This window comes from Pongo pygmaeus, chromosome 1 (assembly GCF_028885625.2).
Source record: "Pongo pygmaeus isolate AG05252 chromosome 1, NHGRI_mPonPyg2-v2.0_pri, whole genome shotgun sequence".
NCBI lineage: Eukaryota > Metazoa > Chordata > Mammalia > Primates > Hominidae > Pongo > Pongo pygmaeus.
The window spans coordinates 93,799,812-93,933,583 of NC_072373.2; the positions used below are offsets into that span (position 1 = coordinate 93,799,812).

Consider the following 133,772-nt stretch of genomic DNA (forward strand, 5'->3'; position numbering starts at 1 on the left):
TGAGGCGGGCAGATCACCTGAGGTCAGGAGTTTGAGACCAGCCTGGCCAACATGGTGAAACCCCATCTCCACTAGAAATATAAAAAAATTAGCCAGGCGTGGTAGTGGGCACCTGTAATTGCAGCTACTTGGGAGACTGAGGCAGGAGAATTGCTTGAACCCAGGAGGTAGAAGTTGCAGTGAGCCAAAATCATGCCAATGCACTCCAGCCTGGGTAGCAGAGTGAGACTTTGTCTCAAAAAAATAAAAAATAAATAAAAAATAAGGCCAGGCGCGGTGGCTCATGCCTGCAATCCCAGCACTTTGGGAGGCTGAGGCGGGCAGATCATGAGGTCAGGAGATCGAGACCATTCTGGCTAACATGGTGAAACCCCAACTCTACTAAAAAATACCAAAAAAAAAAAAAAAATTAGCCGGCCGTAGTGGCAGGTGCCTGTAGTCCCAGCTACTCGAGAGGCTGAGGCAGGAGAATGGCGTGAACCTGGGAGGTGGAGCTTGCAGGGAGCCGAGATTGCACCACTGCACTCCAGCCTGAGCGACAGAGCAAGACTCTGTCTCAAAAAAAAAAAAAAGAACTCAAGCTTGGAGTGCGACTATCTGCATTTAGCTCTAGTCTCTACCAGTTATTAGCTGTGTGACCTTTCTAAGCCTCAGTTTCTAATCTGTATTGTAAAGATTAAATAAAATAGTTATTGTAAGATGATGCTATAGTACCCATCCTATAGTAAACACTATATGTGTGTTGGTCCGTAACTTTGGTGTGGAAGAAATTAATCTCTACTCAACTTCTGTTTCAAGCCCTGATTCCACTGGGATAATGGAAACAATGTGAACCAGTCTGGGGATTTGCCCCCTCCTTTTCCCCAGGGTGGAGTCTAAGTAGGGGGAGGTATATGATGCCAAGGTGAGGCTCATCTGGTCCTCAGCCATTTATTCACAAAGGTGTCCACTGACATCTTCTTTCTTCTCATCTACCTGGCCTTTTCAAGCCCAGGGTCCAAGCAGAAGAGGGGAGTAATTCATTCGGATACTTCCTTTCTGTCTAGGTCAGGAATTTCTGCAAAGCTGTCTATTGTCTGCCTGGCTCCTTATACAACTGTTCTTTCTCAGGGCCCTGTACACCTAGGGTCCTTTCCAGGAAGCAGAGAATGGGGCCCCAGTTTCCAGGAGCCACCAACATCTAGATTCTACCTCCCCCAGCTGGTGAGAGGTAAGGGGAATTCCTTGGATCTTCAGGGGGGGCATCCACTCTCTTCAAATCATACTTTTCCCAGTTTTGTCTCAGCCCCTTGAGTCTCCTCTGTTCCTCTGAAGGCTCTAGGTATGGATTTCTGTTTACTGTTCTTTCTTTCACATTCTCCTCTCCTACCTGCCCAAGCTATAAGCCTAGGCTGCTTGGTTGGATGGAGTGTGGGGAAAGGGTAAAAGGAGAAATACAAGATGGGGAAACCTATCAGATAATATTTTTTCAGCATAGTTGTTGGTGTCATAATTATTTTTTATTAGTTCAGGCTCTTTTTTTTTGAGACAGAGTCTAACTCTGTCGCCCAGGCTGGAGTGCAGTGGCACAGTCTCAGCTCACTGCAACCTCTGCCTCCTGGGTTCAAGCGATTCTCCTGCCTCAGCCTCCCGAGTACCTGGGATTACAGGCATACACCACCACGCCCGGCTAATATTTGTATTTTTACTAGAGATGGGGTTTCGCCATGTTGGCCTGTCTGGTCTGCAACTCCTGACCTCAGGTAATCTGCCCGCCTCGGCCTCCCAAAGTGCTGGGATTACAGGCGTAAGCCACCGCGCCAGGCCTAGTTCAGGCTCTTATTATCTCTCTTCTGTGCTACTGCAGTAGCCTTCCAACTGGTCTCTGTCCCTAGCCTCACCCCCTTCCAATCCCCTGCTATAAGATGGCTCTTTTTAAAAGACAAATCTGGCTCTGACCTATGTCTAAAGTGTTCCTTAGCTAGTGACTGCTCACCAGACCCCATGCCAGGGCCCTAGCATGGTGCCAAAGGTGCTACTGGACCTGGCGCTGTGCCTCCAGGATCCCTTCTGGCCTCTCCCTGGCTGAGCTTTGTTCTCCTCTAAAACTGAACCAAGTTTAAGTTCCCGAACTCACCTCCTTGTTCTTGCACATGCTGTTTCCACTGACTGCACTGCCTCTCTTCTTCAATCTGATGAATTCTGTTTCACTTCTCAACCCAAATCAGCTGTCACCTCCACTAGGACGTCTTCCCTGTCATTCGCTGCTCTTAATCACAGCAATGACCCCCTTCCTCTGTGCATCACCGACCTCTAATTTATTTGACTATACGTCTATCACTTGTGCCAGAACAGCAAACTTTTTTAGAGCATTCACTGCGCTCATACATCTCTGCATTCGCATCACCTAGCTTAGTGCATAGCGCCAAGTAGGCCCACAAGTTAGTCGGACTCGGGAACACATAAGAAGCAGAGTAGGGGTTAATGGGAATACTAGGTGGAAATGACAGAGGCAATGGCAGGGGCGGCAGCTAGAATAAGACTGTTTAGCAGAAAAGGAGCCTGGAAGGAACAAGCCGAGGAACTGCTGTAAGGGGAGCGGTACTGCCCCGGCCTGGGGCGCCTCTTCTCCTAGCATCTGGGTGGCCCGCCTCCGCGGCCTGGAACTACAAATCCCAGGATTCTCAGCAGTGTGGACAGGAAGTGTCCTGTCGGGCCGTGCAGACGGTGAGGGGCGGTGGCCCAAGGGCGGGAGATTCAAACCTGGAAGAAGGAGGAACATGGAGAGGAGAGCAGCGGGCCCTGGCCGGGCAGCCTGTGAGTGCGGGAAGGGTCAGAGAAGGGTCTCGCAGTGGTGCCGCTGGTCGGGGGCTTGGCCGTCCCGGGAGAGATTGGGGCGTGTGTCGAGCGTGGAGCCTGAGGGGCGAGGGCGGTGGGACTGCTCAGTGGGACGGGAATCCTCAGCCCGGGCGCCGCGGGCCCGAGTGGAACTGTGAGCGGCGCATTGTCCCCTGACTAATGTGCTGCGCTTTAAAGCTTACAAAGAACTTTCTCCCTATTTCCAAGTTCTGGGGTTCCGGAGTCGGGAGAATGTAGGCGATCCTAATGGCTCCTTAAAATTCAGCAGTTAATGCTGGCTACCAAACTTGCCCGGCGCTGCCACCGGACAAGACGCCTCAAGGGATCTGGGGGACTCTTAGGCTTTGAGATGCCGCTTTCAGACAATGCCTGTCAAACAGGGGGCTGAAATTACCCGGGAAGCTTGTTTGAATTGCAGATACCTGGGACCTGTCCCAGAGCTTCAGTTCCAGAAGGTCTGGTTTGGGGCCCATAATCTGCATTTATAACAAGCACTGCTGTGCTTCTTCCCTCACCCCAGGTGATTGTGAGGAAGGTAGTCCCTGGGCCACATTTTCAAAGACACTGTTTTAGAGAGAGAGAGACTGGAGTTGGAAGGATGGGTGGGGCAGAAAGGTTCTATCTGATTTTCTGAATGAAAGGAAAACCTGCTCCTTCCACCACTCCCTTCGTTTCTATTAGGATTCAAAGAGCAAAGTCCATGTCCAGTCTTCTGTTAAAGGAAAACTAGTTCCAGACCTGAGAAGGACGGGAAAACTGTTTTTTGGTTTTTTATTTTTTTGAGACAGCATGTGTATGTACAAAATCCCTCCCATCGCCCACAGTCCTCAGTTCATAACTCTGAGGTGATGTCATTCACTTACTGGTTTATTTTCCATGCTTAACAACCAACACTTGTTCCTTGTACACCCCCTTGGAGGAACTGATGGCTTTCCTGTGGTTGGCCAGTGTTTTCAAATCTGTATTTGGAGGGGTGTGTGTGTGTGTGTGTGTGTGTGTGTGTGTGCGCGCGCGCATGTGTTTTAATTTACTTAACTGCTCATTCAAATAAGCCCTGCCCTTCCCCGAATCATTGCAGAATATGCAATATAAGGAAATAGGATAACAACCAGGAATGACATTAAGTGCTGAGTCAAAGACAGATTGGCTAAGCTCTGCCTTTTTTCAAGCTCTCTGAGTTTATTTTCTTACTGTGTGTGTAGCTTTCTCTTACTCTTTCTGTTTGATTTTGTATTGTGTTTGTATTGTGTTTCTAAGGAGAATAGAGAGAGGGGAGAGAAGGGAAAAGGATTAAGGGAGACTGTAACTAAGGCAAATTATGATTGTTGTCTCACTTGAGGGATTCTCTATTCTTGAGTTTTGGAATCAGTACTCTATTTAACTTGAAGATTCTTTTCCTCCTCGGGTGACCTATACCGAAAAGGATAGTGAAGGTACCTTTGTGATCTTTTAAAATTTTCTTTGTCCTTCCACTTAATCCCAAGTGAGTGACATGTTTCCCTCTGTTGGACTGCCTTTCCCCGTGTTCTGCCTATTTATTCCTTAAGATCTAGTTCATAGCTAGAATCCTTTGCTTCCTCTGCTGCTTCCATAGATTTTATTCATGGGCCATAATCATACTTATCACGTTAATATATTCAGATGTTTTTCTCCTCCAATAATAATCTTTGGGCGCTGTGGTTCACGCCTGTAATCCCAGCACTTTGGGAGGACAAGGCGGGAGGATCACTTGAGCCCAGGAGTCCAAGACCAGCCTGGGCAACATGGTGAGACCCAGTCTCAACAAAAAATACAAGAATTAGCCAGACATGGTGGTGCGCACCTGTGGTTCCAGCTATTTGGTGGTGGGGGGCTGAGGTGGGAAGATCACCTGAGCCCAGGAGGTCAAGGCTACAGTGAGCTGTGATCGCACTACTGCACTCCAGCCCGGGTGACAGAGTGACACCCTGTTTCAAAAACAAAACAAACCCCCCAGTAACTCTGTTGTCCAGGCTGGAGTGCAGTGGCACGATCATGGTTCACTGCAGCCTAGACCTCCTGGGCTCAGGTGATCCTCCCACCTCAGCCCTGCCCCGAGTAGCTGGGACTACAGGTGTGCACCGTCACACCAGGCTAATTTTTGTATTTTTTGTCAAGGCAGGGTCTCACCATGTTGCCCAGGCTGGTCTCAAACTTCTGGGCTCAAGCGATCCACCTACCTCAGCGTCCAGAAGTGCTGGGATTACAGGCATGAGCCACCATGCAGGCCTTTATCTCTGCATTTCTTAAGAGTAGGGGTCTGCTAGTCCAGTGCCTGGCATAAAGGAGGTATTGATGAATGAATGAATGAGTGAATGATGAATCCTGGTTGGTTCTATTACCTCACCTCTGAGAGAGTAACCAACGAGGATGACACAGGTCCAGTTCTTGGAGAACTCAGTCTAATTAGGGATAAGAAAAGGAGTTAAGTTTCAAGCCAAGGAAGGCTCTGGATGTCCCAGCTGAGAGGTACTGAGGGAAGTTCCATGAGTAGACTTGAGGAAGAGGACAGGAAGATGGCTACAGAGGAAAGAGAAGTAATGCCTCCAGCACAGGAGGACGCTGCCTATTAAAGGGTATCCTGGGAAGAGAAGGAGGGACACATGGGAGATGCTTCAGGTCTCTGAGCAGGGTTACCTAAACAAGTCTGTTGAGAAGACTCGGCTGGGCGCGGTGGCTCACGCCTGTAATCCCAGCACTTTGGGAGGCCAAGGCGGGCGGATCACGAGGTCAGATCGAGACTGTCCTGGCTAACATGGTGAAACCCTGTCTCTACTAAAAAATACAAAAAATTAGCCAGGTGTGGTGGCGGGCACCTGTAGTCCCAGCTACTCGGGAGGCTGACGCAGGAGAATGGCTTGAACCTGGGAGGCGGAGCTTGCAGTGAGCCGAGATCAGGCCACTGCACTCCAGCCTGGGTGACAGAGCGAGACTCCACCTCAAAAAAAAAACAAAAAAGACGCTTCAGTGCTAAGGCACCTCTAATGCTCTCTTCATTGACCTTATCCCGTTTAACTCCTCAGATGAACGCCTCACAGCTGAGGAGATGGATGAGCAGAGGCGGCAGAACGTTGCCTATCAGTACCTGTGCCGGCTGGAGGAGGCCAAGCGGTGAGCAGAGTCCAGGAAGATGGACTCTTTCTGCTCTCCCTTTCTACCACCCCACCCTAGGCATCTGCCCCTAAAGCAAATGCAACAGATCGAGAGTCCATCCTGTGGGAAGGGGCGAGTTGAAATAGCTTTTTAATTTTTTTTTGAAGCAAATCCCAGTCACATCCTTTTACCCCCTATATACCGCAATACGTATCTCCAAAATATGTGGACGTTCGCTTATATAACCACGATGCCATTATAATATCCAACTAAATTATTTTAAATCCTTGGAAGATCAATACCCAGGCCATTTTCAAATTTTCCTGCTTGTCTTTAAAAAAAATCTGTTTTTACAGTTATCTTATTCAAATAAGGATCCAAAAAGTTCACTAATTACATCTGCTTGTATGTCTTCTTTAATCCAGAGCAGCCCATCTCCTTTTTTCAGTTCATTATATTATTGACTTGCTGAAGAAAACTGGGTCATTTTCCCTGAAGAATATCCTACATTTTGTCTCTATTTCTTTTCTTTCTTTCCTTTTGTTTTTTAGAGATGGGTGTCTATTTGCTTTCTTGTGTCATTCAGCTTGTGCCTCTATACCCTGTATTTCCTATAAATGAATGTTGGCTTAATTAGATTTGGGTTCAACATTTTTGACAAGCAACATGGCGAAACCCCATCTCTACAAAAATACAAATATTAGCCAGGCATGGTGGCGTGTGCCCATAGTCCCAGCTACTTGGGGGGCTGAGGAAGGAGGATTGCTTGAACCTGGGAGGTCGAGGAGGCCACAGTGAGCCAAGATTGCGCCACTGCACTGAATCCTGGATGGCAAAGTGAGACTGTGTCTCCAAAAACAAACAGAAAAACCTGGATGGGCGCTGTGGCTCACGCCTGTAATCCCAGCACTTTGGGAGGCCGAGGCGGGCAGATCACCTGGGGCCAGGAGTTTGAGACCAGCCTGGCTGACATGGTGAAATCCTGTCTCTATAAAAAAATACAAAAATTAGCTGGTCACGGTGGTGCATGCCTGTAATCCCAGCTACTCGGGAGGCTGAGGCAGGAGAATCGCCTGAACCCAGGAAGCAGAGGTTGCAGTGAGCCAAGATCATGCCACTGCACTCCAGCCTGGGTGAAAGAGTGAGACTCTGTCTCATAAAAAAACAAAAAACCATTTTTGACAAGAAGTCTTCATTAGTGTTGGTGGTTTTTTTTCCCCCACTCAGATCCTTTTACCCCCTATATACTGCAATATATATATCTGAAATATGTGATATTTAACATATGTAAGATACGTGTTCCATATCACATCTTACAGAAAGAATACAATGTCTGCTTGTTCCACTTTTAGTGATGCTAAGTTCAATCTGGGAGTTTAGGTGAAACCAACCTGATTTACACATCATAAAATTTCCCATTAACTTTTCATCTAATGCCTTCATTCATTGTTGGTCTACATCAGAATTTATTATTTTATCAAGGGTGTAAAATGACTATTTTCTAGTTCTGTCATTTCTTCCATATTTACTAGCTGAAATCCTAAAGAACATTCCCTCATCATCTTAGGACTATTTGGTTACTCTAAAAGTCAATCTGTACAGGAAAAGCAGGATACATACTTAATTCTTTGCTTTTAATCGACAGGATACTTTTAATGTTCTTAAAGGAAGTCAGTACGATGGGGCAATCAGGAAAAATCAGGTGTCTAAGGCAGGGAAGACATGGAACAATGTGTAACTGGCTCTCTTTTTGGAAACAGATACTTTCCAATTAGACCGCAATATGTAGGGAAGTTTAGAGATTCCATCTGAGGAGGCTTTAATCTCTCCCTCATACAACCATCAGTAATAATAATACTTTACTTTTATATTCAAAGTGTTTTCACATTCATTAGCTCATTTGATCCTGGCAGCTGCCCACTGAAGGAAGTACAGGTGGCATTATCCTCATTTTGCAAATTGTGCAACTGAGGCTCACAGAGGTGAAGTAGGGGAGACGGTTGGAAGGGGGGCCTTCGGACTCCAAGAGCTGTGGTCTTTCTGTCCCTTTGTGCTGCTCCCCTTGCATCAGCCCCACTACTGTCATCATCGTCAAAGCTGGGTTATGAGCCATGTAGATCATTCAGGCAGACATGACCTTTCTGCACCCAGTTTCTCAGAGAACAACCCAGAATAAAGGAGTGAGCACATTCTATTTTATTTAACAGTCAAAGATGTAACTAGGGCCAGGCGTGGTGGCTCATGCCTGTAATCCCAGCACTTTGGGAGGCCGAGGCGGGCGGATCACCTGAGGTCGGGAGTTTGAGACCAGCCTGACCAACATGGAGAAACCCTATGTCTACTAAAAATACAAAATTAGCTGGGCATGGTAGTGTGTGCCTGTAATCGCAACTACTCGGGAGGCTGAGGGCAGGAGAATCACTTGAACCCGGGAGGCGGAGGTTGCAGTGAGCCAAGATCGCACCATTGCACTCCAGCCTGGGCAACAAGAGCAAGACACCATCTCCAAAAAAAAAAAAATATGTAACTAGACTGAGTGAGAAGCTATGTAACAGTTAAGCCTCACTGAAGATGGGCAGGTTCAGGATCTGTCAAGGAAGATTTGCTGGGGTGGGTGGGGCTGAGGGTTGGCCAGTCCAGATTTTTGGGGCAGCCTAGGAGAAGCTGGGAACAGCCAGGCAATGGGCAGAGAGGGGAGTTGGAGGTAGAGCAGGAACAGGAAGCAGAGGAGGGTCAGGGGCCACTTAAAAGGAGGCAGAGAGGGAAGTTCCTGTTGTTAGAATAAATCACTGTGGTCTGCCAGAGTGCATGAGAAGGTGCTCTCATGTTCATAGCTGGATGGAGGCCTGCCTGAAGGAGAAGCTTCCTTCCCCAGTGGAGCTGGAGGAGAGCCTTCGGAATGGAGTGCTGCTGGCCAAGCTGGGCCACTGTTTTGCACCCTCCGTGGTTCCCTTGAAGAAGATCTATGATGTGGAGCAGCTGCGGTACCAGGTGGGAGGATTGGACCTCACCTTCTACCTTCTTCCCCTCAAACTATGCCTTCTCCTCAAAGCTGTGAGGGTAGAGTGACCATATAACTTATTGTCCAAATCTGGATAAAAGGGAGTGTTATTAATCTATGTTTCTCTGTCCTGATAGGGATGGAAAATCCACAGGATGTGGTCCTCTGGTTCCCCTCTGCCCATCTCTCCTGAATCTTTAAGCTGTAGTCTGGGCTTTACCCATAGGGAGTGCTGAGAACTGTGGAAATAGATTTTCTTTTTCCTTCTCTTTCAGGCAACTGGCTTACATTTCCGTCACACAGACAACATCAACTTTTGGCTATCTGCAATAGCCCACATCGGTCTGCCTTCGGTAATACTGGGCCTGAAGATTGATATTCATCTTTACTCCTTACCAGCCACCCCCAACAATCTCATGCTTTATCTCCCTGGACCCTTTAGCCCTATTTCCATGTGTCTTCTAAACTAACTTAATCTAAGAGAACAGTTCCTTGCGGCTGTGTGTCTTTGAACCAGGTTATTTTTTCTCTGCCTCCTCTTCCCTGTGGATGAAAGGAGGTGAAGTTTCCCTGGCCTGAGTGGCATGGTTCCCATTATGCAGGGGGTGGGGGGCTGCTATGTCATGCTCGTATTGGCCAGCCCTGTCTCCACCAAATTTCACAGTGTGAAGCAAGGGTATACACATCCCTAGATGGTAGACTTTGAGTTAGAAGCCTAGGTCCAAAACCCCAACTGGACACATGATTTCACTCTTTGAACCTCAATTTGTTACTCGTCTGTAAAATGGGGATAGTGAGCCCTGCCCTGTCTACCTTACAGTGTTGTCAGGAGGATCACATGGTCTGTGTGAACTCCCTTTGTTAATTGTGAAGAGCTATACAAATGAAGGCATGACAGGATTCTACAATGTATGGTTTCTTTTGCTTTGTTTTTCTTCACTGTAGAAAGGAACTATAAGACGGGAAACAGCAGTAAAGAAAGACATTTTGATGGGAGGCAGAAGCAATAGAGGTCATGTGTCTTCAGTGGGACTGGAACACTCTAGGTCTCTAAATTTGGTCTTTTATTGTGAATCTATATGTAACCAAGATATATTGAGGTTAGGCCTCATTACAGTTGTTAGATGGCATTGAGAAGCCATACCTGGTGCCACTCGGTTCTCAGAAGGGCTCTCATTGATCAGAAGCCGCTGGCTTGGAGACAGGGATAACAGCCTGACACTTTTGTGGTCCTTGGCAATATATGCTTCATTGGGCCCTGCATGGGAGTAGGCCAGCTCTCCAGCATACCACGTCTCTGGCAAGGGTCTAAGGTGAGGCATGCAGGCTCACTGTAGACATCTGGAAGACAACTGGGGGCCTGGTTTTTTGTTGTTGCCATTATTGCTTTTGGAAGATATGGCTTATATCCTGTAGCCTTGATGGCCTTATCTGGTGTTTGGTTAATCCAGGGCACCCTAGGACTATGTGTCTGTGGCTGAGCCTTGGCTTCGTATGCATCCCCAGTGCCTTTCTTTTATACTAGGCTGACTAGAAATGGTTGGGGGAGACTGACCTAGACACCCCAGGTAACAAGGGAGCACATACCTCAGGTTGGAGAGGAAGACCCATTCCTCGGCACCCCCTCTCCATATTTGGTGCTGCTTAAAGGTTCCCAATGGCAGTAACTGGCTGGTTTCTCCTCTAGACCTTCTTCCCAGAGACCACGGACATCTACGACAAAAAGAACATGCCCCGGGTAGTCTACTGCATTCATGCCCTCAGGTGAGAAACCTCAAATTTTATCATCCAGGTTCCTCTAGTTGGATGCAACCAACAATCAACAGCAACAAACTCAGCAAGAAGGATGAAGGGTAGACCACAGGGAGCACTGCTCAGGAGAGTTAGGTTTCAGATTTACAGAGTTGTGTTTAGATTTTTGTGCGTGTCTGTGGGCACATTTATGTATGGCCTGTGTGGGTGAAAGGGAAGGGCAGGCAGAGTACCAGAGACAGGAAGGTAGCAGGGTAGGGCCTTCAGTTTGTAACTGGGTATAAAGGAATCAGAACAGGACCTATTGAGAGCAACACAGGCAAGCCACTTAGTATGGATGGTGTAGGCTCTTTGGTCCTACTTACATTCAGCCATCAGCAACCAGTTGGCTAAATCACAGCAAGTGACTGACCGGTTCCTTGTGTTTACCATGCCATCTCTTTTTGACTTCACTTCCCATGTCCCTTTGTGCCCCTGTGCCTTCGCTCAGCAGGTATCTGCTTGCTTTGCCCTTCTTGTCCTCTGTCTCTATTGAGTGACCTGCTACTGCAATGTGGCCTTCTCTGTGAAGCCTTCCTAATCCCCTCAGACCCCCAACACCATCTTATTTACCTTCTACAGCACTTTCCTTGGGCTGATTTATGGTCATATTTCTTTATGTGGGTTGGGGATGACTTGAGGGCAGGTGCTGAGTGGTCTTCATCTCTAGGTCCCCATAGTATCTCCTTCAAACCCATCGTGGGCAGAGTGTCGAAATGAATAGGCCCCAGTGCCTTCCAATGCCTTCCGTTTTTTCCTAGTCTCTTCCTCTTCCGGCTGGGATTGGCCCCTCAGATACATGATCTATACGGGAAAGTGAAATTCACAGGTAAACCCAGCTCCTTCCCCGACCACCACAGCCTGGGCAGGATCTTGGGGCTTCTGGGCCTGATGAAGGGCACCTGTGGCATCCTTGCAGCTGAGGAACTCAGCAACATGGCATCCGAACTGGCCAAATATGGCCTCCAGCTGCCTGCCTTCAGCAAGATCGGGGGCATCCTGGCCAATGAGCTCTCGGTGGATGAGGCTGCAGGTAAGGACTAGGCTCTGCTCTGCCAGGAGTAGGCTCAGTGCGTATGGGAGGGCTCCAAGCCTCACAGCCATTGGATGGGTTCTGGCCAGCTCTCATCCACAGATAGGGCCATCAGGCTAACTGGTTTGCCTGGCCCTTGAGGGTGGGAAAAAGGATGACGTTAGAGTGGCCTGCTACTGATTGTGCTCCAATCTGGAGTTCACTCTGGCCTCCTGACCTTGTTTCCATGCCCCCTCCCAGTCCATGCAGCTGTTCTTGCCATCAATGAAGCAGTGGAGCGAGGGGTGGTGGAGGACACCCTGGCTGCCTTGCAGAATCCCAGTGCTCTTCTGGAGAATCTCCGAGAACCTCTGGCAGCCGTCTACCAGGAGATGCTGGCCCAGGCCAAGATGGAGAAGGCAGCCAATGCCAGGAACCATGTAAGGAGTAGTCTTGGGTTGCAGGGACCAAAAAGTTGAGTGGCTGGAAAGTCTCAAGTGAAACCAGGACTCCTATCTGTCATGTCTCTAGTATCCAAAATTGCTTCTTAGAGAAATCATAATTAATCAGTGATTTTAGAGAAATAGGAAAGGAACGTGGAAGAATGATGAGAATTCCGAAGAGAAGACTGGAGAAGAGGTTCTTGGGGGATGATCTTCAGGGAAGCCTGAGAGGGGTGCTGGAATGTAGAACAGAATGAGATTGGACTGGAGGTTCCAAAGGTTGGTTTGGCTTAATTGTGTCAGTGCCAGGTGTTTTAGACCCTACAATTCCTGAATTCTGAGCAGACTGACCTTTGGCCTTGGGAAGGTCCCCAGAAGAAGAAATAAGTGTAGCCAGGGAGGGAAGAGCAGGACAAGAAGATTGAATTGGGTTTCCCAGGTTCCCTTTCAATGGAGTTTTTGCAGGATGACAGAGAAAGCCAGGACATCTATGACCACTACCTAACTCAGGCTGAAATCCAGGGCAATATCAACCATGTCAACGGTAAGAGAGATCGAGCAGGAGTGGTTTAGGGGTGCCCTCAGGGTAAGCCCCTGCACTGGGAGGCTTGGGGATAGCTTTTCTCAAGCCAGAAAGCCCTATGGTCTCACTTGGGCCAACTCTTGCCTCGGGGAAAGATCAGAGTCCAAGGAGTATGTGCACTGCTTTCTGGCCATCGGTGTCTAGAGGAGAAGTAGTCCATGTCCGGGAAGCTTCTGTCTGACTGGAGAACCATAGAGAGGAGCAGCTCTTGATGCTGGGAGGGCAGTTGGACTGGGGTCCTTCGAGAGGGGCAATGTGGAGAATACATGAGGATGGGGGGATCTGGGTAGGAGCCGTGTGAAGTCTCAGGATGGGTGGGCATTTGCCTATTTGGGTGAGGATATCCTTGGGGTCTGGGGTGGTGAAGTGAGGAGGCTGTGAAGACCAAGCTGAAGAATTTGGGCTGAACCAAATGGGCCCAGGAACCAAGGGGGAAAGGGTGGGTGTAATTCCAGGCAGGCAAGAAGAGGGCAGATTCCTAGGGCTGGACTAAGGGATTATGAGAGGTGGCTTTCTCACACTGTCCATTATGGAGTCATTTTTTTTCAGTCCATGGGGCTCTAGAAGTTGTTGATGATGCCCTGGAAAGACAGAGCCCTGAAGCGTTGCTCAAGGCCCTTCAAGACCCTGCCCTGGCCCTGCGAGGGGTGAGGAGAAACTTTGCTGACTGGTACCTGGAGCAACTGAGCGCAGACAGAGAGCAGAAGGCACAGGTTAGCCTCTGTCTATTACCTGCCACCCCCTCTATGTGACCATAGGATAGGAGAGGGCCTCTTACTCAAGGATCACCACTGTTGGTCCTTTGTATTCTGTAAGTGCTGACTATGTGTTTAAATGGTTAAATCACCCCAAGGCCTAGTAGACCAGATTGATCAGCTTCTGTCCCTGAGAGTCCCCCAGGCTGACCAAGAGGAACCCAAGGACAGTCCCATAGGCAGTAATGTGCTCCCCCATTGTTGAACTGGTGCCTCCACTTAGCAATCTTGTTTTTAACGTAGTTGACTTTTCCCCTGACACTATTCGTGTTGTCTATGTTGTGATTTTAGATGCTTGCTGAGCAAGAAAGTTTAAAGATGAGTTAATAGGGCTGGGCACCGTGGCTCACGCCTGTAATCCCAGCACTTTGGGAGGCTGATGTGGGTGGATCACTTGAGGTCAGGAGTTTGAGACCAGCCTGGCCAATATAGTGAAACCCTGTCTCTACTAAAAATACAAAAATTAGCCGGTGTGGTGGCACGCGCTTGTAATCCCAGCTACTTGGAAGGCTTCGGCAGAGAATCGCTTGAACCCTGGAGGCAGAGGTTGCCGTGAGCCGAGATTGTGCCACTGCACTCCAGCCTGGGCGACAGAGCAAGACTCCATCTTTAAAAAAAAAAAAAAAAGGGTTAATAGGGATGAGTGAGCCAGCCTAAAGGAGAGAGGTAGGATTGAGGGTAGGTGGCTGGGTAGACCTGGGAGCTCATGCTGGCAACTTGTAAAGCATGGTCATGGCCCCAGAAGGACTCCATTCTACTGCATCTCTTCCCTCTCTTAGGAGCTGGGCCTGGTGGAGCTTCTGGAAAAGGAGGAAGTCCAGGCTGGTGTGGCTGCAGCCAACACAAAGGGTGATCAGGAACAAGCCAGTAAGTCATCTGCAGGTCTGAGGCCTGCTCTGTGCATATCTCTGGCTCTTAGAAGAGTATCCCACCTCTTTGCTGGCTTCTGTATTGGGCAATACACACTGCTGCTGTTTCCAGCCTGGCTAGGAACTTCTCCCCTCACATAATCTGCTCTATTCCTGCTGCCTGGGGGGACACTACAGATAAGTTCATTAAGGCCTTAGAGATAATGACATGCCAGTACTGCACTGGGCTGTTCTCCTGGGGCAGGCAGTTTTCTTCCAGGCAGTTTGCCTGTAATTTTGACAGTTTCAACCTGCTTGAATTCCTTTGGCTTCTGAAATGTAGTAGTTTTCCAGAATATGAGCAAAAAACTCATCTTTTCAGTTTCCCTTAAAAACATTGTATACAAATGTAATTCTTTTTTGTTTGTTTTTGTTTTTGTTTGAGACAGAGGCTCACTCTGTTGCCCAGGCTGGAGTGCAGTGGCACAATCTCGGCTCACTGCAACCTCCACCTCCTGGGTTCAAATGATTCTCTTGCCTCAGCCTCCCGAGTAGCTGGGTTGACAGGCACCTGCCACCATGGCAGGCTAATTTTGGTATTTTTAGTAGAGGTAGGGTTCTTCGTGTTGGCCAGGTGGGTCTCAAACTCCTGGCCTCAAGTGATCTGCCTACCTTGGCCTCCCAAAGTGCTGGGGATTATAGGCATGAGTCACTGTGACCGGCCACAAATATAATTATTTGTTACAAGAATGTGAGTTAGTAATTGTCTTCCTCCAAGAGATCTATCTGCACTGCAAGTATGAAGAGAAACAATGCTGAGGCAAAATGCAATAGCCTGTGAACACTAGACCTGTTACAGTTGCTTGCCTTAGTCTGGACTTGCTGTCAGGTTTAGAGGTTGCTCAGTAACCATTTACCTTTGTCTAACAAAGCTTTCCGACATTCACTAGCTTTCAGTAGCCCCCAGGCCACTCCTGACTGGCTGCTTTCCTAATCCACTCAGTTCATTCCCGATTGCTGCTGCCAGAGTAATCTCTGAAGCACAGATCTGATCTTATCTCCCTTGTTGAACATCTTCAGACCTTCATGGGTTCTTCCATTATTTAGCCCACACTTTAGTCCTATCTCCTTGCCCTGGCAGATAAGACCTTTCCAGAGTTCGTCCCCAGCTCTTCTGTTCACATTCCATCCAATTCAGCCAAGTAAACGATCTATTCTCCCTAGATTGCCCTCCAGCCTTTCCCATCACTGGGCTTCTGGTCCTCTGGGTTACATTTCTCCCACATTCTCACCTGTTGATGAGCAGGTGAAAACATTCTCCAGAGCTGTCTCCAAGGCTTCCTCCTCTGTGAAGTCTTCTGCTCTCTCCCAGGCAGAATCCCTCCTCCCCTGCTCTGCCATAGCATTGTGTGGGGGTGGGGGAGGTGGACTTCTAACATGACATTGACAGCAGTGCACTGTAGGTACTTTGGTATCCTTAGTTCTTCCCAGTAGATTGTGCTCTCCTTCATGTCAGTGCCCATATCTGCTTGGCATTTTGTAAGCCACAGAGTTTGTAAACTCAGACTACATTGAGGCACCACAGCCCCTTTTAAGCTTACTACTGCCCTTTGCAGCAAACGGCTCCACCTTGGAGCTGGTTCCTTATTCCTCTGTGCTGTCATCAAGCCTTGGTCCCTAGAGCCCCCTGACTAACCTCATCTTAGTTACGCTCCATAGCCACCTGTCAATCTTGTGCTCACCACCTTAGGAACTCACCCTCTGCCATGACAGCCACTCTGTGTTACATGCTGAGCTACTCAATTTCTAGGCCTGACAAATTGCTTCTTACAGAGCCTCTTCTTAAAGCAACCCAGCCCCTTTTCTTCCTGAACATTTAGAAATGCATTTTAAACCTAGCAGATTTTTGAGAACAGTTGCAAAGCCACTTTCCCACCAAGATCCCCCAGCAGAGCCTAGTTGGTGAGGAGAGTGGAGATGCCGCTGAATGCCCAGCCAGTACAACCTGTTGCTCTCCTCCCTTGCAGTGCTCCATGCTGTGCAGCGAATCAACAAAGCCATCCGGAGAGGAGTGGCGGCTGACACTGTGAAGGAGCTGATGTGCCCTGAGGCCCAGCTGCCTCCAGTGTACCCTGTTGCGTCGTCTATGTACCAGCAGGAGCTGGCAGTGCTCCAGCGGCAGCAGCAGGGGGTAAGCCCCAGAAATGTGGGTCTAGCTCTGCGGTCCCCATGCAGCTGGAGGGATCAGGACAGGCAGCCCAGGCCACCCTCTTGTGAGTGCAATATGAGATGCTGCCATGAGATTAGGTTGGGGAAAGAGCTACCATCCCTGCCTTACTGAGCATATTTTAATAGCCAATACCTTGAGCAAACACTGCTTTACATACTCATTTAATCCTTAAAAGGACCCTATGAGGGAGGCATTCTATTTTAGAGATGGGGAAACTGAGATGCAGAGGTTAAGTCACTTGCCCAACACAGCTGTGAGTGCCAGTGCTGGGAGTGGATGCAGAAGCCCATGCTTTGAAGCACTTCACTGTCCCACCTCATCCCAATTCATACTTCTTCTCTGACAGTGAAGTGACAGGGCCCTCACTTAGGGACTTTCAGTCTGTTGGAGGAGTTAGAATACACCTGAGGGTCCAAATAGAGACACAGGGAGAGAAGAGCAGATGACATAGGTGGAAGAAGTCTTCAGACCAAGGAAATGGAGGAAGCAGAGCTGGGAAGGCTTCCTGGAAGAGAATCAATAGAGAACTACACTCACAGGAGATGTTTATAGAGCGTCTACTCCCAGCATGACTTAGATACAGGCACAGCCCTCAGGAAAGGCACAGTCTCAACATAGGAATGACTATGTACAAGGAAGCATAAAATAAGTACTAAGAAGTAAAGCATTGTGACTAAAGTTGTGGAGTTTTGAGCCAGGCTGCGTGAGTTCAAATCTGGCTCTGCTAGTTCTTAGCTATGTGACATTGGGCAAGTTAATTACTTTCTCTGCTGCTCAATTTCTTTGAATATAAAATGGGAACAATAATATATTTACCTCAGGCTATAAGATTAAATAAGGTAACATATTTGCTTAGAGAAGAACCTAATAGAAGAAAGTAAGAACCTTAGAGAAGAAAGTAAACTTTAGCTATTAATATTATTGTTGTTGATATTCACAACATTCTGTTAGGAGAAAATAGGAAGGGGTCTGGGTGTGGGGGTTCATGCCTATAATCCCAGCACTTTGGGAGGTCCAGGCAGGCAGATCACTTGAGGCCAGGAGTTTGAGACCAGCCTGGCCAACATGGCGAAACCCCATCTCTACTGAAAATACAAAAATTAGCCAGGTGTGGTGGTGGCACATGCCTGAAATCCCAGCTACTCCAGAGGCTGAGACTCAGAGATCACTTGAACCCGGGAGAGCCAAGATTGTGCCACTGCACTCCAGCCTGGGCCACAGGGCGAGACTCTATCTCAAAAAAAAAAGAGAAGAAAATAGGAAGGGTGCTCAAGACAGAGGGCACGGCATAAGCAGATGTTCGAAAAGCAGAAGAAAGACAGGGCAGGGAAATGGGGTCGGGGCTTCTTGGGTGTGCGGTGCAGTGCAGTGTGGAGGCGACCACTCCATCTTCATCTCTGTATACCCAGGGCCTACTGCAGTTCAATTTTTTTTTTTTTATTTTAAGACAGGGTCTGGCTCTGTCACCCAGGCTAGAGTGCAGTGGTGTGATCTTGGCTCATTGCAACCTCCATCTCCTGGGTTTAAGCGATCCTCCTGCCTCAGTCTCCCGAGTAGCTGGGACGACAGGTACGCGCCACCATGCTCAGCTAATTTTTGTATTTTTAGTAGAGGCAGGATTTTGCCATGTTGGCCAGGCTGGTCTCAAACTCCTGAGCTCAAGCGATCTGCCCACCTTGGCCTCCAAAGTGCTAGGATTACAGGTGTGAGCCACTGCACCCGGCTAATACAGTTCATGATATGCAGTAGGGACCAATGGGAGCTGGTAGAACTTACTTGTTAAGTGTGGGCTTTGAAATCAGACGGCTAGTTTTGACTTACATTATTGGTCGTGGGCTCATCCGTGAAATGGGGATATTAATGGTACTATGGTTCTATTGTCGGCTTATTATGAAAATTAAATGATAATGTGTGTGAAGTACTTATAATTGAGCACATAGTAAGTATTCTCAAGGGTTTTGTATGATGATTATTAGTGAGTGAATCAGGCCACTGGGGTTTTGGGATAGAGACTCTGGGATATTCAAGAACCCTGGGGGGCAGGATGGTGAATAGGCCTTTAGACCCTTCACCTGCCCACTTGGGAATTGGCCCTCCCACCCATTGTAGGAGCTTGGCCAGGAGGAGCTCTTCGTGGCTGTGGAGATGCTCTCAGCTGTGGTCCTGATTAACCGGGCCCTGGAGGCCCGGGATGCCAGTGGCTTCTGGAGCAGCCTGGTGAACCCTGCTACAGGCCTCGCTGAGGTGGAAGGAGAAAATGCCCAGCGGTGAGAAAGGCTTAGCCACACATTGGGAGTGAGGGATGGGGGAATGTAGCCAAGACTCAGCACTCTTCTGTTGGAGACTTGCCTTGTGCCTGATGTCCCATTCTTGGGCCCAGGCCCACACTCTGGGTATGTTCACAGTTCCTTGGCCTGTGTTTCTTCCTGGGAGTGGATGGGGTCACAGTCATTCCTGTTTTCTTCATTGATTCATTCTTTCCTAGCAGATGTTTGAGTACTGACCCATGTGCCAGATATTACTCTAGGTGCTGGGAAACAACAGTGAACAAAACACTTTCTGCTCTTGTCAAACTTACATGCTAGTAAAGGGAGACAGACGATGAGAAAAGAAGATGAGGTGGCTGGGCGCAGTGGCTCACGCCTGTAATCCCAGCACTTTGGGAGGCCGAGGCGGGAGGATCACTTGACGTCGGGAGTTCGAGACCAGCCTGACCAACATGGAGAAACCCCATCTCTATTAAAAATACAAAATTAGCCGGGCGTGGTGGCACATGCCTGTAATCCTAGCTACTCTGAAAGCTGAGGCAGGAGAATGACTTGAACCCGGGAGGTGGAGGTTGTGTTGAGCCAAGATCGCGCCATTGCACTCCATCCAGCCTGGGCAACAAGAACAAGATGCCATCTCAAAAAAAAAAAGAAAGAAAAGAAAAGAAGAGGTGTAGAGAAAAATAAAATAGGGCAGAGTGGGTAATGGGTAGAGACATAGTAGGGATGGTTTTTCTGTTTTACATAATGTAGACCTCTTTGCTGAGGAGGTCATTTTGAAAGAAACCTAAAGGGCATAAATGATTGCCATGAGGCTATCTGGGGCAGAGGCCTCAAGAAAGCAATGTGCATGGTGTGTTCAAAGAACACCAGGAAGCCAGTGTGGTGGAGTGAAGTAAGGAAGAAAGAGGAGTGGGAGATGAAGACCAAGTAGCCGAGGCCAGACCATGTAGGACTCTGGTTTTTACTGTGAGTAAGGAAGGAAGCCACGGGAGGGTTTTGAGCCAGGAGGGAGTTGATCTGACCTACTTCTTTTTTTTTATTTTTAGAGACAGGGTCTTGCTCTGTCACCTAGGCTGGAGTGCAGTGGTGCAATCACAGCTCAGGGTCTTGCTCTGTTACCCAGGCTGGAGTGCAGTGATGCAATCATAGCTCAGGGCCTTGCTCTGTCACCCAGGCTGGAGTGCAGTGGTGCAATCATGGCTCACTGCATCCCTGAACTCCTGGGCTCAAGTGATCCTCCCGACTCAGCCTCCCAAGTAGCTAGGACTACAGGCACATGCCACCATGCCTGGCTAATTTTTTAATTTTTTGTAGAGATAGGATCTCTCTACGTTGCCCAGGCTGGTCTTGAACTCCTGGGCTCAAGCTATCCTCCCATCTTGGCCTCCCAAAGTGTTGGAATTACAGGCGTGAGCCACCGTGCCCAGCAATCTGATCTACTTAACAGGATCTTTCTGGCTGCTGTGCTGAGAATTGACTGCAGGAGTACAAGGGGAAAGCAGGGAGACCTGTTAGACAGCTATTGGAGTAATCCAGGCAAGAGATGATGGGGGCTTGGCCTTGAGCGGTAGTGGAGGTGGGGAAAAGGAGTCAGATTTTGGATACATTTTGAAAGCAAACTGACAGGATTTGGTCATATGATAGATATGGGGTAGAAGAGAGAACAGAATTAGGTATGACTCCAAGATTTGCGGCAAGATGGGAGAGACGGTGGGACACGCAGGTTAAGCAGGGGAATCAGTTCAGATGTGAGCTGTTGGGTTTGAGGTGCTTGTTAGACATTCACTTGGAAATCACAAGGAGCTGGCTGGGATAAATGAATGGGCTGGAGGTGGGCTTTCGGGAGCATACGGTGTTAAAGTCATGAGATTGGGTGAGATCCCCTACAATGTAAGTATGGAGAGAGAAGAGGTCTGAAGACTGAAGATTCTGATGCTCCCATGTTTAGATGTCAGGGAGGAACCAGCAGAGGTGTCTCAGAAAGAACAGCCTGTGAGGCAAGAAGAGAACTAAAAGAGTGTGGTGTCCTGGAGGTCAAGTGAGGAAAATTGTTCAACTGTTTCCCCTGACTTCTGGCTGATGATTCACATGCTACTCACCTCTCTGCCCTTCACCCCACTGCCAGTTACTTCGATGCCCTGCTGAAATTGCGACAGGAGCGTGGGATGGGTGAGGACTTCTTGAGCTGGAATGACCTGCAGGCCACCGTGAGCCAGGTCAATGCACAGGCCCAGGAAGAGACTGACCGTAAGTATAGTCTGGAGCTGAGTGGAGATGGCCCAACTTAGGCAGTCCTGTCCTTTAGCCATTAAGTCTAGAGGCCCCCCGCCCACCTAGATCTCTCTTTCTTAGGGGTCCTCGCAGTCAGCCTCATCAATGAGGCTCTGGACAAAGGCAGCCCTGAGAAGACTCTGTCTGCCCTACTGCTTCCTGCAGCTGGCCTAGATGATGTCAGCCTCCCTGTCGCCCCTCGGTACCATCTCCTCCTTGTGGCAGCCAAAAGGCAGAAGGCTCAGGTGAAGTTAGGGCTGGCTGGGTTGGTCATCAGAGCAGGAAGAACATTCTCTGTGGGTCGCACTGTACCCAGTCTGGCAGAGCTCTATTCTGATGGACACAATGGCTTCTGGGTGGGGGTGAGGGGGGTGTTCCAATCTGGTAAAGAAAGATGGCGCCTGTTGCCAGGGCAGTGGGCAGTCCATGGCAAGAGCACAGGCCTGGGAGCCAGAGAATCAGGCTGGATTTCCCACTCTGACCCTTAGTGACCATGTGACCTTGAGCAAATCCCTTGATATCTCTGAGCTCTATTTACTCATCTGTAAAGTACTGCCTACCCTGGTCCTACCCAGCTCCCAGAATGAGGGTGAAAATCAAATGAATTGACAAATGGGGCAGGGTTCTGAACCTGAAACGCCCTGAGTATATTGCAGTAGAGAGTGGTTGAGAGCTCAGGCTCCTGGGCCAGACTACTGGAGCCTACGTCCTGGCAGCCTGACCCTGCACGTGTTACTTAACCTCTCTGTGCCTCTGTTTCATCACCTAGAAGCTTGTGGCAGTAAAGAGCATATCTCATAGTTATGGGGTGTAAGTGAGATAATATGACAGTAGTACTGGCTAACATTTATTGAGTCCTTACTCTGTGCCAAGCATCATTTTATGTGCTTTACAAGTATTAATGCATAAGAAAGTGCTTTAGAGTACTGCCTGGCACATAGTCAGTACTCAATAAAATGTTAGTTTACAAAGTCTATTATTAATGAGGAGAGTTGGGAAGGAGTAGAATCTGGGGTTGTGTGAGGCAAGGAAGGGTTCAAGCCTTTATCAGTCTGACAGTGTGGCAGGCATAGGCTTACTTGACCTGTGGGCTCATGTAATCTTCCCACTACCTTGTTGGGTAGAGGAGCGTGGAGCAAGAAAAGGAAAGAGAAGGTAAGGGTCAGGGTCAGGATTGGCCTGAGAAGGTGTGCAATGAGGCATAGGGGAGTGGGGCGTGGGGGCAGGTAGTTGGAGCCTCCAGTGTGGGCTATCTCTGGACATGGCTGAGGCACAAGAGCAGGGAATTGAGCTGTTGAGAAGGTGGTGGATGCTGAGGGTTTGAGGAGCTATGCAGAGCCTCTGTGGTTCTGGAGGTGCTGTGGCCAAGCCGAGTAGACCTGAAAGCCCAGTAGGAAAAGAGAGCCTTCTGAGCCTGGCCGGATCCCAGGGAACCACATGCCACACATGCCCACACACAGGGCAGAGAGCTGAGTGGAGATCGCTGTCCCTGTGGCTCCCAATGCCTGCCTGCAGTTTGGTTCCCTTGGGCATCTTGGCCTGGGAACCTAGAGAGACTAGCTTGGGGTCTCATCTTTTTTTTCTCCCTCAATCTGCCAGGTGACAGGGGATCCTGGAGCTGTGCTGTGGCTTGAGGAGATCCGCCAGGGAGTGGTCAGAGCCAACCAGGACACTAATACAGCTCAGAGAAGTAAATGGACTGGGTGGGGGACCCTGGGAGGGAAGGAATGGTGATGTGGGCTCAGCAGCAGCCCAGATAATCAGGCAGCCTCCCTGGTCACCTCCCTCTCCCTTCAACCTCTGTGGGGAGGCAGGCCAGAGTCAGAGCAGGAGGGCTGCTGTTCAGACTGCAGGATGGATTTCCTGGCAGTCAGCGGGGCAGGAAATTCTCAGGAGGTGAGAATCCATAGCTCACCCGCTGCCTCCCTCTATGCCTTCCTGTGGACACTTTCCCTATAATGTGGGCATGTGAGATCACGTGGTAGTCAGAAATCCCATTTCTGCTGGTAGCTTGAGTTTGGGTTCCAACAGTCAATCAGCTCTGGCTAGAAAATGTTTAGACTTGGAGTGAGAGAAGAGGAATTGGCAGGAGTTTGAGGAAAATAGGCAGACTCAGTGCAAATAGACAGGGCTATGCTGATGTGTGGTGCTGGTGGTGTTAGTTCTCAGTGGTTGGGGTCTCTCTGTCCATCTGTCTGTCTGCTAGTGACTGGAAGGCAGATGCTACAGCAGCCATTCCCACCTCTTAGGCTCTCTTCTAAGAAACTGTCCCAGGGTCCTCTGCCCATATCCTGCCTTTATGCTTCTTTTTTGAGACAGGGTCTCACTCTGTCACCCAGGCTAGAGGGCAGTGTACTGTGATCTCCATTCACTGCAACCTCTGAAGCAATCCTCCCACCTCAGACTCCTGAGTAGCTGGGAGTACAGGCATGCACTACCATACCTGGCTAATTTTTTTTTCTTTTTTCTTTGAGACAGAGTGTCGCTCTGTCACCAAGGCTGGAGTGCAGTGGTACAATCTTGGCTCACTGCAAACTCTACCTCCCAGGTTCAAGCTATTCTCGGGCCTCAGCCTCTCGAGTAGTTGGGATTATAGGCGCCCACCACCACAGCTGGCTAATTTTTGTATTATTAGTAGGCACAGGGTTTCACCATATTGGCCAGGCTGGTCTCGAACTCCTGACCTCAGGTGATCTGCCCGCCTCAGCCTCCCAAAGTGCGGGGATTACAGGCGTGAGCCACAGTGCCTGGCCAATTTTTGTATTTTTTTATAGAGATGGAGTTTCGCCATGTTGGCCAGGCTAGTCTCAAACTCCTGGGCTCAAGTGATCTGCCTGCCTCAGCCTCCCAAAGTGTTGGGATTACAGGCAGGAGCCACTGCTCTGGGCCTTTATGCTTCTGTTCAAGCTGATTTTCCTTTTATCAAGCCCCAACTCAGCCTAGCCCCACGCTGCCTCCCTCAGGAGTGCTTCCTTGACTGCTGCTGCCTTTCCCTCCAAGCACAGTTGCATGCTGCTGCTTTTCGTGTATGTGTCTCTGTCCATCCTGAGATGTTCCCGTCTACTCCTTCAGAAGGGTGATTTTGTGTCCTCTTTCATGGAATCTGTCCCTAGTGGACAGGCCAAGGCCCATGGGAGGGACTTGAGGGAAGGATTGACTGCTCTCTCCTGATGCCCCTGTCAGTGGCTCTTGGTGTGGCTGCCATCAATCAAGCCATCAAGGAGGGCAAGGCAGCCCAGACTGAGCGGGTGTTGAGGAACCCCGCAGTGGCCCTTCGAGGGGTAGTTCCCGACTGTGCCAATGGCTACCAGCGAGCCCTGGAAAGTGCCATGGCAAAGAAACAGCATCCAGGTAATGGCCCCAACCTGACCCTCCTCTTCGCTGCCTGCCCCAGCCACCCCTTGCCTGCTCTGAACCTTCTCTGCTTGCTTGGTTTCTGCTTAGCAGACACAGCTTTCTGGGTTCAACATGACATGAAGGATGGCACTGCCTACTACTTCCATCTGCAGACCTTCCAGGGGATCTGGGAGCAACCTCCTGGCTGCCCCCTCAACACCTCTCACCTGACCCGGGAGGAGATCCAGGTTGGCAGAGCCCCTGCAAGGGTAGGGGATCTTGGATAGGAATGTCCTGAAGAAGAGGCTCCCACTCCCCAAAAGACCACAGCATCTCTCTCCTGCCTCCACAGTCAGCTGTCACCAAGGTCACTGCTGCCTATGACCGCCAACAGCTCTGGAAAGCCAACGTCGGCTTTGTCATCCAGCTCCAGGCCCGCCTCCGTGGCTTCCTAGTTCGGCAGAAGTTTGCTGAGCATTCCCACTTTCTGAGGACCTGGCTCCCAGCAGTCATCAAGATCCAGGTGGCAGGCTCTGGCTTTCTCAGTCTTCAGGGCCTGGGCTTATCTGGGCTCCAGGGTATCCACCCTGCTTCCTTTTTACTGACATGGGAATGATCTTTCAGCCTCTGAATAGTAGTGGTTAAAAGCATAGGTTCTGGAGCCAGACCATGTATGTTTGAATCCCAGCTCTACCGCCTCTTAGCTGTGTGACCCTGGCAAGTTACTTACCCTCTCTCCCTCAGTTTCCTCACTGGTCCCTCAGTCTTTTCATCTGAAAAATGGGGATAATGATAGCACCTACCTTATAGAGTTGTTATGAGGATTAAGTTAGATAATATCTCAAGTGTTTATAAATTGTGCCTGGGAGGTAGGTAAGAACATGGTAGAAGTTACCATGCTATTTATATCATCATCATCACTATCCAGAGAGTGAGAGCTGCTTCTTAGCTTCCCCAAGGGAAGAGTGAAATAAGATTTAGCTGGGCACAGTGGCTCATGCCTGTGATTCCAGCCACTCAGAAGGCTGAGGCGGGAGGATTGCTTGACAGGGTCTCACTCTGTCACCCAGGCTAGAGGGCAGTGTACTGGCTGAAATGAGCTATAATGACACCACTGCACTCCAGCGTGGGCAACAGAGCGAGACCCTGTCTCTAAAAATGTGTGTGTGTGTGTGTCTGTGTGTATGTGTCTGTGTGTCTGTGTATTTAGTAAGACGTCAAGGCTTGGACACTAGGAGGGCTCGAAGAGGTGGTGGTGGTTAAACAGAAAAGGGGTGGAATATCCTTTAGGAAGAGAATAGCCTTCTACCTTTTCTCTCCTACCAGCCCTTCCCATTTTTATTCTTCCAACCCGTGGATGGTCCAGTGTGGCCTCTGAGACTGACCCATAAGTAATTGAGACATGAGGCTGGTAGGGAAGATAGCCAGAGACACTGTGCAAGCCAGGAATGATGGCAATTGAGCAGATACCTTCCCAGGCAGATGTGATCTGGAGGGCCTCGTGGAGGTGCTGGCAATGTAAAGATGCTTTCACAAACTTCTTTGAATGCCAAGAGCATGCCACTTGGCACTAAGCAAGGGTGGGAGATGGGTGCAAGTCCCACGGTTGACTAATCACATCTCTCCCCTCACAGAAATTGGAGTACACTTGATGTTAGACATTGTGATAGGAGGGACACGAAGACAACACCAGAGGACTCCAAGGGAGACAGATGTGCAGACCGGAACTGGCAAATGGCCCTTGATTATGACTGAGGGTGTTGGGGGGTAATTGAGAGCTCAGGCTTTGGGGTCAGAAGGTAGAGTTTGCCTCCTGGTCCTACCACTTCTGGGTCATATGACATTGGGCACCTTACTTATGCCCTCTCTAGCACTCAGTTTCCTCATTCATAATGATGGTACTCACCTCATATGTTGATTAGGAGGATTCAGTAGGAAAACTACATGTAGCACTTAGCGTGGTAAGTGCTCCGTTGATGGGATCCATTATGAGATTTTGTTTTCAGGGCATTGGTCCCAGAACTCAATACAGAACTTTAGTGATCTGTATTTAGTGGTCTGAATCATAGGGATTTCTCCCTCCTGAGCCCAGTCTGGAATTTCACACTAAGGTGATGAAAAACCTCACCAACAGTGGGAGAGAAGATGGAGTCAGAGGGAACATTTGTCACTAGTACCAGAGCTGTGTGGGCTCTGGCCTGGGTCCTGGGAGACAGAGAAAGAGAGAGGTAGCCCAGAGCCTTGAGCCTCTTGCCCGGGGAAAGGAAAATCCAAAATGAGGCTTCCTGGGTGTGCTGAGACTTTATCTCCTGAAAGCTCTGACCCTGGCCAGAACTCCATCCAGGGTCCTGAATTCTGACCAATTCAGAGGCCTTAAGGAGCCTGGTGGAGGTTGGGTAGTGAGTAAGTGCAGAGAGCAGACCACTCTGCCTTTTCCCACAGCAACTTTCCAGGCAGTACCTGGAGGAGGAAAGGAAAGAGTCCTGAGGGCAGGCATGGAAATGGGGCTTCCTGACCTCTAGGCTCCAACACGGACAGCTGGCATCATGGACCAAGCTATCCTCTTTTACATCCTATCCCAACAGAGGGGCTGTGTAAGCCTTGAGGGAAAGCTGGCAGAACTGGCTTTAGGAAGGGCTGGGGGCAACTGAATGAAAGGAGTTGCTCCCAAGTCTTACCAAACTGAGACAGTGTCAGTGGTAGAGTATCTCCCAGGGCCTGTGCACTGGGAGATGCTGGACATGGGGCCTAAAAGACAGGAAGAGCCAAGCATGGTGGCTCACGCCTGTAACCTCAGCAATTTGGGAGGCCGAAGTGGGAGGATTGCTTGAGCCAAGGAGTTCAAGACTGGCCTGAGCAATATAGTAAGTCCCCATCTCTACAAAACATAAAAAATTAATCAGGCATGGTGACGCACGCCTGTGATTCCAGCTACTTAGGAGGCTGAGGCAGGAGGATCACTTGAGCCCAAGAGGTTGAGGCTGCAGTGAGCCGTGACGGCACCACTGCACTCCAACCTGGGTGACAGAGCAAGACCCTGTCTCAAAAAAAAAAAAAAAAAAAAAAGACAGGAAGTATTTCAGTGGGTAGGGATAGGGCTGGGAACAAGGGTGAGTATAAAAGGTTCAGGGACAGAAAACCATAAGGCATGTTTACAAGAAAGTGAAAAGTCTGATGCATCTAGGATCCTTAAGAAGGTGGGGACCAGTGGCAAGTCAAATAGGGAGTGTGGGGTCAGATGGTTGAGAACTTCTGGAAACAGGCTGGGACAGTCTAAGAGGTACTTTAGGAAAATTAATCCCGCACAAGCTTGGAGGGAAAGGGAAAAGTCTCCTAGGAAGGAGACTGGAATGGAAGAGGGCCTTGAGATTTTAGAGACCAAAGGAGGCATGATTTTTGCAGATGTGGGTTGGGCCCTTTGCAGCGGATCAGCTAGGGGAGAGGCCATCAGCCTGACAGCTGAGTTACTGGGGACCTTGGTGGGAAGATTTGCTGAGAACTAGGGTCAGGAGCTGGACTGTGTTGTAAAGAGAATGTGAGTTATGAGAGCATTAGTGACTTGCTGCCTAGGTGGCCGCGGGCAGAGATGGTGAGCACATGGCTCTGTGCCTGTACACACTTCTCATCCACACAACTGCATGCATTTCCAGACTGCTCTCTGCCCACTTTCTGAGCACATGAGGGAGGGTGGAGTGTGTGATAGGGTGTGGGTTGTCTGCATATGGGTGTATGAGTATATTTTAGGCTGATATGGTACATACTTTGGTGAAGTTGGTGAGTAGGTGTATGCTTTATTATCTTTTAGGACTGTATCTTATAGTTGAGTTTCTGTGAAGAGGTGTTGGTTAGAGGTGTGTGGGTGTGGGTATGTGGGTGTTTGTTCTGGGACCAGGGAGTGTGGCAGAGGGCATTGTTGGCTATGTGCAGCCATTTGGTCTTCCCCATGAAGTTGGAAGTTCTTCGAGAACAGGGCCACTTTCCCCTTCCCCCTCTATTTAACTGCCCCCTTCCGTTCCCTGGAGGGCCCAGGAGAGAGATTTTCTTAAAAGCCTCTCTGGCCAAAGGAGACCTGCTTGAGTTACTTCCCTTTCTCTCCTGATGTGCAGGCTCATTGGCGGGGTTATAGGCAGCGGAAGGTTTACCTGGAGCGGTTGCAGTATTTTAAAGCAAACCTGGATGCCATAATCAAGGTAGCTACGGTGGTTTTGGCAGGCTCCTTTCTCTCAAAGGACCCTCTGAGAACAATCTTGTAGTCTTGTCACCTCCTTGTGACCTCTAGATTTGGCTGAATTGGCCTGAGACTGAGGGTGGGCCCCAAGCTGGAACTGAGGCAGTGTGTTTCTTCTCCCAGATCCAGGCCTGGGCCCGGATGTGGGCAGCTCGGCGGCAATACCTGAGGCGTCTGCACTACTTCCAGAAGAACGTGAGTGTCACCTTGCTCCCCTTGCCCACATACCCAACCTTTGCCCATGAGACTAGAGCAAGGACAGCCAGCAACCCTTTTCCCATCTGTGTTTGTGGCAGGTTAACTCCATTGTGAAGATCCAGGCATTTTTCCGAGCCAGGAAAGCCCAGGATGACTACAGGATATTAGGTGAGCTGCCTGATCCACCCTCCCCAGCTGTTGGGAGGGAGAGGACCCCACAGAGCCAGGCAGGTGTAGACATCCTTCTGTGACTGCACAGCAGGTAAGGGGAAGGTAGTCACAAGTTGTCTGTGCAGGAGCATGGAACAGGGGTTGTAACAGAAGCCCCCCTGCTCATCCCAATCATAGATAGCCTTGTCACAGTGAAAGTTCTTCTAACCAGGCTCTTTTTGTAACAGGCTTAGATTATCTACCTATTGCTACCACCAAAGCAGAAAGAAAAGGATCTTGCTTCTTAGGGTTCAACCTTCTCCTCTCCAGACCTCTGTGGCCCAGCACAAACAAGGCCTGGTGAGGCGCACAGAGTCCATCCATTCTGTGGTGTGGAGAATGTGAGAAGCACCCAAGGGAGTGCCATCTTCCTGCTCCATATTCCCCATTAGTTGGGTGCTCATTTAAAGCTTTAAAGAGGTCCTTTCTGGCTCTTGTTCTTCAAGTTCAGAAGCCCAGCAAATGGCATGCCCTTCCTTTTTGTGAAATTGACAAGTAGTCCATTTCTACATTCACCTCTAGCCCCTGGGTTCCTGAAGCAGTAGGCCCCTTTCCTTCCTGGCCTTGAGGCTGCACTCTTGGGCTTCTGGTGAAATGTCCTGTTCAGGAATCCTCTCCTTCACCTCCTCAGTCCTTCTTCGCCCCTGTCCTGCCCACAGGGGCTTTGCCTCTCCCTTCTCTGGCCGTGCACACTCAGGCCATCTGCTTCCTGTCAACAAACTTCTTTCTCTCCTTCCCTATCCCCAGCCTAGCCCATTCTATTTTGTCACTGTGGTTACACTAATACCATTGTCCTGGCCATTCTTTATCTTCTTTTTCTTCTCTTCAGTTTATGGTTTTTCTGGAAGAACTTGTTTTTCCCTAGTGCTGTCTCCTGACTTCACTGGCCCCCAAACTTTACTCAGAGCTCTACTATTTACTAGCTGTGTGGCCCTCGGCAAGTTACTTTTTTTTTTTTAATTGTTTGTTTGTTCGTTTGTTTGTTTGTTTGTTTATTTGGGACAGAGTCTCACTCTGTCACCCTGGCTGGAGTTCAGTGGCACAATCACGGCTCACTGCAGCCTCAACCTTCCAGGTTCAAGCGATCCTCCCACCTCAGCCTCCTGAGTAGCTGGGACTGGAGGCGTACACCACCACAACTGGCTAACTTTTTGATTTTTTGTAGAGATGGGGGTCTCCCCATTTTGCCCAGACTGTTCTCAAACTCCTGGGCTTAGGTGATCCACTCGCCTTGGCTGCCCAAAGTTCTGGGATTACAGTCGTGAGCCACCACACCCAACCAATTAACTTCCTTCTTGCCCACTTTTCTCCTTTATAAACTGGACATAATGCTAATACCTATCTTGTAGGGTTGTTTTGAGGAGTTAATATGCTGTATTTCATTGAATCCAAGATGCCATGAATTGTCTTGGCCTCTACCCTTCTTCACTCCTCAAAGATTTGTACCCAGGCCGGGCCTGGTGGCTCACACCCGTAATCCCAGCACTTTGGGAGGCTGAGGCAGGAGAATCACCTGAGGTCAGGAGTTTAAGACCAGCGTGGCCAACATGGTGAAACCCTGTCTCTACTAAAGATACAAAAATTAGCCAGACGTGGTGACAGGTACCTGTAATCCCAGCCACTTGGGAGGCTGAGGCAGGAGAATCTCTTGAGCCCAGGAAGCAGAGGTTGCAAGGAGCTGAGATCATGCCACTGAATTCCAACCTGGGCAACAGAGCGAGACTCTGTCTAAAAAAAAAAAAAAAAAAAGATTTGTTCCCCTACTGTAGCCAGATTAGTCCATTAAACCTGTACATGTGATCATGTCACTCACCTCCTTAAGACTTATCATGATGCCCTGTTGCCTTGAGGATAAAGTCCAACCTCCTAACCACAGCTTTGGGGCTCTCTGTGATCCAGCCTTTCCCTACACCTCTAACCTCACTGACCTGCCCCTCACCACCTACACCTTCTGCACTGTATTCCAGATACAGTGGACTTCCAGCACTCCCCACATTCACCCTCTCTACCTCCTTTTCACCGACATCGGGGTGTCTCACCTCCTCCTTGTAGTGTTTCTTCACTCCCCAGGTGGGGTTGGGCAACCCACTTTTGTTTTCCCAAAGATCCCCATGCTTGCTCCTCTCAAAGTGCTAACTACACTGCAGTGAATTGTGGTTTATTTGTCTAGCTCCCCTACTAGACTGCCTTTAGGGACAGGGACTAGTTTTATTCATCTTCCAAATCTGACTCCTTCATTTATTACTAACTGTGTAACATAGGGCAAGTTGCTTACCTTCTCTGAGTCTCAGAGTTATCATCGGTAAGAGAGGATAGTTATAGTGTACTGACCTCACAGGTGGTCTTAAGTATGTAAAGCACTTAGAACAGGTTCTGTCTCATAGTAAACATTTTATGTATTAGTTGTTTTGTTGTTATTTCCAATAAATTAGCTCAGAGGCTTCTTTCTTTTTTGCTCAAATACCAATTCCAAAGGTGATTGAAGGAGAATCACCAGCTAGCTCTGACCTCCCCTATATTATAAAGCCCACTGTCCATCCCGTCTACCTGTCCTTCCTGGTGTGTACAGACATTCCTGACAGAGGAGCACTGTGGGAGCAAGCAGAGCTGAGTGGTGGCTGGCAGGTAGGAGGAGGAGGAGCAGGTTGGCCCAGCAGAAGTGAGTGGTAAATTGGGGTAGACTAGGGAGGTCTGGGAGGATAATCAGAGGGAGCTGTGGCTCTGGCTTTGGTGTCAGAGGTCCCTGGGATAGACCGAGGCTGGGGTGAATCAGAGGCATGGGAAGAGCAGCTATTATGTCATCTCCAGTTATAAGACAGGAAGCTCAGGGACAAGCCTGGCTAGGAGGCTACCCACTGCCCTCCAAGTGCAAGCAGAACCAGTTAGAAGAGGACTGGGGTTGGGGACCTGCTGATCCCAAGCAGAACGGGGACTGGGGTGGGCTGACTCTGGGGCAGGGGCTGGCGAGGAGGCCTCTGATGAGGCATGGCTAATCCTGATGCCTCCTCCCTTCCTCCCAGTGCATGCACCCCACCCTCCTCTCAGTGTGGTACGCAGATTTGCCCATCTCTTGAACCAAAGCCAGCAAGACTTCTTGGCTGAGGCAGAGCTGCTGAAGCTCCAGGAAGAGGTAGTTAGGAAGATCCGATCCAATCAGCAGCTGGAGCAGGACCTCAACATCATGGACATCAAGATTGGCCTGCTGGTGAAGAACCGGATCACTCTGCAGGTATGGGGCCCACCAGTCCTCCCCTCCCCCAGATCTGCCTGCCTCTGGAGATGTGATGCTGACCATTCTCTGCTTGTGAATCAATTTTTTTCAAAATGGTGTGGATTTTATCACCTGACTCAGGTCCTTGTTCCAGTGGCCCTCTGCCATTCTAATAAATCATTTTGGGGGACCCATGACAGAGTAGAAAGAGCATGAGACCTAGAATCAGAATGCCTGGCTCTGCTGATTCCCAGGGATGGGGCTGTGGGTGCTCATTTCACTTCTAAGTCTGTTTTTTCATTAGCAAACTGGGAATAATGAGAATGTCCACCTCTCCAGGCCAAATATAGAGATAGATATGAAAGCTGTTTAAATCATAAATTACCATACAAATATGCAGTGACAGGGTAATAGTGATATAGTGATAGCTCCACCTCAAATGTGTGTAGCAGTCTAATAAGAAGAGATGTAGCAGTCTAATAAGAAGAGATAGCAAAAGCCAAATAGACACAATTCCTCAACCTGGCAACCCAGTTCTCTTTGGGGACTCACTCCCATGACAGGAGAGGAACCAGATGGAGTCTCAGGGCACTAGGAGGGGCCCTTCCTTACCCTTGAACTGCTTCTGTCCCCCAGCTTATGCCTGTTCCTTGAACAGCAGAAAGCCCTGGCTCTTCAAGGCACTGATTCTAGACCATATGTTCTGTGCCCTGGGATGGCCTAGGCTAGTTGTATCACCCGCTCCTCCACCCCTGCAGGAAGTGGTCTCCCACTGCAAGAAGCTGACCAAGAGGAATAAGGAACAGCTGTCAGATATGATGGTTCTGGACAAGCAGAAGGGATTAAAGTCGCTGAGCAAAGAGAAACGGCAGAAACTAGAAGCATACCAACACCTCTTCTACCTGCTCCAGGTTAGCAGAGGACTTTCCAAGGAGAAGTCTCTCCCGTCTCCTGAGGGTCTGAGACTTCAAGGCCTTCTTGTCTGTGCCTTTGGCGCCATGCAAAGTGTCCTTTCCCATAATCTTAATTCCTTATCCCCAGGAAAAGAGACTACCTCTTCCGCTGTTTGTCTGGAATGTTACTAGCACCTGGAGAAAGTGTGGTAGTGCTTTCTCCATTCCAGATTTCCATCAGGGGAAAGCCTTTCCTTATCCTATCACTGGTCCTCGAAGTGCATGGTCAGCCATTCCTGTCTCCCCTCTTGCTTGCAGACTCAGCCCATCTACCTGGCCAAGCTGATCTTTCAGATGCCACAGAACAAAACCACCAAGTTCATGGAGGCAGTGATTTTCAGCCTGTACAACTATGCCTCCAGCCGCCGAGAGGCCTATCTCCTGCTCCAGCTGTTCAAGACAGCACTCCAGGAGGAAATCAAGTAGGCTCTCCAGACACAAATGAATGGGGAGAGAATGGGTTAAGAGATGCCCCTGTTGGCTCCTTCACAAGGTGACAGCTTGTTGAGGCTTAAGGGTAGAAATGGACTCAGAAGACCTCTTTTCTCTTCCTCCTGTGGAGAAACCGTAAAACATCTGGGACAGCACAGTGGGAGGATATGGGCTGACATGCCAACACAAAGGATGAGAGAGATATCAAGACATTCCTTAAGAGCGGGGACACCAGGGCAGGCTTTGAGAGCCAAAATCTCAAAAAGGAAAAGCAACAGTTTGTCCTACACAGAGGCAGAAGACTGGTTTCAATGACCTCTTAAACCACAGGTCAAAGGTGGAGCAGCCCCAGGACGTGGTGACAGGCAACCCAACAGTGGTGAGGCTGGTGGTGAGATTCTACCGTAATGGGCGGGGACAGAGTGCCCTGCAGGAGATTCTGGGCAAGGTTATCCAGGATGTGCTAGAAGACAAAGTGCTCAGCGTCCACACAGACCCTGTCCACCTCTATAAGAATTGGATCAACCAGACTGAGGCCCAGACAGGGCAGCGCAGGTGAGCACATGGGCAGAGGGAGAGCTCTCTTTGATCAGCTGTGTCTTGGACCCTACTGGGGAAGCTTGGGTGTACTTTGAAGGTGACATATAAATGGGCATGCTGATTTATGCAAATATGACACCAGCTTTGTAGGCATGAATAAGGTAGTCTTTTAGACCCCCTCTGATAATTAACATGAAACTGATGTAAATGACTGCAGACCTGGTGGGCTTAACATAAAATGAGTACAGATGAATATGCAAATGTGTTTAATTGCTATGTCAGTGCTTGCAAATGATGTGTCAAATTTGCTGGTAGTAGGGCCGGGCACAGTGGCTCACGCCTGTAATCACAGCACTTTGTGGGGCTCAAGGTGGGCGGATCACCTGAGGTCAGGAGTTTGAGACCAGCCTGGCCAATATGGTGAAACCCTATCTCTACTAAAAATATAGGCCAGGCATGGTGACTCACGCCTGTAATCCCAGCACTTTGGGAGACCGAGGCGGGCAGATCACGAGGTCAGGAGATCAAGACCATCCTGGCTAACATGGTGAAACGCCGTCTCTACTAAAAACACAAAAAATTAGCCAGGCGTGGTGGCAGGCGCCTGTAGTCCCAGCTACTCGGGAGGCTGAAGCAGGAGAATGTCATGAACCTGGGAGGCGGAGCTTGCAGTGAGCCGTGATCGTGCCACTGCACTCCAGCCTGGGCGACAGAGCGAGACTCTGTCTCAAAAATAAAAAATACAAAAATCAGCCGGGTGTTGTGGCTCACTCCTGCAGTCCCAGCTACTCGGGAGGCTGAGGCAAGAGAATCACTTGAACCTGGGAGGCGGAGGTTGCGGTGAGCCGAGATCACAGCACTGCACTCCAGCTCTAGGCAACAGAGTGAGGCTCTGTCCCTCTGCAAAAAAAAAAAAAATTTGCTGGGAGTTAGGATATGGACTCCTATTGATAGGGGTATAGAAGAATATTTCTATTTACAGATGAATAGGCAAATGAGATAGTGGGAGAAATAGGTTGCCCTTATAGCCTGGGGTCATTACTCAGGTCCCTAGGTGCTAGGGAAACCTAGCCACAGAGGCGAGCAGGCAATCCTGGTGGCTGCTCTGGATGGCACAGGAGGCTTTAGGTGAGGGAACTATAAGGCTCTGGCCCAGCCTCTCCATTATTCCAAACTCCCAAAGACTATTTGCAGCGCAGCTGCCTGCTTGTCATCTGTTCCCCTTAGAAGGGTCCCTAGATTCCAGGTTCTCTGTTCTTTCCTACATTCTTCCAGCTTCCCTGTATATACTCCAACTCTTCTTTACCTCCCGACTGCATTTCTCCAGTCCTTTCTCTCATTTGGGCCCTTTCTCCTTTAGCATGCTGAGCTGTCCTTAGCACATCTGTATGAGATCTTGTTGTTAGACAAGCGTTTAAGGAATAGGGCCTTGGGGAAGGAGGGCACTGGAGGGGGCTCCTGCTTACACCTTGTCTCTGTCTGCTCATAGCCATCTCCCATATGATGTCACCCCGGAGCAGGCCTTGAGCCACCCTGAGGTCCAGAGACGACTGGATATCGCCCTACGCAACCTCCTCGCCATGACTGATAAGTTCCTTTTAGCCATCACCTCATCTGTGGACCAAATTCCGTATGTGCAACAGCCCCACCCCAGCCTACGCATGGGATTTCAAGAGGGCCAGGCCACCATGGGGAGTAGAGCAGGGTGATAGTCCTGCAGGGAGGAAGGCAGGGAGGGAGATGGAGCCAGGGGTACTCAGAGGGGTTCATGAAGAGATGTGGGGAATGCTCGAAGCTCCTGCTAGAGAGCTGAGCTGAAAGATGGCGTGCAAGTCTGTGTGTGGCCTGGTAGGATGTCAGTGGAACCAGAGGAGGGACCCTAAAATGATCTCAGGGACACTTTATTATCTAAGAGCAAATGAGGAGAAAATGGGACTCTTCAGTTCCCAATATCAAAAATAAATATTTTAAGCCCATAAAGTACTTTATAGTTCTCTCTTTTCTTAAAATTTAGTCAATACATTTGGTTTTCTACATTTATTTTTGACACATGATAATTGTACATATTCATAGGGTATAGTGTGATGTTTTGATACGTGTATACATTGTGCAATGAATGATCAAATCAGGGTAATTAGCATATCTATTACCTCAAACATTTATTTCTTTGTGGTGAGAACATTCAAAATCCTTCTAGCTATTTTGAGATATACAACACATTATTATCAACTATAGTCACCTTCTGTGCAATAGAGCACCAGAACTTATTCTTTCTACGTGGCTGTAACTTTGTACCCATTGACCAACCTCTCCCCATCCTCTCTCCCCCTCTCCTACCCTCCCCAGGCTCCGGTAACCACCATTCTACTCTCTACTCTTGTGAAATCACCTTTTTTAGATTCCACATATGAGTGAGATCATGCAGTATTTGTCCTTCTGTGTTTGGCTTATGTCACTTAACATGAACCTCTAGGTTCATTTATGTTGTCGAAAATGACAGGCTTTCATTCTTTTTTTGTTTGTTTTTCTTTATTTTTTATTATTATTATTTTTGAGACAGGGTCTCACTCCATTGCCCAGGCTGGAGTGCCCAGGGCAAGATAAGGATGTTGAAAGGGGGAACCCACAGAGTTTATAACCCTGCTCCCCAAACCTGGAGAACCAGATTAAGAGTTTACAACTAGGAGTAAGAAAAGATTGTTCTAGGCTTAAGAAAGTAAAGTACACAATGAGCTGTAAACTTCTGTCTCTGGTACCCTAGGAGTGGAAATTGCTTTTAAATGAATTTAATTACATTTGTAGGTGGCACATCCATAACAGGAATAATAATGATAATACAGTCTAGCACATTTGAATAGTACTCTACCATTATACATTACTCTCGCAGACATAATTTCACTTGATCCTCAAAAACCCTGTGAGAAGAGAAGGCAAGAATGATCATTCCCATTTTCTAGACCAGGGGACAGACTTACAAAGGGAAAGGAAATAGCCTAAGATAATATCTCTGGTTGGTGGTGGAGTCCAAACTGGAGCTTCTCCTCCCAGCTCACTGATCTCCTTGGGGCCCTGCCTCTAGCCCAGACTAGGCCACTCACAGGTGCTCTGTGACGGCTGACAAGGTTGACTACCTCGGAGCTGCCTAGGCTGTCCTAGGACAGGGTTTTGGCTGTGAGTGTCAGATACCCAAGCTTTAGGTTAATGGTGCCTCTGGGGGATGGGGGATGGCTATGGTGATCTGGGGTGCTCTGCAAGGGAGCCAGAGAGTCTCAGAGAAGAGCTTCTCGAGCCAGGTTGGAGGCTGTGTGAGAGATTTAGTTGATGATAGGGCCCTGGTCCTGACTACTGACACAAGGCAGGAGGAAGGGACAAGGCCCAGAGACGTTTGGAGGAAGGCAGCAGGGAGCTGGCTATGGCTAGTGGAGGGACAGTGCTTGAGCTCCACTCTGGAGTGGCTGAGCCTGAGGGAGAAGAGACAGCCAGGCACTCAAGCTCTTATTTCTGGCAGAGAGAGATGGGCAGAGGCACAGGCACAGCGCACCTATTTCTTTGTCCCCAGGTACGGGATGCGATATGTGGCCAAAGTCCTGAAGGCAACTCTGGCAGAGAAATTCCCTGACGCCACAGACAGCGAGGTCTATAAGGCAAGTGTTGTCTCTCCACCCCCATCTCCCAATCCCTCCTTTGCTTTGCTGGTACCTGCGATCCCCAGACTGAGACAAAAACACAAAAAATCCTATGCCATAAAAATCCAAGGAGGGAAATATGCTGCCTCCTATAAATGGAGCCTGGCTCACCCGCAGGGTTTCAGGTGGCAGATGGCTCACGCTGGGGTGTGAGCGAACAGAGTGGGCAACACTGGCTTCTGTCAGGAGATCTGGGTTCAAGTCCCAGCTCTTGCTCAGGTTTGCTGTGTGGCCTTAAGCAAGTTGTCTGCCTGCTCTGGGCCTGTTTTCTTTGAAGTGAGGGGGTTGGCCCAGGTGTCCCTTCCAGCCAAGCAAGCTGAGAATGTGGGGCTGCACCAGTCGAGGCGGCCCCTGGACACTTCTGGGAGAGTCTCCTCTGCCCTCAGGTGGTCGGGAACCTTCTGTACTACCGCTTCTTGAACCCAGCTGTGGTGGCTCCTGACGCCTTCGACATTGTGGCCATGGCAGCTGGTGGAGCCCTGGCTGCCCCCCAGCGCCATGCCCTGGGGGCTGTGGCTCAGCTCCTACAGCACGCTGCGGCTGGCAAGGCCTTCTCTGGGCAGAGCCAGCACCTGCGGGTCCTGAATGACTATCTGGAGGAAACACACCTCAAGTTCAGGTCTTGGGTCCCTTTCCTCTCTGTCCCCTTTCTTCCCTCTTCTCACTTTTGACATCCCGCTTGTCCCTTCCAGAATCCATGAGGATAGAGGCATAAATAGAAGGGATGAGCATAATGAGCAGGGTGGAGGACAGGTTGTTAGAAGGACTCCCCAGTGGAGAGAAAAGGAGACTATTAAGAGAGATTGGCTTGAGGGGTCACTGGGACAGAGGTAGGGCAGGACAGAGGGCAGAAGCTGAGACTGGAGAGTCCAAATTGGCCTGAGCAATCACTGGAGAAGGCTGGGGAAATGATGGGGACAGAAGATGTGTGGGGTGCTGGCCCTCCCCGCTCCCTCACATACCCGCCCTCTGGACAGGAAGTTCATCCATAGAGCCTGCCAGGTGCCAGAGCCAGAGGAGCGTTTTGCAGTGGACGAGTACTCAGACATGGTGGCTGTGGCCAAACCCGTGGTGTACATCACCGTGGGGGAGCTGGTCAACACGCACAGGGTGAGGGGCTGAGATCTGGAGGGTGCTGGCTGGGTGGGCAAGGGTTTGGTAGCCTGTGATGGGGTAGTGGGCTGGCCCCAGAGGGAAGACCTGGCTCAGACCCTGCATCTCCTTTTCTTCCTCCGTCCTGCAGCTGTTGCTGGAGCACCAAGACTGCATTGCCCCTGATCACCAAGACCCTCTGCATGAGCTCCTGGAGGACCTTGGGGAGCTGCCCACCATCCCTGACCTTATTGGTGCGTGCCCTCCTTAGCAGCTGGGGCCAGCTAGGGGGCCTGCATGGAGGGAGGGACAGGCAGGCAGGGCATGTGAGCGTGCCCATGCAGTCCAGGTCTTGTGCCGGGCGGCTAGTTCCATACTCTCCCTCTGGTCCTGACATGGGCACAGGGACACAGATTGATGTGGAGAAGGTAGACAGACAGTAGAGGGACCCACGATCATCATGGAAAACGGCCAATGAAATGATGTGAAAGAGGCACAGGGATCAGGGCCTCATTAGGTTTCTCTGAGAAGGAGGGGTTTCCGGGCCATGGAATAGGAGGGAGCCAAATTACTGGGAGGAAGGACAGAATGAAGATGGTGATTGGAGAGAACCAGGAGCTGCAGGCTCAAGGAGGCACAGCTCCTCTACCCTCAGGGCACCCAGGGCTGAGGGTGTGGGGGTGGCACAGCCCCAGTAACACAAGGGTATGCTCTGTAGGTAACAGCCCTTCCATCACTGCTAAGGGTTGGGGACACAGGGTAGTTCTGCAGGCCAGTGTGGGAAAACTTCCTGGAAGAGGGGCATGTGGAGCAGCCGATTTAACGTGACCCCATTGGTGCGTGCGTGTGTGTGTGTGTGTGCGCATATGTGTGTGTATGCCTGTCTCCCTCTCATTCCTCACCACACCTCAGGGGAGAGCATCGCTGCAGATGGGCACACGGACCTGAGCAAGCTAGAAGTGTCCCTAACACTGACCAACAAGTTTGAAGGACTAGAGGCAGACGCTGATGACTCCAACACCCGTAGCCTGCTTCTGAGGTGGGTGATGCCGGCCTCTGCCCCTGCATACCTGAGCTCCCCAGCCCTGAGGCCAGTAAAATGGCCTTATTCTGAGGTGCCCATTCCACCTTCTTCCGGGGCTCCTTTATCCTTCAGGAAGTTCTCCCTGAAGCCTACCTTTATTCCCCTCGCTGCAGCCTCGGCTCTTTTCCATCTGGTATCCTCAGCTTTTTGCTCTGTGTTGTACTGAAAGTAAAGGAATGGTGAAGATATTGGCAACAACAGGTGTTTGCATATCGTGCTGTTTACCAAATGCTTTTTTCTTTTTTTCAAGTAGAGACAGAGTCTCGCCATGTTGCCCAAGCTGGCCTCAAACTCCTGGCCTCAAAGCCATCCACCTGCCTCAGCCTCCCAAAGTGCTAGGATTACAGGATTGACCCACTGCACCTGGCCCAAATGCTTTTTTATATGTTATCGTTTATTCTTAGAAACAAGCTATGAGGTAGATGGTGGCTTCCCCTCTTCATAGTTGAGGAAAGACTCAGTAGTTATGTGATTTATCCAAAGTTCCACAGCCAGTGGGTTGTAGAGCTCATGTTCTAATTCCACTTTTTTTTTTTTTTTTTTTGAGATGGAGTCTCACTCTGTCATCCAGGCTGGAGTGCAGTGACGCGAACTCAGTTCACTGCAACCTCCGCCTTCTGGGTTCAAGCGATTCTCCTGCCTCAGCCTCCCGAGTAGGTGGGACTACAGGCGCTCGCCACCACGTCTGGCCAATTTTTGTATTTTTAGTAGAGATGGGGTTTCACCATGTTGGCCAGCCTGATTTTGAACTCCTGACCTCAAGTGATCTGCCTGCCTTGGCCTCCCAAAGTGCTGGGATTACAGGTGTGAGCCACTGCGCCCAGCCTAATTCCACATTCTTGTTGAGTGTGATGGTCAGGAGATGGGCATGAAGCTCTTCTTCCCCAGTTCTACAAAAGTGAGGGAGGACTCCCAGTAGGGGTGAGCTGGTCATCTGGGCAGAAGAGGAGCCAAAGTGCCAGCTCAAGCTCCCTGCCAACAAGGCAACCCCTTGCACCCACTCATTCACTCAATAAACAAGTGAGCTGGCCAGGTGCGGTGGCTCATGTCTGTAATCCCAGCACTTTGGGAGGCCGAGGCAGGTGGATCACCTGAGGTCAGGAGTTCGAGACCAGCCTGGCCAACATGGTGAAACCCCATCTCTACTGAAAATACAAAAATTAGCTGGGCATGGTGGCAGGCACCTGTAATCCCGGCTACTTGGGAGGCTGAGGCAGGAGAATCACTTGAACCTGGGAGGCAGAAGTTGCAGTGAGCCGAGATCATGCCATTGCACTCCAGCCTGGGTGACAGGAGTGAAACTCCATCTCAAAAAAAAAAAAAAAAAAAAGTGAGCTGAGTATCATACTTTGTCCTGCCATCAAAGGGCTGAGAGCAGGGTCGGGCTAGGGCTGAACACAGAGCACAGAGCACCACCAAGAGGGCGGTGGGTGTCAGATGCATTGAGAGCTAAGGAGAAGGGATGGCTGGGCGGGAAGGACATGTGTGCTCAGCTGAAGGACTCAAAGGAAGATAGTTTGTTGGGAAGGTATTCCAGGCAACAACATCCCCTATCCCTCGCTCTCTCTCCTTATATCCTAGCAGCCATGCTATAGAGCACGGTCCACTTACTCTCAGACCTCTGGCCAGTCCCATGTCCAGGCCCTTCCCCTGCCCCTTACCTCTCCTCTGTCACTGCCCTCCTTGTGCAGCACCAAGCAGCTGTTGGCCGATATCATACAGTTCCATCCTGGGGACACTCTCAAGGAGATCCTGTCCCTCTCGGCTTCCAGAGAGCAAGTGAGTAGCCGGGCCGGCCCACAGGTTCTGTCTCATTCATCTCCCGCCTCATGCCACCTGCACCGCTGCTGTTCCCCTCCTCTGAACCTCACCCACAGTCAGCCAGAAGCAGACACCTGTGCTCACCAGTAATGAGAACTCTGGAGGCCTACAGGGTGAGGGATACAGCTTTAGCCTTGGGAAGCCTCAGGCTGCAGAGTCATGGGGCCCCACCCCTCTCCCCATTTCACACTGAAACAAGCACCAACACTAGAGCTATGGGGGGCGCTGAGAGACGGTCTGGGAAGGCTCCCCTGAAAGGCCTGCACTCAGAAGAGTGGTCTGCTAGAACGCCTAGAGGCAGGAGAAGGTAGTAGGCAGGTGGGGGGCCAGGGGCAGGTTGGGCCTGCTGGAGCGAAGACTGAACCAGGGTCTTCCCAAAGAAAAGATGGGGATGGCCAGTAGAGGTATGTCCCAAAACAGAACAGACAGGGAAATGCCCCCAAACATCCTGTGCTGTCAGAAAGATCCATTGTTGGGAAGTCACAGCTAGTGTCTGTCCAGAATCCTTTATGCCATGGCCTGGGTTTGGGTCTCCTTTGGGCCACTCCTCCCCTGTGGTGATCTATGAGGCCCTCCCATGTGTGACACCATGTGTTATGGTGTTATACCTTGATATTCTTCATAAGCGATGCCCTGCCCCAGCCATATTCTGCAGAGGCTGGGCTCTGGGGCACTTTCTTAATGATACCCAGAAAAATGCTCAGGCATCCCTTTGTTGCTGGTGCCCATGGGACCTTCACTGGTGTGGGAGCAGAATGGTAGGACCTGGTGGACACCTCCAGTGTCTGTGTGTTCCCAGGAAGCAGCCCACAAGCAGCTGATGAGCCGACGCCAGGCCTGTACAGCCCAGACACCGGAGCCACTGCGACGACACCGCTCACTGACAGCTCACTCCCTCCTGCCACTGGCAGAGAAGCAGCGGCGCGTCCTGCGGAACCTGCGCCGACTTGAAGCCCTGGGGTTGGTCAGCGCCAGAAATGGCTACCAGGGGCTAGTGGACGAGCTGGCCAAGGTAACAACCTGGGCCTGGGCTCCGTGTGCCTGTGTGTACGTGTGTGTGTGTGCGTGCATGTACATGTTAATCCATAGTGTTGCTGGGCCCCTCCTGATGAGTCCCCACCCGAAATTGTCACCAGCCAGAGGAAGGCTGAGGGTCCTTTTTGAAGGAAAGATTTTTTTTTTCTTTTTTTGAGACAGTCTCACTCTGTCATCCAGGCTGGAGAGCAGTGGTGTGATCCTGGCTCACTGCAACCTTCACCTCCCGGGTTCAAGCGATTCTCCTGCCTCAGCCTCCCAAGTAGCTGGGATTACAGGTGCGCGCTGCCACGCCTGGCTAATTTTTGTATTTTTAGTAGAGACACAGTTTCAGGCCATGTTGGCCTGGCTGGTTTCGAACTCCTGACCTCAGGGTCTGCCCATCTTGGCCTCCCAAAATGCTGGGATTACAGGCGTGAGCCACTGCACCCAGCCAAATTTTTGTATTTTTAGTAGAGACAGGGTTTCACCATGTTGGCCAGGCTGGTCTCAAACTCCTGACCTCAAGTAATCTGCCCACCTTAGGCTCTCACAAAGTGCTGGGATTACAGGTGTGAATCACCATTCCTGGCCTGAAGGAAAGATCTTGAAATTAGAGAGGAGGGTGTTCTTGCAACTCTCTCTTTTTTTTTTTTTTTTTTCATATTAGCTGGGTAATGTGCCCAGGTCAGAAGGTTTGAGAGAAGCATATCTCACACAAGAGCATGAAAACCCAATCCTCAGCTTATGACGTACAAAAATATCCTTGCAACTTTCTTTTACTAAAAAACAAAGAGCCTTGAAACCAGTTAGTCCTCAACAGGCAGAGGCCCTGAGGACATGCCTTGAGGATTTGGAATACCATCCTTGAGATTTTCCTTCTAGGAAAACAGCCTTGAAGGCTGTTCTTCCGAAGAGCCTCACAGTGTGTAGCTCTTGGGCCTGTGTAAGGCCCTAAGGCTCTCCTGCCAGGAAGGACCACTCATCCCTCCCTCTGTTCCCCAACCCCAGGACATCCGCAACCAGCACAGGCACAGGCACAGGCGGAAGGCAGAGCTGGTGAAGCTGCAGGCCACATTACAGGGCCTGAGCACTAAGACCACCTTCTATGAGGAGCAGGGTGACTACTACAGCCAGTACATCCGGGCCTGCCTGGACCACCTGGCCCCCGACTCCAAGTAGGTGCTGCTTTCCCGTACTCGGAAGGTTACGTGTGACTTCTCACCCCTGCCCATGTCACCTTTGCCCCACTATCTCCCAGCTTTGAAAGGGGAATCTCACCCAGCACAGCACAGTCCCTTCCTAAGTCTGGTCTTTGAGCCTCATTTACAAAGGCTTGGGCTCAAGTGCAGCCCCCCTCCTCTGTCTTCCATCAGTGAGAAGTCTTCCTCGGGGTCTCATTTCCTATCCAGCCACAGAAAACAAGTTTCTTTGGTGGTAAAGTGTTTGTTGGATGAATTCTCTGGGGCCTTCTTTTAATCAGGAGTTCTGGGAAGGGGAAGAAGCAGCCTTCTCTTCATTACACTGCTGCTCAGCTCCTGGAAAAGGGTGTCTTGGTGGAAATTGAAGATCTTCCCGCCTCTCAGTATGTGTCTTTGGAGGGCAGGATGTCAGCCCCTTCCTGTCCTCTAACCTGGGGGTGGAGCTCTGGGCTGGGCACCGGGTGGAAGAGAAGGAGAAGCATGGTCCCGGTCTTGAAGGAGCCACTAGAATGATGGTGGAGACAGAGCATGCCCAGACAGAAAGTGAAGGGCCATGGACATGGTCTAGCACAGTTCTAGATGCCCTGAGGCAGAGGGTACTGGGAAAACTTTCCAGAGGTGAGAACAGCTGGGTAGGGCGGGGCAGATAAAGAGATGGTGTGGGGAGCAGAAGTAAAACTGGGAGAAGACAGCGAGCTGGGCCCTCTGGGAGTGACAGAGGGAAAGCTGGTTCTGGATGACACTGCTGCCCAGGATGAGGAGCAGTGAGTGCAAGAATGTGGCTGTAGCCCTGGAAAGAGGCAATAGGTTCCTGTTTTGAATCCTGTTCCTGACAGCTTCAGAAACGTCATCTTTGACATCACCCCGGGAGATGAGGCAGGAAAGTTTGAAGTAAATGCCAAGTTCCTGGGTGTGGACATGGAGCGATTTCAGCTTCACTATCAGGTGAGGGGACAGTCCCATGAGCCTGTAGGACATCTGCTGGGCTTTAGGTACTGGCCGGAAGAGAGCAGCTGGCCTCACTTTCCTAGTCCTCAGATGACATCAGCTCAGTTTTTCACCCTATCAGTATCGTCTGTTCCTGAAGAGAAGGGTGGGGGTCTGTGCAGCCCAAGCCCCCCTTTCCCCATGCCCTGACACAGACCCCACTGGCAAGCATCAGGGAGAGTGGAGTGGGCTGCTGGTGTCAGAAGCAGGATTAATATTTGAAGCCCTATCACATGTCAGGGACTTTACATGTTACCTCCTTTAATCCTCTCCACAGCTCTGAAGTATTATCCCTATTTTACAGGCTCTAGGCTAAAAGGTTAAGAAGCTGGCCTAAGTCATAGGCCAGTGTTCAGGAAAGGAGTGAAGCAGTGGTGTTTTTGGTTGTGGTTGTTGTTGTTGTTGCTTTTTCGGGTTTTTGTTTGTTTGTTTGTTTTCTTGAGATGGAGCCTCACTCCGTCACCCAGGCTGGAGTGCAATGGCGCAATCTCAGCTCACTGCAACCTCTGCCTCCTGGGTTCAAGCGATTCTCCTGCCTCAGCTTCCCAAGTAGCTGGGATTACAGGCACGCGCCACCACACCAGCTAACTTTTTGTATATTTTTAGTAGAGATGGGGTTTCACCATGTTGGTCAGGCTGGTCTCGAACTGCTGACCTTGTGATCCGCCCACCTTGGCGTCCCAAAGTGCTGGGATTTACAGGCATGAGTCACCGTGCCCAGCCGAGCAGTAGTTTTTAATCCAAATCTTTTTGCTCTGCTGTTTTGCCTTTTGGGTAAGAAAAATGATTTTGGCCGGGTGCAGTGGCTCACGCCTGTAATCCCAGCACTTTGGGAGGCCAGGGCGGGTGGATCACGAGGTCAGCAGTTCGGGACCAGCCTGGCCAATATAGTGAAACCCTGTCTCTACTAAAAATACAAAAATTAGCCTGGCGTGGTGGCACCTGCCTGTAATCCCAGCTACTCAGGAGGCTGAAGCAGGAGAATCGCTTGAACCTGGGAGGTGGAGATTGCAGCGAGCCGAGATCGCGCCACTGCACTCTAGCCTGGGAGACAGAGTGAGACTCCATCTCAAAAAAATAAATAAATAAAATAAGAAAAACAATTTCAAGCCCTGGTTCTGCTTGAGTTGACATTTGATCAAGTCACTGTACCTCTCTTGCATCAGTTTCCTCATTTGTGAAGTGGGATTTCAATGCCCTACTTCAGTGGCCAGTGCCACTGGTGACTGCAGAAGGCCCCATGATGTGAGTGTTTTGTACACCATCTGACTGGACCACATTCAGAAGCCCTTAAACTCCCCTCCCTGCCTCTTCCCTCCTAGGACCTCCTGCAGCTCCAGTATGAGGGTGTGGCTGTCATGAAACTCTTCAACAAGGCCAAAGTCAATGTCAACCTTCTCATCTTCCTCCTCAACAAGAAGTTTTTGCGGAAGTGACAGAGGCAAAGGGTGCTACCCAAGCCCCTCTTACCTCTCTGGATGCTTTCTTTAACACTAATTCACCACTGTGCTTCCCTGCAGATACCCAGAGCTCAGGACTGGGCAAGGCCCAGGGATTCTCACCCCTTCCCCAGCTGGGAGGAGCTTGCCTGCCTGGCCACAGACAGTGTATCTTCTAATTGGCTAAAGTGGGCCTTGCCCAGAGTCCAGCTGTGTGGCTTTTATCATGCATGCTAAACCCCTGGCTTTCCTGCCAGATGGTAGGACATGGACCTTGACCTGGCAAAGCCATTACTCTTGTGTCTGCTACTGCCCTCCCACAGTCACCCCAGTATTACAAGCACTGCCCCAGCGGCTTGATTTCCCCTCTGCCTTCCTTCTCTCTGCACTCCCACAAAGCCAGGGCCAGGGCCAGGCTCCCCATCCCTACTGCATCAGCAGTGGGTGTTCCTGCCCTGTCTGAGTCTAGGCAGCTCTGCTGCTGTGATCTGCACACCCTTCAACCTGGGCAGGGACTAGGGGGATGCAGAGTGTGTTAGTGCCCACGTGGCGTTGTGGCACTGTTGCCCCCCATGGCGGCATGGGCAAGATGACCTTCCATTAGCTTCAAGTCTTGTTCTCTTGTTTGTGGTCTGTTTAATATGTGGGTCACTAGGGTATTTATTCTTTCTCCCATCCTTACACTCTGGATCATTGTGCAGACTTAATCAGGGTTTTAACACTTTCATTTTTTTTTTTTTTTTTTTTTTGAGCTCAAAGAGAGTTCTCATTTTCCCTATTCAAACTAATACCCATGCCGTGTTTTTTACCTTGGATTTAAAGTCACCTTAGTTTGGGGCAACAGAGTTCTCACTCATGTTTAAGATCTTGTTATTTCAGCTTCATAAGATCAAAGAGGAGTCTTTCCCTTTTCTCTTTTACCCTCAGGATTCTCATGCCTTACAGCTGACTCTTCCAGGCAATTTCCATAGATCTGCAGTCCTGCCTCTGCCACAGTCTCTCTGTTGTCTCCACATCTACCCAACTTCCTGTACTGTTGCCCTTCTGATGTTAATAAAAGCAGCTGTTACTCCCACATCTGTTGTTAACCCTTATTTCATTTTCTGTGGAGCTGGCCTTTAAGTTCTGGAACACATCTCCCTGAGAGAACTGGGGAATCCTTCCTGCAGCCTCCCCCAGCCCTCTGCCTGCCTCCGGTGTGGGCCCACTCTGCCTGCCTGAGCTCGTAAAAGCTTAATGAGATGTGGCATTTATTCTCTCTTCCTACCCCGGGGGACAGAGAGGAGGAAGGAATGCTTAGGTTTCTATTCTGTTTTTATCAGGCACTCTGAAGACTAAAGCTGAGAAGAGAAGCCACTCTAACTTCTACCCCACCCATTTTACACACAGTTCCAGCAGGTTCTTTTCCTGAGCCTTGGGTGGTGATATCAAAGGTGCTTAAGCCATAACTCCTTAGGTATTGTAGATTCTACACTCTAATCAAAATCTCCTTTCCTCCTTGCTTTCAGAAAGTAGGGAGGGAAGTCTGTTGGGGAGGGGACAGTAGAGACAAACACCTGCCCTGACATCTGAACTCCCAGGTAGCTCCTGTTGGGGACACACCTTTGCCTGGTGCAGTCTGCCTCCCTCCACTCCGTTCCATTCTGTCACTCAGGATCTGTCTTGCTGTCACATCCAATCTCAGTCACAGCCTCTCCCCTCCCTTAACATGTCACAGCAAAGACTTCAAGTACTGCCTTGCTCTGGGTGACAGTGACATTTACCAGTAGATCCCAGTTTCTACATGTGATCAGCCATCATTAAAAATCTCATACTCACCAAATGGCTGCAGTGCTCCCCCACAATCACATGATCTCAGCCACATATACCACATATAGAAATGTCACAATAGCTACCGTTATTGAGAGTCTATCGTGGGCTGGGATATTTACATACATTTACTCCTCTCAACAACCCTACAAAGGTTGTTGTGGTCTCCATCTTGGTTTAACATGATGAAACTGAGGTTCAGAGTTGGATCTGATAACTACCCAAGGCTACTCAGCTGGAAAGCAGCAGAACAGGGCTTTAAACTCAGGCCCACCAGATATACATTCCCCAGCATTTTTTCTCTTCTCTGAGAGAAACATTTTTACTTCCTTCAACCTCCCCATTCGTGACACTCTCAAGCTCCCCCAACACTCCACTCTGCTGTGGGTCCCTGATAAGCTTGAGCTCATTAGTGTCCTTGCTAACCTTCAATGCCCAATCTGAGATACAGTTTCTTAGCTCCTATGGATGGGACTATATGCCAGTGTAACCTCTTTGGAGGACAATTTGGAAATATAAAAAATATAACTGCTTCTTAGACAAGGTAGCATGAAAAAAATTAAGTGCAGGGTGCCAGAATAATTCAACAGAAAGTAGTCTTTTCAACAAATGGTGTCAGGACAACTGGAAATCCACATGCAAAAGGAGGAAGTCGGACCCCTACCCCACACCAGATACAAAAATAAAACTCAAAATGAACCACAGACCTAACTGTAGGAGATAAAACTATAAAACTCTTAAAAAAAGGCCAGGCATGGTGGCTCACACCTGTAATCCCAGCACTTTGTGAGGCCAAGATGGGAGGATTACTTCAGTCCAGGGAGTTCAAGACGATCCTGGGCAAAATAGTGAGACTCCCATCTCTAAAAAATATATGTATTTTAAGCCAGGCGTGGTGCCTCACACCTGTAATCCCAGCACTTTGGGAGGCCGAGGCAGGTGGATCACCTGAGGTCGGGAGTTCAAGACCAGCCTGACCAACATGGAGAAACCCCATCTCTACTAAAAATACAAAAATTAGCTAGGTGTGGTGGCGCATGCCTGTAATCCCAGCTACTTGGGAGGCTAAGGCAGGAGAATCGTTTGAACCCGGAGGTGGAGGTTGCAGTGAACCAAGATCACACCACTGCAATCCAGCCTGGGTGACAGAGCAAGACTCCATCTCAAAAAATAAAATAAAAATAAAACTTAAAAAAAATGAAAAAACCCACAGAGTGGGAGAAAATATTTGCTAATCATATATGTGATAAGGGATTTATATCCAGACTATATAAAGAACTCATCACAATAGAAAGACAACCTAATTAAGAAATAGGCAGAGGATTTGAATTCACATTTCTCCCAAAAGAACATATACAAATGGCCTTTTTTCTTTTGAAACAAAGTCGCACCCTGTCACCCACACTGGAGTGCAGTGGCGTGATCATGGCTCACTGAAGCCTTGATCTCCCGAGGCTTAGGTGATCTCCTGCCTCAGCCTCCCAAATAGCTAGGACTACAGGCATTCGCCACCATGCCCAGCTAATTTTTGTATTTTTTGTAGAGACAAAGGATTCGCCATGCCGCCCAGGCTGGTCTTGAACTCCTGGGTTCAAGTGATCTGCCCTCATTGGCCTCCCAAAGTGCTGGGATTACAGGCCAGGCCACTGGGCCTGGCCATCACTAGCCATTAGAGAAATGCAAATCAAAATCACTATGAGATCCCATTTTACTCCTATTAGGATGGCTAAAATAAAGCAGACACAATGATCAGTGTTGGTGAGGATGTGGAGAAATAACTCTCATACATTGCTGGAAGGGTTAAAATAGTGGAGCCACTTTGATAAACAATTTGGCAACTCCTCAAAATGTTAAACATAGAGTTATCATGTGACCTAACAATTCCTCTCCTAGGTATATATCCAACAAAATTGAAAGCATATGTCCACACAAATATCTGCACATGGATAGCTATAGCAGCACTATTCATAATAGCCAAAAAATGGAAACAATCCAAATGACCATCAACTGATGAGTGGATAAACAAAAGTAGTATCTCCATACAATGGAATATTATTCACCTATCAGAAGGAATGAAATACTGACACATGCTACAACATGGATGAACTTGAAAATGTGCTGCTAAGTGAAAGAAGCCAGACACAAAATGCCACATACTGTATACTTTTATTTATGTGAAATGTCCAGAATAGTCAGATCCATAGGAACAGAAAGTAGATCAGTGATTGCAAAGGCCTGGGAAAAGGGGAGAACGGAGAGTGACTGCTAACGGGTATGGGCTTTCTTTTAGGGGTGATAAAAAATGTTCTGTAATTAGTGATGATAGCTGCACAACGCTGAATATAATAAAATATTGAGAGGTGACAGCGTGCTGGCAGTCCTCACAGCCCTCGCTCGCTCTCGGCGCCTCCTCTGCCTGGGCTCCCACTTTGGCGGCACTTGAGGAGCCCTTCAGCCCACCGCTGCACTGTGGGAGCCCCTTTCTGGGCTGGCCAAGGCCAGAGCCGGCTCCCTCAGCTTGCAGGGAGGTGTGGAGGGAGAGGCGCGAGCGGGACCCGGGGCTGCGAGCGGCGCTTGCGGGCCAGTTGGAGTTCCGGGTGGGCGTGGGCTTGGCGGGCTCCGCACTCGGAGCAGCCGGCCGGCCCTGCGGGCCCCGGGCAATGAGGGGCTTAGCACCCGGGCCAGCAGCTGCGGAGGGTGTGCTGGGTCCCCCAGCAGTGCCGGCCCACTGGCGCTGCGCTCGATCTCTCAACCGGGCCTTAGCTGCCTTCCCGCGGGGCAGGGCTCGGGACCTGCAGCCCGCCAGGCCTGAGCCTCCCACCCGCTCCATGGGCTCCTGTGCGGCCCAAGCCTCCCCGACGAGCGCCGCCCCCTGCTCCACGGCGCCCAGTCCCATCGACCGCCCAAGGGCTGAGGAGTGCGAGCGCGCCGCGCGGGACTGGCAGGCAGCTCCACCTGCAGCCCCGGTGCGGGATCCACTGGGTGAAGCCAGCTGGGCTCCTGAGTCTGGTGGGGCCTTGGAGAACCTTTATGTCTAGCTCAGGGATTGTAAATACACCAATCGGCACTCTGTATCTAGCTCAAGGTTTGTAAACAAACCAATCAGCACCCTGTGTCTAGCTCAAGGTTTATGAATGCATCAACCGACACTCTGTATCTAGCTACTCTGGTGGGGCCTTGGAGAACCTTTATGTCTAGCTCAGGGATTGTAAATACACCAATCAGCACTCTGTATCTAGCTCAAGGTTTGTAAACACACCAATCAGCACCCTGTGTCTAGCTCAGGGTTTGTGAATGCACCAATCAACACTCTGTATCTAGCTACTCTGGTGGGGCCTTGGAGAACCTTTGTGTCCACACTCTGTATCTAGTTAACCTAGTGGGGTTGTGGAGAACCTTTGTGTCTAGCTCAGGGATTGTAAACGCACCAATCAGCGCCCTGTCAAACAGACCACTCAGCTCTACCAATCAGCAGGATGTGGGTGGGGCCAGATAAGAGAATAAAAGCAGGCTGCCCGAGCCAGCAGTGGCAACCCATTGGGGTCCCCTTCCACAGTGTGGAGGCTTTGTTCTTTCGCTCTTTGCAATAAATCTTGCTACTGCTCACTCTTTGGGTCCATGCTGCTTTTATGAGCTGTAACACTCACCGCGAAGATCTGCAGCTTCACTCCTGAAGCCAGCAAGACCACGAGCCCACGGGGAGGAAAGAACTCCAGACGCACTGCCTTAAGAGCTGTAACACTCACTGCGAAGGTCTGCAGCTTCACTCCTGAGCCAGCGAGACCTCGAACCCACCAGAAGGAAGAAACTCCGAACACATCTGAACATCAGAAGGAACAAACTTCACACGCGCCACCTTGAGAACTGTAACACCGCGAGGGTCCGCAGCTTCATTCTTGAAGTCAGTGAGACCAAGAACCCACCAATTCTGGACACAATATCGCACAATTATATACTTTAAAAGGGTGAATTGTGTGGTCTGTGAATTATATTTCAATAAAGCTTGTTTTTCTTAATATAAGTGCACATACCCAGCAAGGACTTTTTCCTGTGGATATACCTGGATATGTGGGCAAAGAGCTCTGGAGGATTTGTTGCAGTGTTGTTTGTATTGGCAATAAACTCAGTAGGGCAGCCACACAATGGAACATTATGCAGCCAATAAAAATTATCAGCTGGAAGCTGGGTATGGTGGATCACGCCTGTATTCCCGGCACTTGGGAGGCCAAGGCCAGAAGGATTGCTTGAACCCAGGAGTTCAAGACTAGGCTGGGAAGGCCGGGCGTGGTGGCTTACGCCTGTAATCTCAGCACTTTGGGAGGCCAAGGTGGCCGGATCACCTGCGGTCAGGAGTTCAAGACTAGGCTGGCCAGCATGGTGAAACCCTGTCTCTACTAAAAATACAAAAAATTAGCCAGGCGTGATGGCACGTGCCTGTGATCCCAGCTACTCAGGAGGCTGAGGCAGGAGAATCGCTTGAACTTGTGAGGTGGAGGTTGCAGTGAGCCGAGGTTGCACCACTGCACTCCAGCCTAGGCGACAGGCAAAAAAAAAAAAAAAAAAAAAGGCCAGGCGTGGTGGCTCACACCTGTAATCCCAGCGCTTTGGGAGGCTGAGGTGGGTGGATCACCCGAGGTCGGGAGTTCAAGACCAGCTTGACCAACATGGAGAAACCCCATCTCTACTAAAAATACAAAATTAGCCGGGCGTGGTGGCACATGCCTGTAATCCCAGCTACTTGGGAGGCTGAGGCAGGAGAATCGCTTGAACCCGGGAGGCAGAGGTTGCGGTGAGCTGAGATCATGCCATTGCACTCCAGCCTGGGTTAAAAGAGCGAAACTCTGTCTCAAAAATAATTAATTAATTAATTTAATTTACAAAAAAAAAAGACCAGCCTGGGCAGCACAGTGAGACCCTGTCTCTTAAAAAAAAAAAAAAAGAGGTGGATCTGTGTGTGCCAATGTAGAAAGCTGTCATTTTGGACTGATACACAAGAAGCTTGGCAGTGGTCACCTTTGGATAGTAGAGATGAGAAGAAGGCTCTTCTCGTACTATTATTACGATAAGCTTATATTGCTCTTTTTTTTTTTTTTTAATTTAGAGATGGGATCTCTCTCTGTTGCCCAGATGTGAGCAACATGACACAGTGGCATGCTGCTTCTGCCAGAGCAGTGCTTCTAAAAGTGGGCACCACAAGCTGTTACTGGTCCACAACTAGATAAGTGCAATAATTGAGAGCAAACATTTAGAAGCTTACAGGAACTGCCAGTAATTTTTCATCTGAATGTAATAATTTTAAAAATTGAGGCTTGTATTTAATAGGTCTTTTTTATTTCAGTTTTCTAGTAACTAGTATTTCTTGCACTTCACAAAAATATCAGTCCATAAAAGATTGGAAATTTTTTAAAATGCATCCTTCACTACAGACAGTTTGAGAACTGTTCTAGAGGGCATACTTTAATAATGTGATATAAGAATGCATTATCTCTGTTGAATCAAACTAGAGAGACTTATATAGCATTTTATAATTTGTCAATTTACCATAAAAAATAAAGAGACTTGAGTTGAGAGTAGCTGAGATCATATTGTATGTGCAATTTTAGATTCTGCTTTATTCACTTAGCCATGAAAAATATTTTCCTCTGTCTTTAAAATTTCTTCAAAAATATTATTAATACCTATGATATAGCCCATATGTATTTAACATTCCTACAATGTTGAATTGTTTTCCATTTTCACTAGTATAAGTAATTATGTAATGGATATCTTTGTAGACAAAATCTTTGTTACATCTTTTTCTTTCTTTTTTTTTTAGACAGGGTCTCACTCTGTTGCCTGGGCTGGAGGGAGTAACACCATCACGGCTCACTGCCACCTCCAATTCCTGGGCTCAAGGGATCTTCCCACCTCAGCCTACCTAGTGGCTGGGACTACAGGCGTGTACCACTATGCCCAGCTTATGTTTTATTTTTTGTAAAGTCAGGGTATTCACCATGTTTCCTAGGCTGGTCTCAAACTCCTGGACTTAAGTGATCCTCCCGCCTCAGCCTCCCAAAATGCTGGGATTACAGGCGTGAGCCACTGCACTGGGTCCTTTGTTACGTTTCTAATTAACTCCTTAGAATAGAATACTAGAACAGAAGGTAGTTCAAAAAGTATACACTTTTTAAAAAGTTATAGGTTTTTTCCTAATTATAATACATATTTTTTGTGGGAAATTTAGAAAATATAAAAAAACAAAAAAGGTGAAAATAATTCATGATACCATAACAAGTGGTGACAACTTGTAACATTTTGATATATTTTCTTCCAATAATATTTGTAATTAGAGCCACACTATGTATCTTCTTTTGTAACCTGCTTTTTCCATGTATCATTATAAACATTCTCCCATATTAAATGGGATATAACATAATCTACTTAATCCATCCACTATAAAATAACTAGATTGTTTAAGTTTTAGTATATAAATTAATGCTGTATTGCCTGGGCGTGGTGGCTCACGCCTGTAATTCCAGCACTTTGGGAGGCCGAGGCAGGCAGATCACTTGAGGCCAGGAGTTTGAGACCAGCCTGGCCAACATGGTGAAACCCCATCTCTACTAAAACTACAAAAATTAGCTGTGCCCAGTGACGTGCACCTGTAATCCCAGCTACTAGGAAGGCTGAGGCAGGAGAATTGTTTGAACCTGGGAAGTGGAGGTTGCAGTGAGCCAATATAGCGCCACTGCACTCCAGCCTGGGGACCAAGCGAGACTCCGTCTCAAAATTAAAAAAATAATAATAAAATAAAATAATGCTGTATTGGACTACATGTCTAGATGAGAAGTTGCTTGGTGCATTTTCTAAAGGATCTTTTTACATGTGGCCTAATGTCTACAGAAAATCTGTACCAATTCACAGAAAGAAAGAAGGGACAGAAAGTGAGAGAAAATGGTCTACACTGCTGAGGCCAGTAGTTCAGGGTCAAGAAAGAAGCCCAGACTGACTTTGCTGCAAATCAACACAAATCTGTCTCTGCTGGGGCTTATGAAACCTCTCAGTTGCCTTTCTACTAGTGTAGGTAAGAGGGCCCCTTTCTCTGCAAGAAACATGGGCATTTAAAAAATATGTGTAGTCAAATACAATTTGGTAACCTGAACTGGATCCTGGCACAGAAGAAAAAGGGACATTAATAGAAAACTGGTGAAATTAAATAAATTCTAGAGTTTATTTAACAGTAATATGTTCATAGTGGTTTCTTAGTTTGAGAAATGTACCACAGTAATGTAAGATGTTAACCTTAGGGTAAACTCAGTAAGGGGTACACAGGAACTCACTGTACTATCTTTGCAACTTTTCCATAAATCTCAAATTAGTACAAAATTTAATGTTTTGTTTAAAAAATGTATTGCACCAATGTAGGGTCCCACTAAAAGTGTGTGGAAGTGTTAGTGTAACCACACCCTTGCTAGCAGCAAATATTTTTTAAAAAATTTAATCCTTCAACAAATACTTATTAAGTGCCCTCTGTGTGCCAGACACTGCCCTAGGTACTTGGGATACATCATTGAACAAAGCAGACATAGATCAATGACCTAGTGGAGCTGACGTTGCAGCAGAGAAAGACAGATACTTTAGTATGTTAGAAGAAATAAGTGCCTTGTGGCTGGGCACCGTGGCTCACACCTGTAATCCCAGCACTTTGGGAAGCCAAGGTAGACAGATCACTTAAGGTCAGGAGTTCGAGACAAGCCAGGTCAACACGGTGAAACCCCGCCTCTACTAAAAATACAAAAATTATCTGGGCGTGGTGGTGCGCACCTGTAATTCCAGCCACTCCAGAGGCTGAGGCAGGAGGATCACTTGAACCTGGGAGGCGGAGGTTGCTGTGAGCCAAGATCACGCCACTACACTCCCACCTGGGTGACAGAGCAAGACTCTGTCTCAAAAAAAAAAAAAAAAAAAAGTAATAAGTGCCTTGGAAAAAGGAAAAACAGGGTAAGGGACATCAAGAGTGGAGGAGAGGAGTGAGGGATGGGTTGCAATTGTAAATAGGGTGATCAGGAGAGGTTCCTTGAGAAGACAACTCAGCAATGACTTGAAGAAGCTAAAAGGTGAGCTATGTGTGAATACCTGGAGACAAGGTCTAAAAAGTAAGGTGGAAGGACAGATCTGATATAACTTTGTAGGTTGTAACAAGGTGTGGCAGATACCACCAAACACTCACCAATAACCCCATTTACTCTGCTACATTTCCCAATCTCCTTGCAGTTAGGAAGAACTATATGACTAGTTTAGGCCAATGAAAGGTGACTGAAGTACAGTGTACCATTTCCATGCTTAGGCAATAAAAATCCCATATGAGTCCAGGCACAGTGACTCACACGTGTAATCCCAACACTTTGGAAGGCCGAGGTGGGAGGATCACTTGAGCCCAGGAGTTTGAGGCCAGCCTGAGCAACATAGCAAACCCCATCACATGTTTTTTTGTTTGTTTGTTTGTTTTTTTGAGAGGCTTTCAGTCTGTTGCCCAGGCTAGAGTACAGTGTCATGATCAGGACTCACTACAGCCTCAACCTCCTGGGTCCAAGCAAGCAATCCTCCCACCTCAGCCTCCCAAGTATCTAGGACCATAGGCATGTGTCGCCACATTCAGCTGACTATTATTATTATTTTTTTGGGGGGTAAGGACAGGATCTCCCTATGTTGCCCAGGCTGGTCTCAAACTCCTGGACTCAATGGATCCCCCCACTTCGGCCTCCTAAAGTGCTGGGATTACAGGCATGAGCCACCACACCTGGACTTTTTTTTTTTTTTAAGAAAAATAAAAATTTTAAAAGTATAAAAAGGCCAGATGTGGTGCCTCACACCTGTAATCTCAGCACTTTGGGAGGCTGAGGCAGGTGGATCACCTGAGGTCTGGAGTTTGAGACCAGCCTGGCCAACATGGTGAAACCCCATCTCTACTAAAAACACAAAAAATTATCTGGGCATGGTGGCAGGTGCCTATAATCCCAGCTACTTGGGAGGCTGAGGAAGGAGAATCACTTGAACCCAGAGGGCAGAGGTTGCAGTGAGCCAAGATCGCGCCATTGCACTCTAGCCTGGGCAACAAGAGTGAAACTCCGTCTCAAAAAAAAGAAAAAGAAATAAAAAGTATAAAAATCCCATATGCGATTCTCTGATCTTTCTTTCCCAGATATGGTATCTGTGTTCTAGATGGTGGAGCTAGAAGATGGTAGAGCCTCTATCAGCCTGGGTCCCTGAGTGACTATGTGGAGCAGAGCCTCCCCTACTAACCTGAGTGTGACATGTGTCATGAGCTATCATCAGCTGGTAGCAACCTGGAAAGAAAGACAGCCACTATCTGCCACTGAGACTTATTACGTTAAGCTACTGAGACTTGGGGGATGGTTACCACTACAGCATAACTTAGCCCATCTGGCCTGATACAGAAGGGCTTGACTTTTTTACTCTGTGTTAACTGAGTCAATTGTTTCTTTGAAGAAGGGGAAGCATCATTGAATAGTTTTTATTTATTTGATAATTAGTGAATGCAGCAGGTTTTCTTTTCTTTTCTTTTCCTTTTTTTTTTGAGATGAAGTATCACTCTGTTCCCCAGGCTGGAGTGCAGTGGTGCAATCTTGGCTCACTGCAACCTCTGCCTCCCGGGTTCAAGCGATTCTCCTGCCTCAGCCTCCTGAGTAGCTGGGACTACAGGCACAGGCCACCATGCCCAGCTAATTTTTGTATTTTTAGTAGAGCCAAGTTTCACCATGTTGGCCAGGCTGGTCTTGAACTCCTGACCTCAAAGGATCCATGATCCACCCACATCGGCCTCCCAAACTGCTGGGATTACAGGCATGAGCCACTGCGCCCGGCCCAGCAGGTTTTATTTTCTAAGATGGCCATAACAAAATCTCCACTCCTTCATGCTCTTCTTATAGGGGCATTATCCGTCATCCCATTGAGAGGGGGCATCCACAGTCCCTCCCTTTGAATCTGGGAAGGCCTCTAACTACACTGAAAGTGAGATTATGTGACTTATGGCTTCCACCTGGGCCTATGGGCTATTTGCTCTGGGAACACTACTGCCATGCTGTGAGGAAGTTGAGGCCACATGGAGAAGTCAACATCTATATGACATTCCTGTTGACCTTCCCAACTGAGGTCCTAGCTGACAACCAGACACATGAGGAAGCCTTTGAGATGACGCCAGCTGCTGTCTGCAACCACATAAGAGACCTGACAAGTGACAACTGCCTAGTTTAGCCCAGTGGAGCCCAGGACCACAAAAATAATGAAAGAATGTTGTTTTAAGCCTCTAAGTTTTAAGGTGGTCTGTTACATAGCAATAGATAAATGGAAGAGTGGAGCTGAACATTTGCCACTGTTTTAATCTAATATATTCAAGTGTTTTTGCACCAATAAGCCACCTTCTTGCCAAATCTGCCTTTTCTCTTTCCAGACAAAAGTGCTAACCAGGACAGGGCAATGGATGGAGCTACCAGTGATATCTCTCCAAGCTGACTCAGATTTATTAACAAGATTTTCTGGGTATAGCTGTTCCATTAACACACAGTAGGCATTCACTGACTATTTGTTAAATGAATGAGTAATGCTGTCCATGTTCCTGCATCTTTTTAAAAAGATAATATAATCAACCTAATGAAATGCTTTCATAAAATTCAGATGCATTATGCAACACTCCTCAGAAATACCATCTATTAAACCCTTTTATTATAAAAAGCCTACAGCAAATTTTTTTTTCTGAGTTCCCTTTTCATTAAACAAATAAAATAATGTATATATCATCTCAATGTAAAAGATTCAAGTCATATGTACAAAGTAAGGTAAAATATATCTGCATCTTCCCCCAAAATAAGCCTTGTTGATAATTTGGTATAGATCCTTCCAGGCCTTCTTTCTATACATTTGCCCTCATATATATGTTCATATTGTGGCAGAATGTATTTTCCAAATATGGCCACGACATTTCCCATTCCACGGGCTCTTCCCAAACCCTGAGGTTTGGAGCCTCCCCGTGAGGTGGAAGGCTCTGTCCTCTACCCTAGAACACGAGCAGGCCTCTGTGACTGCCTCCGCTAATGTATGACAGTGACGCTGGGTGACACCCAAGGCTAGGTCATAAAAAGCAATATTGATTCCCCTTAGCTCTCTGTCTCAGAATAATGCCCTTGGAGCCCTAGTCCTCCTTGTAAGAAGGCTGGCTACCCTGAACCCCCGTGCTGGAGAGACCACAAGGACCACAAGGAGAGACCAGAGAGAGAAAGAGACTGTAGCTGTTCCGGACTCCACCTGCTTGAGTGTTCCCAGCCTCGGTGGCAGACATGTGAAGAAGACTTTGAGACCCCCGATCCAAACCTTGTCAGACTGCAACAGCATGAGACTCTGAGGGAAAATCACCTGGTGGAACCCAGTCAATCCCCAAAACCAAAAGCAGTCATTGCTGTTTTAAGTCACTGAGTATAGATAGTTGATGAATACACACATACCTATATATGCTTATTTACATAAATAGCCTATTCTATAGATTACACTGAGAATTACTTTTTTTTTTTCTTTTTTCTTTTTTTTTCTGAGACAGAGTCTCGCCCTGTTGCCCAGGCTGGAGTGCAGTGGCACAAACTCAGCTCACTGCAAGCTCTGCCTCCCGGGTTCATGCCATTCTCCTGTCTCAGCCTCCTGAGTAGCTGGGACTACAGGTGCCCGCCACCACGCCCGGCTAATTTTTTGTATTTTTTAGTAGAGACGGGGTTTCGCCGTGTTAGCCAGGATGGTCTTGATCTCCTGACCTCTGATCTGCCCGCCTCGGCCTCCCAAAGTGCTGGGATTACAGGCATGAGCCACCGCGCCCGGCCTTTTATTTTTTTTTTTGAGACGGAGTTTCACTCTTGTTGCCCAGGCTGGAGTGCAGTGGCGCGATCTCGGCTCACCACAATCTCCGCCTCCCGGGTCCAAGTGAGTCTCCTGCCTCAGCCTCCTGAGTAGCTGGGATTACAGGCATGTGCTACCATGCCTGGCTAATTTTGTTTTTGTTTTTCTGTTGTTTTTTTTTTTTAAGACGAAGTCTTGCTCTGTCGCCCAGGCTGGAGTGCAGTGGCTCGATCTCTGCTCACTGCAACCTCTGCCTCCTGGGCTCAAGCAATTCTCCTGCCTCAGCCTCCTGAGTAGCTGGGATTACAGGTGCCCGCCACCATGCCCAGCTAATTTTTTTTTTTTTTTTTTTTTTTGTATTTTTAGTAGAGACAGGGTTTCACCATGTTGGTCAGGCTGGTCTCGAACTCCTGACCTCAGGTGATCCACCCATCTCAGCCTCCCAAAGTGCTGGGATTACAGGCGTGAACCACCATGCCTGGCCCTAATTTTGTATTTTTAGTAGAGACAGGGTTTCTCCATGTTGGTTGGGCTGGTCTTGAACTTCCGACCTCAGGTAATCCACCTGACTTGACCTCCCAAAGTGCTGAGATTACAGGCGTGAGCCACTGCGCCTGGCGGCTGCTTTTTGCTTTTTGCTTTCTTTCTTTCTTTCTTTTGAGATGGAGTCTCACTCTGTCACCCAGGCTAGAATGCAGTGGTGTGATCTCGGCTCACTGCAACCTCCACCTTCCTGGTTCAAGCAATTCTTGTGTCTCAGCCATCCAAGTAGCTGGAATTACAGGCATCTGCCACCACGCTCAACTAATTTTTGTATTTTTAGTAGAGACGGGGTTTCACCATGTTGGCCAGGCTGGTCTCGAACTCCTGACTTCAGGTGACCTGCCCGCCTTGGCCTCCCAAAGCGCTGGGATTACAGGTGTGAGCCACCATGCCTGGCCTGAGACTTGCTTTTTTCACTAAACAATTTGTCTCTGGGACCATTCTGTCAGTGGGCCCAGATCCAGTTCATGCCTCACAAGGCTGTGCAACATTCCATAGCACAGATGTTCCATAACACAGCACAGATGATTTTCAAACATCTTTGGCTGTGGCCCGGCTCTTCAAAGGAAAGCTTAGTTGGAAGCCCACTGTGTAAAACAAGTGAATGAAACCATGGGGCAAAGGAGGCAGAACCCCGCCCTGGACAGTGCCCCTCCAATACTCTCCTGGAGGAAGAGGTTCCTGAAGGAACTTTCAGCTTTCCACGGCACCTTTACAATCACCTACTTATAGGGTTCAAGAACAGGTTACGGGCTGGGCACAGTGGCTCACGCCTGTAATCCCAGCCCTTTGGGAGGCTGAGGCGGGCAGATCACGAGCTCAGGAGTTCGGGACTAGCCTGGTCAGCATGGTGAAACCTCGTCTCTACTAAAAATACAAAAATTAGCCAGGCATGGTGATGCACCCCTGTAATTCCAGTTACTCACGAAGTGGAGACAGGACAATCGCTTGAACCCGGGAGACGGAGGTTGCAGTGAGCTGAGATCACACCATTGCACTCCAGCCTGGGTGACAGAGCAAGACCGTCTCAAAAACAAACAAACAAACAAACAAAAACAAACAGGTTATGGCGTGCATCTCGGTCTTGAATGTACATTTCACTCATCTATGCCTCTTGTTAAGTGCAAACTGTGATTCACCGGTGCGGAGTGGAGTGGGATCCTCTTGACGTCTGACAGTCTCCCGGGTGATGCCCATTCTCACTTGAGTAGTTGGGGATTAATTAGTGAACCCCATCTAGCTCCTGATGGTCCCTCTTCTTTTCACCTAACCTTCCACAACAGTCGTGGGAATGAAACCCCAGAATTTTGAAAATATCTTTCCCTCTTCTTAAAGATTAGAACCTCCTATTTTCATCTATAGTAGTTTTACACCTCTTCTATTCTCCAAAATTCTTCACACACCAGGGACAATGCCACCACAACCATCTGGGCAAGTTCCCTCGGTGCCTCTGGTGAACTTCACAGGGTGGCGATAGGAAGTCACTGAACGAATGGGGCTGTAGATTTGATTCTCACATTTTCAGAACTCCAATTCTCTTATTTCCACTTTAAACATCTGTCTTAGGAGAGAAATGGGAAGACAATAGGAGTTGGGAGTTCTATTCACTCTGTCATCTGTTACCATTACTCTACCTGCTCCAGCAGAGGTCCCTTTTTTGGCTTTTCTTGATACTCTTGCTCCAAAAACGACTCCCCTCCCCCGGTGTCCTCCTTCCACCCCCCACCCCCGCGCCCCCTTGAGAGAGAGAAAGGGCCTTCTGCTATCCTTTGCCTGTTCTACAAACCTCTGCCAGGCTTTGGGCTTCCTGATACCATACCAAGAATGGTATCTTCCTCCTTCTGTAGAGGATGGAAGGAGAGGCGCCATCCATTGCTGCAAGGCAATGATGTACATCGCACATAGTTTACATGATCTATTGCAATTTTGGCAGCACTTCATGAACATTGCTGTCACATCATCATTGAGAAAACTGAGACTCAGAAAGAGTGAGTGACTCACCCAAGGTCACACAGCTGGAAATGACTGAGCTGGGATTGGATCTCAGGTCTGTTTGACGCAATCTTCTCTCCCTACCTTCTCCAAATCTGAGCAATTGAGAGGTCCTTGGGTAACCAGATCTTTCAGTGCCCTTTTCTGTCTCATTAGCACTTTATTTATTTATTTATTTATTTATTGAGATGGAGTCTCGCTCTGTTGCCCAGGCTGGAGTGCAGTGGCGCAATCTTGGCTCACTGCAACCTCCGCCTCCCGGGTTCAAGCAATTCTCCTGCCTCAGCCTCCCAAGTAGCTGGGACTACAGGCATGTGCCACCACGCCCAGATAATTTTGTATTTTTAGTAGAGACGGAGTTTCTCCATGTTGGTCAGGCTGGTCTCAAACTCTTGACCTCAGGTGATCTGCCCGCCTTGGCCTCCCAAAGTGCTGGGATTACAGGCATGAGGCACCACGCCCGGCCTTCATTAGCACTTTCAACATTGAATTTGTGAGGGTATTATCCTAACGGTACTATATGGGTTGAAATCCCAGAGCCACTTTGTGCTGTATGAACATGAACATGCTCCTTTAGTTTCACCATCTCTAAAATAAGGCTGATCATTCTTTGTCAGATGTCAGACAAAGTATTATGGGCTATTGTCTGACGATGAAAACAGTGTACACAATGCCTTTCAGAGTGCCTGACATAAAGCAGGAATGAAAGCAAAACAAGCCTGTACCCTTCTTGTCCCCAACTTGGCATCTTTCTCGTGGGTCGGGAATAAGAAGGCCTCACATTGCCCCTGTGTCTTCTCAGCAATGCAGCCTCTGGGGTGTGTGAGACGGAAGACTCAAAACTTCCTAGCCCTTAGTGAGAGAGGGAGAGGGCTGAAGCACACCCTGTTCCCTGCGGAATTTGGGGACCGTGCCAGGATGGACTGCAAGAAGCTATTCACCAGTATGTGCAGCATGTGTGAGTGTAGCATCTGATGGGAGAACGAGAGCCTGCCATCAAGGAGACGGGCATTGTGGAGGAGGGGCTGGGTGTCGGCCACCACGGAACCCACCCCTCATCATTTCCCCAGCACCCTGGCTGGCACGTCACGAGTGCTTGATCCATGCTTGTTGAATGAAGGTGCGCTCTTCTGGATAGGGGTTGAGGCAATGGAGGAAGTGACAGAAAAAGGGAGGCAATGGCCCTCTGTCAAGCCTGAGCTGCTCCTCACGTTTACAGGCCTACGGGCCTGTTAGAGATGCAGTGAGGCGGGTGACAGGGTCAATGGACGAGTCTTTCCCTCTTGATCGTTACCTCGTTCAAACTCTAGTCCACCAAAAAACAATAATAAAAGAGAAGAAAAATAATGGCATACAGTGCAGCACTTCAGCTTTGAAGACACTGAGAATTCCAGCAGATGGCTGATGGGTGTGGGGCCCCTGCTGCCCTGCCACCTCCCTTCTGTGTAGGCTCCTTGGTAGCCTCTGTGACTGGGAGGCTGGCCCAGGGTCCAACCGGCTTCCCTTCCCATTCTGTCTCCTCCCTACTAAGTTTCCGCCCTCAGACCTTTGCACTTCCATGGAAGTTCCTACCTTTTAGCAGACAGGCAAGTCCTCGACCTTCCTCCAAGATTGGTGTGAAAGTTGCTCACCCTTGTCTTTCATGCCCTAGCCCCTGCCCTCTCCAACTCTCAGTCTATGGAATGTCACACAGGTTTGCATGCATAATCGCAGCCTTCCGGAGGATTGTGAGCTAATTCAACAGGCTTCTTGAAGGATGGGTACATCCCTCCTCTGTAACTGTCTTGGGGAGGATGGGAGAGGGAGCCTTGAGCTTGGTCAACCCTTTACTGTCTCCCTGCCTCCCCCATACCGATGGTGCCAGGGTCTCCTCCTAGGACCTCCAGGTGCACAGCCTCTTGTTGCTTAGCGACGGCGTACCTCTTCCCCATACCTCAGCAACCTCCCCCAGCAGCGCAAGGAGCAGCCGTGAAAGGGAGAGCTGGGCTGGACCTCGCAGGAGCTGCCACTGCTGCTGACGGAGATGTGTGGGAACAAGCCCCAAAATAGGCCTGAGTGTGAAACCCAAGGCTCTTTTTAAACACTCAGGTCCCACACTGACTCTTGGAAAGCCCTGCCATGCTCCCCTGTCCCCAGCTTCTGCCAGGCTGCTGCGTCCCCCTCCCACACTGGGCCTCTTAACTCCACTTCTGTGCTCTCTCGGCTGTCTGCCCCTCCGTCTGCCCTGGGTCTCTGGGTCTGCTCCTGGGGTCTCTCCCTCTCTTGGGGCTCAAGTGTCACTGTTGCTGCCCCTTGTCCTTCTGCCCATCCTATAACTCCTGTCCATGTGTGGGTCTCTGGGTCTCTGTGGCTGCCACAGCCTCTCTTACCCTTCTTCCTGCTCAAGCTGTGTAACTGCCAGTCTCTCCCTCACTAGCAAGAATCCCCTCATTCCCACCCCCAAGGGCTGCTCATTGTGACAACCCCACATTGCTAGAGCCACCATGACTATAATCCTTTGTTACTACCTTTTTAGGAAAGGCCTGTGGTAGGAGGGTCACAGAAGTGGCCCTCAGGGAGATCTGCCTTTCTCACTTAGCCTGCCCTGTGCTTCTGTTTCAATGGAAACTGACATTGGACTTCAGCCTAGTCCAATTAGAAGAGGACCAGGCCCAGAAAAGAAAAGAAGGACTGCCTTACCTCCATCCCTTCAGCCACCATGTCAGAGTTCCCAAGAGAAGCTCCTGAAGAGGCTCAGCACCTGTGACGCCAAGAATTGCCCCACCCAGAACAGTGTTCTCCACCCCCAGCTGATGGTGATGCTACCCAAGGGCCTGGTGCCATCTCTGTGTCCACCAAACTAGTCCTCTGCCATCCCACCTCCCTCCACTGCTGATGTTTGGGTCTAACAATATTATCTGTGGGTTAAGAATCCTGAACTAGGGAGCAGGTTGGCAAAGGGACAGCTGAGAATAAGTATGGCCAGAGTCAAGTGGGGTGGGGTGGAGGACAGCTCCCAGGCAGGATAGGGGCTGGAGGGGTGCTGAAGTGAGGGCACGAGGGAACTTTGGGAGGGAGGCCTGGGTTCTGCCTTCTAGCAGAGGAAGCAGCCAAACAGCAGAAGGAACTTTCAGGCCGGAGGCCGGACCAAGTGACCTCACCCAAACACTGTGGTCTGCTGCTATTGCAACCTGGCGAGTCTCCCAGCTCTCCTGGGTCCCCAAGTAGGAGAGCTTTTTATAGTTCACTCCCCAACTTAGGTTTGAATAATTAAACAAGATGGACAGAAATAGCAGCCGGACAGTGAAGGCAGGTTATTTTGGGGTTTTCTGGAACACAGTGCTCCTGGGTGTCACCCCACCCCTGCAGGGGGGCGGAGCTAACATCAAGGCTGATGGGAGATTCCTGTGGGGGGAAACCCACCCACACCCCCAGGGTTCCTTGTGTTGAGGAGGTTGCTCTCAGCCAGAGGGTCTCACCACTTCTTCCTCCTCCTCAAGGAAAGAGAGGGCTCTCACTGCCTTCTGATCATAGCTATTCCCCTGGCAGGAAGTCCCTCCTGTTGTCTGTCAGGCCTTCTACTTCTGAGATGGTGACAGATATTGAAAATCAGATCGATAAGCAGCTGCAAGACAGGCTGAACAAGGACAAGGTGGCTACTGCTCCTCTGGCCAAGGAGCCGGAACCAGGTGATAGGAGGTCTTGTCCCCCCTCCACTATAACCACTGGGGAGCTGTGGAGGGAATGAAGGTTGGGGTGGGGAGTGGGAGCCAGAGCTAGGGACAGGTGAGGAACTGGCTTGGGGTCGGGGAATAAGGTGAGACTCCAGAGAAGAAAAGCTCAAAGGTGGGTTAGTGTTTGGATGAAAAGCTCCCCTTTTCCAGCTCTCTTTTAGTGTCCTCTGTCCTTGGCAGAAGCCCAGCCTGGGTTTCTTGGGACAGGGTTTCAGTAGCTAAGCCGGGGATGAGGAGAGGTCAGAAGCCCCCTTTCCCACCCAGGTCTTCATCGCAGACCAATCCTCTGTGACTTGTTTGCATAATACAGTACTTTTGGTTCAACTGCAGATTAACCTCAACTCTACCTTGAGGTTCTACCACAGAGCCTTAAAACCTGGGGCACAGAGGGGCACAACAGGTGGTAAAGGGGTATTTATAATGTTTTCTTCCTTCGGATAACAACTTCAGATTTGAGTTTGGAGGTCAAATTTCAAGGACTACTGAAATTGTTCACGTATTCATTTAATGTTTTAAATTTTTATTTAAGAGATGATGTCTCGCTATGTTACCCAGGCTTGTCTCAAACTCCTGGGCTCAAGGGATCCCCCTGCCTCTGCCCCTGAGAACCTGGGATGACAAATGAAAGCCACCCTGCCCGGCTTCACTCTTTCATTTTTATTCATTTTTAAAACTTTTTTTTTTCCTCCTTGAGACCGTGTCTCGCTCTGTCGCCAGGCTGGAGTGCAGTGGCGCGATCTCAGCTCACTGCAACCTGCGCCTCCCCAGTTCAAGCGATTCCCCTGCCTCAGCCTCCTGAGTAGCTGGGACTACAGGCGCGGGCCACCACACCTGGTTAATTTTTTTGTATTTTAGTAGATACGGGGTTTCACCATGTTGGCCAGGATGGTCTTGATCTCCTGATCTCGTGATCCGCCCGCCTCAGCCTCCCAACGTGCTGGAATTACAGGTGTGAGCCACCGCACCCGGCCTTTTTTTTTTTTTTTTAAATAGAGACAATGTCTCACTATGTTGACCAAGCTGGTCTTGAACTCCTGGCCTCAAGTGATCCTCCCATCTTGGCTTCCCAAAGTGTTGGGATTACAAGTGTGAGCCACTGCACCTGGCCAAAAACATTTTTAAAGCACCAATTATAAGCCTTTATCCCCCAGCTTGATGCTGGGGAATAATTCAGGATGGCAAGGTCCTTGTTCTCAAGAAGCTCACACTTTACTGGGGGATAGGGCCATGTTAAAACCTACCCCCCCCACAATTATTGAATGCTTACTATGCAACAGGTACCATACTAGAACTTCACAGAAATGGTTGCATTTAATTCAAACAGCAAGTCTAGGTCTAAGTAGCATTAACCCCACAGGACAGTTATTACAACTAAGATGAAGAGACTTGTCTAAGGTCATTCAACTAGTAAACAGCATTAATGGAATTGGAACCCAAGTTTATATTATTCCTAGTTCTGTGCTCTTAACCACTGCTCTCATGGTCTCTAATGCATGGAAGGAAGCAACAGGTTTATTGATTGCTGTGAGCGTTCAAAAGACAGTTCATTGTCTTTAGCTGAGCGTGTTTGTGCTATGCATGCTGGGTGGAGCAATCAAGGAAAGCCTCCTAAAGGAGGTGGCTTTGCATTGGACTCAACGGATCTGTTCATTAATTCTACAAATACTGTGCATCCGTGGATTCAACCAACCTTGGATGGTGAATATTCAGAAAAAAAATTGCGTCTGAACAGACCTTTTTTCTTGTCATTGTTCGTTAAGCAATACGGTATAACAACTATTTTCATAGCATTTACATTGTATTAGATACTATACGTTATCTAGAGATGATTTAAAGTGTATCGGAGGTGGTGCACAGGTCACATGCAAATGTTACGTTATCTCACAGATTCAGCAGATTTTCCTATGGGAGATGTCCCGGAACAAATACCCCATCAGGTAAGGAGGCAGGACTGGACTTAAATTGAGTCCCTACTACATGCTGCGTTCGAGGTGCTGGCAACACAGAAGTGAACGAAGTCCTTGTGCTTATTATGCACATGCGGGGCAGGGATAAGGGAAAGGCTGAAATTATAACTGGGCGAGTCTTAAATGCCAAGCCTCCACTTTCACAGTGGTTCTGCTCCTCCTACTCCTGGGTTTCTCTCCCATGAGCAAATATACTCTCCTACTCTGGGAAGTCCTTCTAAACGTCTACCCTGCATTTCCTTTTTCTTGTTTTTGAGACGGAGTCTCGCCCTGTCGCCCAGGCTGGAGTGCAGTGGCGCAATCTCGGCTCACTGCAACCTCCGCCTCCCGGGCTCAAGCGATCCTTCTGCCTCAGCCTCCCGAGTAGCTAGGACTACAGGCGCGCGCCACCACGCCAGGCTAATTTTTGTATTTTTAGTAGAGACGGGGGTGTCACCATATTGGCCAGGCTGGTCTCGAACTCCTGACCTCGTGATCCGCCCGCCTCGGCCTCCCAAAGTGATGGGATTGCAGGCGTGAGCCACCGCGCTCGGCTCTACCCTGCACTTCTTTCTGCTCCAAGACATTTCCCCACATCCCATTTCGTTCCTCCCAGGCCAAGTCTCATAGCCAAAACCTGGCAGGCCGCGAGCGTCTGGCCCTTTAAGTCTACCTTCTTCCCCCCACGTGCCGTCTGGTTGGGCTGGCGACGCTGACGCACGCGTGACGTCAATGGCAGCTGGTGGAGTCTGGGCACGAGGAGCGAAGTTGGGATGGGGGTGGGGGGGCGGGCGAGAGAGAAGGCGGTTAATTTGCATTTAAAGGGGCCACTCCCTGGTTAGCGATCAGGGCTTTAAAGAAATGTGTATTCGGCAAACTTTCTGTCCTGGGTTATGGGGCAAGAAAAAGGCGTGGTACAGCTGAAGTCGGCGGCGACTGGAGTTTGCGATGACAATTATGTCCTTCCGCGGAAAGGGGGAAATAGTCCGTCGGTGCCCTGGCTGGGAGCACGTGACCGGGAGGGGGCGGATGTGGGGGGGGCAAGAGAGAAGGAGGGAGGAGCTGGGGAGACGACTGTCAGGCTGTGTTTCAGCTGCCCCCACCCCCACATCCTGCCCACTCTCCTGCAGCTGCCACCACATCCTGCCCAGCCGGGGGCAGGGAGCTTCTGTGGGGGTGATGCACTGACCGAGGACCCGGCTTTGGCATCCCTTCCCTGCCCGCTTCAGCTCCAGGGTGGGCCGTCTGCCCTTTGCCCCAGGCCTGGCCCAGGCACCCTGGCCCTGAGGTTGGGGCACAACTCTGCCAGTTCAGCCTGACACCTCTCTGCCTGACTCTGCCCTTTCCCCTCAATTCTGGCCTAAAGTGGGACTTGTGCGGGGTGGTGGGACAGGCCAGACCACAGCCCCATCCTCAGGCTAGCACAGTTATCAATGGACAAATGAGATGTTCAATAAACGTTTTTATAATCTGAACTCATATACATAGCTGCACACACACACGCACACACAAATACAGATTCATGTTAACACATTTGCTGAGCACATTCTATGCCAGGTCCTGCAAGGCCCTGAAGACTCAAAGTAGAGTTAGATTGCTGCCCTCAAGGGGCCCAGGATCTGGTTAGGAGTGTGTACAGACGAGACAGATACAGAGTAGAGTGCGCTATACAAGCAGGTGCAGAATAATACCCAAGTCCACACAGAGCATGTATGCACAGAACTGTAAACCTGCTGATGGCCTTTCCTCTCACAAGACAAGGTGGCAGATGTACGGACTGCCAGGATCAATTGAAAACTGGGGGGAAAATGATCAGCTCAATGGAAGGGATGAGGTGGATGGACATAGGGGGCTGGAGATTGTCCAGATGGCTGTAGGGAAGGTGAGAGGGGGCCAACCAAGCTGCCAGACAGATTAGAGGCTGGACCAGCAGTAATGGCTTCCCAGGGCTATGGGACAGGCAGGCAGAGAAATGGCCCTTGGGGCATGAGGATGAGGAAGACTTTTACAAATTAAGTTGGATTGGGGATGCTTGGGCAGGGGTGAACAAAAGGAGTTGTCCATGTCCCTTTGCCATATAAACTTACAAAGATGATATGGTGGAGAGGAGTTTACACACACTTTTAAAAGACTTCAGTGAGCATAGAAGTGTTTGATTCCTAAAGGATTTTATAGCAGCTTTGGCCTGTTAGGTACTTTTCTCTAGGAAAGATGGATGGGTAGCCAGAGTGGGAGGAGGAAAAATGAGACCTAGGCATCTGAACTCGCTCAGGTATTTCCTACCCAGGGGATTCTGGAATGGGAAATACAGGGGCCAGAAGAAAAAGATTTAGTGAGTCACTTTCAGGAAGTCCTTATTTCAATCTAACTTCCAGCAACATTATTCCCTAGACCCTTTCTTACCCTTCCATGGGAATTAAGGCCCCGTGTTTGTTACTTTTGCTCTCCCATTTAGTTTTCTCTATATTCTAAATTCTATCCCACTTGTAGTGTCTGTCTTTCCTACTCTGTTCTCTAGGGAATTATGGCAGCATCTTCGGGGTCCAGCACACTGCATCTCACCCACTGAGCTCTTCCCTCCTTTCCTTTTTCCCTCCTGCTCCTGGCCCTTTAAAACCCTCCCCAGGTGACTCACCTTCCTTCCTCATTCCTTTGTTAAGGACCCAACATTCCACGACTGGGAGGATCAATCAGCCAATGATAGCCCTGGCAAGCCTACCTCAGGCTTGAGATTGGCTGGAGCTGTGGTTGGCGGGAGGCTCACCACGCTGATATAAAGGATGTTGGGGAGGGGGTTTCTGGGAATCTGCCCTGGGAAAGAATTTGTTCTGGGGTTGGTTAGTTTTTGGAGAGACTCCTTCAAGTAGAGCTAGAGCCAGAGGGTTCTTCGGCTTGGAGAGCCTCGAAACTGGAGGCGGCTGAGAACCCAGCTCTGTTGGTCTCCTGGGGGCTTGGCTGACCCCTGCCCACTTTCTTTCCTTTCTTTTTCTTTTTGTGTGTGTGATCTGGGACCCAGTGGTCTGACGGCTGAATTCCCAGGCCTGATCCTAAGAAGTCTTTTCCAGCAGCCTTGGATCTCTTCAGTCTCAACATTCTGCTTTCCCGACGTCGGAAACAGCCGGAAAATAAACACCCTGATGACTAAACGGTTTCTCCAGCTAGAGCCTAGGGAAGCACTAAAAATAGAGGCCACAAGTGAGGGGAGGTTCCCCACTTGAGGGGGGTTGGCACTTTCCCATCCTGCTACTGCCACAGCCTCAAGCCTGGCACAGGGCTCTGTTCTTCTCTGTCCTTGGGGGAAGAGGCAGATGGGCTCCCCCTGCCTACCCTGAAGTCTTTTGGGCAAACTAGACCTGCCTGGCAGGGGTAACTCACATCTTCTGGTGTTGGGGGCCCAGCCTCCTAGATCCAATGAAGAACTGAGAAGCTATATTTGGGGACATGGTGGGACACTGTTTCCTGAAAGGGGGGGGTCAGGTAGAAGGGTTGGAAACTGAGGCCAAGGAAGTAGGAGCTTGCTGGCTTCCTGTCTTAGGACACACAAGATAAGCCTCCAACCTATTTGCAGAGCAATTCCACTGAACTCACCTCCTTTGAGGCTTGCATGAGCCAATGGAGGCCTAGAGGGTTCTTTGCAGACCAGCCGTTGGCCCAATGGTCTGGTTTGGGTTATTATACAGCATAAGACACTGTACTAAGCAATCTGCTTAGAAGAACTAATTTAATCTTCACACTAAATTTCTGAGTTAGCTACTATTATCACCATCTCTAGTCATGGTCACCATGAGGACCATGAGGTAGGGGAAAGTTAAATGTGCCTGTGTTCACAGTTAATGAATGGTGGAGTGAGGATCTGAACCAGGGCAGCTTGACTGCAAAGTTGACATTTCTAACCACCATGACATGTTGCCTCTCTATATATATTGGAGTCTTTGTCCGGTAAATCAGATCCAGCCAGAAATCAGGGTGTGTGTCTGGGCGCGGTGGCTCATGCCTGTAATCCTAGCACTTTGGAAGGCCGAGGTGGGCGGATTGCCTGAGCTCAGGAGTTCGAGACCAGCCTGGGCAACACGGTGAAATCCCATCTCTACTGAAATACAAAAAATTAGCCGGGCGTGGGGGCGTGCGCCTGTCCTCCCAGCTATTCGGGAGGCAGGAAGGGAGGCGAGGCAGGAGAATCGCTTGAACCTGGGAGGCGAAGTTGCAGTGAGCCAAGATCGCGCCACTGCACTCCAGCCTGGGCGACAGAGAGAGACTCCGTCTCAAAAAAAAAAAAAAAAAAAACTTCGGGGTGTGTGAAGAACTGAGTGAGTGCCCTTCTGTTCTGCAAGGTTCTTTGAGATCTAAGCCGGATGCCATCATTTCCTTACGCTCCTGGGAGAAAGCAGCAGGACTTGGAAGTAACAGGGATGCTGAAGAGGAAGCCTGACGGGTCAGTTGTCCAGTAGGCATGGCACCCACACTCCTGTTGTAGGGCACGTAAAAATTCACCACACCCTGGAGCAACCAGGAATATAAAAATAAAAAAATTTAAAGAGCTACTACTGCTTCTTTAATAAGACATTTCTGGGTGTTTACTGTGCGGCGGGAGGTGGAGAGGAATTAGGGTCCCGCCCCTTTAAATTGCCCCCTCGGCAGTAAGTGCTGTGGGGCCCCGTAAGCACTGGAGATTAGGTCACCCAAGAACTATGAGCTGTCGCTTTAAATTGCTGGGCGTCTGCCGAGCCGGGCCCTGGGACGGGAGGGGGCCTGTCACAGGTAGAGGGAGCAACTGAGCTCCCTAGGTAACCCCCCCAACCCCAAGAATGTCGCCCGTAAGTGGGGCTTTGTCACACACCAAGTGGGGGAGATGGGAGCTTTTCACCACTTCCAGTCTCCCCTTAATTTATCTACTTAGATTCCCACCTCCCAACTCTCCTGGGGCCCGGGGCCGCGAGGAGGTGCCGAGGTGGCGTGTGTTGAGCGTGTGCGTGCAGCTCGCACGGCCTCCCCGGAAAGGACCTCCTGGAGCACGCGGTGGCAGCAGTGCCAGGCGGGCGGCCGGCGTGCTCCGAGGGGCACCGTGGGAGCGGACCGATCCCTTTAAAGGCCTCTTGGTCTCGCCTCCCTACTTTGCCTCGCTTCGTCCCTTCGTCCCTTCGTCCCTTCCTCCCTCCCTCCCGGCAGGCGGAGGGATCCGCCGCTCCTGGCGCCGCAGCCTAGCTTGGGAGAGCGGTGGGGTGGAGACCGACCCGGCCTGGCCGGGCCAGCCCTGGGGAAGCGAGGGGCGGGGCCGCGTCCTGGAGACCGCCCCAGCCCCGGCTCCGCCCCGCCACCCCCACAGGTGCCTCCCATTGGCCCCCACGCCTGTCCGTCACCCCTTTCCCCCCACCCCTCAAGCTAGGCTGAGCTGTGCCTACGTCGGCCTCGACTCCCGGAGGCTGGAGGAGTTACCTTTGGAGCCCGAAAGGAGGAAGGAAGCAAAATATCAACAACAGCCGAGGCGGCTCGGGCGCTCGGCCCCGGTTGCCCGCTTGCCCGCCGCCCGCCTGCTGGCCCCCGCGCCCACGACGGGGGCCCGGGCCCCACGGCGCCGCCCAGGGCCCGCGCGGACGCCGGCCTCATTTATTATTCCCCCCGCCCGGAGCTGCGGCTTCCCGGTGTTGAAGATCCTCCGGACCAGGGGCGAGGGCTACCCGCTCTTTGCCGTGACAACACCGTTCCCCCAGCCGGGCTGGTGAGTAGAGAAAAATAATGCGCCTGCCACTTTAAGAGGCCCCCTCCCCCACCCGGTCCAGGGGTTGGGGTGGAGGGTGGTCTAGACCGTCCCCCTGAGGGGTGGGATGGGGCAGCCCCCGGGCCGGGAGGAACTCGCGAAGCGGGCCGTGTTTTCGTGTGGCGTTGGCGGGGATTACCTAGGGGACTGTTTGTGTCAGGGAGTCTGTCGTGGGGGACAAGTGGAGTGGGCTGCAGTTCCCTTGGGTGTTGGGAGTACGGGGTGGGGACGGGCGGATTGGGGGCGCGCCCGCCTGTTCGTGTAGGGGGTTTACGACGGCCTCCGAGCGGTATGGGACGGGGCGCCATCCTCCGAGGGGGTCTCCGGTGACAGCCGGGAGCGACTGACATTTTAACAGCCGGCCCTCCCTCCCTCTCCCTCCTCTCGCCGCCTGTTCCCTCCTCCTTGGCCCGAAATGGTGCAGAAGGGGGCCTGGGAGGGCGGCGGGAGGGTGGAGGCGGGGGGAGCCGCAGCTGTTTGGGAAGCGGGGGAGGGAGGGGGGATGTTGTTCAGATGACACCGGGGTAGTGGGTTGGGGTGTGTGAGTGTGTGTGTCTCCGGGGCCCGTGTTTGCCGGGTGCCTGTGGAGTTGGGACGCGGAGTCGCCACGAGGTGGGCACGCAGGACCCTCCTTGAGATCTCCTAGCCCCGCTTCCGAGACCCCTGATGTGGTTTGTCAGTAACCCCAACTGGAGAACTCCCTGGCCAGAAGTTTGCAGCTGTTCAACATCTGGGCAAGAGTTCTCTAGTCCTCTCCACCTATGGCAGGCGGAGCTGGGCTGCGAGCGGGGGTTTAGGGAGTTTGGGGGGGCTTTTGGGAGGGTGGGCCAAGGAGACCAAAACGCTTTTAGTCCCCCACTCCAATGCCAGCCTCCCTCCTACCAGGTTCGGGTCTTAGGGGGTTGGGGAAAGGGGCCCCCTCCCCCTAGTGAATCACGCTGTCCTCTCAGCAGCCTTCCTAGGACTCCTCCTGAAAGGAAGGCACTCTAGGATCCACCGACCGGGTTATCCCAGGTTTGCCCTTCTGAGTGGGAGCCTCCCTCTGCCTCCCATTACTTGGTGCATTGTTGATGGGTTGGGGGAGGGTATAGGGGGTTGGAGGGGATCCTGTGTCCCTCTTTGCTGTGCCCAACCCCCATCTGAGTTTTCCTCAGAGTCCTGGTTTCTTTGCTTTGAGGTGGAGGTGGCCCTTATCTACTCCTCCTCCTATCCCTTCAATGGGTCTCCGCAGCAATTCAGGGTCCAGCCTAGACTATGGGAAGTTTGCCGTCTGGGGCGGTGACCTTGGGCTGCTCTGGCCTGGAGATAGGAGGGGAGCGCAGGTCAGCCTGAGATTGGGTGTTTTGGCGTTTGGGAGCTGTCCACCTCCCACTCCTCTCCCAACCCCAACAGGAAGGTCTCAGTAGCTGAGGAGAGCATTGAAAAGGCACATGTCAGTGTTCACAGATGTCCACCCGCTTGTGGCCACGGGGTCACACCCGCCCCAGGACTTAGTCTGGCTGTCCCAGCTCCCACGGCCCTGCCTGGGAATGAATTTCCTTCCTGTGGTTTCCCAGTGTGTTGGGCAGGAGATGGGGGTGGGGTAGGACTATTGTGGGAGTGGCTGAGGACCTATTTATACGGGGTGACTAGGGGACACTGGAGCTTATATGGAGCTCCTTCCCCACTTGCCCCAGCACAGGCATTTGGACCCTTGGGTCTCAGTGATTATATTGTCTTTGTTGTAACTCCCCTGCCCCCGCCAACACACCCTGTATGTTTGCATATGTGTGTATATGTATGTGTGTGCATGTACATTTGTAAAGGGAGGGGTCTCTGGTCTCTCTGGGGGGAAGGGGGGAGGGGGGAAGGGAGGAAGGGAGGAGCTTTTACTCACTCCTGTAGGGACCCAAAAGGTTGAGTTTTTTACCTGAGATCACACAGCAAATCTGTGTCAGAGCTTTTGTCTTTCCACTCTTTTAGGCACAACTTCATAGTAGGGAGGGATTCTGGGAAGGGAGACATACAGTCCGTGTTCATGGAAGCCCCAGTCCAAGGGGAGAAGCAGGACCCAGAGAGCCTCATGATCCTTGTGTTGGGGGATGGGCATGGAGAATTGGCTAGAGCTTCTGTCTGCTGTACTCAATGCCTGAAAGATTGGTGGCAGACTTGGAGGGATGGCAGGTGCTGTCCGTGTCCACCCCACTCTGTGCTTGGTGCCCCTGGGCTGGAGGGCCTGGGCATCCTGGCACTGCCCCCTTGGCTCCTGGTTCTTCTCATAGGCTGGGAGATATGATAGTCTTTCTGGCTGCTGTTATATAATCTCTCTGTAGCAGTGGGTTTTTTTTTGTTTTTTTTTGTTTTTTTTTTTTTAATCTTTCCTGGGAGATATGATAGGGAAGAGAAGCCAGAGGGAGACTCTTCAGGTTGGTGGGGGCTAAAGGAGCAGTAGTAAGGAAGTTTGGAGTGGGAGGTGCCTTGGCCCCTGAGGAGGCCTTGGGGATAGGCCCTCATTGATTATGGCCCAGCCCCTCAGACCCTTCTCCTCTACCGTGCCCTCAGAGGGTCCCTCTGCTGTGGTCGTCTCTGGCTCTTATACCCCCAGAGAGGCCTGGACCTCTCCCCGTTTTATCAACCTTCTCTTCCTGACCAGCTGGGCCCCCTGCTCTCCCTGGTTGGCACTGGATCCAGAATCTCAGGACTTACGCTGGCCTGGTGTGGGCCCTTGGTTGGACACTTTGGCACACACCTGAGTACCTTTATGGGGACAAGGGAAGTCCAGGAGCAAGTGGGTGGGTCCAACATTTCCCTAGTTGTATTTGAGTCAGGCCCCCTGCTTCTTTGCCCCTCTAGTCCAGAGAGTGGTGGCCTTACTGGAAAAGAGGAGTTGAGGGCCTTGACTTAATACAGGCCTTGACCTCTTGGACACAGGTCATTGTTGGTGTTCATCAGGTTCTATAAGTGGGTATGAGAATCCGATGTGAGCCTGGAACCCATCATCAAGGGTCAGGTTCTGAGTCTCATGGCACTGTGGTGCTGGGATTCTCCCCATCCCACGGGACCATGACTGGGACTCTCGAGGCTCTCTCAGGCCAGCTGGTTTGAGGCAACTATCTCTTTTTTATAGAGAAGGAGGAAATGGTGGCAGGCCGGCACAACCTCAGCATCACTGTAATTGCTGGTGGCTTTTATGAGCCAGTCATGGGGCCGGAGTCCGGCCAACTGTCTGTCCTTCTGTCCCAGTTTGGTGACTTACTCATGGAGGGAGGGGCGGTTAGGTACTAGAAGCTGTGTTCTAGAAGCTGGACGTCTGACTGTATTGTGGTTGATGTCGCTCTGTCTATCCATGATCACAGCAGGTAGGATGGAGCTTAGACTTCAGGAAGAACTTGCCAGTGGGGAAGCTGGGGGGAGAGAGATGGCTCTAATTTGGCATAGGAAAGGAGGGGAACTCAAAGCACTTTCTTTTCCAGTGGCTCTCCCGAAAGGAAAGGCCTTGACCTTTGGCTTGGTGGGGTCGGTGCTGTTTGGATCTTGGAATATTTATCGTCTTTTTCCTCTCCCTGCTTATGGCTGAAAATATTCTGAGGCGTTTGTCCTGGAGCTGTGGGAGAACTAGCCATTAGGCCCCTTTCCCCCAGTAGTGGGAGCTAGTTAGGGGTCTCAGGTAGACAGGCATGCCCAATGCAGTCCACAGCATTTAGTGGTACACATGCAGGAAGGTGTGCAACGCATACACACTGGTATGTAGACACCCACAGAGCAGCTGCTGCACTGCGGGAGGTGGGGGGTAGTGAATGGCAAAGATGATTAAAGGATTGGAGAGTTGGGATGGGGTTGAGGGGACTGGAGGCAAGAAGGCGAAGGGCATAGCAAGAACTTTGAAGAGAGAAGGGCTGACTGGAGCAGGAGGGATTAAGGTTAGACCACAGATGGGCAGGCAGAGCCCTGTCTGCAAAATAAAGAGCATGGCTTGTGAGTCAAGGAGCCTTGGCTGACTTCCATCCCTGCCCCTTACCCCTCCCCCACGTGCCCCTCTCTGTGTTCCTGGCACAGCCTGCCTCTGCCCCTCACACTGACCGTGTGTCCCCGGGTCCCTCCTCTTGGGCCCCAGCTTTCCAGATGTACAGAGTTTCGCCTTTCGGTGATTAACACCTGGGTGTTTTGGTGGTTTGTCGCTGGTCTCTGTTGCCCTCCCCACTCACCCTGATAAGCAAGGCCACTGTGAGGCATCAAGACTACATCTAAGCCCTCAGGCATTTGGGGGTAGATCCTTGGCCTAGGTGATCCCCAAGGCCCTCTTCATCTGACATTTTCCTTTTCCTGAGGCCAAGGCTACAAGCCTCTCTTTTCTGAGAGCCAAGTCATGCTTCTGGTTAGTCCTGGCTGGTGTGGAGACAGGGAAATGCATTCATTGATTCTGCACAGGACCCTGATAGCCAAGGGGCTGGGAGGCACTTGTGCCTGTCTGACTTCTCTTCTTTCTGCTGTAGGCTGGGAGGGGCGGGATATGTCCAAAGCTCTAGCCTGTCGCTGGCCACACCCAGGTGGGACCATATTTACTCATTTAAACTTACCCTCCCAGGAGGCTCTGGGCTGTAGGCCTGGTCACTGACCTTGGCTTGGTGCCTCTGGCTGGGTGCTGTGGCCACTCTCCTAGGAGCTGAGCAGACCAGGAAACCATGCAGAGGGAGCTTTTTTTTTTTTTTTGCCCCCTGGTCAAAGGAGCTTTACCCTCAGCATTACCCCTCTTGCCCAACTTTCCAGTATACTTTGAAGACCAAAAACCACAACTTTTTAATTTTTTTTGAGGCAGGATCTTGCTCTGTTGTCCAGGCTCAAGTGCAGTGGTGCCATTATGGTTCACTGCAGCCTCCCATTCAAGCGATCCTCCGGCCTCAGCCTTCCAGGTAGCTGGGACTCCAGGTGTGAGCCATCGTGCCCCGCCCAAACACCAAAATTTTTGAGATCCCAGTGAAGAGAGGTGATGGGTTCTCAAAAGGGAGGAAGGAAACTTCCATTTCTTATGTTCCTGTGTGCCAAGCTTTGTACTGAGCATGGGAACATAAGAAGACTGTTTCTCTCTAAAACTGTTTTTTTGAATTGGGAAACTGAGTCTCGGAGATTTAAGTGACTTTTAAGCTTTCCTAGTTATGAAGTGTAAAGGGCTTTGTCTGAGATTAAAGGAGAGATCCTGCCCTGCAGGACGGGGCAATGGAAAGGAGGCCCACGGAGACCTGAGAGGAGGAGGAGAAATCGAAGGGAAGAGAAAACCAGGATTCCTCAGCAGAGGGCAGAGAATCAGCCTTTGGTGGCAAGGTGAGGGGGGTATTGCTTTGACTCAAGTGTCATGGAGAAAGCCCCCAAAGCAAGGATGTGAAGGCAGGAATAAATGACACTCCGAGACCCCTCCTGCTGTCCCTGTGAGCTGCCGCATGGGATGAATGAGAAGAGACACTAGAGTGGGAAGGCTTGGACCACAAGAGGCTGGGCTTGTCTCAAGGCAGACAAAAGGCCAATGTGAGCCTCCCAGGCCCAGACCTGGGGAATTGGCCCTGGAAGGAATGTGCTAGAACTCCCAGGTGGAGGGAGACTCCCTCCCACTCCCATCCAGGTTGTAAGCAGAAGCCCTGTGCCCAACAGTCAGTCTGCCTCTGCCCCTTATTTCTGGTGACCTTGAGCAAGTTTCTGCCCATCTCTGTGTGAGTTTCCATACCTGTGAAAGGGAGGTGGTGCTACCTGCCTCACATGGGAAGGGAAGGAGTTTCCGCCAGAAAAAGTGTGATGGTTGCATCTTTTCTCTCAGACCTTCAGCCCCAGCCTGGCCCAGGACTTGCCTGCTAAGGCAGCTACCCAGAAACGGGGTGGGGGCAAGGAATACCTTTGGTGTCCAGGGTAGGGATTGGTGTCCAGGGTAGGGATTGAGGGTTCCTCCTGGCCTAGGGCTCCGTTTGGCCCTAGGATGGGTTGGGAAGCTGAGCCTAGCCCTCCCCTCCCCATCCAGCCGTCTCCTTGTCTCAGAACCTGCCTCCTCCACACTTAGCCCCACGAGTCTTGCCAGATCCCTCTGGCTGCGTGCTTGCTTACCCCTCGTGATTCTCTCATCCTCAGCCCACCAGCAAATACCTAGGGTTGAGGGTTGAGAGAACAAAGAATACGGGGAGAGCCCATCCCTGAGTTTCAAGTAGAAATGTGCGGCAGGAGGATGGAGTGAGGAAAGTGGGGCTTGGTCCCTTTTCCTGGGGTCTTCCCACTCCAGTTGGATCAAGTAACAAGGGAATAGAGCAAGGGGTTTGAGGGATGACCTCAAACCTTGAGATTTTCCCTTTAAAGCATGCGTGTATTGTGCATTTGGTGAGGGATGATGGTTGGGGTAGACCAGGAGGATGGGATGATCTGAAAGTGGGTTTTTCAGACCTTCCTGTCGCCTCTCTCCTTAACCTATGGGCCCTTTCCTCCAGCCACCACCACTGCCTCCTCTATGCTGAGTCTCCTTATGCAGGCCTCTGGGGCCCATGATGGCTGGGTGGGGACAGGTGTCCTAGCCCAGCTGCTTCCTCTTGTCTCCCCCACCTGTCAGCCTGGGGGTGGGGAGCTAAGAAGGAAGGGAGTTAGGGGAACTGCTTAGCCCCTCACCTGTTCTGAGGGGTGGGGCCCTGGTTGTAAACTGTAGCAGGGGAGTCAAGAGTAGACAACAGGCAGGACTTCCCCTCAGAGGAAGGATAACTCCAGATCATAGTAATGGCAAGGAAAACTTGGTAGGTAGAGGTCCTTGCTGGCAAAAACCTGGGGGGTCCCTGCACGGCATCCTCATGAAAGGGTGAGAAGCCAGGTATTGGTAAGGAGCACGGATTTGGTGACGTGTATCTGCATAGCCTTGTGCAGGTACTGCTCTTCCCACCCCCTTCCTTCTGGGCCCCCCCTCCATCTGGCTGGGCATCTTAGCCTCACCTGGCACCTTTCCTGAAAGCAGCAAGCTAATCCTGTAAGAGCTGCCTGGCTGGCCGCCTCAGCAGGCCCACGCAGCCACGATGCCCGCCCTCCCTCCACTGCCAGGGGCTTAGAGGACTGTCCTTCGAGTTAGAAGGAGACCCAGCCATTGCCCTGAACGGCCCCTTTAAATCCTCAGTGGCTTCTCGAGGTCATGATGTCTCTAGGAGGATTTGCTTTCCCTGATTGGATTGGCCTCTTTCGGGTCCCCTGTCATCATCGTAGGTGAACCCTTCATGTTTTCCACCTCCCCTTTCCTCATAATTGGTGCTGTCCAGTCTGAGGGCCCAGGCCTTGGACTCTCTCCCCTCTCTCTTTGCTCTCATGTCCCAGCAATCAGAGCTCAGACCCCCTTCATCTGCTTCAGCCAGAGCAGCCCTGTCTCAGTGCTGTGGGTGAGAAGAAACGATCTTGCTGCTTTAAAAAAGGGGACGAACACTGCCCAGGAAGAGAATGCCCTTCTGAGACTGTCTGCTGCCTGCCTCTCTCCATTTTTTTCTCTTCAGCCTGCTCTTCCTTTGGCCAGGGGCCCACACTCCTCATTACCCCATGCCCTTATTTCCATGGGAAGTCCCTCCCCTGATCTAACCCGCTGCAATGGCAGGCAGCCCAGACCCAGCACTGGTGGCATTATGCTCATTCCAACGGCTCTCAAGCCGACCCGCCCCCAAGGCCCCAGCTGCCACTTTCACTTCTGTCTCCTGAGACCCCAGAGGGAAGTTGGGTTGGGGAGGTGGAAGGTGACACACTAACCGTCCCAACCGCCCCCACCTCTCCTCAGCCAGGGCTTCTGATAGCCAAGGGCCCCTGTCCATTGCTTTTGTCTAGATGACCAAAGTGGGTTAGGTAACAGTGGAAGACTGGCTGCGGTGGGAGGGATGGCAGTTAGATAGCAGGAAGGACTTTCTAGGATTGGAGACCACTGCTGGGCTTCATTGTTTCAGAAGATACGGGAGAGGTGTAGATACTCTGGACAAATGTAGGTCAGACTTAAAGGTAGGTAGGAGATTGGTTGTCTGCAGCTCCCATTGGTTGGCATACAATGCTGGGGCCTCCATGCCCTCCCACGTGTCACCAGCTTCGCATGCTTGGTTGGAGGGCTTCTGACAAAGCAAGTTTGAGCCCCAGAGACTACTTTGAGTCCAAGGACTCAGCCCTGAGAAGTTCTTTCTGTAGTCTTATATCTGTCCTACCTGCTGTCCTGGGCCATTTCCTCCCACCCTGCACTGTGGATGGGTTTTGGAAATGGAGATAGAAATGGAAGTAAAGGACAGCTCACCTCCATCCTGCTGCTGCTGCCCCAACCTTGGCACTAAAGAGGGGAATGGGATTCTTCTCCTGCGACACTCCAAGGCAGTGACAGAGCCACACTTCACTCTGTGAATCTTACCAAACTCCTGTAGCTGCCATGCTTGCTTATTCCTCGGGATTTCACACCCCTTCCCCATCTCTGCTTAGACAAGAATAGGGGACCCAATTGGACTGAGAGCTCTAGACTGTACCACTGGGAGTTACTATAAATCCAAGAATGCTTTCTGGAGGGGAAAGATGGGAACAAAGGCCTGAGGTGCCAAGAACTCCACTTGGTGTCCGCAAGTGCCTACGGATCCTGGGTGGGGGTGACCCAGGTCCTGGAATGGGAAGTTGAGCCTGAAGGAATAAGGTCAGAGACGCTATGCAAATCCTCATGCAAATGAGTGGTGGTGAGTCATTGCAGCTCGGCCTGCTGGGATGGAGTATGAAGACAGCCTTAGGCTTGGGTTCTAGAGCTGGTCCCACCAGGGACCAAACAGTGACCTTGGGCTAGTTGCTGGTCAGTAACCACAAGCAGGTGGGTCTGATACGCATTCCCAGTGTGTGAGGGGATTGGGATGACTGAGCCTCTGCCACAAGGGCCTTGTGTGCCCCACTTGGTACTTGTTCTGGCTGACCAGAGCCTTTGTCAACCCTTGGCCATCTATTGGAGGGTTACTGTTTAGAAGGCACCTGCCCCTTCACCAGCCCCATCCTGACTCTCTTCTAGCGCCCTCATTGCCTTTCCTCCCCAGCAGGAGGCTGACAGACCCAGCCAGGCCATCTCTTCAGTTCCTCTCCATTAGTTACCCAATTCTGACCTCCCTTCCCTTTGGGCCTCCCCAGAGAGCACAGGAGCCATGTGTTTGGGCCAGAAGGGCATTTGGGTACCTAGTCCACCCAGCTACCCATAATACTGGCCAGTGGGGTGAAGCCTGTAGAAGGCAGTGACTTACTCAGGATCACATCTTAGACCAGAGCAGGGACTAGAACCCAGGTGTCCAGAATCCCAGCTTAGAGACCCCATATTTCCCTAAGCTGTTCATTGCCCTACCTCACCCATCCCTTCTCTACTGGGACTCAATCTCCTGTTGCCCCCAAATACTTCCTGAGATCAGTCTGGCTAGCTCTAGGAGCTTGTTTTGTGGGGGGCAGGTGGTTACCTAGGAGCCAGCCCAGAGGCCGTAAGGGGAAGGTCAGAGCTGGAGTGGGAAGTGCTGGACCCTGGCGGACAGGCTGCTGCCTTGTAGAGAGCCAAATGGCCTCACAGCTGCTACAGGAAGGATGAGAGCTAGACTACAGGAAGGACAAGCTGGGGTGGGGAAGACATGGAGGAGGCTCAGGAGACAGACCCTCACTGGAGAGGCATCTCCTGGGCAGAGAACAGGATGACCCCATCCCAGGAGACTTGCCAGGGAGAAGAGGGCGGGAAGCCTAGGGTGGGGCTCGGGAGACTTGTCCAGCGGAAGCTAGGGGGAGGGCTCAGCCCTGCTCTCCATACCGGGTGCTCCCTTTGGCAAGTCGGTTCCTGTCCCTTAAGCTGAGACTGCAGGGCCTGCCCCCCACTTGAGTTCCTAGGGTGCCTGGGGCCTGAGACCACCCCTGCCCCAGGCCCAGCTTTCCTGGACTGCTGCCCCCACAGCCTGACAGCCCGCCCCCAGGTCCCCTGTCGGTGAGTTAAAATTAGCTCAGTGCCCAGGCTAAAAATAGCCCCTGCCCAGCCCTGAGGCTGCTGGACTGGGGGAGGGGAGTCCCCGAGGGAGGGAAAGACGGTGGGAACTAGGGATTTGGGTAGTGAGCCTGCCAGACAGAACTTTGAAGGGTTGGGGCTGGGTCCCTGCCTTTGAGATCAGACCCTAAAAGCACTTCTGGGGTGAAGAAAAGAGGCTGCTGTGGGAGGGGGCGGGGACAGAGAGGGGGCAGAGGGAACGGAGCATGAGAGGGAGACCTGAGAGAGGGGCCCAGGAGCAGGGGCGTGGGGAGCAGGCCTCGCAGGAGGGGGTGTGAGAATTGGGCTGTGTGTGGGATGGGGAGAGGGACAATGTGAGGCTCCTGCCTTGGCTCAGACTTCAGAGGGGTAATGCCCCCCACTTCTTTTGTGAAGGAAGAGCTCACTATGTGAACCACAAAATGATCCTGGACCATCTTGCCTGGGTGTTTAGGGGCATCACCGGCTTCACCTTCCCGCCCTGTCTCCCAGAGCTCCTTAGCCTGTGTCTCTGTACTAGGGAAGAGGTCCCAGGGCTGAAGTTGGGAGAGAGAATGACTAGGAAGGTTGTGAACCTGGGGATAGACTGGGTAATAAGGCAGGGCCTGGGGATTGAGCTGGGCAGCCGTGGTCCTTGGTCCTCGGTCCTCACCTCTGCTGCCTCTCAGGGCCTGCCTGCCTGCTCTGGGATGCTCCTTCCGGGGCTGTGTCTGGGTCCAGTCCAGGCCTCCAAGGGCCCCCTTGCCTCTCCCTGCCCTTGCCCTGAGTGGGACCTGCCCCTCCCTTGTCTGTCTCTTGGCTGGACTGCAAGTTCTCAGAGGGCAGGGGTGGTGTCCTGTTGAGTTATTCCCCCAGCGCTGGGCCAGGAGTCAGTCCTGGAAGCCGTTGTTGAACCTGTCTCTTTTTCTCTACCTGTTTCTCTCTGAATCTTTGTCTCTGCGGTCTCCTGCCTCTCCCTCTCCTCTAGCCCTCTCCTTGTCTGTCTCTGCCTCTGCCCCATAATGCCTTCTGGCCTCGCTACCTCTTTTTCTCTGTCATCTTTCCTGTGTCTGTGTGTCTGTCCCCCCTCTGCCACCCTCTTCTGTGTCTGCCTCACCCACGCCTCCTCCCTCGTTAGTGAGCAGGCTGCTTGAGGCTGCCTGACTGTGGGGGTGACAGGTGGATTGGATTGTCACCCCCTCCCCCAGCGCCTGCTGCTTATTTCATGCCCTGCAGCCCAGCCACAGGGAAGGGGCGGGAGGAGGGATGACAGCTGTCTCCAGCGCCTCCTGCCTTCCCCTCCAGTCCTCAGCCTGCAGCCCAGAGCAGCCTGGGAGGAAGAGATGAAGGGCCCGCCTAATGAGATCTCCCTTTCTCACCATGAGGAAGAGCAGGTTGAGGCCCACTGCTCTGTGATTCGAGGCTGCTCACTCAGCTTCTCTGGGCATCTGCTCCCTTTTGACCACATGCTGGTATGGGAGCTCTGGAAGCAGATGCCCTGTAGTTTATTTGAGCCTTGGGACCACTAGGATGGGAACAGATATGGGTGGAAGGGTTAGGGGAGAAGGAAAGGTAGGTACTCCCCTGCCAAGAGCAAGAAAGAGAGGATAGAGGCTGGCTATCAGAAAGGAATTCCCCTGCAGCTCCATGGGAAGGACAGCCCTGCTCAGCCCTGCTGCAGCTGCAAGGAGGCTGCCCTGACCTCTCCCGTTCACCGCTCTCCCCACTGGCCCCAGGCCACCTTCACACAGGAACTGAGATAGCATCATTCTGAAACCCGAGAATGGTTTGAATATTGCTCAGGTACCCAGAGGTGTTGCATTGGGGGAGGCAGGGACCTGTTTCTTCTTCCATGCCCCCTCCAAACCAGTCCTCCTTTAGGGTACATTTTGCACATCATGTGTAGCTCATTTGCATGTAAACACAACCCACAGGTTCTAATTGGGTCGGTACCTGGGCTTGGAAAAATGGTTATCAGTGGGGTCCTTCTGGATTCCCCCTGGTCCCCTCAGCTCTCCTTCTTGTCAAGGGTGTTGTCAGAGGGGCCTCCTGCCCTGCATCCTCCCTGCTGTCCATTTGTGAAGGCTTCTCCTCAGCCACCCTTCTCCACAGTTGGTGAGTTTGTGCCTGCTTCCCTCTCTGGGCATCTGCTCCCTTTTGACCTGTGCTGGTATGGGAGCTTTGAAAGCAGATGCCCTGTAGTTTCTTTGAGCCTTGGGACCACTAGGATGGGAACAGGTATGGGTGGGCATTGCCAAATGTCCTCCCCATCTTGCTTCTCCCATGTCCACCAGGAAGGCCCTGCCTCTGCCTGTCCCAAACCCCTGCCACCCACGAGGTTCACTCCGCCCCACCCTTGTCCTGTCCACGGAGTCAGGTGAATCAGAGTCAATCAGCCAGAGCCTTGAGAGCCTTTGAAGGGGAACTTTTGGTGACATAGATACTGTCAGCTCGAGGAGTCATAGTTGTGGCCTGAGGTCAGGATTGGGCAGGCCCTGGGGCCATCAGAACAGGAAGGCCATCCTGGCCAACCCGCTGTCTCTTTGGTAGCCCAAGTCCTCCCAAGCCCTGGGCTCCAGATACCAGGCAGGGTGAAGGAGAGATGGTTAGAAGAGAAGCAGCCAAGGGCCAGATCATCTGCGAGGGCTTCCTAGAGGAGGAGTAGACCAGACAGGAGAAGAATGGGGCCAGGCGAGGCTGGAGGGGAGAGACTCACATCTGGAGAACAGATGCCCAGGCCTCTGGCTCCTGCCAGTTGGTTAGGTAATTAGGCAGAGGGCTAATTAAGGAGGTCCAGGTGTTCATTAAAACCTCCCTAATTGGGTAGGAGGGAAGTTTAGCTAGGATAGGCCTCCAATCCTTGGATAGGGTCAGGTTAGGGTATTTTGTGCCTACCTAGGCCCCAGCTACCCCTTTTTCCAAAATCAGGGTTGAGTTCATGTTCTTGCCTCAGGGCTTTCAAAGACCCTGCAGCAATGTGGAATGGATAGCAGAAGGAAAAAAGGTCAGTATAGACTGCGCCTGCTTTGTAGAGGGGTTTGTGGTTAGATGGGAGGAAGGACTGCCTAAGGCAGGGGCATCTCCTCCTCTGGCAGTGTTGGCACAGAGGTGGGAGCAGCAGTGGGGAAAGGGGCCTGAGAAGCATGGAATTATAAAAAGTGCTTTGGGCTACCTTGGTAGGGAGTGGGGATAGATGGGGCCTAGTCTTTTTAACCCTGACTTCTCTCTGTCAGACGATGCTCAGTGAATCTCTGTTGCTTCCCTGCCTTCTCAGCCCTGATCCCTCTCTCGTCCCAGCTCCCCCAGCATGAGGCGGGGGTGGGGGGGGGCGGTGTAGGAGATCAGCCAGGGAGCTGGTTGCCAGGCGACAGTTGCCTAAGCAACCCCATCCTCTCCATCTCCATGTGCTCAGGGCTGCTCCTTAGAAGACTTTAGAGTCTCACCCTCTGCACCAACCAACCTGAGGGTGGGGAGGGTTGAGGACTGGGATACCAAGGGTGGTTGGAGGGTGGGTGGTGTCCAAATTTTCAGGGGCAGTTGGGAGAGGAAGGGTTCTAGCTCCATAGAGGATAGAGTGAGAGGAACTGGTACTGCAGCAAGACTGTTAGAGGTTAGACTGCAAGAAGGACTTCTCACAGCACCACAACAATGAAATAGTATTTTCTTCTTTTCAACAGACATTTTCTCAGCTCTTTCTTACAGGAGATAGAGTAGTGAAAAAGACAGATGTGATTCCTGCCCTCATGAAACTTTAGTCTCATAGAGGAGCCAGGCGTTAAATAGAAGCACAGAATCATAGTTATTCACAATTATGATAAATACCAGAAAGATTGCAAGAGTGACTTTTCTGAGGGTCATGAGAACAAAGAGAGGCTTCTCTTCCAGTTTGGAGGAAGAGGCAGTATTGGTCATCAGCTGACAGAGGTTACATCTCTGCAAGAATTTGGTTATGAACTAAAGGTGGTGAGAGGGAGATAGTAAAGGGGAGAGAGGGAATGTAGATGCTGTAAGCCAGAGGAACAGCAGTTCCTGCATTTAACAGTCTAGATTGGGTTTTCAAGACTAGGCCAGAGAATCCCATTTAAAAAGCCAACTATTTGTAGCCCCCTCCCCTTGCCCTCTGTGTGCCCTCCCCTACCTTCCCTGCCAAAGCCCGCACCACTGTAGCTCTAGAAAGCACAGTCTGTGGATTGCACTGGGAAGCAGGGGGCTGAACTCCCTGGGCTGGAGCCTTTGCAGTGGGAACTTGGCAGACACTGGGGTCACAGGTGAGGAATGGGGTGTCTGGAGCTGGTTTGGGGCTCAGGTGTCTGCTGGGCCACTCAGGACTGGCTGGGCTGGTGTTGCTCTTGTCCCAGGGTACCAGTAGGAGGCCCAGGGCCCATGGAGCACCTTGAGGACAAGGAGGAGGGGAAGAGGAGGCCGGACAGGTGGCTCATACCTGTAGTCCAAGCACTTTGGGAGGCTAAAACGGGAGGATTGCTTGAGCCCAGGAGTTCAAGACCATCCTGGGCAACATAGGAGGAGACTCTGTCTCTACAAAAGTCAAAAAATTGGCTGGTTGCAGTGGCTTATGCCTGTAATCCCAGCACTTTGGGAGGTCGAGGCGGGCGGATCACGAGGTCAGGAGTTCAAGACCAGCCTGACCAACAGGGTGAAATCCTGTCTGTACTGAAAACACAAAAGTTAGCCAGGTGTGGTGGCGGACACCTGTAATCCCAGCTACTTGGGAGGCCGAGGCAGGAGAATCGCTTGAACCCAGAAGGCAGAGGTTGCAGTGAGCCAAGATCATGCCACTGCACTCCAGCCTGGGCGACAGAGTGAGACTCTGTCTCAAAAAAAAAAAAGAAAGAAAAAAAAATCAAAAAAATTAGCTTGGCATGGTGGTACACACTCATGGTCCCAGCTACTTGGGAGGCCGAGGTAGGAGGATCACTTAAGCCCAGGAGTTTGAACCAGCCTAAGCAACAAAGCAACACCCTGTATCTACAAAAAAAAAAAAAAAAAATTATTAATAAATTATCTGGGTGTGGTGGCATACACCTGTATTCTCATCTACTTGGGAGGCTGAGGCTGGAAGGTTGAAGCTGCAGTGAGCTGTGATTTGTACACTCCAGCCTGGACAACAGAGCAAGACCCTATCTTAAAAAACAACCACCACCACCAAAAAAAAAAAAAGAAGAAGAAGAAGAAGAAAAAGAAGGGTAGGGAGTCGTTTGAAGAGCAATGCATTTATCTGCATTGTTTTCTGTAGATATCCAGGCAGAGCAGAAGCTCTCCAGCTAGGCTGGGGAGCAGTCTTGGTAATTGGATGGGGCCAGTATCCCAGCTCCTCCCAAATTTATAGATTCCTTGCCTTCCCTCTCCTCCTTCCCTCATGGGCAAGAGATCAAGGCTGAACTTTAGCATCTTCTGTGGTACCCTAGGGGCCATGTTGAGTTGGGCTGGAAAGGCTCCAGGGAAACTCAGCAGCCATTGGCAGTGGGAGCTGGGGGGTAGGGGTAAGGGTTGTTCTCTGTCATCAAACACCTCTCCCCAGGTAGTGGGCAGTGGGTGCGGAGGATCAGACAGTGGCTGGGGGTCTACATCCCTAGACTCTGCAGTAGGGTCTCTGGGCTTGGGGCTGTATGGAAGGGGAGCTCTGGAGGGGAGGGCGGGCCTTCTCTGGTCCAGGCTCCTCCCAGGACCCAAATAGAGTGGCTGTAGAAAGCATGGGCCCCAGTTCACTGTCCTCCTCCAGCATCTTCCAGAAAGCTCCACTTTTGATGCAGAGACTCCTGGAATCAGAGCTAGAGGGGCCCTGAAGTCATTCCGTGCCTCCATCCCATCCTGGGCCCTTCCAGTCCCCAAGGACTCACCCAGCCTGTGTAGGCACTGCCCACACCGGAGAGAATGCACCTTTTCTGGCCCAGGCTGTGCTGCCATCCTTGAGCCCCCTCCTATCCTATGGTGCCTCCTGGAGTTGTGCAGTGCAGGGGCTGTTTCTCATCCTGGCTTTAGCATGGAGCTGTTCAACCAGTGGGCTGTGAGGGGGTTACAGTTGTCCTGAGACAGCAAGTTCTCTGCCTGGTGCCTGCATCCGCCTGGCTGCCAGTGGCCTCCCCAGTGTATGTCATTTGGCCCTGTATTTTCTCTGTCTGCTTCAAGATGTACAACGTTGGGAAGCACTACTCTTAGACTGAGCTTGGGTTCTAGATGTGGTCCATACCTCTAGAGCAGGAATCAGCAAACTATGGCCCGTGGACCAAATCTGGCCCATGCCCATTTTTGTAAATATTGTTGTATTGGATCACAGCCGTGCTCACGCTCATTCGTTTATGTGTTGCTGTTATGGTACAATGACAGAGTTGAGTAGTTACAACAGAGACTGTATGGTCTGCAAAGCCTGAAATATTACTATCTGGCACAAAAATTTCCATCTCCTGGTCTAGAGGAACGGTTTCATTGTTTTAAGCAGCACAACTCTTTCCTCAAACAAAAATCTTAGGCTGGGCGTGTCCGAAGGTAGCGAGTTAGCTCAATTGATTGTTCACAGTCAGTTACAGATCGAACTCCTTGTTCTACTCTTTCCTCTCTTCTCACTACTGCAGTTGACTAGGCTTATAAAAATAAAAAGAAACCTTAGGCTTAAGCTCACTGAGTAAAACAGATTAGTGTGGAGTAACTCTAGTTGAAGGGAGATATGGGTGCTACAACCCCAATCCCCACTACAGGACTCCAGGCCCCAGAGTTCCATGAGTCGGTATGAGGCCCACTGCTCTAGACCTGCTCTAGTATGTTCTTGAGCCACGGGCACCAGAGACATCCCATCCTGGCACCAGGTATACCATGTTTGTTGTTCACTGACTGGGCAGATGTCCTCTCAGCATTGTCTCTTCTCCAAGCTTCAGAATGGGAACCATAGTTCTAGGCCAGAGAAGCAGCTGGAACACCCAGGTGTCTATAGTACAAGCAGGTTCTAGAGAGAAGAATGGGCCATGGGATATTCTCTGAGACCCAGACCCTTGGAAGCCGGGAGGTCCATTTACTCTGACCTGGAGCCTGAGGACAGCAGTGACCGAGGGGAAAGAGTCTGGGCCTTGGTGTGAGCTCCAGCTTGTGCCTGGCTGTGGCATACCATTGCCTCAGGCAGACAGCATTGCCTCATGTTGAGGGTGGAGCTCAGATGCTGCCAGCCTCTCACAGGGGTGCTGTGAGCCTGGCCTGTGTGCCCAGGGAGCAGGGCTGGGGGCTTTGGGGGCTCAGAGTCCTCTCATGACCCTCCCCTTCCAGGAGGCTGTGCAGAAGGTATCCTGCAGACCATGAACTGAGCACTGTTCCCAGACCGTTCATGAGCACAGTGTAAGGTGTGCCGAGACCCACCACCCAGCGAGCCCCTCCCCTCCGTAGCACTGAGGACCCCCGGAGAAGATGGGGAGGAAAAAGATTCAGATCCAGCGAATCACCGATGAGCGGAACCGACAGGTAGGGAAGTCCTAGAGCCGCACGAAGCGGGTGAGGGCAGGGAGCAGGCCTCTGCCTCTACTCCCTCCAGGCATTCCAAGAGGGCTTTGTGGAAGAGGGGAAAACTATAAGCTATTACAGAAGGGGAAGGGAGATTGGGAGAAGAGGAACCCAAACCTCGTCGCGGCTCTTGGAGCTCTGCGTCCCAGGACTCCAAGGCTCTTCTGCTGCCACAGCTAGATGAGCCCATGTTCCCATCCCAGAGCCATATGCAAGCCTTAGGTCATACCCCCAGGCACTCCTCCTTTCCCAACAGGAATCCTCTCCCTCTTCTTCTCCACTGACCTCTTCATAGCCTCCAGCACAGAGGTGTGGAGTTCTGTCCACCTGAATCCTGCCCCTTCAGTGAATGGGCTCTGGGCTGTATCTCAGCTATGTGTTGGCGTACAAGCACTAGCCTGGTCCTTCCCCAAACCAGGGACTCCTGAGACCGGGGGCTGTGTCACACTGAGAATGGGGGCTACTGAGGGTAGGGGCTATGTCCAGCCATCTGTAGGCTGGGACTCCCAATCAGGCCTTAACTGAGCCAGATCTGGCCGCCCACCCATCCTTCTCTGCAGGTGACTTTCACCAAGCGGAAGTTTGGCCTGATGAAGAAGGCGTATGAGCTGAGTGTGCTATGTGACTGCGAGATCGCACTCATCATCTTCAACCACTCCAACAAGCTGTTCCAGTATGCCAGCACCGACATGGACAAGGTGCTGCTCAAGTACACGGAGTACAATGAGCCACACGAGAGCCGCACCAACGCCGACATCATCGAGGTGGGCCCATACACACAGGCACCAGGATATACCCCTGCCTGCATCCACATGGACACGTGCCCACGTTGTTTGTACATGCAGACCTGCCTATGCACACACACTGGTATACATGCCCCTTGTAGCTCCTCACCTGTGTGCACACACATGCAAACCCTCCTCCCGTCATACAAACCCAGAGTCTGAGGAGGAAGGAAGGGCAGTTCAGGTGAACAGGCCAGTGCCAGGCTGCCTGCCCACACCCACCCTGCCCTCTTCAAGAGTCTACTGTCGTCCAGTGTGATGTAACATCTCTGTCCTGCCTTCTTGCATCCTGTCTTTCTCTTTGTCTCTCTTTCCCCGCTTCTCCATCTTTTGGTGTGCTCCTGCACCTGCCTCTTCCTTTTTTAAATCTCCCTCTTTGTTTCCATCTCTCCCGCTGTCTCTGTTTGTGGGCCCGGTGGTTCTATTTTCTGTTTCAAAGAGAGCCAACATTGTGAACTGTTGAAGGACATGAGCTTTGGAATTCAGCTCTGACCTTTACCGGCCACATGGCCTTGGGCAGATGCTCAGGCTTTCCCGAGCCTTGGTGCCCACCTCCACAAAACGGGGTCAGTGCCTGCTTTGAGGGTGCTGTGTGAATTGAATGTCCCTGCTTCTCACACTGAGGTGTGTGCACCTTGGGGATACAGAACTTGTGCTGACGAAGAGGGTGCCCGGGAAGCCACAGGCCTACTCAGAGATTGGGAGGAAAGTCCCTTATTTTTATGTTAGAGAAGACAGATTTACTCTAGACTAGAAGGTAAAATTTGCATTCATTTTAAAGACAAAGCAGGTATCTGTAAAGCTATTTTGAGCATGAAGAGGGCAGCTTTGGGGTCTACTGCAGATCCCCCAGCTGTGCCTCCACTAGAGTGTAGAGTGGTCACAGTAGGGACTCAGTCAGTGTTCATCACCCTTTCCTTTTCCACATCTCATTCCCCGCTCTCTCTGTCTCCATCTCTATTTCTCTCTTCCTCCTATTCTCCTAAGCAGAGCCCAGGGACTGGGAGCAGAGCCCCCCTGCCTACCTCCCCGTGGAGAACTCAATGCCTTCTGGTCAGGGCTTACCACAGGGTGGTCGGGCAGGGACTGGTCCATGGCACCAGCTCCTTAGCCCATCCCCTGGAGGCCCCATCCCCTGGAAGCCCCCTCCCTGCCTGTCACTTTGGAAGTACATGTCTCCCTGCCAAGTGCACCCCCAGGTTAGGCTCACCTTCCAGCCTTGTTCTCTGTGTTCCGACAGCTCCCACCAAGCCCATCTTCAGATCTTCACACGGTGCTCCAGGAGGCACTGTCAGTGGGGAGGGGCAGATTATATTGAGGGAGGGGCCGGGGAGATGCTGGGAACCCTGAGGAAGGAGGTCGGGGAAGAGTAGGGGGCCCTTAGGGAGGGGCTGGAAGGAACTCCAGCAAGGCGGGCAGGAAGGACTCTCACCCAGCTGATGGCAGTGGTGCGGTTACAGACCCTGAGGAAGAAGGGCTTCAACGGCTGCGACAGCCCCGAGCCCGACGGGGAGGACTCGCTGGAACAGAGCCCCCTGCTGGAGGACAAGTACCGGCGCGCCAGCGAGGAGCTCGACGGGCTCTTCCGGCGCTATGGGGTGAGCCCCACTCACTCTGTCTCTGTTGGCCCCCCCTTCCGGCCCCTTCCCCCCAGGCGCTGCACAAGAAGCACAGGGAATGTGAGAGCCCTGAGGTGGACGAGGTGTTTGCCCTGACCCCCCAGACGGAAGAGAAATATAAAAAGATAGACGAGGAGTTTGATAAAATGATGCAGAGTTATAGACTGGCCGTGAGTAGTCGCATGGAGCAGAGCCTCCCTGTGGTGCATGGTGTGGCTTCGCGCCCTGGCTCTCGGCTGCCCTGATGGGTGCTCCGCTCTGAGCCATGCTCGGGTTCTTAGTGACCACCGAGGAACCTCTGACCTTGGTCATGATAAACCCGCATCCCTGCTGAGACTCTACTGGGATGGAGCATAAGTTGGAGAGGCCTGGAGTGTCCCCCTCTCCAGCAAGAAGTGTGTAGATGACATGAGATCCTTAGAGGACAGCAAAGTGGAGTGTGCTCTTTGTCCAGATGTTTTTTTGGGGGGAGAGGCCTGCTTGGGCTTGCTCTGATAGCCCAACCAGAGACACTCAGCCTTGTGTAGGGAAAGCAGAACTGCGGAAGGGGAAGGCAGCGAGGTGGGGGTGAGCAGCAGGCCAGATGGGTGGAGACTGCAAGTGAAATGATGTCCCTACCCATGGTGCAAGTCTTTAACAGCCGTGTGTGAATTTGGGTCTGTTATCAGGGCCTCTAACCTGCTCCCCGTGTGTCCTGCCTGGCTGAGGACTAACCCACCTCCACTAGGGGGTGTCCCTGGTCCTGTCTGCAGTGAGCAGAGCCCTGTTCTCATTCTCTGGGCCAGAAATGGACCCAGAGCTTCTCCCCAAAGTTCTTCCTTGGTGGGAGTGGCAGGCAGGACTCCACAAGGGCACAGGGCAGGGAGTTTGAACTGCTGGCCCTAGGATGCATAGCCCAGAAATGAGAAGAACCCTTGCCTGCCCTCCCAGGAAAGGTGGACTCCATGGAAGGGGTCAACCTGGCCTGATCCTGCCCCTCCATCTTTCTGTCTAGTCAGCTGTCCCGGCCCCCAACTTTGCCATGCCTGTCACGGTGCCCGTGTCCAATCAGAGCTCACTGCAGTTCAGCAATCCCAGCGGCTCCCTGGTCACCCCTTCCCTGGTGACGTCATCCCTCACGGACCCGCGGCTCCTGTCCCCCCAGCAGCCAGCACTACAGAGGAACAGTGTGTCTCCTGGCCTGCCCCAGCGGCCAGCTAGTGCGGGTGAGTGGGCTGGCAGGTGGGTAGGTGAGGTGGAAATGAGATGTGATGGGGACTTTGGGATTCCATTTTCAACGGCAAGTATTTCTCTTCACCCACCACAGCATTCCCCCATTTGTATGGCTCCTGAGGGAAGGGAGTATGACTCTTCCTCCTGGGGTCCCCTCTTCATGTTCAGTCCCCAAGACTCACTCTTGAAGGGGGAGTGTTGTCAGCTCATTCTGGTTCTGTTTTTCCTCCAGGGGCCATGCTGGGGGGTGACCTGAACAGTGCTAACGGAGCCTGTCCCAGCCCTGTCGGTGAGTGCGGTCATCCTTTTACCTGGAGGTGGGGAGGGGTGCCCGCTCAGTGGCCTCAGGGGGTCCAAGGACCAGGAAGGACCTAGATGAGAGGAGAGGAAGATCCCAGGGCCAGGACTGAATGAAGAGTCAGTCAGAGATTTTTAAGCCCCTGGATTTTGTTTTCTGTAGCAATGATTGGTGTAGATGATCAGCAGAGATGGAGGCTCAGGGAATTCTGGGCAAACTGTGAGAATGGGCCAGCATTTCTAGTTGGAAGGGAAGACCCAAGTTTTTGCAGTTGAGTGTGGTTGGGATCTGGAGGATGAGAATGCTGGGCGTTCCCTAGACAAACAACAGGGACAGACTGACATAGACACTCACACAGGCACTCACACACATATGTGCATTCTCCCTCTTACAGAAGTATCCAGATGTTAGATGTGCATTTGTGAGCACACATACATAAGCCACAGTAGAGGCTGGGCATGGTGGCTCACGCCTGTAAACCCAGCATTTTGGGAGGCCGAGGTGGGCGGATCACCTGAGGTCGGGAGTTTGAGACCAGCCTGACAAACATGGAGAAACCCCGTCTCTACTAAAAATACAAAATTAGCCAGGTGTGGTGGCTCATGCCTTTAGTCCCAGCTACTTAGGAGGCTGAGGCAGGAGAATCGCTTAAACTCAGGAGGCGGAGGTTGTGGTGAACTGAGATCATGCCATTACACTCCAGCTTGGGCAACAGGAGCGAAACTCCATCTCAAAAAATTAAAAAATAAAAAATAAGCCACAGAAGAAAGGCTGCCCCCCGACCCCTGGCAGCCGACAGCCCCTCCTACCGTGTGCCGTTGTCCGGCTGGGTGACTGTGACTTCGAATGTCACAATTGACGTCACCCTGACATTCCTGCCATTCCCAGAGTGATCCGGGAATTGGGATGGAAGCAGGCACACACTTCCAGGGCAACAGCGTGCTCTTAGGGGACAGAGCAAGGAAGCATTTCTGACTGTGGTCACTCTCACATCCTTGGACCTCAGCATCCCCCAGCTCAGTTTTGGGGCACTATATAATACCTCCCTGATGATAATTGTGTCACAGGGTCAGGAAATTAAAGGAGTGGGTGAGTATGTCACCCTCTTCAAGGAGAAGGCCAGAAATGCTTGTAGACCTCAAGTGAGCAGTGATCCATAGAGACCCTTGAGTCCAGCATGTGGAAAGTGGGAGAGAGCCGTCACTTGGCCTCCAGCCAGCTGTGTGGCCCTGGGCAGGTCATTACACTTCTCCCAAGCAGGCTCTAGTTTCCTCTTCTGTGAACAGGGCTAATGTCCTGTCTGTCTTGCAGAGTTAATGTGAGGATTAAATAAGATAATACATGTGTGAAAGGCCTGTGTGGATTGTAGAATATGGAGCAGATATAAACGATAGTTATTACATTTGTTGTTACCAGGCTAATTATGGTGGTGGCTGTGTTATCTGTCTCCCAGTGCCAATAGCACCATCATCAACAGTGAATGGCTTGTTTCTCCCAAGCTGTGGGCAACTTGTCACATGTTGATCCAAATCACATCATCCACCCCCAGCTCACGGCAAATGGAGCAGTCCGAGTGGTTGTTGGTTTGTCATGGTGACCAGGCTTCTCAGTGAGGCCCAGATTCCAGGCTGCCACCCCTTCCACATCCTGGTCATGGTGGGTCCTGTCCAGGGTAGACTGTGGGATCTAAAAATGCTGACTTCCTGTCTGTGGAGACTAAAGTAGAGAGAAGACAGGGAGAGGCTTGGGTACAGAAGAACCTCTTGGCCGTCGCAGAGCCTAGAGGCAATGGTTGCTTTCCAGTTCTTCCCACTGACTTCAGAGTCCCATCACCAAGCCCTATTACATGTAGCTTGGAGTTAGGGGAACGAACCTAAAGATTCAGGAGTAAGGGGTACTTGCCTCCCATTATTCCCAAGACATGAAGTGTTTAGGGAATATCAGTTAGCTCAGCCCCCACTCAAAGCCTAAGCATGGCTTTGAGAGGTTCCGGGTAACAGAAGTATTGGTGTGGGGAAGTTAATAGGGCTGAAGGATAGGCCCATGTTTTTCCTTTTACCCTCATGTTGTCACTTCTCCAGGGAATGGCTACGTCAGTGCTCGGGCTTCCCCTGGCCTCCTCCCTGTGGCCAATGGCAACAGCCTAAACAAGGTCATCCCTGCCAAGTCTCCACCCCCACCCACCCACAGCACCCAGCTTGGAGCCCCCAGCCGCAAGCCCGACCTGCGAGTCATCACTTCCCAGGCAGGAAAGGGGTTAATGCATCACTTGGTAAGTGGGTGTCTGGGCCAAGGGTGGGGGCTGGGGAATGGAAGAGTAGGGACAGGGGAAAGAGCAGACCTCTAGCAGGAGAGATGAAGGCTAGCCAGCAGTTAGGACTTCCCAAGAGAAATCGTGGAACCATGGCTTTTTATGAGTTTTTTCTTCCCAGAGGGCCTTTTAAGAGGTTGCAACACAAGAAGTACCAGCCGAAGGCAGTAAAAGGGGCAGGAGGTGAGAGAGAAGGTTCTGTGGTGGGGAGGATCATAGAAAGGATTTGCCACTATAGCAGGAGGGATGGGGATTAGATGGTGAGCATTTCCTAACTGGTGGAGATCAGGATGGAGCATCTCTGGAAATGAGTCAGGACAGTGAAGAGCTCTGCCTTTGTAGGCTGGGTAGAGCCATCCTACTCTTATGCAGAGAGGTGACTGGAACAGCTGTGGGGACAGAGGTGTGGGGGAGGGCAGCGGCCAGAGACTGAACATCCCCTTGGTTTTATTTCTGCTCTCAGACTGAGGACCATTTAGATCTGGTAAGTGAGGCTGTGAGCTGTTTGCTGTGGCCTTGAATTCTGGGTATTGCTCTGCGGTCCCCCAGCATGAAGTACGTGTGCGTCCTTGGCCTCTCGCCTGTGCGTGGACTGTTGCTGTTTCTTTGCTTAGTTGCCAGGAGCTGTGCTTAGGTGCCAAGTGGGATTCAGAGGTGAATGGGGTGGGGGTGAGAGGTCAGACGTGTGTGTGTGTGTGCCTGTGTGTACATGAATGTCTGCATGTGGTGTTACATTCATTCAGACACACCTTTCTCTGTATGTACGTGTGCAAGGGGGAGTGGGCCAGCCCAGAGCTCAGAGGTCCCACCCTGATGCCTGGACTAGACCCTGGACTAGGGGGCTGGATCCCACTAGTCCTCTGACTCCACTCAGGCCCACACTGCCTTCTTGGGATCCAGGACAGGATCCTTCTTAGGAGGGAGGTCAGCTGGAAGGAGAAGTTGGTGTTTCAGGGGAAGCCAACGCCCAGGCCCAGGCTGGACTTGTCCTTCTTGGTGGCGGCTTCCCACCTCCCCTGTCTCCCTGTGCTCCCTCCTGCACTTAGTCCATGACACGGGCACTCAGAGGCATGCACAGCTGCTCATTTTCCTCCTCTGTCTCACACACTTACATACTCACCCCCAGCCAGGAGTGGGGCGGGGGCTCCTCCCTCCCCAACTCCCTGACGGGAGGCCAGAGAGGCTGGAAAAGGCAGGCAGGCTTTGGCGGCCAACACGGAGGCAGTCTCGGCCCCAGCGTGGAGTTAGAATAAACAAGTGACTCAGCGGCAGATGGAGCTGACAGCCCCGCACACGTGTGTTCATACGCGCAGGCACACGCCACGCCAGGCCCCACATTCCCCTCGCAGATGCCAGCACGCCTCTGCCGGAGCGTGTGCTGCGGTGTGATGGATGGAGAGTGGGCTCCAGAGAGACAGGGGATGGACGATGTCTCCCTTCCCTCACTCTGCACTGGGAGGCTGGGCAAGTGTTGGTGCCGGGGCCACAGGGCCAGTACACGTGCCTTCATCTTTGCACGTGTGTTGGTGTCAGTGAATCTGTGTGTGCATGTTTCCCTCCATGGATCTGAGTGTCTCTGTGAATGCACCAACGTGTGTTTGTATATCTGTGGGGGCCTCCGTGCTAAGGCACCCCGCCTTGGCTTTGGGATTCAGGGACCCCACCTTCGCCTTGGGATGGAGGGCCAGCATAAAGCTGCCCACCTATCAGCCACCTCCTGACGGACAGTTTTCTCCTACAGAACAATGTCCAGCGCCTTGGGGTCTCCCAGTCTACCCATTCGCTCACCACCCCAGTGGTTTCTGTGGCAACGCCGAGTTTACTCAGCCAGGGCCTCCCCTTCTCTTCCATGCCCACTGCCTACAACACAGGTGAGTGTTCATGTGACATGTGCATGTGTGCACTTGGGCTTGGGGCAGGCAAGTGACCAGACAGAAATGCTAGATATCCCCTGGACAGACCCCATCTGAGGAGAGCTATTGATTTGGGGGAGCCCCCACCTAATTATGGTTAACAGATTTAGCAAATAAAAGCACAGAATGCGTTTAAATTTGAATTTCAGATAAAACAAGTAGTTTTTTAGTACAAATATGTCCCAAAGACATTCTTCTGCTAATGTATGTCCCAAAGACATATTTTATTTTTGGGTTTTTTTTTTTTTTTTTGGAACAGGGTTTCACTCTGTCACCCAGACTGGAGTACAGTGGTGCCATCCTAGCTCACTAGAGCCTTGAACTCCTGGGCTCAAGTGATCCTCCTGCCTCAGCCTCCTGAGTAGCTGGGACTACAGGCACATGCCCTCATGCCTGGCTACTTTTAAATTTTTTTTGTACAGACAAGGTCTCTCTTGCCCAGGCTAGTCTCAAATTCCTGGTCTCAAGCAGTCCTCCTGCCTCAGTCTCCCAAAGTGCGTGCTACCGACTGTGCCCAGCACCAAAGACATACTCATGCTAACAAATTATGCATTGTTTCATCTGAAATTCAAATTTAACTAGGCATTGGTTTTTTGTTTGTTTGTTTTTGTTTTTTTGAGGTAGTCTCACTCTTGTCACCCAGGTTGGAGTGCAGTGTTGTGACCTTGGCTCACTGCAACCTCTACTTCCTGGGTTCAGGTGATTCTCATGCCTCAGCCTCCTGAGTAGCTGGGATTACAGGCATGCGCCACCATGCCCAGCTAATTTTTGTATCTTTAGTAGAGACAGGTTTTTGCCATGTTGCCTGGGCTGGTCTCGAACTCCTGAGTTCAAGTGATCCACCAAAGTGCTGGGATTACAGGCATGAGCCACCGTGCCTGGCCAGCATTGTTTATTTTTTAAATAGTACTTAATGGAGGAGGGAGCCCCTGTCCTCAGAAAGCCTGCAGCCTGAGGACGAGACAGGACAGAGGCAGGTCTGCAGATCATTCAGGTTGACCAATCTCTAGGCTCCAGGTATGGGGAGTGGTGAGGGGGACGTGGTCAGTTCACAAAAGCTTCCTGGAAGAGAATGAAGGAATAAGGGAGAAAAGAGACAGGGAGGCTGAGGAGACCAGAGAGAAAGCACAGTCAGGGTCAGTTTGCTAGCTTCCTGGGAAAGCCAAATGGGGGCTCCAGGGCAAGGCAGAGGGGGAAGAACAGCGTCTCTCCTCTAATTTTGGCATGGTGCTGGAATGATGATGGGGGAAGGAAGGAGGAAGAGGGAAGAAGGTTAGAGAGGGGATCTGAAGGTAAAGAGTCACTTAAGGACATGAGAAAGGTCTCTGGATATAAGAATTCAGATAGGACACCCAGTGCGCGGGCTGTCCTGGGTCCCTAGGGCCATCCTGGCCTGTGTCACCCACCCACTAACACCTGCACAGGAACAGTCTGTGATACTCTCAGCCATCCTTGCCTGTACTCTAAGCCACTGTGTCAAGAAGGACTTGCCAATAAGGAAATGCCTTGTCCCCTTGTTTCAGAGCATTCATGTGGCTGGGGAACCTGGGCTCTTTCCAGCTAGAGACCTCTGCCTTCCTCAGGTTCTCTCACATGTGAATGGTTATGTCAGGCCAGTTCCTATGATGAGTTTAGTCTGGACCAAAAGACTCATAAACCTCTCCCCGTTCCCCAAGCCTCCCAGAGTTGAACCAGCCACCAGTGCAAATAACCACAAAATCCCACCTCCTCCCCACATGTAAAAATCCAGAACCCAGGCCAGGCGTGGTGGCTCACACCTGTAATCCCAGCACTTTGGGAGGCTGAGGCAGGAGGATCACGAGGTCAAGAGATCGAGACCATCCTAGCCACATGGTGAAACCCCGTCTCTACTAAAAATACAAAAATCAACTGGGTGTAGTGGCGCGTACCTGTAGTCCCAGCTGCTCTGGAGGCTGAGGCAGGAGAATCACTTGAATCCGGGAGGCAGAGGTTGCCATGAGCTGAGATTGCACCACTGCACTTCAGCCTGGCGACAGAGCGAGACTCCCTCTCAAAAAAAAAAAAAAGTTCAAACATAAAAAGGCTGGGCGCGGTGGCTAATGCCTGTAATCTCAGCACTTTGGGAGGCCGAGGCAGGCGGATCACGAGGTCAGGAGATCGAGATCATCCTGGCTAACACAGTGAAACCCTGTCTCTACTAAAAATACAAAAAATAAGCGGGGTGTAGTGGCATGTGCCTGTAATCCCAGCTACTCGGGAGGCTGAGGCAGGAGAATCGCTTGAACTTGGGAGGCAGAGGTTGCAGTGAGCCGAGATCACGCCACTGCACTCCAGCCTGGGCGACAGAGTGAGACTCCGTCTCAAAAAAAAAAAAAAATTAGCCGAGCGTGGTGGCACGCGCCTATAGTCCCAGCTACTTGGGAGGCTGAGGCAGGAGAATTGCTTGAACCTGGGAGGCGGAGGTTGCGGTGAGCCGAGATTGCACCACTGCACTCCAGCCTGGGCAACAGAGCAAGACTTTTGTCTCAAAAAAAGGGGAAAAAAAGAAAAATCCAGAACCCAGCCCTCTGTGTAGGAAAGCCCCTCGTGGCAGGTTAAGAGAGCTGGAGGGACTGCCTCATGTTGAGGGACCAGACTCTGGCTTGTGTGTCTGTGTGTAGTTACCACCCAGGTGTCTTTGAGCCCTTTCTCCCTTGCGTGTGCACCCATGTGTGTGCCCAGCCCCAGGCTACTGTGTCCTGGCAACTTCACACACGGCTGCTTCAGAAGACACACGCTGTGGGCCCGTCTCCCCATCTGTAAGAGGAGTGGGTAGACAGGAGGTCTATGAGGCTTTTCCCACCCTGCCACTGGGCCTCTGGAGCCCAACCAGAAAAACCAGCCCTGAGGGTGAGGTGGCCTGGGGACAGGGACAGTTGGCGGAGGGCAGCTCAGACCACTTTTTAGACCACTTTTCTGGAGCTGTTTATCAGGTACTCTGTGAGGGTGGTTTTCTGTTTTTCTGCCATCTTGTTGGGCCCAGTCTTTTGTGAAGCAGGACGAAAGTTAGTCGGTGTCAGCCAACCTGGGACCGGCACTCAGGAAGGCTAGACTTAAAGATTCTCATCTGTCATTCTGGCATGAAAGCAGTTTCTGCCCCTGGGCCGCCCTTGGAGCCCTGCTGGGAAGTGTGTGAGATTTCTCATCTCCTCTCAGAGACCACAGGCTCCCTTTCCTCTTGTTACAGGAGCAGCTAAGCAGATCTCAGTTTAAACAGCAGGTGTTTTCAGGTGACCCTAGGTGTATAAACAAAACCCCAGTGAACACATTGCTGTTTAGTTATTCACTGTTTACAGTCCTTGGCTGCAGTTCAAGTTCTGGCTGGGGGTAATCGGGCTATGGTAATGCCTCATGTGAGGGCCTGGCCCCTTGTTGACACTGGCCGCAGAGGCCTGGCTGTGGTGTCTCTGGGAGCAGACCAGTAGGCTGCCAGGTGGCCTTGGGCCATGGTCCTCCTTGGGGAGCCAAGCCTTCCAGTAGTAGATAGGGCTGGAATCTGGTGGGACAGTGCAGGGCTGGGAGCTAGTCTCCACCACTCACTCACTGAGGGACCTTGGGCAAGGCACTGTACTGTTCTGGGCTTGGCTTCCTAGTTTGTAAAACAAGTGTTAGAAATAGTTGATTCTGGCCAGGCGTGGTGGCTAACACCTGTAATCCCAGCACTTTGGGAGGCCAAGGTGGGCAGATCACGAGGTCAGGAGTTCAAGACCAGCCTGACCAACGTGGTAAAACCCCGTCTCTACTAAAAATACAAAAATTAGCCGGGCGTGGTGGTGTGCGCCTATAATCCCAGCTACTCGGGAGGCTGAGGTAGGAGAAGCGCTTGAACCTGGGAGGCAGAGGTTGCAGTGAGCCGAGATCGCGCCAGCTACTTGGGAGGTTGAGGCAGAATTGCTTGAACCTGGGAGGTGGAGGCTGCAATGTGTGGAGATCACACCACTGCACTCCAGCCTGGGCAACAGAGCGAGACTCTGTCTCAAAAAAAAAAAAAAAGAAAAGAAAAGAAATAGTTGACTCTAGGGCCCGTTTCTGCCCTTGCTCTGCTTTTTCAATAAGCATTTCAAAACTCCTGACCAACGTTAGGAGACTAGAGCCAAGCACAGATCCCCCTCTAGAGAGATTTAAAGGTAATAGAGTCCTGGGGTCCTGTCTTAGCTCTGCCACTGGCTTTCTCCATGACCTGGAGTCTGTTCCTCAAACTTGAGGCTGCAGTTGCCTCATTTGTAAAGTAATAATAGGTAAATCTTTTGATTGTTTTCTATGAACCAGATACTGTTCTACATGCTTTTTGTGTATTAACTTGCTCAGTCCTCACAACAGCTGTGTGATGTAAGTAGGATTATTACCTCCAGTTTATAGGCAGAGTAAGTAACTTACCCAAGGTCACATGGCCTAAGTGGAGGTAGCCTGGAAGTTTGACCTCATAGCTCATGCCTTTAACCTTATTGCTATATTGCAGAGATAATACTATCTTCCCTGCATAAAAACAAAGGGCTGGAGCAAATGACTCCCTGAGTAATAGCATAGTGGTGGGGTATTGGGATGATTGAGGGGTGCGTTCCCTATCACAGCACTCCCACTACCACAGTACAGCCTCAGGGAGGACATTTTCTTTCTTTCTTTCTTTCTTTTTTTTTTTTTTTTGAAACAGAGTCTCGCTCTGTTACCCAGGCTGGAGTGCAGTGATGCGATCTCCACTCATTGCAGCCTCCACCTCCCAGGTTCAAGCAATTCTCCTGCCTCAACCTCCCGAGTAGCTGGGATTACAGGTGCGCGCCACCACCCGGCTAATTTTTTGTATTTTTAATAGAGATGGGGTTTCACCATGTTGGCCAGGCTGGTCTTGAACTAGGGAGGATATTTTCTAAACTGTCCCAAACAGGATACAGCATGAAACAATAGTGCTGTGTAAATCATGAAACATTCCGTGATTCTATTTATTCTGTGACAGTGCAAACATCAGTTTCTTCTTGAAGGTAGACATTTTATGACGTAATGAACACCCCCTCATGGGGAGATCTGCTGGAACCTTGGCCAGCTGTGCTCCCGGCATGGTACCCTTGCAGTCCCTCTGCCCCTTGGGCATGAGGCCTCAGGGGCTAACTTGTGTCCTCTGTGTTTACATGTGTGTGTGGGCACAGCAGCTGAAACCTGCTGCTATAAATTTTAGGTATTGACAGTTGAGGAGGCTTGGGGGCTGTGCTGGAGGTAGAATAGTAGTTGCAGTGATTTGCCTCTGAAGCCCTATTCACCAAGCTTTTAGCAGGGCTCCCCACTACCTTAGAAAGGCAATTGGAGCTTTGGGCAGTGGGATATCATAGCCAATGAGGCTTATTCAAGGTGTGATAGTTGCTAATTGAAAACTTTACCAATACCCACCATGATGACTTGAAATATAATTGGCATTGGCAATTTTTGACAGTCTCTACAGAGACTGAACCAAAAAAAAAAAAAGGCAATTGGAGACTTGGCAGGTGAAAAAAGACGACGGTTAGACATAGACCTTCTCTACTTATCTTTTTCCATCTTTTTATTTTTAATTGTTATTATGAAAGTGATACCTACACATTATTATTATTATTATTTTTTTTTTTGAGACAAGATCCCACAGGCTAGAGTGCAGTGGCATGATCATAGCTTACTGCAGCCTCAACCTCCCAGGTTCAAGCAAGTCTCCTGCCTCAGCCCCCTGAATAACTGGGACTACAGTGCACGCCACCACCCTAGCTAGTTTTTAAGTTACATGTAGAGATGGAATCTCCTTATGTTGCCCAGTCTGGTCTCAAACTCTGGGCTCAAGTGATCCTTCTGCTTTGAACTCTCAAAGTGCTGGGATTAACAGACATGAGCCACTCGCCCAGCTGATTTTTTTTTTTTTTTTTTTAAGTTCAACACTATTTTTAAAAACCACCTCTTGGTTGGATGCGGTGGCTCATGCCTGTAATCCTAGCACTTTGGGAGGCTGAGGCGGGCGAATCACTTGAGGTCAGGAGTTTGGGAGGCTGAGGCGGGCGAATCACTTGAGGTCAGCCTTGCCAACATAGCGAAACCCCATCTCTACTAAAAATACAAAAATTAGCTGGGTGTGGTGGCGTGTGCCTGTAATCCCAGCCATTTAGGAGGCTGAGGCAGGAGATTTGCTTGAACGTGGGAGGCAGAGGTTGTAGTGAGCCAAGATCGCACCACTACACTCCAGCCTCGGCAATAGAGTGAGACTCCATCTGAAAAAAAAAAAAAAAAAAAAAACACACACACATCTTTTCATCCTGTTAAAACACAGCACCTCATGGTTATTATGACTTAGATTTCTTTAACTCTGAGTACCATCTTCACTGAATTTTTGTGGTCTTCTTGAATCCCTTACATCTGTCATTACACACTCCCTGTCCCCTCATCCCCACAGTCCTCCTGGAGGCAGCTCCCTCATAGGAGCCTGTGTGCTCTCCCCAACTCCAGGTTCATCCTCACTTTTCCTCCATGCAGATTACCAGTTGACCAGTGCAGAGCTCTCCTCCTTACCAGCCTTTAGTTCACCTGGGGGGCTGTCGCTAGGCAATGTCACTGCCTGGCAACAGCCACAGCAGCCCCAGCAGCCGCAGCAGCCACAGCCTCCACAGCAGCAGCCACCGCAGCCACAGCAGCCACAGCCACAGCAGCCTCAGCAGCCGCAACAGCCACCTCAGCAACAGTCCCACCTGGTCCCTGTATCTCTCAGCAACCTCATGTGAGTCTTGGGGAGACTCCATGTGAGTGTGTGGGAAGGGAGAATTGAGGAGCGGGAAGAGGAGGGACCTCTTGGGAGTTGGGTTCCCTGCAGGGCTCTAGTGGACATCCTATGAGTCTGTGCACTGCACAGTCTGTTAGGCAACAGTGGCACCCCTGGGGTCTCTTGTACAGACCGAAGAGGCTCACCCTGAACCCCTTCTGAGAGCCAGCCCCAGGGTAGGGGGTGGGAGGTGGGGGGCCCTGTGTTGCAGAAGATGACATGGGATGGACAGAGAACTAATATTTCTTATTTCCCTTCTCTTCCCTTCATTCGACCCTCTTCTGATCACTTTCCATCCAATTGCCTCTCCCCAACACCCCATCCCCCATATTCTCATCCTCTGTTCTCTCTCACTTTCTGTCTGGTGTCCTATCACTTGTTCTGTCACTCACCCCCTCTGTTTTTATCCCTTGTACCCCATTTCCACTGCCTGCCTCCAGCCCGGGCAGCCCCCTGCCCCACGTGGGTGCTGCCCTCACAGTCACCACCCACCCCCACATCAGCATCAAGTCAGAACCGGTGTCCCCAAGCCGTGAGCGCAGCCCTGCGCCTCCCCCTCCAGCTGTGTTCCCAGCTGCCCGCCCTGAGCCTGGCGATGGTCTCAGCAGCCCAGCCGGGGGATCCTATGAGACGGGGGACCGGGATGACGGACGGGGGGACTTCGGGCCCACACTGGGCCTGCTGCGCCCAGCCCCAGAGCCTGAGGCTGAGGGCTCAGCTGTGAAGAGGATGCGGCTTGATACCTGGGTACTGTAGCATCACCTTTCCTGTCTGCCAGTGTCTGCTACACCCAGGGACTGCCCCACTTGCCCCCTAACCTGTTTTATTTCCCACCCAAGAGGCCTTGTGGCCGGCTACCCCTTCCGCCAGCCCTTCTAGGGCAGCACCAACACCCCTTCACACCTGCCAAAGGCCCATCTTCTCCCTCCCTCCAGCATCAGTCCTTCTGCTCGATGACTTCTTCCCCTCACAGCTGGCCCTGCCACTAGAATCCTGGCCCTATGGGGAGAGGGGAGTGGGGGGTGCATACCCGAAGCCTGGGCCACCCCCTCACACCCCCTTCTCCATCTCCTCTCTTCACAGACATTAAAGTGACGATTCCCACTCCCCTCCTCTCAGCCTCCCTGATGAAGAGTTGACAATCTCACCGCCCGCCCTTCCCTGCCCCGGGCTCCTCCCGCTCGACCCCCACTTCCTTTCTTGTGCTTCGTGTCCTGTTGACGGTTACATTTGTGTATAATTATTATATTATTATTATTATTATTATATTTTTTTTAATTTGGATTCTCGCTTTGGAGAGGGGGATGCTCTCATCCCCTCTTTCTGTACCCCCCACCATTTTCACTGGCTGGGGGGCTCTCTTTTTCGCGGGAAGGGGGGACACTTTGCACGTTGTACACATATGCTGCAGGAAGGGGGTGGGGGGCCCAATAGGCCTTTGGGAAAGGACAGGTGCCGAGCCCTGCATGTGGAGCCCTCCCACCCCACCCCCAGATAGAGGGAAATAACCAAAAAACTACCAAGCAACAGAAACCCACACTCTAGACTGAAACCCCAAAGTGGGCTTGTTGGGTGGGTTTGTGTTTCAAGGGGAAAGTGAGGCAGAGGTTCTGAAAAGGGTCTCTGTTTTTGGGTTCATGTAGCCATAGGCACATGGAGCAGAATACCTAAGCCTGGCCCCCAAATGCCCCTGCACACACACGTGCCACACCTGCGCTGATTCTTGTGTGTGCTGCACCCCCAAGGTGTGTGGGTGCTGGCTGAGCTTTGGGCTGGGAAGGCAGCCTGGGAATCTGAGGCTGGAGACAGGGGTTTGAGGTGGGGGCCTCTCTGGAAGCACATTTGGAGAGAAAGACAGAGAGCCATGAGGAGAGGGCTGAGGAGGGCAGAAGGGCTAGGCAGGGGGCAAATTGGGCCCCTCCCTTCCCCAGCTTTTCTCTAAGATATACAGTGCAATAGCTCCCCACCCCTCAGTTGACGCCAGCCCTGTAAAGCTGGCCACAATGTGCAGGGAGAATGGGGAGAGGGTCTTCAGTGAGGTGGCTGGGGCGAGAGTCCGCCTGGACTTCCCTGGGGTGCTCCAGGCCAGAGCTCTTTCATTGGGGCGAGTGTGGTGAGGGGACGTCCTTGGCCTTGCACGCACACTACCTGGGGGAGTCAACACTGGGATGGTCTGTGGGGTGGGAGGGCCTACGGATGGGTCCGTAGAGGTCCCACCTCCCTCATTCCTCCTTGGTCCCTCTCCCTAGCTTCTCCTGTTAGCTCCTTCTGCTCCTGACCCCACCTCCTTGCTCTTGGCGCCCCCATTGTCTCTGGCTACCTCCTTGTCCCACCACCTCCAGGCTGCATCCCACCTTCCCTCTTGGCTACTGTAATTGTAAATAGCGACCTTTGGAAAACGTTAGCGGTGTAACAGTCCAGGAAACTGTTTTTTGTTGTTGTTGTTGTATTGATATGAAATGAGATTCTATTTTTGTCAAAGTATATTGTAATAATAATGACTCAAACGGCCCGTACTGTACAGACGAGATTCTTCTGCTGTTGTTCTTGCTCCCCTCCCCTCCTCTGAGTCCGCCCCTCCCTGCTGCCTCCTCAGTGGGGCAGTGGGCAAGGGGCCCAGGGGCAGCCGAAGCACGGGGTCCTGAGACCTCAGGCAGGATTGGAGATCAAACCAGAGGGGGCAGGCCCCCAGCCTGCTCTCTAGGATCACCCCCCGCCCTAAGGGGCCTGGCCTGGGGTGACGTGGGCAGGCAGACTGTCTGCCCCACTCCTTCACACAAGCCCAGCTCCTCTGCCCAAGGGGTGCGGTGCTCCCTTGGGGTTTCCTCCCAGTTGGAGAGTAGAGTTAGACAAGGCCCAGTTTTGTGTTAGCCGACCGTCTTTGCCCACCTCTATGACCCAGCCTCTTGCAGTATTCCCATACTTGATGCAGGGAAGGAACCAGAAGCAGAGGGGCCTCTACGCAGGTACACACGTGTACCTGAGTGTGTTCATGAGGGCATCTGGTGTTTATGTGTCTGAGTGTAGCTTTGTATTTATGTGTGTGTGTGTGTGTGTGTGTGTGTGTATGTCTGATTGCACGGGTGTACCTTTGTATTTATGTGTGTGTCTGGTTGCACGGGTGTGCCTCTGTGTGTCTCTGACCCTGGCTGGGTGTGTATGCAAATCTGTGTGACTGGAGCTCTAGGGGCATCTCTGTGTCTGAGTGTGCCTGGTGTGTGTTTACAAAGGGAGAGTTGGCTGCTCCAGCTCCACAGCCCTGGGACCCCAACTCCCGTCTTCCCTGCTCCTTTCCCTGTGTTCACCCTCATCTCTGACACATCGAACTGCAGTTGGGGGGATTGGCAGCCCTCTGTGCTTCTCCCTGCAGCCCTACCTCTGCCAGGGCCTCTCCCTCCAGGGACCTCTGCTTCCACCCACATATGTCCACTTAGTCGCCCACACTTGACACACAGTTCCTGGAGTACCCTCTTTCCCCAACCCCAGACCTGCTTTCAGAGCAAAACTCAAGTCCCTCTTCCTCCGTGAAGCTTCTCCCTCAGCTGAGCAGTGATCCGTTCTTACTCACTCTTAACCCCAATCCGCTGACTGGGTGGGGGCAGCATGTCCAGCCTTCCCACCTCTCCTGCAGGCTTCTAGAGGGAGTTTCAAAAACTGATGAGCCTCGATCCAGGGCTTGAAAGAAGCCAGGGTGTAATCTTGTTCATGCATGCATCCCCAGAGCCTCACCCAGTGCCTGGCACATAGTAGGCACTCAGTAAATGCTGAATGGGTGAATAGTTGAATGATAGGTGCTCAATAAATGAATGAATGGCCTTCCCTTCTCAGGCTATTCCCACCATTAGTCTGCCCACCTTTCTAGGCTGGGCTTGGCCACCATTAAACACGGGGTGGGGGTGAGGGCCCCTGCAGTTCACGGTGCAATATTCACCAGTTTTGCCCTCTGCCTCATAAAGGCAAACCTGGCTTTTGATTACCATGTGTGGATGTTTCAGTGTCCTTTCTTCTCTGTCCCTGGGGACGGGGTGGTCTGTGAATATGTGACATTTCTGCAGTTCAGTATCTGAAGGTTTCTCTTGTGGGTAGGGGCTCCTGGGCGGCCAGATGAATGGGTCCCTGGGAACCCAGACCTCAGATGGGGACTTAATGTCTTCTTCCTCTCAAGCCAAATTTGCCTCCACCCACTCCCTCTGAAGAACTGGGCATTTGCCAAAGTAACCACTGGAGTCATCTAATGGCCCTCCCCCTCCCCAGGTTTCCCACAGCTTTCAGGGACAGTGGGCAAGAGGACCCCCCCCCCACCACCTCAATGGAGCACACCATCCTCCCCCCTCAACAGCACACTCAGTGCAGCAAGACTGACCCCTGACCCCCTCCCAGCCCTCCCCACCTTGGACAGGAAGGAAGTAATGCACCTTCTCTTGCTGATTATTTATTTGTTTGGAGAGACAGAAATGTAAAAGTGTATCTAGAAATATCTATATCTCTATATATTTTTAACTGACTCTTTGGAATCCCCTGGGGTGGGGTGAGGGGTAAGTTTAGGCTTTCGCGGAGGGGAGGAGACATGGAGCCTGGGAACTCCTTGTTCTCCCCTCTGCTGCCTCTCCCCACCCCTTAAAGCAGTTGGTAGAAGGAATGGTATTTGTATGGGGGGAGGGAGGCTGGAATGGAGAATCTGGATTCTCTCCTCTTCCCCATTCTCCAGAGGGAGGGAGGTGGTGAGGAAGAGGAAGGGAGGGGCAGGACGGGCCATGGAGGTGCGCCACCCCCACACCTGACAATCACCCACACTCCTGGGGCTCTTCCTGGGTCCTGGGGCAGGGCGAGTCCAAGTGTGAGGCTGTTGATTTGTTTTCAATATTTCTTTTCGTGCTGTATGGTGATGCTTTCTTAGTATTCTACACAATAAGAAAAGACAAAGTCCTCGAGATTCTTATGAGTTTTGTTTGAAAACTCTTTCACTATATTTGTTGTAAAGAGGTTTACTATTAAAAGAAAAAGAATACACGTTTCTGATACTTCGGCGTGGGTTTTGGTTTCTTTGGTGCCGCGAGGATGGGAAGGCCCCATCAGGGTGAGAGGCAGTGCTTCATCTCAGCAGGGAAGAATGGGGGGCGGCCTGCGGGGCGGGGCACTTCCACATGTCTCAGGTGGGGTTTTCAGGTGGGGTTTTCAGGTGAGAATTTCTTCTAACTGTTCTGTCAGAAGGAGGCAGCCCCAGCCCACACTAAGGAGGGGTTGCCCAGCTAGAAGCCTCAGGAGGGATTCTGGGACACAAAAATAGAAATGCCACCCAAGGTTGAGTTCAAACCAGAATGGTGTTGGGGGTGAGAGTTGGCACGGTGAGGACCTTTGACTGCTGAAAGCCTTCCTCAGCAGAGACTTGCCCGGGCACTATGTTAGGCACAGGTGGATTCCACCCTCATGCTCCTCACAGCATGCTTCCCTCCAGCAGAGGAAGCTGCTCTTGCCCTTTCAAAGTGCTTTAACAGTGCCAAGGAGCCTCTCTGTCCCCACCTGACACACCCCACAGGACCACCCCACCCCACTCCGCCATGCCTTCCAGCCAGGGTGGTCTTCTCTTAAACTTGCCTCCTTGGCCGGTCACGGTGGCTCACGCCTGTAATCCTAGCACTTTGGGAGGCTGAAGCAGGCAGATCACCTGAAGTCAGGAGTTCGAGACCAGCTTGGCCAACACGGCGAAACCCCATCTGTACTAAAAATACACAAATTAGTTGGGCGTGGTGGCGTGCATCTGTAGTCCCAGCTACCTGGGAGGCTGGGGCAGGAGAATCGCTTCAACCCAGGAGGCAGAAGTTGCAGTGAGCCGAGATTATGCCATTGCACTCCAGCCTGGGTAACAGAGCAAGACTCCATCTCAAAAAAAAAAAAAAAAAAAAAAGGCCGGGCGCGGTGGCTCACGCCTGTAATCCCGGCACTTTGGGAGGCCAAGGCGGGCCTCGGGATCACCTGAGGTCGGGAGTTCGAGACCAACCTGACCAACACGGAGAAACCCCGTCTCTACTAAAAATACAAAATTAGCCGGGCATGGTGGCACATGCCTATAATCCTGGCTACTAGGGAGGCTGAGGCAGGAGAATTGCTTGAACCTGGGAGGCGGAGGTTGTGGTGAGCCGAGATCGTGCCATTGCACTCCAGCATAGGCAACAAGAGTGAAACTCCATCTCAAAAAAAAAAAAAAAAACAACCCTGCCTCCTCCCTCATACCTGGCACAGCCATGCCCTGGGGCAGATGCATTGGCTGTGGAGGAAAGCAGATCCGGCTTGGCTTCCTCTGAACAGGGTGTGGCTGCTTCTCTGTACCTAGCCCAGGTGCTGCAGAGGCGAACGTGGAGTGCGAGGGGCCATATACAATGGCAGAGACAGGCCTAAGAACACCTAAAATCCATGAAGCATGGTTAAGGCTGTGGGTGCTACACATGTAGGCTGTTGTGGGAGCACACAGGAGTCAGGCTTCATGCCTTGGGTTTCCTCATCTGCAAAATGCCGATGACCATCTGTACTGGTCCTGCTTCCCTCATAAGGTCATTGCAGTCTTCCCCTCACTTCTCCCTCAGTAGAGGCAGAGAGGAAAGATGAGCTGAGCAGGAAGGGGTTAAGAGGATACCACCCTCTAGACGAGGCTCCTTGTTGGTTACCTGCTCCCCTGTAGCAGCTTCCAAGATGACCTCCAATTATCCCTGCCTGGTATTCATGCCCTTGTGTGGTCTCCTCCCTCAGTGAATCATGGTTGGTATGTGTGTCCAATTAAAAAAGGCAGAGTGATGGCATGTGACTTCCAAGGCTAAGTCATGGCTCTACTCTCTGTCTCTCGCTAAGTCATGGTCTCTCTCTCTCCCTCTCCCTCTCTCTCTCTCTCTCTCTCTCTCTCTCTCTCATTTGCCCTGGAGAAAGCCAGATCCCATACTGTAGCACACTTAAGCAGCCCTATGGAAAGGCCCACATGGCAAAGAACTGAGGCCTCTTGCCAACCACCATCTGAGTGAGGTCATCCTCTCCTCTGTCCTTGTAGTTCCCAAAATTCTGCAGACATTGGTACAGGTGAGAACCCACGGGTACAGTGTACACTGTAGCTCAGCCACCGCCATGAAGAGAGGACCACTCTCTTCTGCATATCTGCTGTTGGTTCCTCAGACTGGCCTGGCCTGTACCTCCTTCCTTATAGGCATCATTCCACGATGTCTTGGGTAGGCATTAGTATTGCCCACACATATTTCCTGTTCTCTTCCCTTCCTGGACACACAAAAGGCCGCGCATCCCAGTCCCTGTATAATCAAGTGGGGTTATTGGGCTAGTTCTGGGCAGTAGCCTATAATGGGAAGTAATGTGTGTCCCTTCTGAAATGCAGCTAGTGCCTGATTCTTCAAACACTCTTTCCCTGTTGTGGGAATTGCAGAAGCACGTGTTAAGGAGCACTAGCAGATCAAAGCAGCCTAGACTGCTAAGCTGCCCTAAGGTTTTGTCCAGCACGAGTGGACTTTGTGTGAATAGAAAGTAACTCTGTTTTGTTAAACTACAGTGATTTTGAGTACTGTGTCTGCAATATAACCTATCCTGACTGATAAAGTATCCCTCTCACACTTGGACAACCTTGAAGCCTGATCTACTGTATACTCCTTGTTGGTGTGGCACAAGGATCTCTGAACTTGGCATAGTCCAGAACTAACTGGTTCAACTCCTAGTTCTGCCACTTACCAGCTGTGTGGTCTTGGGTAGTCACATTCTTCTTAAGCCTCTGTTTCTATAAAACAGAGCTAATAGCTGCTTGTTTTCTCTCATCCCCCCCCCCTTCCCCCTTTCCAATCCATCCTCCCCATCTTTGGCCCAGCTCTGATAATCTAACATGTCATGGTTCTCCACTGCCCACCATCTAAAGTCCTAACTCCTTGGCCTTGCTCCCAAGGCCTTCAAAGAGCCAGCACAACCTCTTTTCCAGGCTTAGTCCCTATGGCTCCCTCTGCATCCCTTGAACTCTAGGCAGACCAGACAGCCCTATCAGTTCCCTGACAGATCCTTTGTGGTATGGCTCACACCATAAACTGTCTGAAATCCAACAAACATACTGTGTGAAACCTTGTGTTAGGCACTGGGGGGACAGGAATGAGATAGCTCCTACCTCTAGGCAATTCACAGTCTAATGGCCACAAGAGGCAAGTTAACCAACAGTTTATACTTGAGTCTGTGTTAAATGTCACATAGAAAGAATGTAAGTGGGCTTTTGGGATCAGAGATGTGGTACACCCAAATCCAAACTAATGAAAATGAGAGGAGGCTTCTTAGAGGAGGTGCTTGAGCTGGATTTTGAAGACATATAGGAGTCGCCTGGGCAAATGAGAGTAAGGAAGACATTCCTTATGGCAGGAATAACACATAAGGTATGGAGAGACTATGGTGGCTTCAGGAAATCAAATACTGTGGTGCACGTCAAAGGAACAGCACATTGAACCGAAGAGGTAGGCAGAGGCCCCATTATGAAGGGCCTTGATTGCCAAGACTTGGACTTTATTCTGCAGAAGATGTTTGGTCATCAAAAGATTTTAAGTAGAGGAGGGATTTGACCAAACTTGCATTTCAGAAAGCTCCTGCCAGTAAAAGTTCCCCTCTGACAGTAATGCTGAAAATCAACTGGAAAGGAATGCCACATTGGAGGCAAATGGCCTGTCAGGACCCTCTACAAGTAGAAATAGTGAGAGCCTACATCCAAGGAAGGCGTAGACAGAAGGATGGAGAAAAAATGAGTGTTGTAGATACTGAAGAGAATACTTACTACTGCTACTAGTCAAAGACATGAAAATAGATGAATTTACTTGGTTTAGGTAAGAAGAGGTCTAGCAAAAAACTGCTCTACCACGCCTATTTCTATTTTCGCAACCCTTCCTATCTTTAAGGTTTTACTCCTACAATTTTCCCATCATGAAACTTTTCCTGATTTCTCTCCCTCCCCTGTCCTGCCCAGCTGGCTGTGGTATCCTCCAATGAAGTGTCTTAGGAATCTGCCCCCTTCTTTTTTTTTTTTTTTTTTTTTTAGATGGAGTCTTGCTGTGTCACCCAGGCTGGAGTGCAGTGGCATGATCTAGGCTCACTGCAAGCTCCGCCTTGCAGGTTCAAGCGATTCCCCTACCTCAGCCTCCTGAGTAGCTGGGACTATAGGCGCCCGCCACCACGTCCGGCTGATTTTTTGTATTTTTAGTAGAGACAGGGTTTCACCATGTTAGCCAGGATGGTCTCGATCTCCTGACCTCATGATGTGCCCTCCTCGACCTCCCAAAGTGCTGGGATTACAGGAATGAGCCACCGCACCCGGCCAGGAATCTGCCCCTTCTTTATAGCACCTCCCTCATTTTACCTGGAAATGTAGGTACCAGTTTCTGTTTTCTCTCTACAACCGTACTGAAGCTCCTTTTAAAAACGCACTGCCGGCCGGGCACGGTGGCTCACACCTGTAATCCCAGCACTTTGGGAGGCCGAGGTGGGTGGATCACCTGAGGTCAGAGTTCAAGACTAGCCTGGCTAACAAGGTGAAACCCCGTCTCTACTAAATATACAAAAATTAGGCCAGGCGCAGTGGTTCAAGCCTGTAATCCCAGCACTTTGGGAGGCCAAGCTGGGCTGATCACGAGGTCAGGAGTTCGAGACCAGCCTGACCAACGTGGTGAAACCCCATCTCTACTAAAAATACAAAAAATTAGCCGGGTGTGGTGGCGGGCGCCTGTAGTCCCAGCTAATCGGGAGGCTGAGGTAGGGGAATCGCTTTAACCTGGGAGGCAGACGTTGCAGTGAGCCAAGATCGTGCCACTGCACTCCAGCCTAGGCAGCAGAGCAAGACTCCTCAAAAAAAACAAAAACAAAAATTAGCCGGGTGTGGTGGTGCACACCTGTAATCCCAGCTACTCGGGAGGCTGAGGCAGGAGAACTGCTTGAACTTGGCAGGCGGAGGGTGCGGTGAGCCAAGATCGTGCCACTGCACTCCAGCATGGGTGACAGAGCAAGACTCTGTCTTGGGAAAAAAAAAAAGAAAAAATGCACTGCCTTGTCCATGTTTGTATCTGTCCCCATGCCTGGCACACAGTGTGTGTTCAGTGGAGCTAAAATGAAATAATGCATGTGAAAGTGCACTCTAAACTGTGGAGTACTACAACCCTATAGATTTTTTAAAATAATACTCAAGAGCATATAACTTTTTGCAGCTTCTCCTTTACTTTTCAGCTGCAAGATCAGCTCCTGAAGCAGCACAGATCCTTAGGGTCCCAGTTTCCTGGACTCAGATATCGGTCCACAGAAGAATTAGCACCCACTGGGCTCCTGTATCCAAAGAGGCGGCTCTTGTTAGGCAGGAGGCAAAGGGTGGTATTTGTTCCAGCCAAGAAGGCCAGACCAGTTCTCTGTAGCTCATGTTCTTCTGACTCACACCCCTCAGTCCTATGGGCTGAGTAACTTTTCCAGCCTTGTGATTGTGGAAACTTGTTTCAGAACAGCACATGTGAAAGGGACATTTGGGCGACCCCACCCCAGGTTCCAGAATGGCTCACTTGTACTGGAGCCAATACAGCCCCCTCGTATCAGCCCCCTCCTGTTTGCAGTCTTTTGTTTTTTTTTTTTTTTTTTTGAGAGTCTCGCTCTGTCGCCCAGGCTGGAGTGCAGTGGCGTGATCTTGGCTCACTGCAACCTCCGCCTCCTGGGTTCAAGTGAGTCTCCTGCCTCAGCCTCCTGAGTAGCTAGGATTACAGGCGCGTGCCACCACACTTGGCTAATTTTTGTATTTTTAGTAAAGACGGGGTTTCACCATGTTGGTCAGGCTGGTCTCGAACTCCTGACCTCGTGACCCACCCGCCTTGGCCTCCCAAAGTGTTGGGATTACAGGCGTGAGCCACCGCGCCTGGCACTCTGTTTGCTGTCTTAAATCGCTGTGTCACTGTCCAAAGTCCATTCCCCTGCCCTGTTTCACAGTTGGTAAACCAGAGGCCCAAGAGGAAAAGGAGGCACTAGGAAGCTCCTACAGCCTCCCGCACTTCTCCCTGCTAGGTCTAGTTCAGATCAGCCTGGGAGGGGGCTCAGGATTTGGTGCTTCCAGTCGGACTGATTTACATTTGACAATCCCCCGCCCCCCGTCACCCCCTCCACCCCGCCACCTTTGCTTTGTACTTGCTGCCAAGTGTTTAGAGCTCCAAGGGCTTCGCTCGGGCAGTTTGTTTGGTCTCATAAAGTGCGGTCCCCGCCTTCGTAGGGGAGAGTCACTTCTATTTACTGTGCATCAGCCGCCACGTGCCCCATAAAAGCTGGTGACGACGCTGCCGGCCCGAGCTGGGAGGGGAGGGACCCCGCCTACGGGAAGGTCACGAGCCCGCCAGGCCCCGCCCTCACGTGACCTGCGGGGCCGGTCCTCGCCTGTGTCACTACCCTCGGCGGAGAGCGAAGGCTGGCGCCGGCCGTGGCATCCAATCCCTGCCCTGCCAGCTATAGCCGGGCGGGGAGGAGGGAGCGGTTCCGGGTTCAGGAAGAGAAAATCTCCATCTAAGGCGAAGGGGTAGAAGGGAAGTCGAGGGAAGGCAATAAAGTCACTTGTTTAATCTCCTCTATGCTGTAAACTCCCCGAAGGCAGAAATCAGCATATTCCTAAGTGTATGGCACACAGAAGACGCTCAATAAATGGCTGATTGGCAACTGGCCCTCGGACCCTGCTCGGATGCAGAGCGAATCCCGACGCTCTACTCAGCAGTCCCCTCACCCCTCTCCCCCGGCGTCCTCCCTGCTGTGACAAGGCAAATGAGGCAATGGTTCGGCCAACCAACGCTTCCAAGCCTGCGGCCCGCGGCCTGGAAGTGTCCTCAATCCGCTCGTCTAACACTGCAGTGGGTGCGGCCAAAGACCCCAGTCCATTCTCCGCGCCCCTGCCGATGGGCGGGAAGCGGAGCCTCAGCCTCACTGCGCTGGCTCTGCCAGTGACAGACGGAATCATCAGCCAACCGCACCCAGGCAGGACGCATGCGTACCCAGAAGATGTAGCCCTAGATGGGGAAAAACCGAGCTGAGAGAGCCAATTTTGGCTGGGTCTTGCCAGGTCTTGCCGGGTCTTCCCGGAGAGGGTGCGCATGCGTAAATCGAACACCTCCTCTAAATCTAACGCCCTGCTCAGTTCGAGGGGGGACAGCGCCCTCTGTCCTTCTGACCGTTTTCCTGAACTCCTAACCTCAGTCAACACTGCCTCGGGACCTGGCGCTGCCTGGGAGATCCAGAAGAAAGGAAGCATCTTGGCCCCTGCCTTGGGGGCGACACGACCGTCCCCAAACACAGCGAGTCACTGGCCTGGGTCTTTTGTGCAGAGGCCCCTCTAGGAGCGGGGAACCAACGATGGCACGAACATTGATTTGAGGAGGATGCTTCGCAGTTTACGAAGCGCGTTATATCCATTGTCTCAGAAGTTCCTCACAAAAAACAAAACAAAACAAAACAAAAAACAGGTTGTCAAATAAAGAAGCTGACGCTTAGGAAGGTGAAGGGGACGAGTCCAAGGACACTGCCTGTCAAGGTGAAATGGCCTGGAACCCTGGCGATCCAACTCCCCATTCAGTGCTCTTTGTTTTTATTTTGTTTGTTTTTTTGAGACAAGGTCTTGCTCTGTCGCCCAGGTTGGAGTGCAGTGGCGCGATTTCCGCTCACTACAACCTCCGCCTCCCGGGTTCAAGCGATTCTCCTGCTTCAGCCTCCCAGGTAGCTGGGATTACAGGCGCCCGCCGCCACGCCCGGCTAATTTTTTATATTTTTAGCAGAGACAGGGTTTCACCATGTTGGTCTCCTGCTTCAGCCTCCCGAGTAGCTGGGATTACAGGCGCCCGCCGCCACGCCCGGCTAATTTTTTATATTTTTAGCAGAGACAGGGTTTCACCATGTTGGCCAGGCTGGTCTCGAACTCCTGACCTCAGGTGATCCGCCTGCCTCGGCCTCCCAAAGTGCTGGGATTACAGGCGTGAGCCACTGCTCCTGGCCCCATTCAGTGCTCTTTTACCATGATAAGCAGTTTCCTTGCCCTCCAAGGAGCTTGTGTTTAGTTGGCCTAATGGCACATAAGATCAAGAAAAAGGCATTTCAGTCTTTTTTTTTTTTTTTTAATAGACAATGAGCGCTAGAGGCGTTCAGAAACGGGAAAGATCACTTTGTGCTCCTGTGATCTGAAGGCTGCGTGAAAAAGATGAGGCTTGGAAAATGGGTACAAAGTACATAATTGGAGTGGATCAATCTTAGGAACAGGCTAGGCTCAGTGGCTCACGCCTGTAATCCCAGCACTCTGTGAGGCCAGGGCACCTGAGCCCAGGAGTTCCAAAACAAGCAAAATTAAGCAATATAGTGTTTACATATATATGATAAAACTTTGGGAAAAGCAAGGAATGATAAGCACAAAATGTATTAATAGTTACTGTAGAGAGATTGGGAATGGGAGGAGAAAAAACACACAGGTGGATGCCATTGGTAATGGTGCAGTTTTGGGGATAAAAGGTAGGTTTATGGGTATTAATCTAATTATGTATATAACACATATATACATTATAATTATTCTTTTATATGTATAAAATGTAATTTAAAAGATGATAGTGGAATCACAGCCTCCCACCCCAGTACATTACATAGTTGAAGAGTGGGAAAGCCAGCCGGGCGTGGTGGCTCATGCCGGTAATCCCTTGCCTTTGGGTGGCTGAGGCGGGTGGATCACTTGAGTCCAGGAGTTCGAGACCAGCCTGGGCAACATGGTGAAACCCCATCTCTACTAAAGATACAAAAATTAGCCGGGCGTAGTGGCATGCACCTGTAGTCCCAGCTACTTGGGAGGCTGAGGTGGGAGGATCGCTCGAGCCCAGGAGGTCTAGGCTGTAGTGAGCCGAGATCACGCCACTACACTCCAGCCTGGGGGACAGAGCAAGACCCTGTCTTCAATCAAAAAAAAAAAGAGGAGGGAGCTGGGGGGAAAGACTTACATGTATTGCACTTGGTTAAAGAGCATTTCTACACACTTTATACCAGGTGATTCTCACAAGAAGGCTTCAATAATCTCCATGTTAGAGATGAAGAGACTCAACTGAAAGTTACTTAAGGCCAATGGGGACCGTGTGTAGCCATATATCCAGTGTCCCAAGCACTGTGTCTGGCACATTAGTCAACGTGTTTCATAGGTGAGTGACAGAACTTTGTAATTACCTTGGTGTCTGCTAGTGAAATGAGCTGCCTCTGAAGGTAGGGAGTGCTCTGCACAGCAGCTGGCTGACCATTGTCAGGATCAGAAGTAATATAGAAACAATTCTGTTTTCAGCTGAAGTTTGGATATAGATAACCTCTAAGGTTCTCTTCAACTAGAAGGCTCTATGAGTCTTTCAGAGGCTGAAGGCAAAACCATATTAAGACAATAAGTTTGTCCATTTCCACTAGGGTCGTAGAAGTGTTTGCCAAAGAAAGGCCTAGATAAAAAGACTTTTTTTTTTTTGAGACAGAGTCTCACTTTGTCGCCCAGGCTGGAGTGCAGCGAGCGTGATCATAGCTCACTGCAGCCTTGAACTCCTGGGCTTGAGCGATCCTCCCACCTCAGCCTCCCAAGTAGTTGAGACTACAGGTGCACACCACTATATCTGGCTAATTTTTAAATTTTGTAGAACAGAGTCTTGTCATGTTCCCCAGGCTGGTCTTGGACTCTTGGTTTCAAGTGATCCTCCCACCTCAACTTCCCAAAATGTTGGGATTACAGGCATGAGCTACTGCATCTCATCCCCAAAAAACATTTGGAAGGACAAGTTAACAGGACTTATTGCCAAAATAGATATGAAGTATGTTGTTATGGTTATGTATGTTGTTGTGTGTTGTATGTGGCCACAGGGTTTTTGATCCACCCTAACTGGAAGAAATGCCTAACAGGCAATTAACAATATGGGATAGTGCTCAAGAGAGATAAGGGTTGATATGTCACACTGAGATATAAGGGAAAGAGCACTGGAGTTGGAGTTAGGAGACCTGATTTCTAGACCTAACCTTGTCTTTAATTAACAGTGTCATCTTGAACAAATCCCTTCATTTGCATAAGTCTCTTCCCTCATATAGTAAAGATATATACACGCAATGATAGCTATAAGGAAGAATGTGCCCATCCCCTTCTTAAGATCCTCCTCATCTAGTTAAAAAAACAGATATCCAGTATTAAAACTTGGCTTCTCGGGCCGGGCGCAGTGGCTCATGCCTCTAATCCCAGCACTTTGGGAGGCGGAGGCAGGCAGATCACGAGGTCAGGAGTTCGAGACAAGCCTGACCAACATGATGAAACCCCGTCTCTACTAAAATACAAAAAATTAGTCGGGCATGGTGGCGTGCTTCTATAGTCCCAGCTACTTGGGAGGCTGAGGCAGGGGAATCACTTGAACCCGGGAGGTGGAAGTTGCAGTGAGCCGAGATGGCGCCACTGCACTCCAGCCTGGCAACAGAGCGAGGGTCTGTCTCAAAAAAAAAAAAAAAAAAAGAAAAGAAACTTTGCTTCCCTCTGTTGTCCCGTAATATTATGTTCATTTCTCCATTATAGGACTTACCACATTATAGGACAGACCACAGTGCATGTCTGTCTGCTCCAACAGAAGTGGCTTTCTTGAGGGAAGGAATTCTGCCTTGTTCAACTTTATATTCCCCCACAGTGCCTTGCAGAAAGTAGGAGCCCAGTAAATGTGTACTGAATTGCTCAGAATTGTGTGGTGAGGTAGAAAGTATTGCTTAATCTCTCCGAGACCTCAATTTCCTTATTTGTAAATTAAACTGCTGATTAATTTCTAAAGATCTTTTGAGTTACAGAATTCTGTTACCCAACATCGTTTCAGAGATTGAGAAGACTAAATTATTTGATTTCTAAATTCCTTTTCAACTTCAATATTAAATGATTTTATAATACCGAGTTGCAAGTGATCTACATGGAAATGATAGTTGAACAAGTTATTAGAGGAAAAACATGTGGGAAAAGATTGAGAACAGAAGTAACATCTAGCTATCCAATACAAGAGAGAGAGAAGCCGCTGAAAGTAACATGGAAGAGTCAGTCTGAAAAGCAGGGGAGATAATAATAGAAGGAGTGACAGAATCAGATGCCTGGAGGACTATCACGCAAATGAGTGAAGTGGTCCAGTGGTAAGCGTTAGGGAGTTGTGGAGACTGGAGAGGCCATGGCCCATCTAAAGTCAGCTGTGTCATGTTACCAATGTGAGTGTTGCCACATCTTCCAGGTTTTTGTTTGTTTGTTATTGTTGTTTTTGTTTTTTGTTTTTTTGAGACAGACTGGCTGTCACCAGGCTGGAGTACAGTGGCGTGATCTCGCCTCACTGCAACCTTCACCTCCTGGGTTCAAACGATTCTCCTGCCTCAGCCTCCCAAGCAGCTGGGATTACAGGCGCACACCACCACACCTAGCTAATTTTTGTGTTTTTAGTAGAGACGGGTTTCACCATGTTGGCCATGCTGGTCTCGAACTCCTGGTCTCACATGATCCCACCCACCTTGGCTTCCCAAAGTGCTGGGATTACAGACATGAGCCACCACCCCTGGCCTAGTTTTTAAGAAGCTGGTAATACAGATTTTTATTTGAAATCTCATGATTTGTAAGTGTTAGCAACAAGTTCCAATTACTTTAAAATTCTGTGCAGGTCAAAAAAAAAACAAAACACATCTTTAGGCCAAGTATTTGGGGCACCTATCTATAACCTCTCCAGTATAGTACCAAAGGAGGAACTCTTTTTCACCCTCAAATCGTACATGCTTAAGTACAATGTTAGTGGAAGAGCTCCCTCCCTCTGTTCATAGCAGCTCCATGATATGCATCCCAACCCTTCCTGGTACTTTCAGGACTTTGCCCCATCGATTATCTTCTCACTTTCCTCTGTTTTCAACTTCTTGTCTACTTGCACCTTCTCTTCATTCTAAGAACATGCTGAAGTCTCTCCACATTCTGAAAACACTGCTCCATTGTCCTATAGCCACTTATAGGCATTTTCTAGAAAGTTTTCTTTTTCTCTTCTCCAACAAATTTCTTGACAACATCAATTACATTTGCTATTTCCTCTCCCTCTCTTCCCACTGTAAGTTGGCTCAACTCCTCAACTCACAGAGTTTGCATCTACCACTTCAGCCTTTCTCAACAGGGCAAAGATCTCTGTTGTGAAATTCATTGACACTGCCCAACTAGGTTAAAACTTCTCACACCCCAATATCAAGTATTGTATCTTTTTTATTTTAGCACCTAAGAGGTGTTCAATCAATGTTTATTGAACCAAAGGGGAACCAGTAAGTGTTTATTGAACCAAAATGGAAAGAGTTTTCAAGAAAGAAAGATGGTCAGCGTCATCAAATTTGCAGAAAGATCAAAGACTGTGATGGCCAAATGAAACCCACTGGATTTTAAGATAAGGAGATTACCAGTAACTTTTGAGGGGGCAGTTTCAGTTTAGGGAGTTGGTTGACATTGCCGTGGTTTATAAGGAAGAGGGCTGTGGAGTGAGTGTAGACCATGCATTGGAGAAGTTTGGCACTATAGGGAGGAAACAGCAGGAAATATTGGAGACAATCATGCCAGTTAGAGTTCTCAGGATAGAGAAAATCCTGGCATATTTGTAAGTAAAGGAGACAAAGCTAGTGGCATAGGAGATGCTGAAAATGTTTGATAAAGAGAACACTTCAGAGTACACCATCAGAGGGAGACAATTGAGAAGTTAGCGGATTCAAGGAATTGGTTGGCCTTTACAAGGAGGTGAGAAGTCGCCTCTGAATTAGGCAGAAAGGTTAAAGGCATGAGTCAGAATTATACACAGACGTTGAGTGAGGAAAGGTGATGGAGGAGAGCTCCTGTGCATTTTATCAATAAAGTGGAAACAAGGTTACATGTTTCCAGTAGTCGGCTGGGGTAGTAGAACTATAGATTGCTAGTAATCTTAGAGACTATTCTTTGCAGGCTCTACTCCTTTTGCCCACCCTGTAAATAGTATTGTTTAATTGCTGAGGATGGGGGGAGGCGGTCTGTCTTCGGCTGCCCTCTCTTCTTTACTCCTTTTCAGGGTAGTATCATCTACTCCTAAGTTTTAAGCAACCCCTAAAGGCTGATGGCTCCTGATCTGTCTATAGCTGAAATCTCTCTCTCGAGCTTCAGACCTATGTGTGCAGCCACGCTTGTGGCATATCCCCAGGATATTTCACAGGTTAAACCTAACAGGAACTCTGTATTTTCTGCACCAACACTGCTAATTTCTTCTAAATTCTTTGTCCTAGCTAATGGTCACACTACTTCCCCAGCTGCTCAAGCCAGATACCTCTTTCTCTCCTTCCCTCCCTCTCTCTAAATATGTGTATTCATGTATCCGTGTATGTAGACAGGTAGGTATTTAAAAGAATAGAAACATACATAAGTATATAAATTTTATGTATTATGTTTTCTTTTACATTATAATTTACAATATAAATTTTATGTATTATGTTTTCTTTTACACTTACAAATGTCATGATCATTTGATCATGCCAATAAATACTTTTCTACATTTTTAGTGCCTGATAAGTATTATCTTCTAACCATGTACTGTATTCTACTGCCTTGTTGAAAATTTGATTGTTTCCTCTTTTTTTTTTTTTTTTTTTTGCTATCAGGGATAGTACCGAATGAGTCCAGGTGTGGTGGCCCGTGCTTGTAATCCCAACACTTTGGGAGGCTGAGGTGGGAGGATTATATGATCCCAAGAGTAAGAACAGCCTGGGCAACATAAGGAGACCCTGCCTCTACAAAAAATAAAACAATTAGCTGAGAGTGGTAGAGAATTCCTGTGGTCCCACCTACTCAGGAGGCTGAGGTGGGAGGATCATATGAGGCTGGGAGGTCAAGGCTTCAGTGAGCCATGATCGCACCACTGTTCTCCAGCCTGGGCAACAGAGTGAGACTCTGTTTCACATAAATAAAGAGCACTGAACATATCTGTACATATCTTTTATTTCCTTAGATTGAATACTTAGAACTGCAAATAGAGGGCCACGAAGTATACGCATTTGAAAAGATTTTAATACATTTTGCCAAATTGGCCTTCCAGAAAAATTATACCGTGGTATATGGTAACATCCTTGCCAATACTGGATATTATGATTTTAATTGTTGCCATTGTAATAGATTGTATCTGACCCTCCAACTCTCAGCCCCACCTTTTCCCTAAATCCTTCATCATTCCCTTCCAAGTACCCTCACAACTCCCCTGGGACATACAACTTAATTGAAAGGCAGAGAGGGACCAATTTCCCATAGGGATAATTCCCAATCTTCTCCACTTTCGTCTAACCCCACTGTTGCTGCCCTTGTTCATAGAGGTTTCTAGGCCAACCTGCGTAAGCTTCCAAAGTAATTTTTTTGTAACTCTTTAGTATCTTCCTCTATCTCCCTCTCTTCCTAAATTCCTGTCTCTGAGATATTATTTTCCCCCTCCTTGTTGAGAGTGACCTTTCAAAAGCACTTTGTCCTTCTTTCCTCCCCTAACCTTTGCATTATGCCATTACTGCCTCCCATTAATAGAGTAGTAATTTCTTTCCTCTGCCAAAAACATACTTAAATCTCTTCTATGCAAGAAAAAAGAAAAAGAATTCCATTATCCTCAAACTACCACATTCTTTTCTCCTTCCTTCACCATCAATTTTTTTGAGACGAAGTCTTGCTCTGTCGCCCAGGCTGAGGCGCAGTGACACAATCTTGGCTCACTGCAACCTCCACCTCCCAGGTTCAAGCGATTCTCCTGCCTCAGCCCCCAGAGTTGCTGGGATTACAGGCACCCGCCACCACGCCTGGCTGATTTTTTTTTTTGTGTTTTTAGTAGAGATGGGGTTTCACCATGTTGGCCAGGCTAGTCTCAAACTCCTGACCTCAGGTGATCTGCCCACCTCAGCCTCCCAAAGTGTTGAGATTACAGGCGTGAGCCACCACGCCCGGTCCCCATCAAACTTTAGAGTGCTGAGAAGTGTCTATTGACTCTCATGTACCTCTCAGCATCTTGAATTCTGGGGTCCAGCTCCTCACTCCTGAAATTGCAGTCTTCAGGGTCCCAAGCAACTTTAAAGCCCTATCAAAAGCCTTGTTCTTCACCTCGTGGTAGCCTGGGGTGCAGGTCCCTGCCCTCCCGCCTGAGGCTGTCTTCTCCCGGCTGCATGGTTCGCTCTCTCCTGATTCTCTTCTCAGTCAGGGCTGGGATCCTGCAAGCCTGCAGGCCATGGTCATGTGTCTCAACCATCACTCTCCTAGCTCTTCCCTCCCTCTGGGTTTTCTCACCTGATCCTGTGGCTTCAGTTTTCTCCTTTATCTTGCTGATTCATAGCCCAAATGGAATTCCAGACCCAAATTATGTAGTTGCCTCCTAGACAGCTCTACCTGGATGCGATTCCTCAAATTCCACAGATCTCAAACTGAATTTGTTAGCCAGTTTCCCCCACCATCCCCACTGCCACACGCAGACAAAGAGAAAAACCCGCCCCTCCCACTGTGTTTCCTATTTTGGTCAATGTCATCATCAAACTTTTAGTCATCATGTTCAAACCCATAAAAATAATAGCTGCCACGTACTGAGTGCCTGCTTTATTTGCCAGGTACCTTAACATGCAGAATCAAATCCAATCTTCCCACAATAACTGCGTAAGGCTGATTTAGTATGTCCATTTTTACAGATAAGGAAACTACCAGAAAGTGGTGATATTCAATAAGTCTGGTTAGTGCCCACGCCTCTGTGTGGAGTTTCACCACATAACCTCTCCCTGCTCCTCAGTACCATATCCAGCCAGTTTCCAGGTCCCCCATGTTCACTGTATAGTACATCTGCCCTCTCTTTATCTGCCCACCACCAACTCCTTAGGCCAGCCTCACTGTTCCTTTTTCTCTCTCTCTCTTTTTTTTTTTTTTTTTTTTGGTAGAGACAGCATCTTGCTCTGTTGACCAGGCTGGTCTCAAACTCCTGGCCTTAAGCCATTCTCCCGCTTGGGCTCCCAAAGTGTTGGGATTACAGGCATGAGACCACTGCACCTGGCCTCAATGTTCTTTTGCCTGGAAATTAGCAAACCTTCTTCAACTATCACTGACAGATGTCATTATAAAGCATACTTTTAAACATTACTCCTTGCAAGTGAAAATCCTAAATGGTTCCTATTGCTGAGTGGGGTTCTAACCCTTTAGCCTGGTGTCCAAGGCTCTCTACCCTCTAATGCCAGCCTTATCTCCTGCCTATGCCCTTGGTGAACCTTATACTCCATCTAGCCAAGAACACAAGTTTTCAGCATGCCCTGCACTTCCCCCCCACGACCCAAGTCTTTGTTCTTGCTATTGCTTCTCTCTGTAATTCCCTTTCTTCCCTATCTAACCCCCCTCTCATATGTGTCTGTTGAAATCCTATCAATACTTAAAGCCCAGTTCAGCTGCCACCTCCACAGAAAACCCTTTCTTTTTAAAAATTAATTGCCGGGCGCAGTGGCTCACACCTGTAATCCCAGCACTTTGGGAAGCCGAGGTGGATGGATCACCTGAAGTTGGGAGTTCGAGACCAGCCTGACCACATGGAGAAACTCCATCTCTGCTAAAAATAGAAAATTAGCCGAGTGTGGTAGCACATGCCTGTAATCCCAGCTACTCGGGAGGCTGAGGCAGGAGAATCGCTTGAACCCGGGAGGCGGAGGTTGCGGTGAGCCAAGATCGCACCACTGCACTCCGGCCTGGACAACAAGAGCGAAACTCCACCTCAAATAATAATAATAATAATAATAATTAATTAATTAAATTTTGAAACAGGGTCTCACTCGGTCACCAAGGCTGGAATGCACTGGCGCAATCATAGCTCATTGCAACCTCGAACTCCTGGGCCCAAGTGATCCTGCCTCCTCAGCCTTCAAAAGTACTGGGATTATAGGCTTGAACCACCACATCCGGCCAGAAAACCCTTTCAAATCTTCCAAGGAGTCATTTAGGTCTACCTCTTCCAACTCCCACTCTTAGTATTTTTGCCTTTTTTTAAAACCGTATTTTTCCTCATCTCAGAGATACTTTTGTAAATGTTTGTCTCCCCCTCTAGTCTTTTTATGTTCTCAGAGGATATGGACTATTTCTTAGCCATCTTTGTATCTCGAACATTATCTCCCCCACTAAGCAGTGTCCAGAGTAGGCATGTACAAGGTACCAATTTTAGTTTGACTGATTCGAATTAATCAAACATTTGGTCCACTCTTGCTAATCCTTCCACTTCTGCATTCCAGGTTCTGTCAGGTGAACTGTTGTGCTGTATTTCTGACCTGAATTGCCTTTTAGGAGGGAATCAGTACTTGGAAGCTGGAATACATCAGGGATACCCCTAAAACGAGAGACTATTTTTTCCATTGGATTCTGACATAAATAAATTTTGCCTACTTTGACAGTCAGTTCTGTCCTGATGTTGGGAAGAGGGAAGCCGTGTTCCGGGCTTTGAAGTCATGCAGATCTGGGTTCAAGTCCTGCCTCCACCACTTTCTGCTTGTGTGATTCAGTGCCCATTGTTTAACCTCCTCATGGAGTTGTGAGGATTAAATATGATGCAAGTAAAACACTTAGAACGGTGCCTAGTAAAGATTAAGAGCTTAATAATAGGTATAGTAATCATGGGAATAAATAAAATACATTCATACTGGATTTTATCTGTTTACACTTGAGTATGAATATGTCTGCCTTTCTGGAAATTCACATCAATGTCGATTAAATGATGCTACTTCCAGGACTTTCTTCCCAACCCAGCTCAGCCCCTCCAGCCCGCCTCCTTCGTTTCCTCTTCCATGCCATAGCCTGGTGCGGCCACCAGGAGGAGCATTTGTGCCACAGAAGGAGTCTCACTAACCTCTCAGGCAGAAAAAAGCCCTCCTCACTCTCCAGGCCATATCCACTCCCCTCTGGAGCACGGCTTGTTGCGACACCGCTGCCCTCTGCCTGTCTTCTCCTCCCAGCCTGGGAGGAGCTCTCTATTCCAGGTTTCCATTCTCTTATTTTGGACAGCCTGATGTAAAGACATATACCCTCGGCCGGGCGCGGTGGCTCACGCCTGTAATCCTAGCATTGTGGGAGGCCGAGGCGGGCAGATCACTTGAGGTCAGGAGTTCGAAATCAGCTTGGCCATCAATCGTGGTGAAACCCCGTCTCTACTAAAAATACAAAAAGTTAACTGGGCATGGTGGTGTGCGCCTGTAGTCCCTGCTACTCGGGAGGCTGAAGCAGGAGAATCGCTCGAACCCGGGAGGCGGAGGTTGCAGTGAGCCGAGATCATGCCACCACACTCCGGCCTGGGTGACAGAGCGAGACTCCATCAAAAAAAAAAAAAAAAAGACGTATATCCTGAATGAGAGCCAGGAGACCTGTTACTTGCTCAGCTTTTCCATTACATCCCTGTCAATCAACTGCTTGACTTTCTTTTTTTCTTTTCTTTTCTTTTTCTTTTTTTTTTTTTTTTTTTTTTTTTTTTGACACAGGGTCTCACTCTAGTTGTCCAGGCTGAAGTGCAGTGGCCCAATCTCAGCTCTCCACAACCTCAGCCTCCTGGGCTCAGGTGATCCTCCCACCGCAGCCTCCCGAGTAGCTGGGACCACAGGCACATGCCACCACGCCCAGCTATTGACTTTCTTTAGCCTGTTTCCTCACCTGTGAAATGGGAATGCTAATACATGTCCTGTGAACCTCAGCAGGTGCTGTAAAAATGAAATGTCCTGACATATACAGACCCTCTTTATAAAGTGTCAAATAGGTGACAGCATTGTCTAACCTCACACTGTGTCATTTCTCCCTCCTGCTGTCTTCAGTGGACACTCTCATCCACCCAGGGCCTTGACTGGAAATGGATTGTTAGGAAGGGATTACAGAGCACCTAGTCTCCACTTACACTAACAGAGGGGAATGAGTCTGAACCATAGCAAGAAGTACTAGAATTAAATTTACCTGGAATATTCAGAGAAAGGTTAAAGTCTCTTTTCACAGAAAGCAAAGGACAGCAAGGGAACTATCTAGAACAGAATGACAACAGGAATTCCTAGAAACAACTGGAGGGGTAGGGCAACTTGCCTCCATAGTTGGCTAGAGGGAAGGTTTCATATATTTTGCTGAAAGATGGAAAGAATCAGTGAATAAATGAATCTGAATGAATGAAATATAGGTATGATATTTTAAGGTCTTGGGACACTAGGTGGCAGCACAAGGCAACAAACCAAGAGACCAGAACTTCTTCCAATCCGGGGGGCTGCCCAGGAGGGGCACCTCCTCTGTATTCCCCAGAATTTAAGCACACCTTCCCCTTCTATATCTGTCTTTTCAAATGATGCACTCTTTTCAGTGATAAAGACATTGAAGGAGGCAAGGAAGAGAAAACCTGGGGGAGCCAAATACATATTACCTAGGGTTTCTTCTTTTCAGATAGCCCGTGGAATTAGAGTTTTCCGGCTCCAAAAAGGGCATAAGAAATGAAAAAAAACGGGAACATTGCATGAGAAATCTGGATTAGGGTGAGAAGGCATTTAGATAGGATTACCCAATCTACACTGATTGGGGAAAGATGTGGTGACAGAATTTTTTTTTTCTTTTTCTTTTTTTAGTTTTTTTCTGTTTTGTTTTGTTTTGTTTTTAGACGGAGTCTTGCTCTGTTGCCCAGGCTGGAGTGCAGTCGCGTGAACTCGGCTTACTGCAACCTCTGCCTCCCGGGTTCAAACGATTCTCCTGTCTCTGCCTCCTGAGTAGCTGGAATTATAGGTGCACACCACCACGCCCCGCTAATTTTTGTATTTTTAGTAGAGACGGGGTTTCACCATGTTGGCAAGGCCAGTCTCAAACTCCTGACCTCAGGTGATTCTCCCACCTCAGCCTCCCAAAGTGCCGAGATTACAGGAGTGAGCCACCACGCCTGGCCTAGAATTTTTTTTTAAATCGAGTAATAGTACCCTGGGGAAGTTACTGCCTCACCCATTTCTTCCTCAGGACACCACAGACCCCTCTCCTCCCATTTATTGAGAGAGAGAGAGAGACTGTGACTATAGCCCTTCTCAGCAAAGTAAAAGCAAAGCAGAAATCAGGCTATGTAACTACTGGAAACTCTTCATTGTATTTTTTGACTAAGTATTGGTTCTTTGATACAGGACAGAAAGCACTGTCAAAAGCCAAGGGCCTTTGAATAAATTCTGTCTCAGTCAGGAAACCCTAAAAAGTTACTGAGGTAGTAGACGGCTACAGGGAGTTGATCATGCCTTTGCCACCATAATGCAAGCCTTCTGAGTCATGAACATAGCGCCAGTGGAAAGATGCCAGCTTCTTAGCTTCACTCTGCTTGGGTTTGTATCTCTAAGACAAAACCGCCTCTCTGTATCATCTCCATTCCTAATGTTGTTCTGTTCAGCGTCCTATTTTAGCAGGCATCAGTGGATATGCAGCCCAGCTATGCCCCTCCCAGTTGCCTTTAGCACAATGGAACCAAGACCACCATCTTACTCTCTGTCGTCTCTTCTGTGGATGGTAATTTCCTGGTCTTTCCTGTTTCCTCCAGGCCTCCCTTCTTCCCATGGTAGGGGAGGAGAAGTAGTGAGCATTGTGCTTTTTACACCGAGCTCCTGTAACACTGTCTTTGTAATAATGCATATAAAGCATTTGTAACAGAACACTAAAAAAAGTCAGTGATTATCAGCCAGGCGCAGTGGCTCACACCTGTAATCCCAGCACTTTGGGAGGTTGAGGCGGGCAGATCACCTGAGGTCAGGAGTTCGAGACCAGCCTGGCCAACCTGGTGAAACCCCATCTCTACTAAAAATACAAAAATTAGCTGGATGTGGTGGCACACGCCTGTAATCCCAGCTACTTGGGAGGCTGAGGCAGAAGAATCGGTTAAACCCGGGAGGCGGAGGTTGCAGTGAGCCGAGATCGCGCTACTGCACTCCAGCCTAGGTGACAGAGTGAGACTCTGTCTCAAAAAAAAAAAAAGAAAAAGAAAAAAAAGCCAGTGATTATCATGGCTACTTATAACTATCTGCAGTATTTTCCAGTGTACAAGAACTTTGACATGCATTATTTATTCCATTCATTTATTCATTAAACAAATATTTATCAAATGCATGTTATATGCTCAGTACTCTTCTGGGCCATTGATGGAGAAATGGACCACATGGGCATGATCCCTGCCTTCGTGAAACTTTGAGGAAGCTTAAAATTTTTAATGTAAGTTGACATATTCACTGCTTTGTGTTAGAACTTTGACATTGGAAAGAATGTTAGAAATCAGCTAGTTCAAATTTTATTTTTTATTTTATTTATTTATTTATTTAGAAATAGGGTCTTGCTCTGTCATCCAGGCTAGAGTGCAGTGGTGTGATCTCAGTTCATTGCAGCCTTAACCACCCAAGCTCAAGCGACCCTCTCACCTCAGCCTCCAGCGTGGCTGGGACTACCGGCGCATACCACTAAGAAATCAGGTAGTTCAATCCCTTACTCAAAACGGAAATTCATTCTTCTATATCTTGGTCTAAAATCACCAAGAATTGGTGGCCGTTCTGGACTAAACATTCTCTGTATTTGGTCTTTTCTGACCATTTGTACATTTTTCTTTATGCCAAACCCTAATGCGGTTCCTTCTCATTTCCACTCACTGATTCTTTTCCTGTAAGATTCAATAAGTCTGCCCCTCTTCTATGCAGATTGCCCATTAAATACTTAAAGACAGGTACCATAGCTCCAGGATCAGTTCGTTCGTAATTCTTCACTTAATGAAGACTTCTTTTTCAAGAATCATTTAAAGTATTTCCCATGTGCCAGGCACTTTAGTAGGTATTCTCATACAATCTCATTTAACCCTCACTATGAACCCTGTGCAATAAACTTCATTCTGATTTTATTGATAAGGGAAATGAAGATGAGAGAGACGAAGTAACCTGCCCATGGCCACATCCCTTATATATGGCAGAGCCCCTTCGACATTTGGTTAATCCTCTTCTCAATGCTCTCTTACATGTCACTGTCTTGCTTCAGATGGAGTCAGTTACAAGTACAGTAACACTCTTCAGCTTTTGCTTCAGATGGAGTCAGTTACAAGTACAGTAACACTCTTCAGCTTTCTTGATTGGAATGTGATTCTTCTTCCCAGAGCCAAAGAC

At 50.3% G+C, this 133,772-nt stretch overlaps 2 protein-coding genes and 2 non-coding genes across 13 annotated transcripts; 3 read left to right on the forward strand and 1 right to left on the reverse strand.

Moving 5' to 3' along the window:
• The first annotated feature begins 2,694 nt into the window (after positions 1–2,694).
• Positions 2,695–47,661, forward strand: IQGAP3 (IQ motif containing GTPase activating protein 3). Of its 4 annotated transcripts, none has more exons than XM_054450468.2 (38): positions 2,695–2,796; positions 5,880–5,967; positions 8,784–8,940; positions 9,226–9,303; positions 10,638–10,714; positions 11,503–11,570; positions 11,661–11,774; positions 12,015–12,193; positions 12,662–12,740; positions 13,329–13,492; positions 14,314–14,401; positions 16,410–16,573; positions 18,722–18,879; positions 21,008–21,129; positions 21,235–21,398; positions 22,753–22,843; positions 24,337–24,504; positions 24,598–24,737; positions 24,842–25,012; positions 28,596–28,679; positions 28,841–28,912; positions 29,014–29,083; positions 32,146–32,354; positions 33,095–33,247; positions 33,548–33,711; positions 34,052–34,276; positions 35,751–35,891; positions 37,821–37,905; positions 38,334–38,566; positions 38,925–39,057; positions 39,191–39,293; positions 39,952–40,078; positions 41,815–41,902; positions 42,744–42,956; positions 43,970–44,136; positions 44,442–44,543; positions 44,997–45,105; positions 46,470–47,661. In XM_054450468.2, exons 1-38 carry the CDS (start codon positions 2,760–2,762, stop codon positions 46,581–46,583), a joined length of 4,899 nt encoding a protein of 1,632 aa, XP_054306443.1. In that variant the 5' UTR covers positions 2,695–2,759; the 3' UTR covers positions 46,584–47,661. The 4 variants fall into 4 exon arrangements, with proteins under 4 accessions (XP_054306443.1, XP_063506400.1, XP_063506406.1 ...); XM_063650330.1 differs by having other exon boundaries at positions 24,601–24,737; positions 46,470–47,656; XM_063650334.1 differs by lacking the exon at positions 8,784–8,940 and having other exon boundaries at positions 2,768–2,796; positions 46,470–47,656.
• On the reverse strand, positions 43,623–43,722 carry LOC129024250 (small nucleolar RNA U13). The gene has a single exon (XR_008497051.1). It is a non-coding gene; the product is annotated as a small nucleolar RNA U13 (small nucleolar RNA).
• Positions 47,662–73,825: 26,164 nt separating the features above from the next.
• On the forward strand, positions 73,826–111,622 carry MEF2D (myocyte enhancer factor 2D). Of its 7 annotated transcripts, none has more exons than XM_054482516.2 (12): positions 73,829–74,185; positions 91,446–91,637; positions 92,237–92,440; positions 93,922–94,059; positions 95,075–95,285; positions 95,525–95,581; positions 97,672–97,862; positions 98,365–98,385; positions 99,643–99,772; positions 106,319–106,559; positions 107,042–107,348; positions 107,685–111,622. In XM_054482516.2, the coding sequence occupies exons 2-12, from the start codon at positions 91,584–91,586 to the stop codon at positions 107,694–107,696; spliced, it is 1,566 nt and encodes a 521-aa protein (XP_054338491.1). In that variant the 5' UTR covers positions 73,829–74,185; positions 91,446–91,583; the 3' UTR covers positions 107,697–111,622. The 7 variants fall into 7 exon arrangements, with proteins under 7 accessions (XP_054338512.1, XP_054338491.1, XP_063506408.1 ...); XM_063650338.1 differs by having other exon boundaries at positions 91,458–91,637; XM_054482527.2 differs by lacking the exon at positions 73,829–74,185 and adding an exon at positions 79,220–79,522.
• On the forward strand, positions 105,132–105,269 carry LOC129022877 (U4 spliceosomal RNA). Its single transcript, XR_008496586.1, has one exon. It is a non-coding gene; the product is annotated as a U4 spliceosomal RNA (small nuclear RNA).
• Positions 111,623–133,772: the final 22,150 nt, after the last annotated feature.

Coding starts and splice junctions, on each gene's coding strand:
- IQGAP3 (XM_054450468.2), top strand. CDS start 2,760: ATGGAGAGGAGAGCAGCGGGCCCTGGCCGGGCAGCCT. Junction 41,903..42,743: donor TCTCGGCTTCCAGAGAGCAA/GTGAGTAGCCGG, acceptor GTGTGTTCCCAG/GAAGCAGCCCACAAGCAGCT. Junction 42,957..43,969: donor TAGTGGACGAGCTGGCCAAG/GTAACAACCTGG, acceptor CCCCAACCCCAG/GACATCCGCAACCAGCACAG.
- MEF2D (XM_054482516.2), top strand. CDS start 91,584: ATGGGGAGGAAAAAGATTCAGATCCAGCGAATCACCGATGAGCGGAAC. Junction 95,286..95,524: donor CCAGCGGCCAGCTAGTGCGG/GTGAGTGGGCTG, acceptor TTTTTCCTCCAG/GGGCCATGCTGGGGGGTGAC. Junction 95,582..97,671: donor AGCCTGTCCCAGCCCTGTCG/GTGAGTGCGGTC, acceptor TCACTTCTCCAG/GGAATGGCTACGTCAGTGCT.